The sequence below is a fragment of the Mirounga leonina genome, unplaced genomic scaffold (genome assembly GCF_011800145.1).
Source record: "Mirounga leonina isolate KUSES-001 unplaced genomic scaffold, KU_Mleo_1.0 Mir_173, whole genome shotgun sequence".
NCBI classification, from domain to species: domain Eukaryota; kingdom Metazoa; phylum Chordata; class Mammalia; order Carnivora; family Phocidae; genus Mirounga; species Mirounga leonina.
The window spans coordinates 52,416,632-52,554,918 of NW_023270447.1; the positions used below are offsets into that span (position 1 = coordinate 52,416,632).

At 41.0% G+C, this 138,287-nt stretch overlaps 2 protein-coding genes across 2 annotated transcripts; one reads left to right on the top strand and one right to left on the bottom strand.

The window, feature by feature from the left end:
* Positions 1-2,383: 2,383 nt before the first annotated feature.
* On the bottom strand, positions 2,384-70,181 carry ZYG11B (zyg-11 family member B, cell cycle regulator). The gene is made up of 14 exons (XM_035018538.1): positions 69,810-70,181; positions 49,878-50,043; positions 37,522-38,276; positions 29,718-29,858; positions 27,315-27,491; positions 25,718-25,782; positions 21,872-21,971; positions 21,567-21,617; positions 18,908-19,069; positions 18,754-18,801; positions 10,888-11,085; positions 10,704-10,756; positions 10,080-10,177; positions 2,384-3,888 (listed from the first exon to the last, which is right to left on the bottom strand). Exons 1-14 carry the CDS (start codon positions 69,810-69,812, stop codon positions 3,698-3,700), a joined length of 2,208 nt encoding a protein of 735 aa, XP_034874429.1. The 5' UTR covers positions 69,813-70,181; the 3' UTR covers positions 2,384-3,697.
* A 27,919-nt stretch (positions 70,182-98,100) lies between these two features.
* LOC118019403 (cytochrome c oxidase assembly factor 7) lies at positions 98,101-114,421 on the top strand. Its single transcript, XM_035018539.1, has 3 exons — positions 98,101-98,243; positions 101,391-101,531; positions 113,144-114,421. Exons 1-3 carry the CDS (start codon positions 98,138-98,140, stop codon positions 113,590-113,592), a joined length of 696 nt encoding a protein of 231 aa, XP_034874430.1. The 5' UTR covers positions 98,101-98,137; the 3' UTR covers positions 113,593-114,421.
* Positions 114,422-138,287: the final 23,866 nt, after the last annotated feature.

Genomic DNA, 138,287 nt, shown 5'->3' on the forward strand with positions numbered 1-138,287 from the left:
AGTCATTTGAAACTGCTACAATGGATTTGAGAGGGAAACTGTAAGTTTTACAAAACTGCTCTGTAAGCTGTCTTGGTACAGTACTCTGAAGTCCTACCCATATTAAGTTCCCAAACAAGTAACATACAGATAAAACTGCCATGTCCGCTGATATTATGATATATGATATTACTTTTAACTTAGACTTTCAGTTTAATAATACTGTTTATTCCATAATAAAAGCTGCACAATGACCAAATAGTGTAAACATACCAGTAGAGGGCAGAAGGGGGGTGGGTTTCAACAAAAACAAAACTAAGTTTGTTTTCCCGTTACTCATGACCTCTTTTCAACTTTGGGTACTGCTGCTGCATGGTGTTCTATGGGTGGTCATGCATTTTAAAATACTAAGTCAAAACCATCATTCATTAATCTATCATAAGTTAGCACATAAAATATGTTTTCATAAAAATGTGTTCCAAAGGGCTAGAAGATGGCCCAATGCGCTCTTGATACATAGCATAATTAAACATACAGCCAAATGAAAGTGATGAGGGAGAAAAAGGGCCAACTCAAAAGGTCTCAATAGTAAGAACAACTTTCTAGGCTGGATAGACTAATGTTTTAAACATGAATCTTTGATTCTTTGGAAGTTTGCAAACAAAAGAGATCATGAAATTAAATCCCCGTAGCACCCTTTTGTGGTGACTCACCTCCACTTTGGGTAATTAAGTGGACTATTGCTACCAAATGGCATTTCTATCTAGGGCTAAAGAGTAGCAATATTTAAGGTCAATTCCTGGAACTGTGGGTCTGATAATTCAAAAAATCCTCAACTAAGATCAGTAGCCACTGAGTCCTTGGCCAGAGGGTAAATTAAATTAACCCCTTATTATTACTTGATTTATGTTTCTTTTCAACTGCCAACAGGAAAAATGATTTTTTAGAATATAAAGACCACAAGCAAAACTCACTTGATGGAAAGAATGAGATTCCTTATATTTGCTTTAATTTCAGACCATTCTTGTTTTACTCAATGATACCAACATGCATAATTATACTTTAAAAAGTCTAATTCCATTTTCTTTGGTAGATCTAAACCTTGCTGCTGCTTGTGGACTGATGGAGTGACATTTTATAACATCTGAGTGCACCAGTGATTTGAGCAATGAGTGGTTCAACCCTAGTCTAAATTGTGCTTGAAATAGCACCTCTAAGCCACTGAAGAGGTAACCCTTGAAGGCACCAAGTACTATTACATTCCAGTATACACATGTAAAAGGGAGGCCTAACAGATTCTAACTGTAGACACAGGCCAGTTATGCCTCATAATTTCAATATATACATCTACTATATTTTAGCCAGATTCAAGACCTTACAGACAATTCTGTGCCTTAGTTAGATACACAATTTTAAGAACCATCCCAACCACAAAGGCACTACCATTTTTATATATGGGATGTGATCAATTATTTTGCTCTTAAGACTCAGAAATATCCCACCATTACCAATGCTCAAAGTAGTAAGTTTAGAATTAATTTTAAATATTTTTGAGCCTTCATCTATCAAGTTATTCTGAATAATGAACGGAGTTATTGTTTTCTGTACATTTTTAGCTATTTCTGAAAACAATTTGTAAAGATAAAAACCTAAGATTAGCGTGTAAGGAACATGCACTTTTGTCTTGAACAAGACATAAGAGAAACTTGAAGCCAAACTTCTCAAACAGGCTTTCCCTTAACTATGCAAGCTAAGAGACCTGAAGATAGTCAACATAGCTAGTAACTTCCAAGCTATATTTTCTACATTTTGCCTTAGACATTAAAATCTGGGAAAAAGAGGGAAAGTTAAAAGAATTTTCCACTTCCTCTGAAATAGACAATCTGTGAAAATTTATCTTGAGCCTATAAAAATTCCTTAAACCCATCAAGTCAGAAGTAACCCAGAATATAATATGGGTTTTAATGGTTCTAAATACCTCTTTTCTTTTAGTTTAAGTTTCATCCCTGCGAAGGAGTACAAAATAATTCAAGTATGACTTTTGTGATAGTGGTTTGAAATACATACGTCAAAAATGTTATCAGCATACTAATAAGCCAGCTCCTTTCTAAATAAAAATGCTTCTAAATAATCACCATAATTTAAACCATTTAAATCTCTATTGAAGGGGCACCTGGGTGGCTCAGTCGTTAAGCGTCTGCCTTAGGCTCAGGTCATGATCTTGGGGTCCTGGGATCGAGCCCCGCATCGGGCTCCCTGCTCCGTGGGAAGCCTGCTTCTCCCTTTCCCATTCCTCCTGCTTGTGTTCCCTCTCTTGCTGTGTCTCTCTCTGTCAAATAAAGAAATAAAATCTTAAAAAAAAAAAAAATCTCTATTGAAAACATTTTGGCCATCTATGAAGAAAACACAATCATCTGAAATTTGTCATTAACCTCACTCACCAACTAAAATTTAAAATGGAAATTAAGTTTCTTGGTGACTTGCTGCCTCCCAGCTTTCATTATTGATATAATGATAACTGATTCTTTACTATGCTATAATGGGTATCATAAAGGAAAGGCAACTGTCTAAAAAATAACCCATCAAAAATATTTCCTTTTATGCACCGCAACTAGAATCATTACATTTAATAATAGCCTAGTGCTTCTCATTCATTTTTGGCAGTGAGATGTGGACATCTTTCTCCAACATGAGAACATAAAATACATGTATTTTGAAACAAAAGAAAATTTAACTTCTTGTGACAAAATTTACTGTCGTTAACTGTATTTTAACTGAGCAGGTAATACCATGTGTAGTCTCTATTTCACTGAACAAAATGACTTTGAAATAGAGGGAAAAGAAGTCAGTTTTAACAAGAGACAATTTTATAAAAATTCACATTTTCACAATAGTATGATGTATAGAGATTCAGACAGTTAATCTTTAACACAGAATGCTGTAGTATTTTACATTGTGATGCCTGGGGAAATATTTCTAGAGAGTAACCAGCAGTCCGTGTAGGAAGCAGCAGCCCATGCTCCCAGGAATAAATATGAAGAACAAGCTACTGCTCACTGCCTCAGGAGAAGTACGGGTTCCAGAAGGATAGCTTGTTCCAGTTTAAGAACTATAAGAGCAGACCTTTCTCCAGTTCCTAATCTTTTTTCTCCCTTACTAGTTTTCTTTCTAATACATTTTTTCTGCCAACTACCCAGGCTCCAGTCAGTGAGTAGCTTTCAAAGAGGACTCGGATTTCCATTCTTTCACACTAAGGACATCTTATAAAAGGTACACAGACAGAGAATAAAGGCATTTTATACAGAAGCAGTATAAAACTTACAACTGAAGCAGTGCCAGAAATCAGGTTAACAGCTTATCTGAAGCTGCAAATTGATTGGAAGGGACTTTAAGATCAGAAAAGTCTGGCCTAAGGGTTCGTGCAAACTTTATCATAAAACTGTAGAATTTCAAGCACAGTAAGTTCAAACACAGAAAGATGTGGAAAATTTCCTAAAAGGCAATGACGAAGGAAGAGACCCTTCTTGCCTCAGAAGTTAAAAACCACAAGACAAATTAGAGACTGTTCACGTTGGCAGTACTGTACACCATCAATCCCAAACTGATCTTATGACTCTTGTCATAGAAACCCCTAAAACATCACAGAAGATAAGATATTCCAAATGAGCCTATCACAAAGAGGATTCCTGTGATTCAATTATCCAACTACCTATGGCTATCAATTTAGTCTAGCTTGGGGCTGCTTTTTACAGGGAGGTGGTCTGCCATGGCGCACAATGTGTTTTTCTAAGCTGTCCAGAATGGCCACAGCGATCTGTTGGACATGGGGATCAGTCTGTTCATGTTCTTTGATGTTGTATAAATGCTGCAATCCTCCTTCCTCAATCAGCATGCTGCAATACCTTGAGGCTGAAAAAGAGGAGAGCTTTTCTTACAACACTTAAAAATTATCCCACACACAAAAAAGTTCTATTTTCACTTAAATGTTAGCTATTTCATTTTGACCACTAACATATGCTACAGCTTGATAAATACCTCTGTAATGATGTCTACACTGCTAGTCCCCACAAATAATAATGATTCTCAATCATATATGTATATATATATATATATATGATTCTCATACTCATATATATGGTTCCCTTATCAAGGCTACCATAGCTGGGTGGGGGGAGGGTGTTGGTCCCTCACATCCACAAGTCTCTATTTGGAAAGAAAGGACAGCAGAAAACTGCTTAGAGAGATGTTTTAACCAATCTTCCTCCTCCCTGTCCTTGTACTATAACTGGGACGGAAGAAACAATGAGATATGTGGAAATTTTAAAAGTTATATGGAAAAGCATAGACAATTACTTTAGACATGGTAAAAGAAACATTTGTATGTTCTTAAACTCAAAGTTTGATAAAAGTACCTTTCCATGGTTGTATGTAACCTAACCAGGTTGTATGTTGACTGGTTAGGTTAGTTTTCTCCCATGTGTTTTATACAAAATGGAACTGATAAACCATTTTTTACCAAAAATAAATAAAAATCACAACCTTAAAGCACAGACAATCCAGAGAAGAAAATTTCGTTGATCCCAAATCACAGGTAAGATAGGTACTGTTACGCTTTTATGCATTTCCTATATATTTTTTAAAAAATTTAATGTATTCATATTGTACATGTAGTTTTCTTTTTAAATATTTTCTTTGCCTTGTTTTTAAGTATTTCTTCTTTTTATATACACGACTTTTGGAAGTTTTTTTAGTTTTGGGGTGCCTGGGTGGCTCAGTTAGTTAAGTGTCTGCCTTCAGCTCAGGTCATGATCCCAGGGTCCTGGGATCGAGTCCTGCATCAGGCTCCCTGCTCAGCGGGGAGGCTGCTTCTCCCTCTCCCCCTACCCCTCCCCCTGCTCGTGTTCTCTCTCTTAAATAAAATCTTAAAAACGTTTTTTTTTTATTGGGCATCTGCCTTTGGCTCAGGTCATGATCCCAGGATTCTGGGATCAAGCCCCACATTGGGCTCCCTGCGCAGTGGGGAGCCTCCTTCTCTCTCTCCTGATCCCCCTGCTTGTGTTCCCTCTCTCTCTCTGCCAAATAAATAAAATCTTAAAAAAAAAAAGTTTTTTTAGGGCGCCTGGGTGGCTCAGTTGGTTAAGCGACTGCCTTCAGCTCAGGTCATGATCCTGGAGTCCCTGGATCGAGTCCCGCATCGGGCTCCCTGCTCGGCGGGGAGTCTGCTTCTCCCTCTGACCCTCCCCCCTCTCATGTGCTTGCTCTCTCTCATTCTCCCTCTCTCAAATAAATAAATAAAATCTTTAAAATAAAAAAATAAAAAAGGTTTTTTAAATTTTAGTCATATTTATTAAAGTATAATTTATACACAATAAAATATACCCAAATTTAATCTATTATTTGATGAGTTTTGGCAAATGTATACACTTCTGTAACTACCATCACAATCAGAATATGGAATGTTAAAAAAGTTTCCTTGTGCACCTTTGTAGTCAATCTCTGCAGCCTCACCCAGGCAACCACTTTTCTAATTTCTATGATATAGACTACTTTTGCCTGGTCTAGAACTTCATGTAAATAAAATCATATAGTATGTATTCTTTTGAGTCTGTCTACTTTTGCTCAGCATGACATTTTTGAGATGCATCCATACTGTTATACACATATGCATGTAGTAGTTTTAGGTTTTTCTTTTTCTTCTTTTTTAAGATTTTATTTATTTGACAGAGAGAGACACAGCGAGAGAGGGAACACAAGCAGGGGGAGTGGGAGAGGGAGAAGCAGGCTTCCCGCGGAGCAGGGAGCCCAATGCGGGGCTCGATCCAAGGACCCTGGGATCATGACCTGAGCTGAAGGCAGATGCTTAACGACTGAGCCACCCAGGCGCCCCTGATTTTATAATTTTTCAATCCCATCAGTAATGAATGAGAAAGTTGTTTCACATCCTTGCCAACACTTGTCATCATCCATCTTTCTGTTTATAGGCAGCCTTCCTAGTAGGTGTGAAGTAGTGTCTCACTGTGGTTTTAATTTATATTTCTCTATGACTAATGATGTTGAGCTTCTTTTCATCTGCTTATTGGCCATTCATGTGTTCTCTTTGTAGAAAGTCTATTTAGATCCTTTGTCCATCTTTAAACTGGGTTATTTTTATCATTGAGTTGTAAAAGCTCTTTATATATAGTTCTGAAAACATGTCCCTCATCAGCTATATAATTTGCAAATAATTCAACCATTCTATAAGTTGTCTTTTCACTTTCTTGGTGGTATTCTTTGAAGCATAGAAGTTTTAAAAATTTTTTATTGAATCCAATTAAACTAGTTTTTCTTTTGTCACTTATGCTTTTGGTGTCCTAAGAAGCTATTGCTTAATCCAAGGTTATGGTGATTTATGTCTCTGTTTTCTCCTAAAAATTTTATATGCTTATATATATGTAGATGTGGTTCTTACATTTAGGCCTTGGCCTCATTTTGAGTTAATTTTGAGTTAAGTTTTATATACGGTATGAGGTAAGGAATCAAGTTCTTTCACATGTGCCTATTCAGTTTTCCCAGCACCGTTTGTTGAAAAAACAATTCCTTCCCCACTGAATAGTCTTGGCACCCTTGTCAAAAATCAACTGACCATAAATACATGGATTTATTTCTGGACTCTCAATTCTAATGCACTGACATATATGTTTGTCTTAATGATGTTCAACATCTTTTCATGGGCTTACTTGCCATCCATTAATCTTCTTTGGTGAAGGGTCTGTTTAACTCTTTTGTCCATTTTCTTTTTACTTGTATTATTTTCTTATTATTAAGTTTTGAGAGTTCTTTTTGTTTTTAAAGATTTTATTTATTTATTTGAGAGAGAGAGCACAAGCGGGGGGAGCAGCAGGCAGAGGGAGAGGGAGAAGCAGGCTCCGCGCTGAGCAAAGAGCCCAATGTGGGGCTTGATCCCAGGACCCTAAGATCATGACCTGAGCTGAAGTCAGGTACTTAACTGACTGAGCCACCCAGGCACCCCTAAGTTTTGAGAGTTCTTTTTCTTTCTTTCTTTTTTAAGGATATTTATTTATTTATTTATTTGACAGGGGGAGAGCACAAGCAGGGGGAGCGAGAGAGGGAGAAGCAGGCTCCCCACTGAGCAGGGAGCCTGATGTGGGGCTGGGTCCCAGGACCTGGGATCATGACTTGAGCCGAAGGTAGACACTTAACCGACTGAGCCACCCAGGCGCCCCGAGAGTTTTTTTTTTTCTTTTTTTAGGATTTTACTTATTTATTCGAGAGAGAGCAAGAGCGAGCACAAGAGGGGTGAAGGGCAGAGGGAGAAACAGATTTCCCACTGAGCAGGGAGCCCAATGCGGGGCTGGGTCCCAGGACCCTGGGATCATGACTTGAGCCGAAGGCAGACGTTTAACTGACTGAGCCACCCAGGTGCCCCAAACGTTCCTGTTCTTTTAACACACCCACATGTGGAACTTTGTTATGAGTACTAGGAAACTAATGTCATACAATAAAGATAATGTGATTATTAAAAATCATGTTGTTAAACTTTCTAAAATATGGGAACATACTCATTATAATGTGTGAAATAGGTACTATTATTATTCCCATTTAACAAAGGTGGAAACTGAAATCCCAAACTTAATAATTTGCTCAAGCTGGCATACATAGTAAGTGCTGGAATATGATTTGAATCCAGGTAGATTCCTGTGTGCCCTTAACTACTATGCCATACTATCTCTTAATTATTAAAAGCTGTAAGCAGCATTAGAACTTTTAATGCAAACTGAGAAGTTAATTCCATTTAAATATAAGCCAAATAAGCCTGGGAAGCAAGAATGCAGAAACCTGAACTACCTGAGTTGGAGATAAACTACTCTAACATTCCCCAATTACAGTGCATTTTATTTCTTGTCTTTTTTTTTTTTTTTTTTTAAGTAATCCCTATACCCATTGGGGGGCTCGAACTCATGATCCCCAGATCAAGAGTCTCATGCTCTACTGACTGAGCCAGCCAGGTGCCCCTACAGTGTATTTTATTTTTATTTTATTTTATTTTATTCTAGATTTTATTTTTAAGTAATCTCCATACCCATTGTGGGGCTCTAACTTACAACTCCAAGATCAAGAGTTGCATGCTCTACCAACTAAGACAGGCAGGCACCGCCCCCCCCCCCCCATGCATTTTAGAATAAATTTTTCAGGGTGGTCACTCCACAGAGTAAACTTAAAAGAACACCTACACCTAAAAGTAGTCATAAAAAAAAAAAAAAACCCCACTTATATGAAAATACACTATTCTTTATGTTTTCTCTTCTCTTATAAAACTGTGAAAAGCCCATTGTTTGAGTAATAAGGAAAGAAGCCTAGAGATTAGAGGCTGGGTATAACATGGGATAGGCTGTTAAGAAACTAGGGAGTTCTCAGAACCTGTAGGGACAATAAAAGGAGGAAATTTTTGGATCAGAGACAGCTTATGTTTATGAATAAACTGGGAATTTAGTAGGAAGGGTCAGAAAAGCTTCCAGGTAGAAGTTTAGTTGGGTACAAAGCAGTTTTGTCTGTCACATCCCATTCCCTAAACACTCCTCCCCTGTCTATCCCACAGAAAAGAGCTTTTACTGAGTCCCCTTTTTGCAGTATGCACTGAGTTTTCATCAAAGAATAAGAAAGTATCTAATAAAATGTTACTGCTCTTTTCTACAAGACTATTGTTAAAAACAACACTCGCATTTCCTATATAAGGCCATTTATAATATCACCATTATCGAGGTTCTATAAGCTTTTTTTTTTTTTTTAAGATTTTATTTATTTATTTGAGAGAGAGAGAATGAGAGACAGCACAAGAGGGAAGAGGGTCAGAGGGAGAAGCAGACCCCCTGCTGAGCAGGGAGCCCGATGCGGGACTCGATCCCGGGACTCCAGGATCATGACCTGAGCCGAAGGCAGTCGCTTAACCAACTGAGCCACCCAGGCGCCCCTCGAGGTTCTATAAAAGAAATTTAATTTGTAGTTAATTGCTCAGAAAAGCTTTCCCATGAGGATATGGAATAGTTTTTCCTCCTTATATGGAAAGAGAATCCTGTAGCTGATTATTTGCAGCCCCGTCACAAAAAGAACATGAATCACCATGTATGGTCTACATATTTACATTCTATTATTTTCCCTATAATCTTTAATTTCTTTTCAAATTATTTTTCCTTGATCCTGATTTCTAATTTCAAATATTTTAATTTATACTTAAAGTGTTTTTACAATTAAAGTGTTCTTGTGTAATGTTTCAAATCATTTATGGATTGAGTTTTTATTAATAAATAAACAACAAAGAGTTGTATCACAACCCTCAAAAAAGAGTAATACAGAATCTGATCTAAATTCTTGCTTCTCCAGAGACTATGGGTGCTGAAAGCAGTATCTTATTAAACAATGGGATTTTGTGTGGATGAGGATTGGGCACTGGAATGAACCATAAACACTGGATTGCCTTAAAACTTTTGCTTTGTAAATGGACTCACTGTAGGCTCCTAATCTTCATACTCCATGAGGTCAGAACAGTGCCTCATTCACCACTGTCATTCAGTATCTAGTATTACTAAGCTAATTCTGAAAGAATAAATTTAGTTTATAACGTAAGATTCTGTCTCGCTCTTTTTTTTAATGATTTTATTTATTTATTTGAGAGAGAGAGCGAGCGCACAAGCAGGGGGAGGGGCATAGGGAGAGGGAGAAGCAGACTCCCCACTAAGCAGGGAGCCCGATGTGGGGCTTGATCCCAGGACCCTGGGATTGTGTCCTGAGCTGAAGGCAGACGCTTAACGACTGAGCCACCCAGGTGCCCCAAAAGACAGATGCTTAACAGACAGGCGTCCCTCTCTCTTCTTTTTAAAGTAATCTTGCTGTCCTACATGGGGCTTGAACTCATAACCCTGAGATCAAGAGTCATATGCTCTACCAACTGAGCCAGCCAGGCACCCCTAAAGATTCTCTTATATTGTATCTTTTAAAATCTGTATCCTTAAAAAAATCACTTCAATATACCATGTAGAAATGGTTTTCCTGCCCAAGGAGAATTTCACTGAAAAAAGAAAAACATAATTCTTTTTGGTACGTACGATTCTTGCTGCAGACATGTTGCATGGCCCAAACTGCCCATAGCTGGACTCCTGGTGTTGTAAAACAGCCAAGTAATGGGAAAAATGGATTAAAGGACCTAAAATTTCAAAAGAAAAAAGTTACATCCTATATTTAGTGTCATTTTCTAAAGCAAAATTCCTGAGTTTTTCATTCTAGAAATTTCATCTACTATTTTCAAACTATAAGTGAACTATAGAACATCTTTTCTTTGTCTTAGCCATTTGAGAAAGGATCGTATTTGGCTAACAACCACAATCCTGAGATCACAACCTGAGCTGAAACCAAGAGTTGGACACCCAACCGACTGTGCCACCCAGGCACCCCAGCTGTAAGGTTCTTGTGTGTAGGCACCATGTCTTACTCATCTTTGAATTTCAAGAGCACAGAACAAGTCCTTGGCACTGTCTTCAATAAATGTGGAATAAGCGAAGAACTGATGAATGACAGGTAGTAGAAAAAAGTAACAATACTCTGATCCTTTTAAAAGTCAGTAAAAAGATAGATGCCTGAGGGAAAAATACATTATATATCTAGTAGGAATGATCTCTAAGAAAGCAAAATGACTAGGTTACTAGCTTAATATTAATTATCTTGTTAATTACCTGTATGCTACCATCTCACACTCTGGAGTTGGCCATTTCAAAATAGCTGAATGCTGCAAGACACAAGACACACAAGAAAGAACACAATATTTATTTAGCACTGCATTGCTGCATTATGAGACTCTGACAGTTTAACTACTATAAATGTTGTTTGTATGCTTCATGAAATACCAAATGACCCTACCAGATCATCCAGAAGAGAATTCCTCTGACTACGGCTCAATGTCCAAGCTTGTTCACCTCTAGATATTAAATGGGCAATAATCCCAGCTGCAAAGTAACTGACTTCCACTTCAACACTATGTAGGAGGCTACTGATGTGGTCTATGAAATCCTTCCACATTAATTCAGAATGCAATTCTTGTACTTCAGCTATATTATTCTGGAAAAAAAGAAAATATAAAAATTAAAGTATTATGAATAATAAATGGCTAAATGACCCTTTACCTTCTAAGAAGGAACCCACTGTGCTTAATAATAACAGTCTTCACATTTGTGCATATGCCAATACATGTTTATATAATTGCAGTCTCTGTTCCTTCTTAGAATGGCTTCCCTAGGCAGTACATAAGAAGACCTCTGTTCACATGGGAAACAACTGAGGGGTTTCCAATTTAGACTGTTGTTGATCTTCCAAAGGATCTAAGATCCAACTTACTATTCTGAAGATTAATCCTTATTCTTAAAACTTCATTTGATCTACTATAAAATAGCAATTTTCTTCCTAACACGTTGATTCCATTTCTTAGGAACCAGGACCCTGAGCTTTTGATTGTTAAGAGACTATTCACTCCCTAGCTTAAGTCATTCTATAATAAATCAAAGTGAAAGGCATCATGTCCAAATGTATACTTTGTAAGGACTAACAAGTTTTCTTCTTCAATATGAAAAAGAGTGAGGATAGAAGAGACAAGTTTAACTATATATACTTTAGAATGTGTATAATCTATTTTTCACCAGCATCAATGATTAATCATCACCCCTCTCTAATCTCACACATTCAAATAAGAAAAGGCATTTCAGGGGTGCATGGTGGCTCAGTTGGCTAAGTATCTGTCTTCGGGTCAGGTCATGATCCTGGGGTCCTGGGATCGGGCCCTGCGTCAGGCTCCCTGCTCAGCAGGGAGTCTGCTTCTCCCTCTCCCTCTGCCCCTCACCACTGCTCATGCTTTCTCTGTCTCAAATGAATAAATAAAATCCTTAAAAAAGAAAAGAAAAGGGCGCCTGGGTGGCTCAGTCATTGGGCATCTGCCTTCGGCTCAGGTCATGTTCCCAGGGTCCTGGGATCGAACCCCACATCAGGCTCCCTGCTCCGCGGGAACCTGCTTCTCACTCTCCCACTCCCCCTGTTTGTGTTCCCTCTCTCGCTGCATCTCTCTCTGTCAAATCAATCAATCAATCAATCAATCAATCAATCTTAAAAAAGAAAAGGTATTTCACATTTGTTTTTCATATTCTTCCCTATTTATATTTTTCACATAGCATTTTTATAGTGACAAAAACAAGAAAAGGAAGAAAAAAAGGAAAGTAAAGAAACAAACCCTTTGAGAAGAACACACTTGGAACTTAAAGCCCTAGAAAGATGACACATCACAGTGCTAAATTACAATTCGCAATGAATACAATCCACAATAAGTAAGAATCATCAAACACAACAGTAGATAGACTCCCCTCCCCAAACTTCATACTGTGAGACAGTATCCAATAAAAAAAAAAAGTAAAAACAAACAAACAAAAGAACGCCACCCCCCCCCCAACAAAGACACCACTATTAAAACAAGAAACAAAGGAAAGATTTGGAATAGAGCAAAATAGAACATCAAAAGAATTATGGCCATTATTGGGGAACCTGTCTGTCTCAGTTAGTAGAGCATGCAACTCTTGATCTTGGGGTTGTAAGTTTGAACTCCATGTTGGGGGTATAGATTAATTAAAACAAAAATAAAGTTTTTTTTTTTAAGATTTTATTTATTTATTTGACAGAGAGAGACACAGCGAGAGAGGGAACACAAGCAGGGGGAGTGGATAAGGGAGAAGCAGGCTTCCCGCGGAGCAGGGAACCCGATGCGGGGCTCAATCCCAGGACCCCAGGATCATGACCTGAGCCGAAGGCAGATGCTCAACGACTAAGCCACCCAGGCACCCCAAAAATAAAGTTCTTAAAAAAAAAAAGAATTATGGCCATTCTTTCCTGCCATAAACAAGTTATTAGAAAACCAGACAAAATATATCAGAGAACTTTTTTTTTGATAGTGGGCAACAGGTATACAAGAATGTCTATACCTGAGAGAAGGTATGCAAATGGGGCAGTTTCCAGCATTGCTGTGCAGGTATGGGGAGCCTAAAGAGAATCTGGCAGTATTTGCTGAATTGAAGATGTGGTGTGGGGGCGCCTGGGTGGCTCAGTTGGTTAAGCGACTGCCTTCGGCTCAGGTCATGATCCCGGAGTCCCGGGATCGAGTCCCGCATCAGGCTCCCTGCTCAGCAGGGAGTCTGCTTCTCCCTCTGACCCTCCCCCCTCTCATGTGCTCTCTCTCATTCTCTCTCTCTCAAAAATAAAATAAATAAAACCTTTAGAAAAAAAAAAAAAGAATATTTTATAGGAAAACAAAAAATATCCAGCACCCAACAAGGTAAAATCACAATGCCTGGCATCCAATCAAAAACTCCCAGGCATGCAAAGTGGAAGGAAAACACAACTCAAAATGAGGAGAATAATCAATCATTTGAAATTGACCTAGAAGTGACACATGTTATTTTTTTTTTTAAGGATTTTATTTATTCATTTGACAGAGAGACACAGCGAGAGAGGGAACACGAGCAGGGGGAGTGGGAGAGGGAGAAGCAGGCTTCCTGCGGAGCAGGGAGCCCGATGCGGGGCTCGATCCCAGGACTCTGGGATCATGACCTGAGCCGAAGGCAGACGCTTAACCGACTGAGCCACCAAGGTGCTCCAAAGTGACACATGTTATAATTAGCAGAGGACAGTAAAACAGTTATCACAAATATATTTCGTATGTTCAAAAGTTAAGTAGAAACATGGAAGATATAATAAAGACCAAAATTTCTAGAGAAGAAAATGATGATGTCTAAGATAAAAAATGCATTGGATGATGGGCGCCTGGGTGGCTCAGTCGTTAAGCGTCTGCCTTCGGCTCAGGTCATGATCCCAGGATCCTGGGATCGAGTCCCACATCGGGCTCCCTGCTCGGCAGGAAGCCCACTTCTCCCTCTCCCACTCCCCCTGCTTGTGTTCCTGCTCTCACTATCTCTCTGTCAAATAAATAAATAAAATCTTTAAAAAAAAAATGCATTGGATGGGATTAATAGCAGATCAGACATTGCAGAAGAAATGATTACCGAATTAGAAGGCATAGCAATGGAAACTATCAAATTGGAACATACATAGAAAAATGAACAAAGAAAATTAAAAGAGCACCAATGAGCTGTGAGACAATTTCAGGCAGTTTAATATATGAGAAACTGTAGTCTCCAAAGTCTCCAGTGGGTTGGGGGCAAGAAGAACAGTACAAAAAAAATTATTTTGAAGAAATAATGGCCAAAACCTTTTCAAACTTGATGAAAACTATAAACCTATAGATCAAAAGCTCAATGAATCCCAAATACAGGAACCATGATATAAATTACATCAAGATACATCATAATCATATCACTTAAAATCATTGCTAATCTCTTAAAAGTAGCCAGAGGAAAAATGTACATACAGAAGAATAAAGATAATGATGACATCAGATTTTTCACTTGAAAATGCAACTAAGAAAAAAGTTAACATCTTTAAAGTACTGTCAACCTAGAATTCTATATCTGGCAAAAACATCTTTCAAAAACGAAGGTTAAGTGAAGATATCTGCAAACATATAAAAGCTGCAGAATTAATCAACAGTAGATGTGCACTACAAGAAATATTAAAGGATGTCTCTCAGGCAGAAGGAAATCGATATCAGATAGAAATCTGGATCTACATAAAGGAAAGAAGAGTATCAGAAATAGTAACTATTTGGGTAAACATTTAAGTATAATTATTTGAATGTCCTTAAAAGATAATTGACATTTTAAACAAAAATAATGTCTGTATGGGTTATAACATATGTAAAAATAAAATGCATGATAATAGCATCAAGGAAAGAAGAGAAAAAATGGAAGCCTACTATTATAAAATTCTTATACATATATATGTATAAGAAATGTATGAAATATATTTGAAATTGTATAAAATCACTTAAAGGAAGACTGTGATTAAGGATGTATACTACAAACCCAATGCAATCATTAAAATAACAAAGAGTAATCACTAATAAATCAAGAGAAGGGATCAAATGGAATCATAAAAAAAAACTTAAACCAAAAGAAGGCAGAAAAAGAAGGGAAAACAAAGAACAGATGGGATGAACAGAAAATAAATACCAGGTTAATGAACTCAAATCTAACCATGTCAATAATCACATTAAATTTAAATGATCCAAACAGCCCAAATAAAAAGCAGATTTTCAGACTGGATAAAAAGGCAGGATGCAAGGGGCGCCTGGGTGGCTCAGTCAGTTGAGCATCTGTCTTCGGCTCAGGTCATGATCCTGGTGTCCTGGGATCGAGCCCCACATGGGGTCTGTGCTCAGTGGGGAGCCTGCTTCTCCCTCTCCCTCTGTCTGCCTGCCTACCTGCCTGTCTGCCTACTTGTGATCTCTCTGTGTGTCAAATAAATAAATAAAATCTTTAAAAAATTTTTAAAAAAATAAATAAAAAATAAAAAAGCAGGATGCAAAGTACATAGCTGTCTATAAGAAACACACTTCATTTTTTTTTTAAGAGAGAGAAAGAGAGTGTGTGCACAGGTGTGTGCAAGTGGGGGATGGGAGATGGGGGGGTGGCAAAGGGAGAGAGAGAATCTTAAGTAGGATCCAAGCCCAGCGCAGAGCCCAACAACATGGCTCAATCTCACAACCGTGAGATCATAACCTAAGCTGAAATCAAAAGTTGGACCCTTAAATGACTGAGCCACCCAGGTGCCCCAAGAAACACGCTTTAAATTAAAGACATATACATGTTAACAGTAAAAGGCTGTAAAAAGGTAAACCATGTTAACCTTAGTCAAAAGAAAGCTGGAATGACTATATTAAATGAGACAAAGGAGATTTCAAAGTAAAGAATATTGCCAGGGATAAAGAAGGTCATTTTATAATGATAAGGGGTCAATTAATCAAGAGGACATTTTAACAGTTTATGAACCTAACAGAGCTTCAAAATACATGAAGCAAAAATTGATATAACTGTAAGAAGAAATAGATAAATCAACAATTATAGTTGAAGATTTCAAAACTCCTTTATCAATAATAGCTAGAACAAATAGGCAGAAAATCAGTAAGGATACTTAAATAATAACAACAAATTAGACTGATAGACATTTACAGGACATTATACCAAGAACAGCAAAATATACATTCTTCTCAGTGCACATGGAATATTTACCAAGATAGATCATATTCTGGGCCATACACAGGTCTCAATAAATTCCAAAGGACTCAAATCAAAGTATGTTCTCTGCCCACAAAAAAACCTGTTAGAACCAATATTTTAAAATAAATTATTGGAAAAAAAATCAGTCACTAAGTAATGGAGAAAGATATGGAAGGAAGCACATTGGGTTGAATTAACATTAATTACCTCATGGAAATGAAAATGATTAAAGGCTCAGGACAGAATTTTTTTTTTTTTAAAGATTTTATTTATTTATTTATTTGAGAGAGCGAGAATGAGAGAGAGAGAGAGAGAGAGAGGTCAGAGGGAGAAGCAGACTCCCTGCTAAGCAGGGAGCCTGACGTGGAACTTGATCCCGGGACTCCAGGATCATGACCTGAGCCGAAGGCAATCGCTTAACCGACTGAGCCACCCAGGCACCCGCTCAGGACAGAATCTTAAGCTTTTTAAATACACTTTTGTAGGGCGCCTGGGTGGCTCAGATGGTTAAGCGTCTGCCTTCGGCTCAGGTCATGATCCCAGGGTCCTGAGATCGAGTCCCACATCGGGCTCCCGGCTTGGCGGGGAGCCTGCTTCTCCCTCTGACCCTTGCCCCTCTCATGCTGTTTCTCTCTCACTCTCTAAAAAATAAATAAAATCTTTAAAAAAAAAAAATACACTTTTGTATTGTTTGGTTAGTTATAATAAGCATGTATTCTTTTTGAAATTTAAAAAGAAAAGCGTTTTATTAAATAAATAAATAAATAAATAAATAAATTTTAAAAAGCATTTTTTTTTTTTTTTAAAGATTTTATTTATTTGACAGAGAGAGAGATAGCGAGAGCAGGAACACAAGCAGGGGGAGTGGGAGAGGGAGAAGCAGGCTTCCTGCTGAGCCGGGAGCCCGATGTGGGACTCGATCCCAGGACCCTGGGATCATGACCTGAGCCAACGGCAGACGCTTAACGACTAAGCCACCCAAGCACCCTAAAAAAGCATTTCTAAAGCTCTATGAAAGCTCTCTAAATATTTAAAATGAATTCCACTTTTCCTCTTATGGTGATGTGAACCAACTTCTGTATCTAGTAATCCTATGAACCTTGAATAAAACAATCAAATACTATGATCTGTTTAATACTTTCCTATTTCTGGGCATTTGGATCTTTTTACATTTTCTACTTTATATATAACTAAAGCTATAGTGAATAGATAGGTCTTTAAATGCCAGCCCTTAGCTTTCCCAAAAATCCATCTCTCATTGTTTAGTATCTCATACTGTTGTATCTGTAAAACAAACACTAATCTACAACCTTTTTTACTCACTCATTTATGCCTCCTATTATCTAATTTCTCAAGAGCAGAGGTCGACTCTAAAATAGCTTTCACCACATAGGCACTTTTCCTATGGCAGTGATTAAGCATAATAAACATTTGCTCCGGGGTGCCTGAGTGGCTCAGTTGGTTAAGCGTCTGCCTTCGGCTCAGGTCATGATCCCAGGGTCCTGGGATCGAGCCCCACATCGGGCTCCCTGCTCTGCGGGAAGCCTGCTTCTCCCTCTCCCACTCCCCCTGCTTGTGTTCCCTCTCTCACTGTGTCTCTCTCTATCAAAAAAAATAAATAAAATTTTAAAAAATAAATAAATAAATAAACATTTGCTCCTTCACCTTTGCCTCAAAATCCTAGAGGGCTCACTTTAATCTATATCCAATATATTTATGGAATATCTAATTTTTTAAGCAGCCTTTTAAGTACTGATTATTAATTACCAAACATAGCATGTAAGAACAGTTAGAGGTTAGTAACATTTTTTTTAAAGATTTATTAACTCATTTTATTTATTTATTTATTGAGAGGGCGTGTGAGCAGGGTAATAAGGGCCAGAGGGAGAGGGAGAGAGAGAATCCCAAGCAGACTCCTTGCCAAGTGTAGAGCCAGACACAGGACACGATCCCAAGACTGATATCATGACCTGAGCCAAAATCAAGAGTCTGACACCTAACCAACTGAGCCACTCAGGTGCCCCAGTTAGTGACATTTTTTCATGAGATTTTTTTTTTTTCTGATTATAAAAGTAAAACTGCTCACAGTGAAGCTTTGTACTATATCAAACAATATATAATAAAGTATGTAATTTATGTTTTTCCTTTTAATGTGGTGAAATCTTAATATGTATACATTGTTTATAGCCTGCTTTTCTCACTTTATTATAGTGTATATTTTTTCTAATGTCATTAGGTGTTTACAAATAGAGAAGCAACTTTTTTCCTTTTTTTTTTTTTTTTAATATTTATTTATTTGAGAGAGAGTGTGTGTTCCTTGGGGGAGGGGGATGCACAAGAGGCAAAGGGAGAGGGAGAGAGAAACCTAAGGAGACTCTGTGCTGAGCATGGAGCCCCACGTGAGGTTCAATCTCACAACTCTGAGATCACACCCTGAGCTGAAACCAAGAAACCAAGAGTCAGTCACTTAACGAACTGCACCACCTAGGCACCCTGAGAAATAACTTTCAACATATTACCTCAGAAGGAAAATAATTAATTACAGCTTGGAATTTAGCAGGAAATGTTTATATCTTACCAAAAGTCCTAGGACTTTCTGTTGAATGGATGACTCAGTTGGGAAAGACTGTAAAAAGAAAGAGAAACCTATAACTACCTAAAGAACCAAATATAATAAATGAATACTTAAAATCAATCAATGTCAAAACTATAGGCTAAATTCCCATTCTAACCTCTAGAACCCGCATGAAGAGTTCTAACCCTTGGTTTTCAATAAAATGTCTGCAAGTGGTTGGAGATTCATCCGTGAGGTTCCAAAGTGCACTCAAAGTAAACTTCAAAGTAGTGTCCACTGAATTTTGATTGGTTTTTTGCTTCACTATTTGAAGAAGTTGCTGAAAGAAGAAAAACAGAATGAAATTCTCATCATGAAACTGTTATAATTAGTGATGATAATCACAAGTCATGAAAATTGGTCTCATGGCTTAAAACATTTCCTATAAACGTTTTTATAAGTACAACAAACATCTTCTTGGATCAGATTTTTCCTTCAACAAGAAAAAAGTATAGGATCTTCAGAAATACTTTATTATTCTGATGATACCTATAATCTAATACCCTGTAAATAAAATAAAAACCAAAATGATTAAAGCTTAGGAAAACTATCTTACCCAATCAGTCACATCATATATTCATTTCAGATCCTGGGATAAAAAAAGTGGAGGGGGAGAAGGGGAAAGGAAGCTAACATTTATCAAGTATCAGCAAATTATATCCTATATTATAGTATTGTTATGTCCATTTTTCAGGAGAGGAAATTGAGTCTGAGAAATATTAAGTAATTTGATCATAGTCAACTTAGTAAGAGAAAATAAGAATTGGAAGACCTAATTCTATCTAATTCCAAGTTTTCCTTAAGAAAATAAAGAACAAACAAATTATATACAATAGTAAGAGAATTAGTCTATATTGGATTTGAATAAGATAATAGCTTTGAAATTCCATTTGTAAATTATTTCTATCATAGCCTTAACCTAAGAAATTTAAGTCTGAAAGATAAATCTTTTGAGACCTAGATAAGGCACCCCATAATTCCATTTTTAGATTATAGTTTTGGGGGTAAAAGGGAGCTCTGTTCAAACAGATACAAGAAAACATTAATGAACACTATTACGTAAAGTTACACAATTCAGGAAAAAAAATTTTTAGAAATAAAAACATCTCAGTGCAATTATGTAACTTAATAGCATAGTGGCTAAGAGTGTGGCACTAGAATCTGCATCTATGTAACCCTGTTTGCCAATTTAATCCTTTGTTTCCTCATCTGTAAATTGTAGGTGATAATTAAGAGATTAAAAAAAGCTAGTGATCATCATCACTACTGCCACTACTACTGCTACTAATTCCTGCTTAAACTAAATTTAATCTTCTCCCAAAGCATATAAGTGCATTACTTCCTTAAAATCTTTGAATATACCCCCAACCAAAATTACTGAAACACATATATAACAATGAAAAGCCGTATTTAAAACTAAAATGTCATCCCTGAAAATAGAAAAAATAAATAAAATCAGCATCCTTTTCTACTTATCTAACATATATACTGTATTTTGTGCTAAGCACTTAGCATATATTACTTCAAATAATTTTTTTTTTTTTAAAGTAAGCTCTATGCCCAATGTGGGGCTTGAACTCACGACCAAGAGATCAAGAGTCTCATGCTCTACCAACTGAGCCATCCAGGTGCCTCCCCTTCAATTAATCTTAATTTCCTTTTCATTTAATCTTCATAATAACTGTACAAAGTAGTTTATCACCCTAAGTAAATTTATGTGACTGCCCAAGCTAGTAAGTGATAGAATTGGGAATAAACCCAAATGTGTCAACTCCAGAATTCCTACTCTTTCCATTATACTACCACAGCTTTCTCCTCTCTTTACATTACTCTTTTCATTCATATTGCTATTATTATACATATTAGACTGTATTACAACCATGTCTAGATAGCTATTTTCTCCAGTACTTCTTATGGACAGAAATTTCAGATATAATTCAATGCGAATCCCTAACATCTAGTAAGGTGCTAGGTACCTGGTAAGTACTCTACACATATTTATCAAAGGAATGACTTTCTCATTACATACATAATATGTAAATCAGAAAAAGGGAGTCTTTTGGGGTACCTGGCTGGCTCAGTCGGTGGAGCGTGCAACTTTCGATCTCGGGGTTGTGGGTTCGAGCCCCATGTTGGGTGTAGAGATTACTTAAAAATAAAATCTTAAAAAGAAAAAAGAGGGAGTCTTTCATTTGACTTTTTCATTTACCATTACTGTTTCAACACCTCATGCCAGGACTGTAGCAAGAAACTCTGAACTAGACTTTTTCCTCCAGTCCTCCCTAGGACACTGTTTATATTTATTCTATGTAAAGCTTTTTTAACTTTTCACTGTTCGTTGTATTATCTCCTTAACTGAGTGTAAGCAAGCAAAATTACTTGTTAATTATTTAAATTATCTTTTTTCCCAAAGCATCTAGCACAATTTTATGCCTACAATAGTCTCTACATTTTCTTCATAAATAACAAAATAACAGAATTTTAGGTCTAGGTAGGATCTTAAGGCTTATTTCGGCTCCTATGGTTCACATAATTTGTCTTAAGTTCACAAACTGACTTTACAGTTAGATCCTAGGTCATCTGACTCCTAGTTCAGGGCTTTTTCCATCTCTGTTAAGGAATAAAGCTGCCTCTATAAAAATAAATGAATACATCCAGTTAGAAGTAATGAAAATAATGTTTTGAAATATAAAATGTCAGAAGATACACAACACTGCCTAAAAACAATGAAAATGGAAACTGTGTAGTGGTCTGCACAGAGGAGATAATAGACTTACCCTGACAATGAAGAGCTCAGCACCAAGCTGTGCAGTTTGTTCTGTAGAAAGCTGCAAGCAAGCAGAAGACAAAGTAAATGTCCAAGAACTCACTAGTGTGAGTTTAATATCATTCACCGCAACAGACTCCAAAGGTCAGACTAAAATCTCTGATCAACATGGAATTCTGCAATATTGAATGTAGCTTGAATAAACAGGCTGGCAAAGAGGCTAACTTCTCTGGCACCCAGATTTTGGGGAAAATAGTAACTGTAACAGGAAATAGCTGCCTACAGAAAATTGTTCAATAATAGGAGTTCAGATACCTTGGCAGCCAGGATGGAAATGATAGCAACTGCCATCCTTTGCATGTTTTGATCCTCATGGTTGCAGAGCCACTGCATGACAAGCTTGGCGGCTTCAAACCTGAAAACACACAAAAGGTTTCCATGAATGAATCCCGGAGGTGCACGCAGTTTCAGAGCTCTAGCTGGGAACTGATGCTACAATTTAGGTAGGTGAGAAAGAACGGGAAAATTCCTAATTGACACAGAATAATAATTACACTTGAGTGTTTTGGAAATGGTGCCTAGTTGTAAATTCTGACAACACTTTGCAAAGAAACAAGAGTTTGGGAAATATGATCACAACTATCTGGCATTTATCTTCTAGAATTATAACATACTTCTATCCCGTAGTAATTTCTATACTGTATTGAGTATTTTCTGGGTCCTTATAGTACCTAGCACAACAGAAATATTCATTTATTCACTCACAAACATTTATTGAGCCCCTGATTTGTGCCAGTTACTGTTCCTGGTGCTGGAGACAGAGTAGTGAACAAAACAGAAAAATATCTCCACTCTCATAGAGCTTACACTGTCGTGTGGAAGACAGATAATAAATCAAACAAGTAAGTAAAATATGTGGTATGTGCTATAGAGAAAAAAATTAAGCAGGTAAAGAGAGAATATGAAATGTTGAATTTTAGGTAAGGCTACTTAGGAAAGGCCTCACTGAAACTTTTGAGGAAGTAAGAGAGCTGGCTGTGTGGACATCTAAGGGAAAACCATTCTAGGCAGAGGGTGGAAGACACAACGACCCTGAATTGGGAGTATGCGTGGAGGTTTTGAGAAATAGCATGGAAACCAGTGAGAGCCAGAGCAGAGGGAACAACAAGAGTAGTACTAAGACATGAGGTTAGAAGTAACAGGGGAGCCAGATCATAGGGTCTTTGTAAAGAATTAGCTTTTACTTGGAGATGGAAAGCCATAGAAAGATTTTGAGCAGAGATATGACATGAACTGACTTATGTTTTTACTAGGATTATTCTATTAGCTGTGTTTAAAATAAACTTCAAGAAGGAAAAGAAAGAAGCAAAGAGAGCAGTTCAGAGGCTACCACAATAATTCAGGAGAGAAATCACTTTTAGTCTAGTCCAAATGGTAGAAATGGAAGTGAAGAGAAATGGTTGAATTCATGATATATTTGGAAGATAGTTGGATTTGTCAAAGGACAGAATGTGGGGTGTGAAATGAGGAGAGAAATCAGGACGACACACCAAGGAATATATCCATAATATATCTTTCATCTTTCAAGACTTGGCTCAAATATCACTTCCGCTGAGGAGCTTTCCTTGACAAGTTTATTACTGCTTTCTCACTGCTCCTTAGTATTTGTTTGTAACTCTGTCAGAGTGATTATCTGTAGCCTCACATGAATCCCCCATTGGCCCGTGAGTTCCTTGAGGTAAAGGACTATGTCCTATTCAGCCCTTTATACCAAGAACCCAATACAGAGCTTTACACATGAATAGTGTTTAATACATGTTGGCTGAATTACAGAGATATAAATTACTCCTCTGCAAATATCTCTCAAATTTACTGTTACCTCCTTTCTATTCCCAAGGCCATCTCAGATTCTTTTACAGTAGATTCCTAATGGGCCGTTCTGCCTCATTGTTTTCCCTTCAATTTGTGCCTACACATTGGTAATATATAAATCTGTCAGAGAACTTAGGTATGATGTCATTCCTGTACTCACAGTATTTTCAGACTCTAACAATGAGCCCGTACTTTCAAATCTTTTTTCCTGCCTACCCGATGCTTACTGCAAAGTGGACTGCTCATTAGTCCCCAAACATGCCCACAATTATGATTAAGATAGCCCTACCGTTAAAAGAGCACAGATTCTAAAGCTCCTTGTATTTTGGGGTTTAAATTCTAGTTCTACCTAATGTTGTTGATAATAATAAAATACGTTATTTTATCATATGAAGCAATGCAGGAAAGTCGTTAAGAACATCACACATTCTGGAGTCAGCCCAGTTTCAAATATCACTTCTACCACTTACTAACTTTGGGAACCTGGGGCAATTTCCTTAATCTCTCTGAACTTCAATTTTCTCATCTGTAAAATAATAAGATCTATTCAATAGGATTGTTGTGAGGATTAAATAATATTACACATAAAACTTAAAACTTAGTACAGAACTTAGCACATACCAAGCTTTTGATAAAGGTTTTTTTCTATTATTATTATAAACTTCCTCTGTACCTGTATTTGTGCAGATCCCACAACATAAAACAATCAATTCAACCAGCTCTCATCTTCAAAGCAATACAGCAAGGATGTAAAAAGTAGAGGTTCTGGATTTAAATCTAAATTCTGCTACTTGCTATATCTTAATCACCTTGAGAAAGTTACTAAACCTCTCTCTGCCTGTTTTTTCATCTATAAAATGAAAATTATAAGAATAACAATTTCACAGGACTTTTGTATGGACTGAATAAACATATGTGAAACACTTAGCACAGTGCTTGGCAATAGAAGTGCTTTATACAGGTTAGTCGTTATCTTTATTATCTCAAATGCCATCACTAACATGAAATCTTTAATGATCACCAATCAGATGAAATCTTTCCCTCCTCGTTTGGGGGCCCAATGCATTCTGTCATCTTCTTCTATGAAAAATTCTGTCTTCTGTCATACTCATTTTTCATTCATTCATCCATCAAACATCCACTTAAGCACTAGAGACAAAGAGATTAACCAATCACAGTCTCTGACCACAAAGAAGCTCAAATCTAGCAGTGTATTGGCTAGATCAGAGGTAAGTAAAGTTAGCTTACACATAGTGATTTTATAGCTGTGGGTCCAGCTGCCTGTTTTCTAAAGTTTTATTGGAACATAGTAAAACCATTTGTGTATATATCATCTTCAATTGCTTTGGAGGTACAATGGCTGAGTTAAGTAGTTGCAACAGAGACCCTATGGCTAATAAGCCCAAAATATTATTAGTTAGCCCTTTAAAAGAAGTTTGTCAACCCCTGGGTTAGTTGACAATTTTCTTTAGGAAAGTGACTATGTCTTTCCTACATATGACTTCATGTAATCAGTACAGATGCTCAGTATTTACAAAATAAAATTAGTAATCTACATGAGAGATATATGTAGTTATATTTTTATCCAAACTATTTATTTGAAATAGTAAATGGAACATCTCATTCCTCAGCTGTGCCAGATAACAGTGTACTGTTACCCAAATAAATCACAGTAAAATTGCTGCTTGAGAAATATACGTTTCATTAAATCATAAGTATATTTTCTTTTTCAATACCATCATTAAAAATTATATTTAAAATAGTAAGATGACAAAAAATCTTTTTTTGCTCTCAAATCACATCTTAGAAAGCAAGGGAAGAACACTTTATATTTACTTGAATCCAGCTATGTAACCTCCCTTAACCTCTACTTAAAAAGTTTCTTCTATAATTCAGTATCAAATAACAATAATAATAAGAGGTATGATACAGAGAAAAGAACACTGGACTTGAGTCTTTCCAGCCTTGCAGTTACTAGACACAAAACCATGAGCAAGACACTGAATCTATATGCCTCAGTTTCTTCAGCCTACAATACTGTGTGGATATTCTAAAAACTGTAATAATATAAATTTTTAAGCAAAGGGCTACGAAAACAGGCCCATCTGTTAACAGGAATGTCTAAACACTAAATGAGAGAAAGTAGAGTTAGCATTCTTTAAGGTAGTGTAGAATCCCATCCACTTGATTAACTATACACCAAGGATATGCCAACTGGTAAGAAATGGCCCGAGACAGAATTCTAAAATTCCATTTTGGCCCATTTTAAGTTCTGGGGCTAACACTTGCCTGTTGAATGGAACATCTTGAAGGATCCGGTCACTGCAAAGTGAAAGGAGGCAATTCTTCTGTAACTAAAGAACCAAAGGGAGAAAAAAAATTCCTGAATAAAATATTGTTTTGTTATTTTTTAACTAGGTGTAGCTTCTGTAAAAAAAGGAAGATCACTGATGAAACACCAATTATTTCTTACAACTTTTGTTCTGCCTCCCTACTTTTGAAAGACTAACTTCCACTGGATCCATGTGAATTTACTTGCGCATATTTTTGTCTTTTCTATTAGATGAGACAGGATAATAAAAAGAATTAATATCAGCTAATCTCCCTCCCTTCCGGTGACCTTTGGGTGGGTCCTGCTTTGTCCTCTATCCACCTGGCTCCCAGAGACCATAAAAACCAAAGCCTAGGGGTGCTTGGGTGGCACAGTCGGTTAAGTGACCAGCTCTTGATTTCAGCTCAGGTCAAGATCTCAGGGTCCTGGGATTGAGCCCCAAAACATGCTCCACTCTCAGCGGGGAGTCTGCTTGAGGATTCTCTCTCCCTTTCCCTATACTTCTCCCCGAACCTACACACATGCATGCTCACTCTCTAAAATAAATCTTGGGGCTCCTGGGTGGCTCAGATGGTTAAGTGTCTGCCTTCAGCTTGGGCCATGATCCCAGGATCCTGGGATCCAGCCCCGCATCGGGTTCTCTGCTCAGCGGGGAGCCTGTTTCTCCCTCTCTTCTACTGCTCCCCCTGCTTGTGCTCTCACTCTCTCTGTAAAATAAATAAATAAAATCTTAAAAAAAATAAATAAATCTAAAAAAAAACGAGGGATGCCTGGGTGGCTCAGTCAGTTAAGCGTCTGCCTTCAGCTCGGGTCATGATCCCAGGGTCCTAGGATAGAGTCTGCCTGCCACTCCCTCTGCTTGTGCTCCTTTGCTCTCTCTCTCTCTGACAAATAAATAAATAAAATTAAAACAAAAAACACACACATAAAAAACAAAGCTTAAAGCTCATCCAATTTGGCAACTGCCCTCAATGAGGGAAGCTGGCTTTAATGATCCACTCACCAATCTGGATTGCCATTTTTTTTTTTAAAAGATTTATTTGAGATTTATTTTTTGGCCTCTGAGTATTTTTTATTAACTTGCCAACTGGCTGCTAAGTTTTAAGAATTAAAAATATGATTTTTATATTTTCAATTTTCATCTGAGGCTAGGACAGGTTATGAAGCCCACCATACAGCTAGAAGTAGAAAACCCACGTCTTACTCATTTCTGTATGCCAGTACTTGACAGTGCCTGGCTCAGAACAAATGTGCTATGGCTATTTGCTGAAATTATCACAAAGTCAAGATTGAGGGGGAAGATGAGTTTTTTATGGTTTGCACTATTTCCCTCAGCATTTGGATTTAAATACTTTTAGGCAGGGAATGTACTCTTTAGTTTTCTACTTCTCTGTTTTCCTACACTCAGTCATACCATAAATTTATTACTTTACCGTCTGTCTACAAAGGCATTTTAATTTCCAGCCTTGGTCTATTAAATTGAACTGTATGTTGGTAGAAGATGGGTAGGGGACACTAAAAGGACTATTTGAATAGGAATTCCCACATGCTTACCTGCTGGTGATTGGGAAAATGTTCCATAGCTTTGAGCAGCAAATGGGTCACATCAGCCAGGAGTCGGACAGGCATTCCTGCAGCAAGATCCTGCTTAGTTAAGTTAAACACACAGGCGCTTGCAGCAAGTTGTACTGGCAAATTCATAGGGTGGTTTCTCATCCCAGTAACCACAAGCTGGAAAAAAATTAGTTCTCTTTATTCACATTATTAATACCAGCCCTCTTAACATAGAAACTTTACTTTGTTGATCTGTAACAATTTCTAAGATGTCTTATCTTTTTTATCCTCATGTGCAAAGAGCCTAGGGCATAGCAATCACTTATCAACACGTAGTTCCTGCCCACCTGGTCCAGGAAGGTATCGAGTTGTTCATATCGAGGGATTTTTCTGTAGGGCTAATGAATCTTTTCTATTCAGATAACTCATCTTTGTATTTCCCAGACCTAGTACAGTGCCTCTTATATGCTAAGCACTAAATAAATTCTTACTGATTTTAGAGTAAACCAGTAGCAAACTTTTCACTTTCAAATCCCCAACATTCAGTTTCTTGAGAACATTGCTAAAGTTATAGTACAATAAAATCCATTTGCTTCCCTCTGGCCTAGATAACTGTTTCTCATCTTTTCCCCTCTCCTCAGACCCCAACAAATCCTCCCAATTGTCACTATCAGCTAAAGAACCTTGCTTCCAATTACACTGAGAAAATTGAAACATTCAGAAAAGAACTTCAGATTCTCACTACTACATGCATCCTCCTTATCAGTACATAAACATGCATATGCTGCCTTCCTATTACCATAAATTATCTTTTTGGGTTCCCCTCTAAAGGTAATCCCTCCACTTACATGCTACATCTGTCACTTCTTGTCTACTCAAGGACATTGCTTTGGCTGTTCTTCTATCTCTTATATCAATTTTTTATTCTGTACTGGATCATTCATATCAGCATACAAAAAAGCTATTTTTCCTCTCATCTTAAAGAAAAAAACCCAAAAAACAAAAAAACAGTTCCTCAGCCAACTACCATCTTTTTCCTCTGCTCTCCTTTGCAACTAACTAAATTCCTTAAAAGAATTCTCTATATTCTTTCATTTTTCTCTGCACCATTCTCTGAATGAATGAATGAGTAAATATTTCAGATCAGGACTAGAGGTCCTTTGTTGCTCAGGTTCACAGTAACCAAAACCAAAAAAAGATAATTCATATACTAAGTGCCAGTATCCTCTGGTATATATGGAAGGGTGACTGGTGTTAGAGATAACATCCCAGTGACTGAAATTTTATTGGTTTCTGTCCAAGCACCCCATTCTCAAAATTTAAGATAACGGGGTGGTTAAGTAATTTCTGGCTCTGCCACTAACTTACTGTTACTTAACTGTCACATACCTTTAGTTACACAATCCGTAAAATAAAAGATAAAACTTATCTATTGGAATTGTTGTGCCCACTAAATGAGGCATCAAATATAATACAGTCCTACACTCACTGGTTTCAAATGTGTATTAGGATTATCTTGGGAGATTATTAAAATGCAGATTCTTGTACCTCATCCAGCCTAATTGAGTCTAAATGTCTTAGAGTGGGGTTCACAAATATGCTTTTAAAAATAAATAATATTCCAGACTTCTGGTGGACAAAGGACCACAATCTGATAAACACAACCCTAAGCAATTAACAAAAATTAAGAATCTTTCTTTCTTGGGGCACCTGGGTGGCTCAGTTGGTTAAGTGACTGCCTTCGGCTCAGGTCATGATCCTGGAGTCCCTGGATCGAGTCCCGCATCGGGCTCCCTGCTCGGCAGGGAGTCTGCTTCTCCCTCTGACCCTCCCCCTTCTCATGTTCACTCTCTCTCTCATTCTCTCTCTCAAATAAATAAATAAAATCTTTAAAAAAAAAAAAAAGAATCTTTCTTGCTCTTCAAAAGCTATCTTGGTTAAAAGATTTTAATTGGGAAATATCATGAATTAATGATGAAAGCACAGGTGGCTCAAAAGTGGCATGGGAAGGTACCTTATGGAATTCCAATATTATATGTCTTTAAAAAGTCCATATGGAAGCAATACAATACAGTGTTGTGATTCCAGTCATATACTTCCATTTTCTACTGTAGATGGTGAAAAAAGTTTCACACTGGTCACTGGTTTTAGGTAGTTAAAGGTGAAGTGGAAGGCATTTATACCGCTTACTGACACTACTATAAAACGTCAATAACACTAGGCAACTACCTTCTCTCTTTCTCATTTATGGCTAACAGCTGAAATCATACCTCATCAATCCCATTACCAAACAAACAAACAAACAAAGACAAATGCAAATTTTCACCAATTTTCTTCACAAAGCCATCATCTGTATCCAGGGAGATAATTTCAAAATTTTTGTATCCAGTTTCTTATTCTTACCTTTAAAATTTCTGGCTTTGTTTTTTCCATCACATGAGTCAGGCTAAAAAGGTGAAATAGAGCTTCCCGGACAAAGAATGCCCGCTCACTGTAGCGCTTCAATGCTTCTGCAATCTGAGTTTCATTGGCTTCTCCAGACACCTTTGAACATAGCCATAAGATTAGCTTTTAGGATTTCTTCAACCCTCTAACTTTCTCTAGCCAAACATCATTTGTATACATGGCGTCCAGGATAGCCATTTAAGTCTTGAAACAAATGCGAATGATTACTTTCCAACCCACCCAGAATAGTCATCCTATGAAGGTGCTAAAGAGATGTATGTTAGATAGACTTACCCTACTATAAGCCTATAGTTAACATTTTCTATACTGCACCTTAAGTAAATCTTAAGATATTTAACACTATTTATAAAGCCTTACCATGTGATTAGGCCCTTATCTGTCTCTTAGAGTAACTCCTTAATTCCCCTCAACTCATGTTAAAGCTACACTGGCCTTTTTTTCCTGATCTTTCAATAAGCCAAGCTCTTTCCCAGCAAAAGGCCATTATATATAACATCTTCTCTGACTGAAATCTTCCTCTTTCTTTGACTAATTTCTAGTCATCCTTCCCTATTCAAGTTAAATGACACTTCTTTAGGGAGGCTTTTCCTGACCCACCAATCTAAATCAGGTCTCCCTAAACATCTCCTTCATAACCATTATCATAATCCCCCCACTCAACTGATCCATTCACCACTGTACCCCAACAATTAGCATTATGTGTGGTTTAGAATAAGCGCTCAATAAGTATTCACCAAATAACTGTGTCAATTAATTCCCCCAGATTTATCTAGCTCCCATTCAGCATCAAGAGATTCTGTTCAGGGACACCTGGCTGGCTCAGTTGGTAAAGCATGCAACTCCTGATCTCAGTTGTGAGTTAAGCCCCACATTTGGTGTAGTGGTTACTTTAAGATTTTATTTATTTATTTATTTATTTATTTATTTGAGAGAGAGAGCGTGCACGTGCGCGCGTGAGTGGGGGGGGGTGGGGCAGAGGGAAGAGGGAGAAGCAGACTCCCCATTGAGCCGGAAGCCCTATGTGGGGCTCGATCCCAGGACCCCTGAACTTTCTCTTAGATTTTTTTTGATTTGTAAAGACAGTGAAATACTGTGTGAAATAAAAAAGACTGTAAGAGGGAAAATGTTTAACGATTATCTCAGTAAGACTTAATTTACCCATATTTGGTTGATTCAACTGCTTTATAATATCTATATGAAATACAGCCTCAAGTTATCTTTGAATGTAAAATTAAAGAACTTTCGGGGTGCCTGGGTGGCTCAGATGGTTAAGCGTCTGCCTTCGGCTCAGGTCATGATCTCAGGGTGCTGGGATCAAGCTCCGCGTCAGGCTCCCTGCTCAGTGGGAAGCCTGCTTCTTCCTCTCCCCCTACTGCTCCCTCTGCTTGTACTCTCTCACTCTCTGTTGAATAAATAAATAAAATTAAAAAATATATATTTAAAAAAAAGAACTTTGTTACTGGAATGTTAAATATTCTAAATGAATTTCATTGCATGTATGTTTTATTCAGTGATCAATACTTCTCTAGCCAGTGGGCGCCTGGGTGGCTCAGTTGGTTAAGCGACTGCCTTCGGCTCAGGTCATGATCCTGGAGTCTCGGGATCGAGTCCCGCATCAGGCTCCCTGCTCGGCGGGGAGTCTGCTTCTCCCTCTGACCCTCCTCCCTCTCATGCTCTCTGTCTCTCATTCTCTCTCTCTCAAATAAATAAATAAAATCTTAAAAAAAAAAAAAAGAAATCTTTCTAAAAAAAAAAAAATACTTCTCTAGCCAGTGATAAACCCTCAAGTCAAGTAGTCTGACTCCTCAAACTACAAGCATCTTCAATTCAACCAATTTCATATACTAGATGATAAAAAAACAAGTATCTGTATGTACCGGTTTCTGCAAACAATTTAAAATAGAGGTGGGGCACCCAGGTGGCCCAGTCAGTTAAGAGTCCAACTCATGGTTTTGGCTTAGGTCATGATCTCAGGGTCAGGAGATCGAGCCCTGTGTCAGGCTCCATGCTCAGTGCAGAGTCTGCTTAAGACTCTCTCTCCCTCTCCTTCTGCCCTTCCCCCCTGCTCTCTCTCTCTCTCAAATAAATAAATAAAATCTTTTAAAAATTAAAAAAAATAAAACAGGGGCAACTAGGTGGCTCAGTCAATTAAGCGTCTGCCTTCGGCTCAGGTCATGATCCTGGGGTCCTGGGATTGGCCCCGCATTGGGCTCCCTGCTCAGTGGGAAGCCTGCTTCTCCTTCTCCCACTCCCCCTGCTTGTATTCCCTCTCTCGCTGTGTCTCTGTCAAATAAATAAAACCTTTAAAAAATTAAAATTAAAATTAAAAAAAATAAAATAAAAAGTACTTAGTAAATGTTTTTTGAAATGGATCACCTCTTCTGCCTAAAGACTTATATGGATCTTCACTGCGTATTGATTACTGCAGTTCAATATAGGAGTCTTAGTTCAAGGGAGAAGTCTAGCATATAGATCTAAGGACCGAGAAATTTTTAAATATTTAGAGACCTGGGAAATGAGAAAGAACCAATAAAGGAAATTAAGCATGGTAGTCAGAAAAGCTTGAAAAAAAGATAAGAGTGATATCTAGGAAGCTAAGTAAAAATGAGAATATTGAGTTTTGCACATTTCCAGTGATTCTCAGGAACTGGAACCACAGCTTAGTAGATAACCCCAAAGTCTGGGAATGAGATGGCCAACGAATCCTAGTTGTGGAAAAATGGAAGGTTCAGAAAACTGATGGTGACAGAAGAGCAAATTGGGTGGGGAAACAATGACAGAGTTAGAAATTCTATGGTAAGAAAACCCTCTGTGTTGGGACTAGAAATTGAGGGGAAAGTAAAGAACTAAGATTCTCCAACAGAGACAATGTGATGTAGTGGAAAGGACACATGCTTTGGAATCAAACAGTCCAAGATACAAAGGCAGACTCCAGTATTAGCTGGCTGTCACCCTTAAAGCCATTCCCCCTGAGGACAATAATACCTCTCTCACACAGTCAAGAGATCAAACTAAGTAATACACATGAAAGTGCAAAAAACAAACCTCTTGTTCTTATAACCACCCACTCAGAGTACTATACAATGCCTTATAAAGAGTACTGGGGAGTCACAGTGTCTCTAATTCTTGCATTCCTTAGTGTGGCCTAAAAAAACAAGACATGTAATGCCAAAAAGCCAACCTCAATTTATTAATTTTTTAAAAATATTCACTTATTTGTGTGTTTGTTTGGATTTGGGGAGGGGCACAGAGGGAGAGGGAAAGAGAAACCTAAGGAGACTCTGCACTGACTGCAGAGCCTGACATGGTGGTTGGGGTGGCGGGGTTGATCTCACAACCCTGAGATGATGACCTGAGCCAAAACCAAGAATCAGATGCTTAACTGACTGTGCCACCCAGGTGCCCCCTCAACTAATTTAAAGCATCACAATCCTAAAACAATCATTTCAGACAAGTGTTTCAACAACTTTGCTAAACTGGACAATTTTTTTTTTTAATATTTTATTTATTTATTTGACAGAGAGAGAGAGAGAGAGCACAAGCAGGGGAGTGGCAGGCAGAGGCAAAGGGAGAAGCAGGCTCCCCGCAGAGCAGGGGAAGCCTGATGTGGGACTCGATCCCAGGACCCTGGGATCCCATGACCTGAGCCGAAGGCAGTCGCTTAACCAACTGAGCCACCCAGGCGCCCTAAACTGGACAATTTTTAAAAAGGAGATGTGGCAATCTCAGCTCTCCTCCCTTAACATGACTTACTATTTTTCAGTTCTCAAATCAGTAAATAATTTAAAAAGAACATCAATTTTTGTATATAGTTGAACAAAAGGGAAAGTTCAATGATCTCTTTTTAAGTTTGTGTTTTGTTTTGATTTGAGTAATCTCTACACCTAACATGGGGTTGACCTCATATCCCAAGATCAAGAGTCCCATGCTCTTCCAACTGAGCCAGTAAGGTGCCCCCCAATGACCTCTTTTTTTTTAATTTTTAAAAAAGATTTTATTTATTTATTTATTTTTATTTGACAGAGAGAAACACAGCGAGAGAGGGAACACCAGCAGGGGGAGTGGGAGAGGGAGAAGCAGGCCTCCCGCAGGGCAGGGAGCCTGATGGGGGGCTCGATCCCAGGACCCTGGGATCACGACCCGAGCGGAAGGCAGCCACCCAACGACTGAGCGACGCAGGCGCCCTCTTTTTTTTTTTAAAGATTTCATTTATTTATTTGAGAGAGAGACAGAGAGAGCACAAGCAGGAGGAGTTGCAGGCAGAGTAGGCAGAGGGAGAAGCAGGCCTCCTCACTGAGCAGGGAGCCCGATGTGGGGCTCAATCCCAGGACCCCGGGATCATGACCTGAGCTGAAGACAGACGTTTAACCAGCGCCCCCAGTGATCTCTTAAAAAAAAAAAAAAATTCTTTTAAAACAATGATTCTCAACTTTGGCTGGAATATTGCAATCACCTAAGGAGCTTTAGAAAATACTGATGCCTGAGTGCTACCTCCCTGTGGTTCTGATTTAATTGTTCAAGCTCCACAAGTGATTTCTTTTAATTAAAAATTTTTTGGGGCGCATGAGTGGCTCAGTCATTAAGCGTCTGCCTTTGGCTCAGATCATGATCCCAGGGTCCTGGGATTGAGCCCCGCATCGGGCTCCCTGCTCTGCGGGAAGCCTGCTGGTGTTCCCTCTCTCGCTGTGTCTCTCTGTCAAATAAATAAAATTTAAAAAAAAATTTTTTTTTTCCCCAGGGGTGTGTGGCTGGCTCAGTTGGTAGAGCATGTGACTTTTTTTTTTTTTTTGGTGGGGGAGGAGGGGTAGAGAGAGAATCCCAAGCAGGCTCCATGCCCAGTGGAGAGACCCACGTGAGGCTCGATCCCACAACCCGGAAATCATGACCTGAGCTGAAATCAAGAGTCAGGTGCCCCTAAAGCATGTGCCTCTTGATCTTGGGGTCGTGAGTTTGAGCCCCACGTTGGGTATAGAGATTACCTAAAAATAAAATCTTTAAGAAATAATAAATAAATAAATAAATAAATATTTCCCCCAGCTTTATCAAGATATAATTGACATATGTCATTGTGTAAGTTTAAGGTGTACAACATGATGATTTGACACATGTATATATTGGGAAATGATTACCATAAGGTTGGTTAACATATCCATCATTTCACATAATTACACTCCAGGTGATTTTAATTGTAGTCCAGGTTGAGAATCACTACTTCAATGTTTACAGAGGAAGAAACTAGATAATGATACCAAATAAAGTAGGTGTTTCATATGGTCAATATTTCAAAGTAATAACGGCTCCATTTGTGAAATCAAACTTGTTTCACAAAAAAGAATAAAATATAAAAAATAAAAAACAAAAAAAACCCCACAAACTTGTTTCACAGAGGCATTGTGAAATACAGATATCCTACTAGTCTCAATTTTATAACTTAGTCTAATTCACTGGAGGGTCTGTTGGTTGTAAGAAGAAATAAGCAAAAACTGTACTGCTCTGGAATCATACCTATTATAGGATCTTTGCCTTAAGAATATTATTTAGCTTAACATACCAGGGACACATTCCTTTCATCCTTTAGGATGAAGGTCAAGCTCACCTCATCTCGGAAATTCTCCCTTAACTCCCAGCACACAGGGATTTCTTCCCCTTTTAATTTTTAGAATTCTTTACTATTAGACCAATTTGTTAGGCAGTTAAGTAACATTACAATAGTAATTTACGTTTTTATATTTCCTTCATCAACAAGCCCTGTGCTAAAAATCTGTTTTGTTCTATAACAAGTTGTTAAGTAAGGTCCTCACACTTCTTGTTGCCCTGCACCTGGCTTATGCGACCTTTCCAAGTCTGGCCCTGGTGCCTACTTTTCCAGCCTCATCTCATTGCTCTGTGACTTTCTACTGTTGAGCTCTAGCCACAGTGGCCTTTCTTTCAGTTCCTTGGATGTACTGTGCTCCTTCCTACCACACATATTTTGCATATATTATTCTCTCTGCCTGGAATGTTCTCTACCAAGCTACTCACCCTTAAGATCTCCACTCATTCATCAATTCTTCAGAGAAGCCTTAAATTAAGTCAAGTCTCTCTGTTAAACACTCTCATATATAATACTGCATTATCTTCTAGATTTTAGCACAATATAGTTTAAAGCCTATATACAGGCATGTATATATGATATACATATATATGTATGTGATATATATATTTAAGTATATGTATTTATGTATATTTAAAGCACACGCACACACATTTGGCACATGGTATTTGATTGCTTGACTCCCTCACTAAATTACAAGCTCCATGAGGGCAAAATCATGTCTGTTTGGCCCCACCATCAAATCCCCATGCCCAGCACAGTGCCCAGCACTTGATAAAATATTGAATGAATAAAAAAGAGTAACTCAAAATCATTTTCTACATTCTATTTTTTAAGGTCTAAATTTACAAATAACCTAAGAACTAAGATGTTTATAAGATATTTACAACTAACCTTTCCTTCTCCTTTTTTGAATCTGTCATGATTACTCAAAAAAGATACCTTGCCTTTTGGGTCACAATATCCACTTCTAGGCCATCCCTGACTCTGCTCCAGGTAGGATCAAAGGATGCTTCTGCTTAATTAAGTGTAGGCAGTAGGGGGAAAAAATGGGGCTCTGGAATTACATGTAAATCCAAATGTTGGTTCTAACTGTAAATCATGTAATTTTTTTTTAAAGATTTTATTTATTTATTTGAGAGAGAGAATGAGATAGAGAGAGCATGAGAGGGGAGATGGTCAGAGGGAGAAGCAGACTCCCTGCTGAGCACAGAGCCCGATGCGGGACTCGATCCCGGGACTCCAGGACCATGAGCCGAGCCAAAGGCAGTCGCCCAACCAACTGAGCCACCCAGGCGCCCTAAATCATATAACTTCTGAGTCTATGTTTCTCATCTGTAAAATGAGGCAAATACCTATCAATATAAGGCTTCTAGAGGATTCACAGTGTGTATTAGAAAAATATTAGTTTTCCTTAAACTTGTCACAATTGTATCCTTCAAGGTCTGACTCAGATACCATCTTTTCCATCAAGCCCCAAATTCTCCAGCTGGAAGAAATTTCTTCTACTCATTACACTGATCTTTGGGTTTATAGTTATTTATGATTGTATCATCACCAAGACTAAGCTCCTTGAAGGCAGATCCTGTATCTTTTTCATCTTTGAATCCCAAGTACCAAGCAGACAAATTTAAATCATTAGGCATGAAACACCTTAAGAAAAGCAAAATTGCACCACTTCTACAGTAAAGATCTCCTTGGAGAACTTGACTTCCCAATGGATATCAATTCAACAAGGAGTATCCTTAGTTTTTTAAAGTGACCAATTAGAAACGGTATGTTACAGTGGTTCAAAATATCTAAATATTACCATCATGAAAACTATCATTTATCCAAGGCCTACTACGTGACTTGCACTTTACATATACAATTATTAATCTTTAGAAGAATTCTGTTAGATAGAATATCTGTTTTATAAATAAAGAAATGGAAACCCAAAAAGTTACATCCTTATCTTGGTCTGGGTCACAAAGCAAGCAAGCTAGGATTTTAATTGGGATTCTCTGACTCTAAAGCAAGCCCTTTCCACTATACAACGCCGTTTTTCGCAGACATGTTCCATATATTGTTAGACATTCATCTTAATGGAGCCTTATGCAGCTAAGACATCGGTCAGCCTGACAAAATAATACATTTTAAAAGTCTAACCTTCAAATGTCCTTCACCGGTGAGGAATTCAGAGTAACCTGCATCAGTGGCCAGCAAACCTACAAACTGCATGCTGGGCCGTTGTTGTATGAAGGCTTCAACAGCTTTATCTGTCACGTGCTTTCTCCCAGAAACATCTAGGGAGACAAGGTTGGGTAGGATATCCTTTTGTTCTAGTAAGCGAAGAGCTATGTCTGATGTAAACTGTTTGTCATCTGAAATATCAAGATGATTCAGATGTTTTAGTTCCCGAACAACATCCAGTATCTGGGTAGTTGTCATTTTTAAACATTTCAAGTGGTGCATGGTTAGAGACTTGAGTCGGTCTTTGCAGGCCAGCAAAGCTGTGATGTCTGTGATTGAGGTGTTAGAAATATCCAGGCTCTCTAATCTTGGCAATGAGGCAACTTCAGCGAGGTCTTCATTGTAAAAGAGAACATTGGTAATGCTTAATGCTCGAAGGCCAGAAAGCCGGCTGAAGCACCGCTCATAAGGATCTTCGAGGGAAAGAGTTAATGAGTTCAGCACGAGGCACTGGAGATTTTGCTGGATCCATTTGTTACTGCCAAGCCCACTGATGATGTCTGTAATCGTGATGTCTGCATTCACACCTGTAGCATCAAGTTCCACTAACTTGTGATGGCAGAAAGCTTTCCGGAAAGCAACAGCAGAGATCTTGGCTTTCCGAATGCAAGCACGCTTTAAGCGCATCTGGTTGCCCCTGAAAATACCTACAGTTCCATCATTCAGTAGACCTGGAAAAAAATAAGCAGCACTTTAATTTCAAAAGATAATTAAAGAACAGCTAAAATTTCCAGCACACTTTACATCTCCAAAGCACACCCATGTAAAAATATTTCATTTAATATACATAACAATTCCATGACGTAAGAATATTATTATTACAAGTTATAGATGAGTAAACTAGGGCTGAGAAAAGTGGCTTTCCAAGATCATGGGGCTAGTGAGTGACTATGGTAGATATTGCAGATATTCACTAACATCTGGTTCTACTTGTCTTCCTGGACACGCAGACAGCTACATTTCCCAGCCCACCCTTGGAATTAGATGGGGCCATGTGCCTAGTTCTGACCAATGGCCTATAGGCTGAAGCACCTGAGAGCCAGTGCATGATTTCCTACGCTACCTTTTCCTGCTATGACAAATAAGGAGTCTTCAAGTTCTAGACAGTATAGATTTCTGAGAGTAGAGCCTCCATCAGCTTGGATCCAAGAGTGACCATGGAGCAGAGCCCTCCATGGACTTGCAGCATTTGAGTGAGGTATAAACAAACTTTATGTTAAGCTATTGAATTTGGGGAATTAATTTGTTACCAATACATTACTAGTCTATCCTTCAATTTCACTATAATACATTATTACACACACAAACATATATATACACACATATATTTAGCACATACATATCTACATTGAGATCACTGGCTAGATCTAAAATCTTATTAAAAGGATCTAGAGGTTATAGTCACTTTCTGTCAGATAAATTCAAATAAAGTGGATACAGGAACCTCTTAAAGTCCCTTAGAGATCTACCCGACTAGCAATTAATAGTGCAAGAAAGTATATGATGCTTTGGAACCACATCAATCTCAACCATATCACCATATCAATGAAATATTTCCTGTGAAAGTAACAGCCATGCCAATAAAAGACAGCCTAAGAACAGTCTAGGGTGAGTGAACAGTTAGGACCAGGTAAATAAATAGCCTGGAGTCAAGGGAAGAACTCTAAGCGGCACCTCTGGAGACTCATACTAAAGATACGGCTTGGGCTGCTAGCTTAGTCACCCTTATATTAGAACTAAAGTATTTTTTTAAAGGGAACACTGCTTTCTAGTGGATTCTGCAGACTTATTCGTGGTTAAAGAGTTAAAATCGGGGCGCCTGGGTGGCTCAGTTGTTAAGTGTCTGCCTTCGGCTCAGGTCATGATCCCAGGGTCCTGGGATCGAGTCCCACATCAGGCTCCCTCCTCGGCGGGAAGCCTGCTCTCCCTCTCCCACTCCTGCTGCTTGTGTTCCTGCTCTTGCTCTCTCTGTCAAGTAAATAAATAAAATCTTAAAAAAAAAAGTTAAAATCAAGAAAAACCTTTACCTGTCACAGTGGACAAAAAGGATTATATATTAGGAACTCCATTATTCTAGAGCTATACTGTCCAAACCAGTAGTTACTAGCCACACACAACTACTGAGCACTCGAAATGCAGATAGTCCAAACTGAGGTATGCTGTAAGTGTAAAATATACAACAGATTTTGAAGATTTAGTACAAAAAATGTAAAATATCTCATTAATAACTTTCATATTGACTACATGTTAAATGGTATTTTGGATACATTGGGTTGAATAAAATTATGAATTAGTTTCACCAGTTTCTACTTTTAAAATGTGGCCACTAGTAAATTTAAAATTATATATGTGGGGGTCCCTGGGGTGGCTCAGTCAGCTAAGCGTCTGCCTTCAGCACAGGTCATGATCTCAGGGTCTTGGGATCGAGCCCTGTGTTGGGCTCCCTGCTCAGTGGGGGGCCTGCTTCTCCCTCTTCTCCTCCCCCTGCTTATGCTCTCTCTCTCCCTCTGACAAATAAATAAAATCTTAAAAAAATAATAAAATAAAATTATATACGTGCCTCACATTTGTGGCTCATGTTATATTTCTATTGGGCAGTGCGGTTCTAGAGATAGTCTTAAAATTCTATTTCAGGGGAGTACATTTCATAGTAAGGTTCCAGCCATTGAACAGTTATTAAACAATTATTATATGTCAAACACTATCAAATGTGTATACAAAGAAAATTAAGACATGCCCCCTATACTCAAAGAATTCAAAATTCCACGGAGTGAAAATCTCAAACAGTGTAACAAAATGAGATCTATGTTGTATCAGAGTCAAGTACAAAGTACCATGGAAACAAAGAAAAAGAAGCAACCCATCATTCCTGAAGATCTAGAAAGATTCAACAGCAGAGGTAATCTTTGAGTAAGTCCTTCGAAGATGAAGGAAAAATTCAAGGATGGAGAAAGAAGGGTTGTATTAAAGGAAGAATAAATAGCATAAACAAAGCCTTAGCATACATATATCAAATCATGTTGTACACCTGAAACTAATATGTTATATGTCAATTTTATCTCCATTTTAAAATGCCCCCCCAAAAGGCCTCAGAGATGTAAAAGCACAACACATAGTTAGAAAATGGCAAGTAGTTCTACATTGCTTGAACGTGAGAAACAGGCAGAGCTATAAGATGTTTCCCTGATAAAGAGGGGAAGAACATTAGTAAAGACCTAGATATGACTGAGAACATGATGCAATCCCGGAGATTTAAGCACGCAAGTGCGGAGAGGCAAGAAATGAGGTGGGAAGGTAAGTTAGGGCTAGATAACGCTGAAAGATAAAGGGAAGAAAAGCAGATCAGCCAGGGACCTTGGGACCCCAAAAATGATATGGTGAGGTTCCTGAGTTTTTTTCTTGCTCCATATATCCCAGACTTAAAGTTGAAGAAGTTGGTAACCCAGAAATGCTGAGAAGCGGAGACAAAAAAAAAACAAAAACAGGGCGCCTGGGTGGCTCAGTCGTTAAGCGTCTGCCTTCGGCTCAGGTCATGATCCCAGGGTCCTGGGATCGAGCCCCGCATCGGGCTCCCTGCTCCGCGGGAAGCCTGCTTCTCCCTCTCCCACTCCCCCTGCTTGTGTTCCCTCTCTCGCTGTGTCTCTCTCTGTCAAATAAATAAATAAAATCTTTAAAAAACAAAAAACAAACAAAAAAAACAGCTCCAAAAAAAATCATCTCATTGTAGCTAAAGAACCAGGAAAAAAGTTTAGCAAGACAGAAAACTTTTAGACAAGAACTACTTTACTTCAGCCAAATACCACAGAAAAGACTGTGGTCCCACCCTCCCCCACACCAGCAAATGCCATGAGGGGAGCCTAGACTTTTACCCTTGCTAGCTTTAACTAGTTGCTCCAATCTCCCCACAGGGAGGTGTTAGAGAAGTCTGAGTAGGGAGCCAGGATTTTCATCCATGTTGGGCGGTAAGAACCACTCTTTCCCCTATGATGGCAATGGATACCATGTGGGGAGCCTGGACTTTCACATTCATTTGGCAGTAATGAGGTGCTCCTCCCTTTTCCTACTGGGTTGGTCTCAAACAAAGCCTGATGAAGAATCAAGACTTTCACTACTGCCCAACAGTAATGAGGCCACCTCACCCCAACATGGTATCAGTGGAGGCCAACTGGGGAGAGAAATGAGGTATTCACACCCCTCTCAGCTAGGGAGATATCAACAGAATCCTAGTGGGGAACCAGAATGCCATTCCCTGCATAACAATGATGAGAAGTCCCATATCTTGGGTGTCAACAGAAGTCAAGTGGGAACCAGAACATTTACCCCAATCTGGCAATAACAAGGCAGTGCCTCTACCTTCCCCTGCTGGAGTGGTGTCAGAGACACAAACCAAAACAGAAAAGTCTCCTAATATCCTAAATGTCCAGATTTCAATAAAAAATCACTCGTCATACCAAGGATGAAAAAAAGAAAATCTATAGATGTCAACACTGAGATAACAGAAAATGTTAAAATTATTTGACAGATTTTATTTTTTTGAAGATTTTATTTATTTATTTGTCAGAGAGAGAGAGAACAAGCAGGGGGAGCAGTAGAGGGAGAGGAAGAAGCGGGCTCCCTGCTCAGTGGGGAGCCTGATGTGGGGCTTGATCCCAGCACCCTGGGATCATGACCTGAGCCAAAGGTAGACACTTAACCAACTGAGCCACCCAGGCGTCCCTATTTGACAGATTTTAAAGAAGCCATCATAAAAATGCACGTGAGCAATTATAAACATGCTCAAAAGCAATAAAAAATAGAAAGCCTCAGCAAAGAAATAGAAAATATAAAGAACCAAATGGGGCACCTGGGTGGCTCAGTCAGTTAAGTGTCTGCCTTTGGCTCAGGTCATGATCTTTGGGTCCTGGGATTGAGCCCTGTGCTGGGCTCCCTGCTCATCGAGTCTGCTTGTCCCTTTCCCTCTGCCCTTCCCCACCCCCACTCGTGCTCTCTCTCTCAGGTAAATAAATAAAATCTTAAAAAAAAAAAAAAAGAAGAAGAACCAACTAGAAATCTTAGAACTGAAAAAAAAATAATGGTTGGGCTCAATAACAGAATGGAAGGAACAATAGAATCAGTGAACTAAAAGATAAAACAATAGAAAATACCCAAATTTAAATAACAGGAAAGAAAAATAGACTGAAGAAAAAAAAAAAAAAACTGAACAGAGCTATTTGTGTCATTGAAGTCCCAGAAGAAGAGAAAGAGGGCAAGGCTGAAAAAATACTTGAAGAAATAATGGCTACCTATCAGAATGACTCAAACAGTATTAATAGCAAATGCTGGCAAGTTTGTGGTGAAACTGGATCAGTCATATATTACTGGTAGAAATATAAAATGGGACTGTGACTCTGGAAAACAGTTTGGCAATTTCTTAAAACCTAAACACGCAACTACCATACAATCCTGCAATAGCATTCCTGGGAATTTATCCCAGAGAAATGAAGACATATGTTAAAACAAAACCTTCAAATGAATGATTACAGCATTATAAGATTCATAATATATTATATTATATTCATAACAGCTAAAAACTGGAAATTCAGATGTCCTTCAGAGGATGAATGTTTATACAAACTGATATACTCTGAAACATGGGCTACTCAGCAATAAAAAAGAATGGACTGATAAACACAACAATCTGGATGAATCTCCTCAGAATTATACGGAGTTAAAAAAGCCAACTCCAAAAGGTTACATACTGAATGGTTCCATTTACATAATATTCTTGAAATGTCAAAATTACAAAAATGGTTGCCGGGGATTATGGAGAGGGAAGGGGCAGGAGAGAAGTGAAGGTGGCTATAAAAAGACAACATGAAGGATCTTTGTGGAGACAGAAATCTTGACCATACATCAACATCCTGGTTGTACTACGGTTTTACAAGACACTATCACTGGAGAAAGAGGATCTCATCTAAATTATTTATTACAACTCCACGTGAATCAACAATTATCTAAAAATACAAAGTTTAGCGGGATACCTGCCTGACTCAGTTGGTAGAGTGTGTGACTCCTGATCATGGGGTCATGAGTTTGAGCCCCATGTTAGGCATAGAGAATACTTGAAACAAACAAACAAACAAACAAATCTTTGGAGGCACCTGGCGACTCTTGATCTCAGGGTTTTAAGTTCGAGCTCCACATTGGGTGTAGAGATTAGTTAAAACTAATATCTTGGGGTACCTGGCTGGCTCAGACAGTGGAGCATGCAGGTCTTAATCTCTGGGTCATGAGTTTAGGCCCCATGTTGGGTTTGGAGATTGCTTAAATAAATAAACTAAAAAAAAAAAAATCTTGGGGTACCTGGGTGGCTCAGTCAGTTAAGTGTCTGCCTTCTGCTCAGGTCATGATCCCAGCATCCTGGGACGCAGCCCTGTGTCGGGCTCCCTGCTCACTGGGGAGCCTGCTTCTCCCGCTCCTCCCCACTCTTGCTCTATCTCTGTCGTTATTTCTGTCTCCCTTTCTCAAATGGATGGATAAAATCTTAAAAAAAAAATCTTTAGAGGTGCATGGGTGGCTCATTGGTTAAGTGTCCGACTCTGATCTCAGCTCAGGTCTTGATCTCAGGGTCGTGATTTCAAGCCCCGCGTTGGGCTTCATGCTGGGCATGGAGCCTACTTTTAAAAAAAATCTTTAAAAACAAACCAACAAATACATAAAACCAGGTTTAATTAAAAAAAAAAAAAGATCACTCTGAGGAAAATTGAAGGCGTGCTGACATGGAGTTAATTCCATCTGATGACTTCAATTTTCTTGCTTAGAGTAAATGGGAGAAAGTCTGAGAAGAGCAAAGAATATCTGAAACAATTATTAGGAGCACTAAGTAGCTGATCAGGGAAATGCTCAAAAACTCCTGGGTAGTGCTGAGAGGCCCCATCTTTATATTACTGACTTGACTCTTCACCATTCAGGTCTCAGCCTAGTTACTGCCTCCCCAGAGAAGCTATCTCTGACCATGCAATCTAAAGTAGATGCCTTCTCTTTTTATGCTCTATGACAGAATTGTGTTTTTTCCCTCAGAGAACTGATCACAAGTTGTAATTCCATATATGTTTGTTTGCTCCTTAACTACAGTTAAGAAAGAAATAAGTTCCATTGAATTATATGATCCATGAGAGCAAGATTCCTGTGTACACTCAATACCTAACGTAATGCCTGGCACACAACAGGTGTTTGATAATTTTCTTCTTCTCTGGTTCTTCCTTCCCATACATTTTACTTCTATTGGGCCTCTTCGGAACCCACTAGTAACTCCTTTCACACATACATTAAGGATCTTCTGCTAAGGACCCTTGTACAAACGAAAAATGGAAACAGATCCTGAGTTAGGACTAATGTTTTCCTATTCACACCACAAAATATATTTACACATTTTAAAAAAGATTTTATTTATTTGACAGGGAGAGAGAAAGAGAGAGAGACAGCACACAAGCAAGGGAAGTGGCAGGCAGAAGGAGAGGGAGAAGCAGACTCCCTGCTGAGCAGGGAGCCCAAAGCAGGGCTGGATCCCAGAACCCTGGGATCACGATCTGAGCCAAAGGCAGACACTTAACTGACTAAATCACCCCAGTGCCCCTATTTACACATATTTTTTAATGTTAGTTTTGTCTTTTACAGATGAAACTTTAGACTCTTCAGTTAATTAAGACTCATTTTAATCTTATAGTGACTATCACAGTGCATTACAAAATTTGCTCTCAAATTTTGATATCATACACATACATGTAGTAAAACAGGTTACTCCTGGCCTCTCTGGGTCATTCTACATTAAGTAAATGTTTCTAGTAACTAAGTTTAAGTCTCTACATTTAAGAGTAATAAAATTAAAAGAGCAAAGAATTTTAAAAAGAGCATGAGATCTAGATATCAATCCTATGTTAAAATCCTGGTTTCAACATTTATTTGCTATTTGACACTAGACAAATTATTCCACAAGTCTAAGATTCCTTATCTGTGAAAGGAAGACTCCTTATCTGTAAAAGGTAAGATTCTTTATCTGGGGTGCCTAGATGGCTCAGATGGTTAAGCGTCTGCCTTCGGCTCAGGGCATGATCCCAGGGTCCTGGGATGAGTTCTGCATCGGGCTCCCTGCTCAGTGCAGAGCCTGCTTCTCCCTCTCTCTCTGCCATTTCCTCTGCTTGTGCTCTCTGGCTCTATCTCTCTGTCAAATAAATAAATAAAATCTTAAAAAAAAAAAAAAAAGATTCTTTATCTTTTGTGTGCCAGGCACTATGTTAGGTATTGAATAATTATATTTCCCTCACAGGGACTGCTGTGAAGATTAAATAATATATATAAAAATAATTTTGTAAACTGAAAGCACTACACAAATGTCATTACTATATCTGAAGGAAATCTTTCTAGATTATCTTCCCCTTCTTTCAAAAATAAACATACTGAAGAATCACCTTTTTTCTTTCTTTTTTTTTTTTTTTAAAGATTTTATTTATTTATTTGAGACAGAAAGAATGAGAGAGAGAGAGAGCACATGAGAGGGGGGAGGGTCAGAGGGAGAAGCAGGCTCCCTGCTGAGCAGCGAGCCCGATGCGGGACTCGATCCAGGGACTCCAGGATCATGACCTGAGCCGAAAGCAGTCGCTTAACGAACTAAGCCACCCAGGCGCCCTCACCTATCTTTTTTCTATGACCAATAATTGTACTTGCTACAATGTATTTAAGCTAAATCTTCCTTTACTGTCATACTATCCACCTGGGTTGTTAGTCTGCAGCCTGTGCCCTTCAGATTATTAATTCTTAATTTGTTATGGTTAAAGAACCAAGGTAATTAGAACCATGTACATTTAAGAATATGCTGCAGGTTATCTACACTGATGTGGGTGCTATCCAGATATATCTGTGGGAGGAGGTAAGCTTAGTATCCTCCTACGCTATCATCTTTCTCAGTACTCCCATTTAAGAATATGCTCTAAATGAGGGTTCCTCAAGGGCTTTTTTTTTTTAATTTACTAGAGAGAGAGAAAGAGAGCAAGGCAGAGAGAGAGCATGAGCAGGGAGCAGAGGAAGAGGGAGAAGCAGACTCCCTGCTGAGCAGGGAGCCAGATGCGGGGCTCAATCCCAAGACCCCAAGATCATGACCTGAGCAGAAGGCAGACATTTAACCAACTGAGCTACCCAGGCATCCCAAAGGCTTCTTTCAAGGACTAAAGTACAGAAGCCTAAATGCAAGGATTTTGCCCCAAAGCATTTTTTATTTCTTTCTGGTTTAGGCTATAGACAGCTGAGGTGACCTGCAATGTGACCTCCAGAGAAGTGGGGTACGGCTCGGGGAATATAAGTCCTTAGTCACCTAGAAAGTCTAGTTGACTGTTCAAGGATGCAATCCATTATGTTTCAAAAGGTATTACTCTTTTTTTTTTCCCCCAAAAGGCATTACTCTTTTCAATTTAATCCCAAAACAGAAGGCTAAATATGTCAAGGTGCATCAATTTAGATTAGGTACACAATATAACACAGAGGCATTACATTAGATGGCAAATATCTTATTCTGATTCCTAGCTCTTAAACACACACTTCTTGGAAAACTTTTAGCACCATGACACAGAATAAGCAATGACTATGACAAGAGAATCAAAGATCCCAGTAAGTAAAACTCTTTAGCACCGGGCTTATTTTAATAAAAACTACTACCAATACCATTACTCCTTTGAATTGGGAAAATAAGAAAAAAATTTGAATGTAAGTAAGTTAAGATTTTCTAAAATCATTATGTTATTAGAAAAAATATTATCAATTCTAAGTGTTCATAGAACTTTTTTCCATTTTATTATGAAAATGTTCAAATACACAGAAAAATTGATGAACAACTTTTTAAAATTGTGACAAGAACTGGCAGTATGTTCTTTTGCATATTGTCAGTAGTATCTACTCTTTTTTGTTTTTCAATTTTTTATATTTTCATTATTATCTATCTTAATCTACATCTGACAAATTCATAAGTTGAATTTCAAACTTGTCATGTAACATACAACACAGCCTAGAAATACTATAAGGCTTTTTTTCACAGATTGCTTTTTTAATTTTTATTTTTACTACTGAAGTATAGTTGACATACACTGTTATATTAGCTTCAGGTAAGTACTATCTACTCTTGTCTCTTTTGCAAAGAGATTAATTCAGAACAGTTTTTGGGGAATGAGGCAGGAAATAACATTGGGGTAATACAAATGGGGACAGCAAGTTATTTCTCTGACCCTCAGTTTCCTCATCTTGAAAAGAAGAGGTAGAAAACACATTCTGATGACACTACTCCGGAGGGTAATTTTTAGTTACACTTACTTAAAAACTACTTCCATTATTTTACCCATATAAAGCATTTGCCACAGAGCTAGTATATAATAACAAGTATCTAATAAATGTTAGCTGCTATTATTAGCTATCAGTAGTTACAGTTCAAAAAGAATCTATATAATAACAAGTATCTAATAAATGTTAGCTGCGATTATTAGCTATCAGTAGTTACAGTTCAAAAAGAATCTGGCAAATTAAGACGTTATTTATTTATTTTTTAAAGATTTTACTTATTTATTTGACAGAGAGAGACACAGCGAGAGAAGGAACACAAGCAAGGGGAGTGGGAGAGGGAGAAGCAGGCTTCCTGCAGAGCAGAGAGCCCGATGCAGGGCTCGATCTCAGGACCCCGGGACCACGACCCAAGCTGAAGGCAGATGCCCAACGACTGAGCCACCCAGGCGCCCCAAATTAAGACTTTAGTTAACATTTACTTTTTTTTTTTTAACATTTACTTTTTTGATTTACAAGATTAGTTATATGTATATATATTTAAATTGAATATGTTGGGCATAGTCATTAAATTGAGACCAGAAAGAAATGAAAGCACTGACATAATCTCTTAAATTATTGTGCAGCTTTGTAAGGGACCTTTAACTTTACCATATGTAGTACCTATTGATATTAACCCAGTTCCTTTGGCAGGCTGAATTCAAAGACTACAGACTTGAGCAACTTAGTGAAAACCAAGGAATTCAAACATCTTCCAAAATTATTCCAAAATGCCTCAATTATACCCTTATTTCTCCCACCCTTCCTTGGAATGCATTATGTGGATTCATACTTTATATATATATAAAGCCACAGCAAAAGTGTACAGCTTATCTGGCATCTAGGAACAGGAATATCTCTAATGTGGATGTAGGAAGATTGTGTGGCAGTGAAAACAGCACAGATTTGGAATCAGACAGACTTTCATTTGAACTAGGACTCTACCATTTACTAGCATTATGACCTTTAACAAGTTACTTCTCTGAATCAGTTTCCTTATCTGTATATGAATGGGATAATAATGGTTATTTTATAGGGTTTTTGAGAAAATTCAAGGAAAGCATAAAATGCCTGGCACGTAACAATCAGTAAATGATATTATTATTGTCACATATTCATTCTATTTTATAGTTGTGGACAAATTATATTTCCTACTTGAAAGAGTTTATAAACCAGAAATTAAAAAGGCATTATGTATTTCAACTTAATCAGAAACAACAAAAATCCTCTACATAAACAGAATTCCACAGATAAGACTTTCCCAATTTATTTTCAAAATTTGTTTTTGAAAACTGAAGTATTAAATTAGCTATGCTTTCCCAATTCAAAGATCAAAAGCAGAAACTTGTTTTTCCATAATTGTATTTATTTTTCCCACTGCCAAATGAAGATGTAAGGTATTTTATACCAGCAAACTTCTAATATTTGATTTTTTTTTTAAAGATTTTATTTATTTATTTGACAGAGACATAGAGAGCACAAGTAGGCAGAGTGGCAGGCAGAGGGAGAGGGAGAAGCAGGCTCTCCGCCGAGCAGGGAGCCAGACATGGGGCTTGATCCCAGGACCCTAGGATCATGACCCGAGCCGAAGGCAGCCGCTTAACCGACTGAGCCACCCAGGCGCCCCTATACCAGCAAACGTCTAAACGGATATTTTGAAAGATAAGTTATTTTTGCCAAGGGAAAGGCAAAAAAAAAAAAAAAAAGAAGAAGAAGAAAGAAAAAAAGCAATTTTCCTAAATTAGAAAAGAAAAATGCTTATTCCAAATTACATAGTAAGTATCAGAACAGGCAAAAATAAATGAATTCCTTTTCCTGGAATCAGACTCATCTGGCCTTTTCTAAGAAAATAATTAAATGGCCACAGCAGCACTTCAAAATCCAATGCCAATTAACAGCACATAATTCTTATTTCCTCTGCTTATTTTTTTTACCATGAAAAGCCATGGTCTGAAGCAGTCGATCAGCCACTTCCTGTGGGAATACTCCAGGTTCCTGTAGACACAACGTTCCATCTTGTCTTGCTGAACAGAACTTCTCAAGGTGAGTAGTCAGGAAATTCAAGCAGATATCAAGTAAGGAATAGGGAGATGCTTCCTCCTTGGAGCCCAGGAAAAAACATAAAGGGAACACAAAAGCCAACAAGTTAGTTTCCAGAAAAGTAGAAAACAAAACATTCATTTACACATTCAACAAGTATTTTTACTCAGTGTCTATCATATGTTAGATACTGTGTTAGGCAGTGGGAATATAATAGGTAACCCATGTTCTCAAGAAGAAGAGAAACATTTAAACAAGTATTTACATAAAGTACATTACATACAATATTAGAGGTCATACTGAGTAGTATGTAAGTACAAGCAGGGTGCCCTAATCAGTCAAGGATGGTCAGGGAAGACCTCAGAGGTATAGCAGATTAATCTTCCTAAATTACTACCCATGACCCTCCCCTGTTCAAACCTTCCACAGACTTCCATGGGCCTGAAGACAAAAAATAAAATTCTTAGATTGTTAGACTGATGCCTGAGTCCTTTCAAAATCTAGACCAAATTTACTCTCAAACTTGTCTCTCACAAAATCCCCATCCCAATCTGATAATTCAAATATGATGAATTTGTTTGGGCAAAAGAATTTGCTATAGGTGTTAACATCCTCAAAATAGAAAAAGGTTAACCCTGCTATTCCAGTCTGAGGAATAAAGAACTAATCAAATAAGCACAAAGATTTAAGTGTAAGGGTTTTAACTATAGAAACAAATACTGTAAATGTCCCCAATAATAATATAATTAAAATATAATTATAGTAGCTATCATCCATTAGGTGCTTTCTTTATGACTGTGCTGAGTATCTTACATGAATTATCCACTAGTTCGGTGATGCCTTTGTTAATTTCCCAAGGCAGAATTTTACTCTCAGCACCTGACAAATTAAATTGCACATAACAACAGCTATTAGGTACTGAATGACAGCTATGTGGTACTAGGCACTAATCTAGCTTCTTTATATATACTTGCAATCTTCAAAAGTTTGTTTTGAACAAGGCAGATAAACAGGCTCAGAGGGGTGCCTGGGTGGCTCAGTCCATTAAGCCTCTGCCTTCAGCTTGGGTCATGATCTCTGGGTCCTGGGATGGAGCCCCACTTCGGGATCCCTGCTTAGCAGGGAGCCTGCTTCTGCTTCTCCCTCTCCCTCTGCTGCTCCCACTGCTTGTGCTCTCTCACTCTGTGAAATAAATAAATAAAATCTTAAAAACAAAACAAAACTGCGGCTCAGAAAAAATAATTTACATGTCAAAGATAAACAGCCAGCAGATGGCAGAGCAAGAATAAAAATTAAAACAGCTATTTTTCGGGGTGCCTGGGTGGCTCAGTCGGCTAAGCGTCTGCCTTCGGCTCAGGTCGTGATCTCAGGGTCCTGGGATCGAGCCCCACATCGGGCTCCCTGCTCTGTGGGAAGCCTGCTTCTCCCTCCCCCACTCCCCCTGCTTGTGTTCCCTCTCTCGCTGTGTCTCTGTCAAATAAATAAATAAAATCTTTAAAAAAAAAAAAAAAAAACAGCTATTTTTCATGAAACACTAAGCCTCAGGTCCCGGTTCAGAGTTCTTTAGATACATGAGTTCTTTCAATTTTTACATCCTATGAATCAAGCACCATTATAATATGCATTTTAAAAATGAAACTGAGGTTTAGGTTAAATATCTTCCTTATATTTACATGGCCAATATGTTGCTAAACTGGGACTCCCAAAACAAGAATGAGGCCACAGCCTGTATTTTTAAGTTTTTAACCACTATGCTATCATAATATTATAATCATAATTATTGAGCTCATACTACTTAACATACGCTATATGCTATAAACTATGTTAAACACCTTACATATATAATTTCATTTACTTCTCATAAAAATTCTATAAGTTAAATTCTTTCAGTATCCCCATTCTACAAAGATGAGGATACTGAAGTTTTGAGGGGTTAAGTAATTTACCTATGATGATACAGCTAAGAAGTAGCAGAGCCAGAATTAGACCCCAGGCAATCTGACTGTAGAGTTCAGTTTGTGCTTTAATAAATCACTACAGTGGCTGCCATTTATATCTGACTCCAAATCTAGGTTTCTTTTACAATCCCATGTTAATCACAGTTTTTTATGACTGTATGTCTCCCCAACTAGACCATGATGTTCTTCAAGTTCAAGGAACCTATTAACGCTTTCTTTATATCCCTAGCACCCAGCATAGTCTCTGACATTTGCCGGTTCAAAAAAAAGGAGTTCAAATTAGAAGACTACTAAAGGGACTTGCCCCGTGTCACAATATTTCTAAGAAGTGGGGCCAAGGAATGCCTGGGTGGCTCAGTCAGTTAAGGGTCTGCCTTCAGCTCATGGCATGATCTTGGGGTCCTGGGATCGAGCCCCGTGGCAGGCTTCCTGCCCGGCAGGGAGTCTGCTTCTCCCCCATCCCCTTCATGTTCTCTCAAATAAATAAATAAAATCTTAAAAAAAAAAAAAAGTGGGGCGAAGACACAACCCAGATCTTTGATAATGAAGTCCATACCTTTTCCACTATACCATACCATCTCTCAGAACAATTATTAGTTTGGCACTAATATAAATTCCAAAAAACAATTTGGGGACCAGTTGGTTGTTATGATGGCTCAGACATGAGGTGTTGATGCTGTGGATTAGGGTAGAGGCAATGAACTTGGAAAAAAAATCAAAAGTGAAAAATAATTTGAGGGAATAATTAACAACATGTAGTAAGCATTTCTGAATCCCCAGTACCAAGCACAATGCCTGGCACTCTACTAAACAGGCGAATGTTATTTGAAGGACAGGCCAACATTCATACAGCATACTTTTGCCATATATTATCTCATCTAGCCCTCACAACAGTCTTGTGGAGCTGGTATAGTAGACACCATTTTGTATAGGAGAGTACCAGAGCTCAAAAAGAATAAAAGACTCAAATTCATCCAGTTAGAATGTGAAAGAATTGAGCCAAGGTATCAAGGTATTTAATCCCAAACATTACACCCTTTTTCTCATTTCATATAGCACCCTCTGGTGAGAGAGGAAGGGAGGTGGAGGAAGGGAAGCTGAGATATTAAAAAAAATAATAACTCCAAGATTTAAAGTAGGAGTTAACCAGGGTAACCTGGGAGAAAAAGTGTGTGTGTATGTGTGTAGCAAGAGAGGAGCACAATAAAGCACATGGGATAAAATGCTAAACGTTTGGACAATTTTCATGACTGCTATGTGAGAATTCTTTGTATTATTTTTGCAACTTATTTTATAAGTCTGAAATTGTCAAAATAAAAAGTTAGAAAATAAAAATAAAAAATAGTGGATATGGAATACTTCCATAATCTCACTGACAAAACTGATAAGAAGACTAGGCAAAGGATTATTTCTTCAGAGGAATTTGCTGTAGTCAATGAGAGTCTGTCTGTTCAGGCAAGGACAGAAAAGGAACTAAGGCTCTGGTGAAAGAACTGAGCTGAATATGCAGATTTAAATAGCATCCCCTAGTGGTGACAGCTGAATAGTAAGAATAGATAAATTCTCAGAGGGAGTGATCAGGAGAGGTAACTAAGCCCTGTAATTAACTATCACAAGTACAGGGGGCAGAATGACATGGTCCCGGAACAATGGCTGAAAAAAATACCCTACGGCAAATAGGAAAAACAACAATTCCAGTATGAAACAACAGTGCAGATCTTTTTAATTTTTTTTTTAGTTAATGTGTTTTCTGGAACAGGACATAATCCTGACAGTGAATTATTCAAATAAAGTTTTTCCAGACTGGTCCTCTCAAATACTGCTGGTCAGAGTGTAAACTGGCACAATTTTTCTGGATATGAAAGATTTAATAATCATAAAAACATCCACACTCTTGATCCAGTACTTCTTCATTAGGTAGAATTTACCTAAAAATGGTAAATAATCATAGATATTTACAAAGGTATTTACATAAAGGGATTGATTACAGTTTTTCTGATCAAAAAAAAAAAATCCACACATACAAATGTCTAAAATAAGAGAAAATGATAAGCAAATCATGGTATATCAATTCTATATAATATTACACAGCAATATGTATGTTTCTGAATAGCTTTTAATGACATAGCAAAATGTTAAGAGTAAAATATTACTAAGCTAAATAAAAACTGTATGTAGCAGGATTTCAATTAAACATCTACACAGTCATAGGAAATTATAGTGCCTGAAGAATGTTTCAGAAGCTTAGAAAGCTACCTCTAAACTAAATATGTTGTGGTGTATCTATAGAGAAGAACAAGGGAAAGAAATGAAATAAAAAAGGATAGAGGATACCTCGAGGTTAGGGGGATGTGGCACAGAGGAACACATGGGGAAAAAAATTGCAGTGGTCATGTTCTATTTCTCAAGTTGGGATGCCAGGTTTTTAGATATTGGTTTTTTTTTTAAAGATTTTATTTATTTAGATATTGGTTTATTATGTTCCATGACTTATATAAATGTTCATATGGCTTTTTGAATATATCAAATTATTAAAAATGGAAAAAGACAAAAAATAAAAATTAGTGGAAATGAAAAAAAAGCTGTTTCTGTTTTTTTAAGATTTTATTTATTTATTTGACGGGTCAGGGGGGAGAGCAAGCACAAACGGGGGAGCAGCAGGCAGAGGGAGAAGCAGGCTTCCCGCTGAGCAAGGAGCCTGATGTGGGGCTCGATCCCAGGACCCTGGGATCACAACCAGAGCCGAAGGCAGTTGTTTAATGGACTGAGCCAACCATGTGTCCCTGTTTCTGCTTTTCAAATATTATAAGATAACCAAGAAACTATCATTTTATCAAAGATATTTTTCAGTATGTGTATTCAAACTAAAATAGACATTTTTATTAGACTCAGTAACATTTTAATTTTGTTTTCTTTTTCTTCTTTTAAAGATTTTATTTATTTGACAGAGAGAGAACACAAGCAGGGGGAGTGGGAGAGGGAGAAGCAGGCTTCCTGTAGAGCAAGGAGCCCGATGCGGGGCTGGATCCCATGACCCTGGGACCATGACCTGAGCCGAAGGCAGACGCTTAACGACTGAGCCACCCAGGCGCCCCAACATTTTAATTTTGAATGAAAACATTTATGTATATACACACACATACATATGCATACTTATTATTCCTAAATTGGCCATAATGTAACTTCTCACCACTGCTCTTATACCTTTTCCCTACACAGTCTTACATTCCCTAGGGGTTTTAACATCGGATAATGATGGACTGGGTTGCAAAGGAGTCTTGGGAAGATTTTCAGAGGCAAGGTAGAGAGGCAGCTATGATGTATAAGGGAAGGAGACAAGAAATAAAAAGAGATTTTGGAGAAGCATATCTGTGAACTCTGTTCTACTTTACAATGTTCCAAAATTTGCAAATAAAGACTTAAGAGTTATTTTGAAATGACTTTTTGGCTGCGGGGGATTATGTTCCATGGATTATGACACTGCTGAGACTAGATACATAGGTTACAACTTAAATAGTTAAACATAAGCAATTAAAGAATTTATTCTACTATTAAAGGTAGGTGTATACACATATCTTCTCTTCTGCTCCTGCTTTATGTATCACAGAGCAGGGCCTAGAATGAAAGGAGGTTAGAAGAAGTCTTGACATGACATTACCTAGGGGAGACACAGAAGGCTCCCAGATGTTGAAAAAAAAAAAAAAAGAAAGAAAATAGTAGGAATTTTCATCAATATACATCTCTCTGGCACTTCAATTTATAAAGCCTTTTCAAAACAATCATGATGACTCTGTGAGTTATGGAGAATAGAAATTATTTCTGTTAGGAACCTGAGGTTCAGAGGAATGTTTACCAGTGGTAGCCACGCTCCCTTTCTTTATACATGCTGTTCCCTCTTCCTAGAATGCCCTTCTGCACCTGTCCATCTATCAAATTCCTATTCATACTACAAGAGGCAGCACCTATGTCCACTCCTCTAAGGTGTCCCTCATGTACCAAAACACAGGCAGATATGATCCCACTACACTCTGTATGTAGTTCTATTATAGTTATCTACTTTTGCTTACATGGCTATCTCCCCCTCTAGACTATGATTCAAATTTTTTTTTTCCTGTGGCCCACTTAGGTGGGGCAAAAAACTTCATAGCCTACCCATCCTTCTTGGTTCCCAAGTTCCAGTTGGAAAGAGTGTTAACAATGAAGTACCATTACAAGGACAAAAAAAATTTTTTAAGATTTTTTAAATTTATTTATTTGGCAGAGAGAGACACAGCAAGAGAGGGAAGACAAGCAAGGGGAGTGGGAGAGGGAGAAGCAGGCTTCCCACGGAGCAGGGAGCCCGATGCGGGGCTCGATCCCAGAACCCTGAGATCATGACCCTGAGCTGAAGGCAGATGCTTAAGGACTGAGGCACCCAGGTGCCCCTACAAGGAAATTTTATAAATATCTGGTTTAACAACAGGAAAATGAATGTTTCCTATTTAACAACACATTGTCAAAGTCTAAATTTGGAAATTTTTATGTCAAAAATATTATTGGGGCACCTGGGTGGCTCAGTCGTTAAGCGTCTGCCTTCAGCTCAGGTCATGATCCCAGAGTCCTGGGATCGAGCCCCCGCATCGGGCTCCCTGCTTTGGCGGGAAGCCTGCTTCTCCCTCTCTCACTCCCCCTGCTTGTGCTCTCTCTCTCGCTGTGTCTCTCTCTGTCAAATAAATAAAATCTTTAAAAATAATAATAATAATATATTATTAATGCAAATATACATCACCATACATGAGATTAACCAAATAAAACACAACAAATGATATCAATAATGAAGTTAAATTAATGACAATTCATAATTAAGATAAAAAACTAGCAACCATAAAAAAACTACCAACTCAAACATTGCTGATGCATTGATTACAAAGCTCTCTTCCAAGAAATTACAGGAATTCCATAAAGCTACATTTGTACATATGTAGTAGGAGCTTTGCAACACTTGCAAGTGTCAGACTTCTTCATAAAAGAGTCTTCAATAAACTCGTAATCCGCTAACTTTAGCTTTATGATTACTAAAGTGTAGTAATTCTTAGTGACTAAGTGGTTCTCTACTATGGAGGCTTTAGTACATAAAAATTAACATCTGAGGAACTGCATCATTTACCAGCCCCTAGGAGTTAGGAAAGGATTTTTAGAACAGTTCATCATCTATCAGAAGGAGCTCAATGTCCCACATACTGAAAACGACCGGGGTTAAGACCCAAGCCTTATCCATTTTTATGTCCTCTACTCTGGTACAGAGCAAATGACTGGTGTCTACTGAGTGTGTGAATAAATGAACTATCTATAAGCAGATTCCCTGCTTTTGAAACACTGCTTCTTATAAGAACATGGTACAGCTAGGGGTATGGGATAATGAAGACAGGGCAAAAAAAGAATAGCTCCTCAAAACAGCTTTTTCCACTTGACTACTTTCTAATAGCAAGAAAATGTCTTACTGAGATATCAACTCTCTTTCTCTCCCTCTCTTCAGAAAAGACATCCATGCACTTATAGCAGTATATCTTTTTGGATGGCTTTCCATTTCTTTAGAACTCAGCTCCATACCTTCCAGACAACAAAAAGGATCCCTCCTTATCTATCACCTATTAAAATCCTAGGTCCAGTATTCCTTCTACTAACTACAATGCCTCTGTAAAAGTCATTTCATTTTTGTGCCTAAGCTTCCTTATCCATAAAATGACATTTGTAATATTTTTCCTTTCACTTCATAAGGTTATTGTATCAAATGAAATAAAGGATATGAATATGCTTTGTTAACTCTAAGACATTGTTACCAGGGACATCCATAAAGTGTATTTTTCCTTGTAATTAATCAAAAGAGAAACCTCATTACTGAGAGGTTCTGGAGGCCACAGGGTCTGTCTTTGAGGAATCTCATACTGACACTCATTAGCTCTTCCTAAACGTTCTCATGGCTTTCTTTTAATCATCCTTAATTTTTCTTTTTTCTTTTTTTTGCTTTCTCATATTCTCTTTCCTTGAAGTATTTAGTCATCTACACAACACTCAGCTAGAGGTATTCTCAGTCCCCATGACTTAGTTATCTATCTTGTAGGTTGGTTTGTTTTAGAATTTTAAAAACTTCAGGCGCCTGGGTGGCTCAGTCGTTGGGCGTCTGCCTTCAGCTCAGGTCATGATCCCAGGGTCCTGGGATCGAGCCCTGCATCAGGCTCCCTGCTCGGCAGGAAGCCTGCTTCTCCCTCTCCCATTCCCCCTGCTTGTTTCTCTCTCTCACTGTGTCTCTCTCTGTCAAATAAATAAAATCTTTAAAAAAAAAAAAAAAGCTTCATCAGTTACTATATTACCAGGGTCAATATTTCAATATTCTAAGCAGTGGCCCATCCATTTCTACCAACTGGGGAGGTGGGGGACACTGGGAATTGTCTATATATCACAACTGTAGTCTACTGTTGGAGGGGACTGGGGCTTCCACTGCTACTAGTATGACAAAAAACTGAAAGAGATCAGGGATCTTTTACACTTGGAACTGAAGCCCCATAAAACGCACCCAATAAATTATTTCTTGAATGAATTAGTAAATTACTACATTGTAATTTGTCTGGAAATTCATTTTATTTCTCCTATTGACACTACTTCAGGAAATATCTGGTATACAAGTATTAAAATTGCCTTAATTCCTCAAGATAGACTTTGTGGTTTCAGGATCACTGAATATTGAGGTCTCTCTTTTGGTTAATTATAAGGAAAAATACACTTTGTGGATGATGCTGGTAACAACATCTTACAGTAAACAAAGCAAGCTCACATCCCTTATTTCATTTGATACAATAATCTGATGAAATGAAAGGAAAAATATCACAAATTTCATTTTACAGATAAGGAAGCTGAGTTACAAAAATAAAGTGCCTTTTCCAGAGGCACTGTGGTTAGTAGAAAGAATACTGGACCTAGATTTGAATTCTAGGTGGTGTTACACTACAAATTATCTCACTTTTCTGACCCTCAATTCTGTCCTTGGTAGAATGGGGATAATATTGGTACTTATCTCATGATGCTATCTATTGTCAGGATGAAGTGAGAAAGTGTGTTTAAAACCTGTAGCACAATGCCTGATAGAGTAATTATGCAGTAAATATTCCCTTCCTACTAGAAATGATCTCACACAAGTAATATAAATTTAAGTTTCAGACACATAGGACAGCAGGTTCATGGTTGTAAATTCTCAAGAGAGACCTTTCCCATCCAGAGTCCATATTAAGACAAATAAGCTTCTTTGTCTCCCTACACCATCAGGTAGACATTTTTTAAGTCTACCTTTTCACAAAGGGTGTAGACATTTTAGGATCCTGGCTTTTTGTAGTTATCTCAGCTCTAACTCATGTGAATCAGGCTCAAAATCTCATTTCCTACCTGAAATGTTCCTAAACCTGACAAATCCTCCAAGAGAAGACAAATGGCTCTGGTAGTGCTCCTTTTTTTTTTTTGGTACACCTGGATGATTTTTTTTTCTTAAGATTGGACCAGAAACCAGTGACTACAAAGATTACAAACTTGATAATTTTATGATTAAAAATAGTTTATTGACATCTCTCTGGAGGATTGTGTAATACTGTTCTGAAAAGTGGTGGTTTGGGAGTCAGCCTGCCTAGTTTAAAGTGCCAGTTCTACCACTTAGAAAATGATATAATTTTAGGCAAAGTACCTAATCTCCCTGCACCTCAGTTTTATGATCTGTAAAATACAGATAATAACAGTATTTACATCATAGGATTATTGTCAGAATTAAATAAATTTTAAGTGCAAGACACACAGAACAGTGACTGATATATTAACTGCTCAGTAAATACTACCTATTACTATAGAATAAAAACTCTATAGAACAAAAACTGTGTTTTGTTCACTGCTGTATTCCCAGAGCCTAAAATAATGCCTACTACATGGTACGCACTAAATGTTTATTGAAAAAACAAATGAACAGTCAGGCACAAATTTATTGCTAGGTTTATTTAAAATACTTTTGCCCCTACTCCTGGGTGGCTCAGTCGTTAAGCAGCTGCCTTGGACTCAGGTCATGATCCCAGGGTCCTGGGATTGAGCCCCGCATCGGGCTCCCTGCTCGGCAGGAAGCCTGCTTCTCCCTCTCCCACTCCCCCTGCTGGTGTTTCCTCTCTCTTGCTGTCTCTCTCTCTGTCGAATAAATAAAATCTTTTTAAAAAATTAAAAAAAAAAAAAAAAATACTTTTGCCCCTAGATAAAAAGACTATCTGACAATAGAGAAATATCCTAAGTCTAGCCCTGAAATTAAAGTGTGGGAATGAAAGGCAGACAAGTGTCATGAGTTCATGGGTATAAGAAACTTCAGATATTGGACAATCTTTGATTCCTCATTTTAGTAGTACTCCTTGGGAAATCTCTTCTTAGTTTATTAGTTTTGGCTTTTTGGTTTTTTTTTGTTTTTTGTTATTTTCTACTGCTAATTCAACCAAGTCAGACTTCTAGCAATAAACATCTAAGATAACCTTAGATATGATCTAAATCCTTCATCTTCTTCCCCAAACACAATCATTTTACAAATGAGGAAGAAGGTCAAGAAGGTAACGCCAAGGGCACAGATATATTGTGTTCAAGCATACAGATATATCAAACTATTTGGAATGGACTATGAGCACTTATTTTTCTTTTTTAAAAACCATCAACTACTCCTTAAAGATCCCTAAATGCCAGATAAAAACGCAGGTAAGGCAAGCTTCTTGCATGTATCACTTCAAGGCCTGGCCAGTGTGACCAACAGCTATATGCTAAAGGGCAAGGAGCTAGAGTTCTATCTAAAAAAAGATCAAGGCCTGGAAAGGTAAATAAATCCCCTTACTTTCCACCTTAACTCATATAATAAAACAATCTAAGAAACAAAACAAAAATTCAGGTCAGTAATCACTGAGCATATGAACAGATCATAGGATTCGTGAACTCAAAGAGATACTTCAGCATTATTTTTCTCTTAACTACTAGCATGAGTTTTGAAATATAATAGAGTAAACAGAGAAGCCAGGTTAATAATGTAAAGAACACTGGGCTTGCAGTCAGTGCTGGCTCTGCTACTTACTAGCTGTGTGATCTTAGGAAAATAAATTCTCAGTTTTCTTATTTGTAAAATTGATGCTAAACTTTTTTTTTTTTTTAAGATTTTATTTATTTATTTGACAGAGACAGACAGCAAGAGAGGGAACACAAGCAGGGGGAGCGGGAGAGGGAGAAGCAGGCTTCCTGCTGAGCAGGGAGCCCCACGGGGCTCAATCCCAGGACCCTGGGATCATGACCTGAGCCAAAGGCAGACGCTTAATGACTGAGCCACCCAGGCGCCCCTGATGCTAAACTTCTATCTTGACTACTTCACAAAATGGTGATGAAGAATAAATGGATGTATATATGAAAAATGACTTTAAAATACTAAAATACTACACAAATATTAACATAACCAAAATTTTTTGGTGTGAAAAGTTGGGTAATATATTCATGGAGGTAAGAGCTCAAGTGCCCTGATCCCACAGGACTATAGCTAATAGAATGTATCTACTATAATAACTTAACCTTTAACTTTCTAGAATCTTAAGAGGTGGAAGAGATCATAGAGAAGATTTAATACAACTTTTTCATTTTAGAGATTTTTAAATAGAGGCACAGAGAGGTGAAATGATTTGCCAAAGGTTACAAGTTCTATGAAAAGAAAAAAACTGGTATTATATAACCAAGAACATTCAAACTTTGAAAATGTCCTTAGAAAAGGAGAATATGACATTGCACAGGCATTAAGATGCTGGAGAGCTAAGAAAAATGTTTGTACAAGGGAGAACTAGATAGGAAAAAAGAAAAAACAAACAAACAGAAGATCTTTATACAGAGCTAACAAAATGTTTAAATAATTAACCACCCCTCTAGATTTACAAGTAACTCATTCTTTACTATCTGTGTTTAAATATTCTATTCTCTAGAAGGACATCTCCACAAATTATAGACAAATAATTTGAAAGTGTTTGTACAAAAAGACATTGCTTAGCAATTCATCGTGAAATCATTTGGCTTCCTCCCCAACTCTTCCTGCTGAACTGTTTTGTTTTTTTTTTAAGATTTTATTTATTTATTTGACAGAGAGATATAGAGAGAGCACAAGTAGGCAGAGCGGCAGTGGCAGGCAGAGGGAGAGGGAGAAGCAGGCTCTCTGCAGAGCAGGGAGCCCGATGTGGGGCTTGAACCCAGGACCCTGGAATCATGACCTGAGCCGAAGGCAGACGCTTAATGGACTGAGCCACCCAGGCGCCCCCGTGCTGAACTCTTCTAGACAGAAACATCCATATATCCCAGGTCAAAAGTAACACTTGGGCTAGTAAGAGAAAAACTATCTGATCCAACATTTCTTGCCCACCAAACCTCTTTTTCCCCTCAGGGGAAAAAGTATTCCCCTGAGGGGAAATACTGCACAGAGTATTCATCCTTTTTTTCTGCCTTTCGTAACTCACATCTCAGTTAACATTACCTTATCATATTCTCTACAAAGTGCACACACTAAACAAATATTTACCTACTTACTATGTCTCAGGCATTATGCTAAGTGCTTAAAACATGAAGTTGAAAAAACACAGTCCTGTCCTTGTCCTCAGAGAGCTCACAATCTGGAGAGACAGCCATCTTCCTTAACTAACAATGCCAAGCACAGGAGAGGCATATAGAAAGGAGTAACCCAAGGCTGCCTGGGGGTAACTGAAGGCTTCGCAAAGGAGATAGGCCTTAAGGGGATATTGAAGGTTTAATAGTCAAAAAGTCAGGTAGGGAGAAAGCATTCTAGACAAAAGGAACAGTGTAAGCAAAACTTAGAGGCACAAAAAACTCTTAAGGTGTGCTCAGTATTACTAAGCATAAATGCAAAGACTTTTCTCATAAAATGATTAGATCATTAGATTAAAAGACCAGGTAAGGGTCCTAGTATACTATGCAAAACACATTCATTTAGCAACCATTTGCTGAGCCCCAACTATGTGCTAGACACTGTCAAGTACATAGGATACAGATCTTTGTAGACCCATTGCTGTCCACATATATGGTTGCCACCTGAGTTGTGCAGTACAACCTGTGTGGCCCTAGCAACCCTATAAGGCTGCTATAAACTAGCGGGACCCAAACTGCAGGCTCCTTAAGTATGGTAGAGTCCACAAATTCACACACATAGCAAGTATGCTCTGTATACAATAAAATTTTGAAATATACACTATTTTCAATGCTGTTAAATTAAGAGTGCAGTATTGGGGCACCTAGATGGCTGTCATTAAGCGTCTGCCTTCAGCTCAGGTCATGATCCCAGGGTCCTGGGATTGAGCCCCACACTGGGCTCCTGGCTCAGCGGGAAGCCTGCTTCTCCCTCTCCCACTCCCCCTGCTTGTGTTCCCTCTCTTGCTGTGTCTCTTTCTGTCAAATAAATAAATAAATTCTTTTTTTAAAAAAGTGCAGTATCATTCTAAAAGTTAAAAATAGAACTATCCTGGGGCGCCTGGGTGGCTCAGTTGTTAAGCATCTGCCTTCGGCTCAGGTCATGATCCCAGGGTCCTGGGATCGAGCCCTAGATCGGGCTCCCTGCTCTGCGGGAAGCCTGCTTCTCCCTCTCCCACTCCCCCTGCTGGTGTTCCCTCTCTTGCTGTCTCTCTCTGTCAAATAAATAAAATCTTTAAAAAAAAAAAAATAGAACTATCCTGTGATCCAGCTATCACACTACTGGGTATTTACCCAAAGAACACAAAAACACTAATTCAAAGGGATACATGCACCCCTACATTTACAGCATTATTTACAATAGCCAAGACATGGAAGCAACCCAAGTGTCCATCAACTGATGAATGGATAAAGAAGATGTGATATATATGCATGCATGCACACATACACACACACACTCACACACACACAAAATGGAATACTATTTAGCCATAAAAAAGAATGAAATCTTGCCATTTACAACGACATGATGGAGCTAGAGAGTATAATGCTAACTGAAATAAGTCGGACAGAGAAAGACGAATACCAAATGATTTCACTCATGTGAAATTTAAGGAACAAAAAAGCAAAGGAAAAAAACGAGAGAGAGAGTCAAAGCAAGAAACAGACTTTTAATTATAGAGAACAATCTGATGGTTACCAGAGGGGAGGGGATGGGGGTATGGGTTAAATAGGTGATGGAAATTAACGAGTACACTTGGGGGCACCTGGGTGGCTCAGTCGTTAAGTGTCTGCCTTCGGCTCAGGTCATGATCCCATGATCCCACGATTGAGCCCCGCATCAGGCATCCTGCTCAGCAGGAAGCCTGCTTCTCCCTCTCCCACTCCTCCTGCTTATGTTCCCTCTCCCACTCCCACTGTGTGTGTTCCCTCTCTCACTGTCTCTCTCTGTCAAATAAATAAATAAAATCTTAAAAAAAAGGAGTGTACTTGGTGTGATGAGCACGAGGTGATACATGGGAACTGCTGAATTACTATACTGTACACCTAAAACTAACCTAACACTATATGTTAACTAACTGGAATTAAAATAAAAACTTAAAAAGAAAACAAAAAAACAACAAATGCGGTGATAGTTATATCCAATTTGACTTTTCATTTATTGGAAGTGAACTATCTGTACATCCAATATTTTATTTGTGGAGACAGGCTTGCAAAGAGCAGCATGAAACCATTCCTTTTGTCATTTAGAAATAACACAGAACAATTATAAAAACGTTTTGATTTTTTTTTAAGTACAAAAATGCAACAATTCCAAATTTAAGGTTAAAAAGTCAGTTTTTATCTACTTTGATGCCATAAACATAGTAAGTTTCAATCTACATTGTAATATATACTCATTGGAAAATATGACAAATAATGCTTTATCTTATGTTAATGTGTCATTTGTTAAACAGGAAAAGGCTGAAATTTGTTTTAATATATTTTGTTTATTATTAAGTGAACTACATAAGTAATTTAAAAATAGAGTATATTGGGCGCCTGGGTGGCTCAGTTGGTTAAGCGACTGCCTTCGGCTCAGGTCATGATCCTGGAGTCCCGGGATCGAGTTCCACATCTGGCTCTCTGCTCGGCAGGGAGTCTGCTTCTCCCTCTGACCTTACCCCCTCTCGTGTTCTCATTCTCTCTCTCGCTCGCTCTCAAATAAATAAAATCTTAAAAATAAATAAATAAAAAATAAATATAGAGTATATTTTACTTAAAATTATTCCTTATACCACACAAAATCTATTTTAAAAAAACAAATGAGAATGGGAAGTGCTGATTCTTTTTACATGACCTAATATATGACCTTTGGGAGACCTACTATTTGTAAATAAAGGACTTTGGTATAGTAAATTTACTTTAATATTCTCATAAATCCCTAACAGCAACATATGTGAGAACTGAGGCTCAGTGAGCAAAACTGCAAAGCTATTAGTGATTCTGTGCTTCTTCTACAACTCCATAGTAATGCCTCTAAGGAAAATTCACTTCGCCAAAAAGTGGTGTACTCTGGCACCACTCTAACTTTGTATTTTATTTCCTTATATTCTCCTTCTTCTAGTTTAAATCACCACCACCAAAACAAGCCTAGGGTGAAAGTTCACACACTTATTTTCAGCTAGACTAGTGCAATAGCTCTTCCCACACCAAAACATGTTTCCTATTGATTTAGAGTGATAACCTCCAAAATCTCTTAATTATGATATTCCTTCACACACAAAAACAAGGTACTCTGGGTCTTTACAGTGAGGCCAAAACTCCTAAGCCTATGACTCAAGGTTCTCCATGATCTGACCCTAGGCTCACCCAGTCTCATCTTCTCCTGAACCCTCAATACTAGAGCCACCCATTTCCCAGAATACATCATGCCTGCTTCGGTCCCAGTTTTTATGCTCAAGCTGGTCCCTTTGCCAAGAATGGCCTTCCTTCCCAAACTCTTATCCAATAAACCCCCACTTGTTAAAACCCCCAATTCAAATGTCCCTTTTTCAACAATGCCTCCCTGACTTTCTGATCATCCCCAGTCATTTATTCATTTAACAAATATTTATTGAGCACTTACAATGCACCAGATACTATGTAAGCGTTAAAGATACAATGGTGAGCCAAACAAACATGGTCTCTACATTCACAGAGCTAGTATTTTTTTCATTGGGTTGCTATGAGGATTAAATGAGATAAAATATATAAAGCACTTAAAACAGCATTTAAAATACACAACCATGCTCAATAAATATTAGCCTAACCATACTATCTAAAATAGTTGCCATACACTCATATACCTTTGACCCTTAAACAGCACAGGTCTAAATTGTGTGGGTCCACTAATACACAGATTTTTTTACAGTATGGTACTGTAAATGTATTTTCTCTTCCTTATGATTTTCTTAGTAACACTTTTTCTCTATAAGAATACAGTTTATAATACATACAACATACAAAGTATGCATTAATTGACTATGTCACTGGTAAGGCTTCCAGTCAACAGTAGGCTATTAGTAGTTAAGTTTCTGGAGAGGTAAAAGTTATACTGGGATTTTTGACTGCACAGGGGTTGATGCCCCTAACCCTGGCAATGTTCAAGGGTTAACTATACAATGTCACTTTATATTTTACCCTGATTTATTTCTTTTTAGCACGTATGACTGCTTCTCATTATAATTACAATTGATATGTATTCTATGAAAGAGGGCTACATAATAGAGGGGGTGTGACTTAGGGGTCTTTCTGAGGGGGTAAGCAAGGCAGATGAGGTTTCCCTGAGTTTTCTGAGAACTCCAGGATATGCAGAGTTAAGCAGGCAAAAGAGGTACCACCACAGGTCATTCACTGTGCCATTTTTCTTATCGGTTTTCCACAATACAACTCCTATAATTTAATCTTTTCAGTTTTCTTCCTAAAAGCAAAATCCTGAGAAGCCAGCTGTGACTATCCCATACCATGATCCTACAACTTTTCCTTTCTTTGCACGCTTTGCATTTAAAATTAGTCTTTTTGCTTGATGTCTAGACTGTCCACACATACAATATACAAAAAGGCAGGGATCATATCTGTATTATTTGTAATATCCCCAGTGCCAACACAGTCAATGGCACTCAAAAAAAAAAAAAAGAATAAAAAGTAAGAACTACATCTTAAACCCGTGGTTCTCAAAGTGTTGGTCACAGAACAGAGAACATCAGCATAACATGAGTACTTGTTAGAAATGCAAACTGGGGCGCCTGGGTGGATCAGTCGGCTAAGCATCTGCCTTCAGCTCAGGTAATGGTCCCAGGGTCCTGGGATCAAGCCCCGCATCAGGTTCCCTGCTCAGTGCGGAGTCTGCTTCTCCCTCTCCCATTCCCCCTGCTTGTGTTCCCTCTCTCTCGCTGTGTCTCTCTGTTAAATAAATAAATAAAATCTTTAAAAAAAAAAGGAAAGAAAGAAATGCAACTATCAGGTCCTACTCCAACCTAATAAATCAAACTCAGGAAGTGGTGGCACAAACCCTCCAGCTGATTCTGATTTATGGTAAAGTCTGAGAACCCTTGTTTTAGACATCTTAACTATTCAAAACACAATAATGAAAATTTTGAAAAATATAAAATGCAAAGCTTTATAATAATGTTTAACTCTATTTACTGAGTGCCTACTACATATATTGCATAAGGAAATAAAAAAGAGCAGCCTCACAGGTAATTCTCAGCTCATAATAAGCTAATATTTTGCCTTCTCTTCACTTCTCCCAGACATACCCTCTTAACTACATGTATGTGGGGGTTTTTTTATTTTTGTTTTTAAAGGTTTTATTTATTTGTCTTAACAAGTAAAGAAAATCAAGTTAGTTGCGGGCAAAGTCGAAATTATAGTCATGCCTAATAAATCTTCCTAGTCACATTTCCTCATCTCTCCATGCTAAATAAAGGTAATCTGCTACCTACAATAGATCCTAATTACTTTCTACTCTCATTCACAACAAAGCATTCTTTGCCTTCCCAAAATGATCTATATAAACCATATTCATCTTTCTGGCCCAGCACAAATGACACCTTTGGATCCTAAATGCCCAGAAAGAGTTTAAATCTTCTCCCTCTGTACTCATACATTCATTCTCAGTGGGAGAACCAATGCTTCCAAAAACCTATAAATTTGGTGTCTTAGGCAGGACAGCTTACTTTATTCTAAAGAGATCATCGCATCTTACTACATTTATTTTTTGCACCAAAAATAAAATTCTCCAACTCACTCTTTCTATGTAGTCCTCTAGTTGTCTCAAATTTCAGTTTAAGATCATACTTGTCAGATAAGAAAATGAGAGCACAAAGTGAATCATTCAAGCATGGGTATGGCCTGGGCACTAGGAATAACAAGAATAAGTAGGCACAACTGCTGCCTAGAAAAACCCCACATTTCAGGGGGAGATACAGGTTACCACACAAAGGTAGTGTGATGGATTGTGTATGTGAAGGGTTGTTGTGGAGGCAGACACAGAAGAACCACCTAAAAATGCAGTCAGTCAAGAGAAAGTTCACAGATTAAATGATTTTATAATATACCACTTTCCTAAAAAATGAATAGGGTAAAAACAAAAACTGACTAACCTCCTAGAACATGATTACCAGGACTTAGTTTTGACTATAATATCATTCCTCCCACAGACCAAAATTTAGATTGCTGATATGATCAGCAATGTTTTTATTAAATGTACTGCAAACCATGTGTAACCCAACTCAATGAAAAACCAACTGAAGCCTCAACTTATTTTGAAACAGGAAGGAGAAAATTTGCAAATATAAGGGTCTCTCAACTAAAGGCAGAGAGAGCAAAACAAACGATGGTATCAGAAGGTATTAAAGAGACTGGCACAATCTGACTGCCAACCTGATTTTCAGTCTTCAGATGCTCTGGTCTCTGCCTCCAAACAAAAAACAAACCGTCTGTTCTGAGTAATAGTTAAGCTTGCAAATAAATATTTTAAAATTTCCCAAGCTGTACGTGCCTCCACATTAAAAGACGCTCAAAATTAAAAATTAAAAAAAAAAAAACGTTTCAAAACATGTTTAATTATTTGTCAAAGGCTAGATATCTCAAAAGGTCATAGGACGGATGCTGGCCGTCACCCCATGCTTCACTCCAAAACACATTATCACCCAGGTTTTGCAATAACACTAGGCAATAAGGCGTCAGGCTCTCGCCAATACTTCCCATCTCCCCCTTCCCCTTTACAAAAAAGAAAAAGAAGAAAGCTTACAAATCCCTATCTGCCCGCCCCACTGTTCCTGGGAAGCAACTGCCCTCAAATTGTTCCTGCACAGACCCCTGAAGCCTTAGAAGGAAATGGGGACAGCTGTGAGTGCGGGGGAGAAACGGCACTGGATTAAGGGGGAGAGGAAATGTGGCTGGTAGAGGACGAAGGGGAGAAAGGATACGGAGAGGAGGGGGCAGTGGAGATAAAATAATGAAAGGGTGTAAGAAGCGAGAGCAAAGAGCAGGAGCGAAAAACAGGGAGGAAGAAGAGAGGAACAGAGATCCCAAAGAGATAAAAAAGCAAAATGGTAGAGGAGAAAAGGAAGGTCGGGTTAAAGGACGAGGAGGGGGCGGCAACGGGGAACGCGAAAGAAGCTGTCACTGGGGGTGATAAAAAGGGTGTCACCGGGAAGGAGAGCGCTGGGGGGGGGATGTCACCCCAGCAGGTGGACGGGGAACAGGGGGAAGGAGAAGCGGGGGCGCCGAGGGGGACAGTAGCAAGGGGGTGAGGTAAAGGCAGGGGGCAGAAGGGGGCACCAGAGCTAGGGAGGGGCAGGCCGCGGGGGCTAGTGTGGCGTGCGGCTGAGGCTCAGGCAGGCCTCGCTCTCTCACCATGGCTGCGCCGGCCTGGTCCTCGGGCGTGCAGCCTCTGTCCTGGGTTCGGCGGCGGGCCGGGCCTGAGCCCGCCCCCAGGCTGAGCCGGCGCGGTGGCTCCAGGAGGCTCCGGGAAGCGGCGGCTCCGGGCTTGGCCCAGGCCTCGGCCTCCTTCCCTAAGAAGCTGGAAGTGCAGCAGCCGCAGCCGCAGCCGCAGCCCGAGCCGGAGCGCAAGACTCCGCCCCCGCGAGGCCCCGCCCCCACTGGCGAGCTGAGTTTGGTCCCGCCTCCGCCCTCACTGCGCAGACTCAGTCGAGGAGTCGCTACCGCGCGCCTGACCTCTGGGTTCTGCCCCCTTGCCAGGCCCTTAAAGGAGCCACACCCCCTCAAATCGTAGCTTCCCTCTAAAAATAAGAGCTTTAGATATTACGTCATAACAGGAGATTGGAGCACTCACTCGTTTCAGTAATCTATAAGCCCTTGCGTTTCCGGTTCATTGTCATTCGTTACCATTGTCGTAATTCTTAGTGATTTCCGTTCTCTTAGGTAATTCTTTCAATGCCCTCACATCTCAGGTTCTCCTCTCCGCTAGGGATCACTCTTGCCTTAGCCTCTCATTTCCATGCTCTTACCTTAGATCTCATTACCAATGATTGTAACCCCTGTATAATCTCAATTTTATTCATCCAACTCTCCCATCACACCCCCCTTCATTTCTAGCTCTCTTCCTCTAATACCCAAATCCAAAACTTCAACTCCTCCAAGACTCAAAATCCACTGATCCTACCACCTTTTCACTATTCCTTACATGGCCCTTTTATCCTCACTTCCGTCCTTGAACGTCCTTGAGTTTAGATTCTGTCGTCCATCATGAAAATCATTGCTAGGTATTAGCCTTCATTTCTCCAGTCCTGCTCTCCTTTCCTTGTGCTCTCCTGATTAAACTCTAATCCTAAACCTGCAGCAAAACGGAGGAGAGTGGAGAAAAATTCAGAATCATACTGATTCTGATTCGGCTCTCTTTAAATCTGATAATCTATTATCCTCAAATAGGCCTCTAACGCTTAGCTACATTTCTCCAGTTCCACACACTGTCCCACCGTACTAGATGACTGTCAAACCTTCCTCCCTCATCCTCACTTAACTGATGATTTTGCTACTAATTCACTGAGAAAATGAAGCAAAAAAAAAAAAGAGAGAGAGAGATTGAGAGAGAACATCCACAGCCACCATGACTTCCAGCCTACCTCTAACTGCTCTGCCTATAATTCTGCTCCTATATTCTGCCTTCCTTTCCTTTAGTAGGCATGAGCCATTTGACTTTTAACTGAGGTCAAACTCTCCTTAGTTCTTCTCAAACTACCTGTGCTAAAAGACTTTTTTTTCTCTGATCTCAAACCTAATTTTTGTAAAATGCAATAAAAATTAATTACTAAAACAAATTAAATTTTAAAACAGACATACCAAATGCAAGCCCAGATCATTTTTTTTTACTATCTTCACCACTTTTAAATGTACAGTTCAATGGCATTAAGTACATTCACTTTATTGTGCTACCACCAACCACCATCTAGCTCCTGAACTATTTTCATCTTGCAAAACTGAAACTCTGTACCCATTAAACAATCACCCCTTATTCTCTCCTCCTCCAGCCCCTAACAACCACCACTCTATTTTCTGTATCTATGAATTTGACAACTCTAAGCCAGACTTTTTGTTATTAAATTCCACAGACAAAATTTTTCTGTTAAATTGCTATAAAAGCTTCTAGGGGCACCTGGGTGGCTCATTTGGTTAAGCATCTGACTCTTGGTTTTGGCTCAGGTCGTGATCTCAGGGTCATGAGATCCAGCCCCACATCAGGCTCCTGGTCAGCAGGGAGTTTGCTTGAGATTCTCTCCCTCTCCTCCTGCACCTCCCCCCACTCACACTCTCTCTCTCTCTCTAAAACAAATAAAATCTTAAAAAAGAGCTTCTAAATATTTACTCTCAATTTCTACCATAAATTGGTAACAAGCTGTTCACAGACCATCTCTAGTCCACAAATCACACTTTTGGTAGCACAATGCTAAGTCCCACATTGTTTCATTTCCTCGAAGACATCTATCCAGCAATTCTTCCTATCTTCTACATCGTCATTTTGTTTTTCTCTCCCATTGACATACCAACATGGACTTATTTCTTCCATCTCAAAAAAACAAAACCAGAAATACCTCTCTTGACCCAGCTTGACTCTGCAGCTCTTAGCCTGGCTCTCCAGCCTGCCCCATTTTTCTGCCCTTCTTTATAGCAAAACATCTCATAAGGGTGGCCCGTTACTGTGCTCCTTGATGTCTTGACTTCCTTTTTCCCACTCTGTGGACCCATCCTCTACTACTCCACTGAAATGCTCTCATCAAGGCCACCAGTGACATAATTTATTAATAACAATTTTCACTCTTACTTGACCTACCATGAGCACTAGACACAGCTGATCATTTCTTCCTCCTTGGCTACCATGGCACTCCACTACCCTGGATCTTCTTCTATTTCACTGGCTGCTCCTGGCTTCTTCACATTTCTCTGACCTCTAAACACTGTCTCAGTCAAGTATTGACTTTGATCTTTTATCTTTGCCATTTATACTCCTTCCTTGATGATCTTATCCCATCATATTAATTTAAATATGATCTATGGAGGGTTAATCCCCAAAATTACACCTCCACTCCAGACCTCTGTTCTGAATTTCAGATTTATATATCCAACTACCAACCACACACCTCCTCTTGTAAGTCTAGTAGATTTCTATTATTCATTAGTAGCCACCCAATAGACTTCCCCTCAAGTCCTATAGGCTATGAATAAACCAACAAACAGCAAAGGGAATAAGACTACCAATATTAGTTTTGACCAATCGTGATTTCGTCTCTATGTCTGATCTGGGAGTCACCATACCTGAGGACCTGGTGGTAGTGGAGGAAAATCACTATTAAAAAAATTAGGGTTTTGGGCGCCTGGGTGGCTCAGATGGTTAAGCATCTGCCTTCGGCTCAGGTCATGATCCCAGGGTCCTGGGATCGAGTCCCACATCGGGCTCCCGGCTCAGCGGGGAGCCTGCTTCTCTCCTGACCCTCGCCCCTCTCATGCTGTTTCTCTCTCACTCGCTCTCTAAAAAATAAATAAAATCTTAAAAAAAAAAAAATTAGGGTTTTGCCATCAAGAAAGAATGAAGCCATAGTTGATCTATAATCAATGACACAGAATAGAAAGTCCAAAAATATATCCAAATATGCAGAGCAATTTAGTATGAGAAAGGTAAAATTTTAGGTCAGTTAAAAAAAATAGTAGTATTTTTGGTATTAGAATAACGGCATAGCCATCTAGAAAAAATTAACTTGGATCTACACCTCACATTATTTACCAGGATAAATTTCAAATACACCGAAGATTTAAATGTAAAAAAAATGAAACTAAAAAATACTTGATGGAACCATGGGGGAAATTTTTATAATCTCGAAGTGAGGAAGGTCTTTTAAAATATATATTTTTAAAAATGTAATTGCTATAAAAGATTGACAAATTTAACTAAGTAGAAATAAAAAATGTTTGTAGGGCAAAAAACACCTTAATAAGAGTAAGATGACAAATAACTATAAGCATGTTTGCATTTCATATCATAGGAAATCAATAATTTTCATATTTATATACAGAGTGGAAATCACGAAGAACTAAAATACAAGGGGAGATGGGTGGGAGATGGGCTAAATGGGTGACAGGTATTAAAGAGGACACTTGGGGCACCTGAGTGGCTGAGTTGGTTAGGCGTCCACCTTTGGCTTGGGTCATGGTCCCACGGTCCTGAGATGGAGCCCCACTTTGGGCTCCCCACTTACCGAGGAGTCTGCTTCTCCCTCTCCCTCTCCCTGCCACTCTGCCTGCTTGTGCTCTCTCTCTTTCCCTGTCAAATAAATAAAATTTTAAAAAAATTAAAAAGTTAAAAAAAAAAAAAAGACAGCACTTGTGATGAGCACTGGGTGTTGTATGTAAGTGATAAGTGATGAACCACTGAATTCTACTCCAGAAACCAATATTGCACTAAATGTTAACTAACAAAATTAAAAAAAAAAAATGCAAGGGGAAAAATATGCAAAAGACATAAACTGATATTTCATAGAAAAAGAAATAGAAATGGCTCTTAAATGCTTACTCTTACTTGTAATAAGAGAAATGCAAATTATAATTTGTTTGAAATGTTATTTTTCATCTATCAGATTGGCCAATATCCACAAGACTGATAAGATGCTGTGGTGGCAGGGGCAGTTTGACATGTATTCTTCTATTTTGTTTGTGGGACTGTAAATTGGAACGACTATGGAAGACAATTTGAGGGTGGTATTTATCAAATTTTTATTTTTTTTAAAGATTTATTTATTTGAGAGAGAAAGAGCGAGAGCACACACGCTGGGGTGGGGGAAGGAGCAGACGGAGAGAATCTTCAAGCAGACTCCCTACTGAGCCCTACAAAGTGTTCCATCCCAGGACCCTGAGATGGTGATCTGAGCTGAAACCAAGAGTCAGATGCTCAACCGACTGAGCCACCCAGATGCCGCTATCAAATTTTTTTTTAAAGATTTTATTTATTTATTTGAAAGAGAGAGAATGAGAGACAGAGAGCATGAGAAGGAGGAAGGTCAGAGGGAGAAGCAGACTCCCCGCCGAGCAGGGAGCCCGATGCGGGACTCGATCCAGGGACTCCAGGATCATGACCTGAGCCGAAGGCAGTCGCTTAACCAACTGAGCCACCCAGGCGCCCGCCCCTATCAAATTTTTAAGTGCACATTCCCTTTGACTCAGAAATTCCACTTCTAACAAGCTTTGTTTATAATAACAAAAGATTGGGAAAAAGTAATTTTTTATTAATAAACTGGTTAAATAACAGTGTATTCCTACAATACATACTCTCCTGCCACAAAGAAGAACAAGCAAGTTCTTTATGTAGTCATATCGAATGATTTTCAAGATCTATTAAGTGAAAAAGCAAGGTCTTTTTTTTCTTTTTAAAGATTTTATTTATTTATTTGACAGAGAGAGACACAGCGAGAGAGGGAACACAAGCAGAGGGAGTGGGAGAGGGAGAAGCAGGCTTCCCCCTGAGCAGGGAGCCGGATGTGGGGCTCAATCCCAGACCATGACCTGAGCCCAAGGCAGATGCTTAACTGAGCCACCCAGGTGCCCCCAAAAGCAAGGTCTTAATGTATATCACATACTGTCATTCCTGTAAGAAGTGATGGTGGTAATATATATACATCATTGCTTATATATGCAGAAAATATCCCTGGAAGAATTTAAAAGAAACTGATACTATCAACTGTCCTATTGCTGCTGGAAAGGACAACTAGATGGCAGGAGACAAGTAGGAGGGAGACTTTCCATAATATAACCTTTTGTATCTTTTGATTTTTTTTTTGGCTTTTTTTTTAAGTTTTATTTATTTGTTTAAGTAATCTCTACACCCAGCATGGAGCTCAAACACACAACCCTGAGATCAAGAGTAGCACACTCTGCCAACTGAGCCAGCCAGGCGCCACCTGTATCTTTTGATTTTTTTAATCATGAGGCTATATTATCTATTCTAAAAGTAAATAAGATTTGGAAGATAATCATTTCGAGGCACCTATTTATTTTACAAGTAAAATAATTTTTTACAATGAGGAATAACTTTATTGCCGTTCCCAATTTTAAAAGATTCCGACAGTATTTTATTCTTATTGAGTTAATGAGAACTAGATCAGTAGTTACTCATCATAAGTTTGGTGAATCAACCTCCTTTGACAAACAGTTTATAACTTTAAATGAACAAATATCATTTCTACAACAAACGTTCTAACAAATGTAGTTTCCTATACCAATTCATAATCTCAAGGTCACAAATCGAGACTCTTTGAAACTATTAAAATAAACCTTTTGATATTATTGTGAAGCTCTGCTCCTTTTGATAAACAAAGAAACTCAACTTTTGAGGAAAGATTAAGTATAGCTTTAAATTAAATTTGAAGACAAATGGTATATAGTTGTATACTATTCTCTCCTCTTATCTGTGTAAACAGAAGTTAATGGTTAATTCAGTATTTTGCCCTCTCAAAAACATGTGTACCCTTTCATTCACCCCAATGTTTATAGCAGCAATGTCCACAATAGCCAAACTATGGAAAGAACCTAGATGTCCATCAACAGATGAATGGATAAAGAAGTTGTGGTATATATATACAATGGAATATTACACAGCCATCAGAAAATGAAATCTTGCCATTTGCAATGACGTGGATGGAACTAGAGGGTATTATGCTAAGCGAAATAAGTCAATCAGAGAAAGACAAGTATCATATGATCTCACTAATATGAGGAATTTGAGAAACAAGACAGAGGATCATAGGGGAAGGGAGGGAAAAATGAAACAAGATGAAACCAGAGAGGGAGACAAAGCATAAGAAACTCTTAATCTCAGGAAACAAACTGAGGGTTGCTGGAGTGGTGGGGGGTTGGAAGGGATGGGGTGGCTGGGTGATGGACACTGGGGAAGATAGGTACTATGGTGAGTGCTTGTGTAAGACTGATGAATCACAGACCTGCACCCCTGAAACAAATAATACATTATATGTTAATAATAGTAATAAAAAAAACACATGTACCCTTTCAAAATTTCTGCTTTGAGCTTGTGTCCTTTTTTTTTTTTTTAAGATTTTTATCTTTATTTGAGGCAGAGAGAGAGAGAGAGAGAGAGAGAGAGAGAGAGACAGAGCACAAGCAGAGGGAGAAGCAGGCTCCTTGCTGAGCAAGGAGCCTGATTTGGGACTCAATCCCAGGACCCTGGGGATCATGACCTGAGCCAAGGGCAGATGCTTAACTGACTGAGCTACCCAGGTGTCCCGACTTTCTTAATCTAAGTTTAATCAAGGCTGAATCTAAGGCCTTGTGATTATTTATTTATCCAGATAGTCAACTGTTTACAGAATAGGGAAGTTTCCTTCATATTCTTGAATGATAGCTGTTGTTATTATTATTATTATTATTATAAAGAGAATATCAATTTGTTCCATTTTGCTTCAGAAGGTAGAGCTAGAGGCAAAGGGGATGGGAAGCTATAGGAAGGTAGAGTTCAGTTCAACAATGGGAAGAACATTCTAAGAGCAAGAACTGTCCCACATAGAATGGGTTACTTGTGAGGTAGTAAACTTCTAGTCACCAAAGATGTGGAAAAAGGGGTCGATTGACAGAATGTTAGGGATGGATAGACAAGAGTTCCATGATTAGTTTAAAAATGGACTTGATGATTGCTCAGATTCCTTCTAATTCTAAAAGTGATTCAAGAAAGTTAAATGGGAAAAGGCAAAAGCAAAGGATTCGGAATTTCAACATACCTCACTGATTTCAGAGGCAGGACATCCTGTTATTTTTTTTTTTAATTTTTTTTTTTTCATTTATTTGAGAGAGAGAGAATGAGAGACAGAGAGTATGAGAGGGAGAAGGGTCAGAGGGAGAAGCAGACTCCCCACCAAGCAGGGAGCCCGATGCGGGACTCGATCCCTGGACTCCAGGATCATGACCTGAACCGAAGGCAGTCGCTTAACCAACTGAGCCACCCAGGCGCCCTATTTTTTTTTTTTTAAGATTTTATTTATTTATTTGAGAGAGAGAGAATGAGAGAGAGAACACCTGAGAGGGGATAGGGTCAGAGGACGAAGCAGACTCCCTGTCGAGCAGAAAGCCCGATGCGGGACTCGATCCAGGGACTCCAGGATCATGACCTGAGCCGAAGGCAGTCGCTTAACCAACTGAGCCACCCAGGCGCCCATCCTGTTATTTTTAATATTCAGTGCCCTCAGTCTTTAAGGGAGGGAACCATTCTGAAGGTCTTCTGTCTTTTGTGTTACTCTGTTGGATAATGAAAAACACTCCCAGTTAAAAATAAACAAGTTTCTCCTTAACAATTTAATAATTGTTTTGATGAAATTTCAACTGGCTACTCCTGAGTATGAGGTGCTGAACTGCATTCCAACCACTCAGAACCCAAGATTCAGGGCAGAAGTTCCCAATAAGCATCATCCGTTAGGAAAAGTCCACCCTGGTTGGTGGCTGGCTACTCTGTGTGTAGAGTTAAGCAATATCAAAGGATGTTTTCAGGGCTGAATGTCACAATCCAGATACTAACTCTAGCAATCCCTCACAAAGTCATAGCAGACAGTTTTGAAAAAGTTTATCAGCCAGCCTCACATTTAATCCTCATAACAATCCCCTGGAGCTGATAGAAGGGGTTATTATCTCATTTGCTAGATGGGAAAACACAGGCTCAGAGATAGGAAACTCCACAAGTCAGCCATGAAAGAGCTAAATCTGAGCCAGGAGCCCATTTTATCAGCTCACAGCCTTGGAGAGAGGATTGGAATTTCTCTCTAGGATAGAAAGGACCATGGGAACAGGAGGTCTTTCTAATGAAGAATTAATTTGTTACTATAATGTTTCTTAAACTTCAGTGTCTATTCTAATCATCTAGAGCACTTGTTAAAGCAGTTTACTAGGTCCCTCCCCGGAGTTCTTGATCCATAATGTCTGGGTTGCGGCTCAAGATTTTGCATAACTAGCACATTCCCAGGAGACGCTGATGATGAGCCACTCTTACTCTATCCTTGCTTTCTACTGTCTTCTGTCAGACGCCAGAAGGTAAATGAGGATGATTTGAGCAGAAAAACAGAAGAGGGGGTGCCTGGGTGGCTCAGTCGGTTAAGCGTCTGCCTTTGGCTCAGGTCATGATCCCGAGATCCTGGAATGGAGCCCCATGTCAGGCTCTCTGCTCAGTGGGGAGTCTGCTTCTCCCTCTCCCTCTGCCTCCTACCCCCTGCTCATGCTCTGTCTCTCTCTTAAATAAAGAAATAAAATCTAAAAAAAAAGAAAGAAAGAAAGAAAGGAAAACAGAAGCGTTTTACACCTCTCTTGGCTGCTGCTGAGCGACAAAGGTGCTGTCTCAGGATGAGACTGAGGAGCCCTGTGCCAGGAGTCTGGAGGGTTGAATGCTAGGCCCCGACTGTGACATTGGAGAGGTGGGATTTAATACCTTTAAGACCACTTGGATGGGGCGCCTGGGTGGCTCAGTCAGTTAAGCGTCTGACTCTTAGTTTCAGCTTAGGTCACGATCTCAGGGTTGTGGGATGAGGCTCTGCATCTGGTTCTGTACTCAGTGTAGAGTCTGCTTCGGATTCTCTCTTTCTCTCCCTCACTCTCTCCTTCTCTCTCAAAAAACAAAACAAAACAAAAAACAAAAAACACTTGGAACCCTGAGATGCTGAGGCCTTGGGCAAATCTTTCTTCTCTCTCGGGAGTCCATTGATCACCTGTAAAATGCCCTAAGGGGATGAATGGTCAGGAAGGGTAGCCCCCAAGGTCTCTGCCAGTTCTAACATTCTGGTCTAGCTAGAATCTTGATTTCTCTAGGTGCCTGTGCCTCCAGGGTAGACAGAGAGTAGCTGATACTTAACATAGGCCACAGGAACTCTGAGAAATCAGAGTGTGCATGGGAAATCCTCTTCATATGATGGCTCTGAGACCTCACAGGGAGCTGGTGAGAACTCTGGACTACGAAATCAGAAATTATGTCTCCAGAGAAGAGAAATGTGGGTTAAAAGTCAATTAAATATCTTCTTGTTCTGTCTTAATTAAAGAGGAACACTGAACAGAGGGCTTTGTACAGAAAGGAAACAAACTCATCAGACTTATAAGTATAGTGATGTAAAGCGAGCCTTCCTAACTAATCAGGCTGAGGCAGAGGTCTCCAACAAGATTCCATTTTACCATGCTGTCTTTTAATGTAAGTTACAAGTCTTTCCTATATTTTCCTGACTTTTTTTTTTTTTCTGGTGCCAAAACCCAGGAGCGAAGACTTTTTTTTTTTGTTTTAAGATTTCTTTCATTTATTTGACAGAGAGAGAGAGCGCACAAGCTGGAGGGGCAGAGGGAGAGGGAGAAGGAGGCTCCCCACTGAGCAAGGAGCCCGATGTGGGACTCGATCCCAGGCCCCTGGGATCATGACCTGAGCTGAAATCAAGAGTCAGATGCTCAACCAACTGAGCCACGCAGGCACCCCTTCCTTTTTTTTTTTTTTTTAAAAAGCTTTACTTATTTATTTGAGAGAGAGAGCGGGGGGGGTGGGCAGAGAAGGAGAGGGAGAGAGATTCTTTTTTTTTTTAAGATTTTATTTATTTATTTGAGAGAGAGAGATCACAAGCAGGGGGAAAGGACAGAGGGAGAAGCAGACTCCCCACTGAGCCGGGAGCCTGATGCAGGGCTTGATCCCAGGACCCCAGGATCACGACTAGAGCCAAAGGCACATGCCCAGACGACTGAGCCACCCAGGCACCCAGGGGAGAGATTCTTAAGCAGACTCCACACTGAGCACGGAGCCCAACGTGAAGCTTGATCTCACAATCTCATGACCCTGAGATCAGGACCTGGGCGGAAACCAAGAGTCTGGCGCTTAACGAACTGCGCCACCCAGGCGCTCCTGTATTTTCCTGACTTTTAATGTAAATAGATAAGGTTAACTCCTAAACGTTGTAAAATATGTTTCAGAGTTGCAAAAAGGCACAAAAAGCGTTTATTGTGAGAAAGAGCATTAGTTTGAGAAATATGCTTATTATTCACTTAATGTATAAATGACCTTTCTAGAGTTTTCTTTTCCTTTCTTCATTCCCCAACACATAGTGAAACCTCTAGGAATAGAAAGCAGTTTGGCAGTTCAGTTGTCTTTTACTCCCCTGAAGTTGCTGGTTTTTAGAATAAAGGTGACTTTAGCTATTTCTAATTCAAACATCAGGGTGAAATGTATTCCATAGAACAAGGAATCAAAGCCCTAGGATGCAGGAAGATGAAAGCTGCCAAAACTTCTGCTACAGGGGTAGGGGGAAGTATGTGCCCAAGATAGACAAAGAAGTGACCGTCAGAAGAAGCGTCCAAGTGCCAAGGCCACACTCCAAATCAACTGTACAGAGTTGGTATCTCTCCTCCATTGTTCTCATCAGCTAAACACATTCATAGAAGAGCTTGGCATCTGACCCAGTCTTCACTTTATTGTAGTAATTGTCAAAGTGTAGTCACCATACCACTAATATCAGCATCACCCAGGAACTTGGTAGAAATGCAAATTCTCGGGCCACCAAGACCAACTAAATCAGAAACTCTTGAGTGTGGGGCCCAGAAATATGCATTTTAACAAGTCTTCCAATGGATTCTGATCCACGCTAAAGTTTGAGAGCCCCTGGGCTATTGCAATCCTATAATAACTTGGGTGACTTCGATATTCAGCTCAATGACCATCCAGCTATCTGGCCTTGTGCTCCTTGACCTCCTCAATTCTAATGACTCTCTTCCACTTCAGCCATCCACTCCCATGGCTGCAACCTGGACCTTGTCAGACTCAAAATTCCTTCATGTCTGAAGTCTGAAAACATCCTACACACACATCACAATCCCATTATCTTTGTGTAGATTGTGCTTTCCTTGAATGGTAACAAATTCCCCAATGGCTTCATGTAGACAGGGAGAGATCAGCCCTATATTCTTCTTCTCCTGGATCTTTATCCCAGGCTTCAGACCTCCACACCCAATGCCAAATGTGGACTTCACCTGGATGTCCCACTGGTGTCTCATAGCAACAGGTCAAAAAATTAACTCTCGGGGCGCCTGGGTGGCTCAGTCAGTTAAGCGACTGCCTTCGGCTCAGGTCATGATCCTGGAGTCCCGGGATCGAGTCCCGCATCAGGCTCGCTGCTCAGCGGGGAGTCTGCTTCTCCCTCTGACCCTCCTCCCTCTCATGCTCTCTGTCTCTCATTGTCTCTCTCTCAAATAAATAAATAAAATCTTTAAAAAAAAAAATTAACTCTCCATCTCTCCCCCAAACTTGTTCCATTTCTTGTGCTCCCTATCTCAGGAGCAGATGCCCACAGATGAGTTTTTAAGGGTGATCCAGGAGTCATCCTTGACACCTTCCTCTCCTTCACCCCTAACAGCCAAGAAGTCACCCAAATCCCACCAATTTTACCTCTTGGGGGTCATAAGTTATTCATTTATTCTTCAACAAATACTGAGGCTTGCAAAGCCCTTTCCAGACCAGAAATCCTATGGGTGATTTCCTCAAATCTGTTCTTTCCTCCTCCTTCATAGCCCTAGCTCCAGTGCCTATGTTTTAGCTGCAATATTCCTTCTCTAGGCCAGTGGTTCTCGATCCTGATTTCATATTAGGATCACCTGATAAGCTTTCAAAACTATAAGACCTTGGCCCAGTATCCAAATTATCTAATTTAATGGGACTGGGATGTGCTCCAGAAACAGAATTTGTTTATTTGCTTGCTTGCCTTAAGAGAAGTTCTAGATTTACAGTAAAACTGAGTGGGAAGTACAGAGATTTCTAAAATACTCCCTTTTCTTTTTGGTGCTGAATAATATTCCATTGTCTGGATTTGTCACAAAACCTAGAGGGTTTTTTGTTTGTTTGTTTCTTTTTTATTTATTTTAGAGAGCCAGAGAGAGAGAGTATGGGGGAAGGGGCAGAGGGAGAAGAGAATCTCAAGCCGACTCCGCGCTGAGCACAGAACCCAATGCAGGGCTGAATCCCAGGACCCTGAGATCACGACCTGAGCCAAAACCAAGAGTCTGATGCTTAACTGACTGTGCCACCCAGGTGCCCCCAAAAGCTGGAGTTTTTAATTTTAAGCACCCTGGGTGATTCTAAGGTAAAGCCAATTGTCAACTCTATCCTCTGGTACTCTCTAGAAGAATTGTTTTTTAAGATTGATTTATTTATTTTAGAGAGACAGACAGAGGATGGGAGGGAGGGGCAGAGGGAGAAGAGAATTTCAAGCAGACTCCACCTGAGTGTGGAGCCTGACGCAAGGCTTGATCCAGGGCCCCTGAGATCACAACCTGAGCCAAAACCAAGAGCCAAATGCTTAACTGACTGAGCCACCCAGGCACCCCCCCTCTAGAAGAACTGTGAGAAACTATGGTTCTCTTCATACATTTTAAATTTGACATCTATATTATTATTATCAGTTTAACAATTGCTTACTGAACACTCTCGATTTGCGCTTCTGGGACTCTCCCTCAGAAGCCCTGAATATTCAAATCAATGAGTTTTTAAGGGTGACCTAGGAGTCATCCTTGACACCTTCCTCTCCTTCACCCCTTACAGCCAAGAAATCATCCAAATCCCACCAATTTTACCTCTTAGGGGATCATAAGTTGGTGCTCTAGACATTTTTGTCCCCAGGGCAATACTCTTACAATAATATTCAGGATAGGTGAGAAGTATATCTTTCCTTTAAAGGTGAGAGAAACATTATTATAAAAGAGAAGAAATTTAAAAAGCACACTATCAGGCAGATTAATTTTAGGGACGAATGCACATATAAAAGTTGAGGATGTAGAAATTGCTCATGCTTTGTACCCCCTGGAAAGTCTTCATGAAACTCCAGGGGTGTGGGTTCCCCCATTTGAAGGTTGTTGCTTAAAATATTTCAGTAGCCTTGGTGGTCACTCTTCTACCCGCCTTTTTCCTTCTTTGGATATATAATTCACATGCTATAACTGTTTAAAGTGTATAATTCCGGGGCACCTGGCTGGATCTGTTGGAAAAGTATGCAACTCTTGATATCAGGGTCATGGCTTTGAGCCCCACGTTGGGTGTAGAGATTACTAAAAACAATAAATAAATTTAAATAAATAAGTAAAGTGTACAATTCAGTGGTTTTTTAGTAAATTCACAAAATTGTGCAACCATCACCACTGATTTTAGAGTGTACCCAATGGCAGTCATTCCCCCATTCCTTACTTCCCCAGGCCCTGAAAACCGCTAGTTTCTGTTCTATCTCTATGGATTTGGCTGTTCTGGGCATTTCATATAAATGGTATCATATAATATATGGCCTTCTATATCTGACTTCTTCCACTTAACATTATATTTTCAAGGCTCATATATGTTGTAGCATGTATCAAGACCTCATTTCTTTTCACGGCCAAATAATATTCCATGGTATGGATGAAGCATAATTTGCTTATCTATTCATTAGCTGATGGACACTTGAGTTATTTTCATTTTTTTGGCTATTATGACTAGTGATGTTATGAACATGCATGTAAAAGGTTTTATGTGAACCCATTTCTCTTGGGTATATACGTAGGAGTAGAATTTCTGGCTCGTATGGTACCTCCATATATATCTTTGATGAACTGCAAACTGTTTTCCAAAGCAGCAGTACCATTTTACATTCCCCCTAGCAGTGTTTGAGCATTCCAATTTCTCCACATTCTCTCCAACACTTGTTAATGGCCAGCTTTTTTATTATAGGCATCCTTGTAGGGGTGAAATAGTATCTCATTGTGATATGAATTTGCATTTCCCTAATGACTAATGAGGCTGAGCATCTTTTCATCAGCTTAAAAGCTGCCTTCAGTCTTAAATCTCTAATTCGACCCCCTTTTGCTACCAAATTATTTTTCTAAACCATATTACACTCCTGTTTGGAGCTTTTTAATGGCTCTACATCTCCTACAGGGTGAGGGCCAAACCTCTTAATTTGACAACTGAGGCACTTTCCTACCTGGCCTCTGTCCATGCCTTGGGCAACAACACTTCCATTCAGTGTCTCCTAGCTCTGTTCTAGCCATATTAAACCACTCATAGTTCGTGGAATATATACAGTGTTATTTTTTCAAGCCCCTGTGCATTTACTCATAGCATTCCCTCTGCCAAGAAACCCTTTCCTGGTTTCTTCAAATATGTCTTCCACTTGCTCTTTGATACTAGACTTATGTGTCTCTTCCTCTGGAAGGCCTTTCCTGATCAATTCCTCCATAATTAAGTTAGCTATCCCTTATGAGTTTCCCTCTATAGCAGTACTATATCAGAGTTGTCTCTTTTGCTGGTATCCTCAACTGGGCTGTGAGCTCCTTTAGAGTGTTGACTGGATTCAATTTACCTCTGTTTTCAGGGCCCAGAACATGGCATGATTGAAAGTATTAATTTCATGGGATCCACATGTCCCTCAAATGCCCCCTGGCTGAAGTGCTAAGAACTTGTTCCAGTTCCTCAGGAGAAGGCAAAGCCAGCTTACCTTTAGGGCATCTTAAAATAGCCCAGACTACTCAGACACAAAACCTTCTTCCAGTTGCAGGAGTATGTACTAGTTGAAAGATGAGTGATATATATTTTTTAAGATTTTATTTATTTATTTGACACAGAGAGAGAGCACAAGCAGGGGGAACAGCAGGCAGAGGGAGTGGGAGAAGCAGACTCCCCGCTGAGCAGAAAGCCCAGACGTGGGGCTCTATCCTAGGACCCTGGGATTATGACCTGAGCCGCAGCCAGATGCTTAACCAACCAAGCCTCCCATGTCCCCCTAAAATGAGTAATATTAATCTATTTGGGGCTATCTCATCAACTACAGATACTAGATTACTTTTTTTATTGTCAATATTTGTCATGCACTACTAGGAGCCAGACACCTTCACTCTCACACAATTATCTTATTAAAGAGACAACATAGAATATAGAACTTGTTAAGAGCATAGACGCTGGAGCAAGCCAATCTGCCTGGGTTTTACTCTTAGCTCCATAATTACTAGCTGGATGATCCTGGAAAAGTTATGTGACATTTCTTTGTCTCTGTTTCTTTATCTATAAATGTGATTGTACTTACCTGATAGAATTCTAGTGAGGACTAACTGAATTACTCTCTCTCTCTCTTTCTCTCTAGTCCTGTCTTAGAACAGGAGTTGGCAGGATATAAATGTCATGTATGTAGTAACTATTGTTATAAAATCCTCCTGACAATCCTGCAAGCTAGATATTATTATCCCTATTTTACATATGAGGAAACTGAAGTTTAGAGAGAGGTTATAGAATTAACTTGATTCCCAGGCCTGGGAACTGATCAAGATATCATATTTTGTGTGTACATTTTCTTGTCTTTAACCCTTCTGCCACTCCCTCTCGGGGTGGTGGAGAAAGGAAGAAGTGGCAGCTAGTTTGGAACCATCACCCCAATCAGACTATTGGGGCCTTGTCTCCAGGGCACCTTTCTGTAAAGGGTCATCTGCCCATGTTCTCCAAATCATGCATATGCCATGGGCTGGGCAGAGGGTGGTGTGTGTGTGTGTGTGTGTGTGTGTGTGTGCGCGTGTGTATGAAACTCCACTTCCCTAGCCATCCTTGCCTGCCATCTACTATTTAGTGTCCTAGCTCTTTCCGACAAGGTCACTTTATTTATTTTTTAAATGATTTATTCTTCAATAAATATTAAATGAGGCTTTGCAAAGTCCTTAAACCTGGAATTCTAAGGATGGCAAATTCCCTGACTAATGATAACTCTTCTACTATACATTATTTCCACTGGCTCATGTGCCCAATAAATAACCTCTCCTTTGTGTCATGCTATATGCTGGACACTGAGGACACAAAAATGAATAAGACTCAGTCCCTGCCATCAAGGTGCTCAGGTCTTGTGGGAGAAAAGATAGACAATAGCAAAATATGATTATCACTCATAAAAGAAGCATGGTTGGGGCACCTGGGTAGCTCAGATGGTTAAGCGTCTGCCTTCGGCTCAGGTCATGATCCCAGGGTTCTGGGATCGAGTCCCTCAACAGGCTCCCTGCTAGGCGGGGAGCCTGCTTCTCCCTCTGCCTCTGCCTCTCTCTCTCTCTCTCTCTGTCTCTCTGACTCTCATGAATAAATAAATAAATAAAACATTAAAAAAAAAAAAAAGAAGCATGGTGTCTACCAGAGCACAGAGAGGCATCCAGCCCAGTTGACCTGGGCTTTGAAAGGCAAAAAGAGTTACCTAAATTAAGAAGGGAAGAAAGGGAACCACGTGTGTGAAGGCACTGGAGGATGAAACCACAATGACGTGCTTAGGCTCTACAAATAGTTTTGGATGAGACACAAAGAGTGTATATATGGCAAGGGAAGAGACAAAGCTGGACAGGCAGGCTGGGGCAGATTACAGCTGGATTTGTGTGCAAAGGTAAGGAGCTTGTAATTCAACTTTAACATTATGTGACATTTGGTTACAGCCCTTTTCTTGCACAACTGCTTTTTTTTCTGGAAGTCAGCATTCATTTACATTTAGAAGTCCAGATTAATTTACCAATTCATTCATTTATTCAACTTACAACATGTACTGAGGACCTGTCAATTTTTATATAGGGACAGGAGGCCTCAGGAATAGACTTTGGGATCACAGCTTGAAATCTTGTGAGCTTTTATAGAAGGCACTAAATCTCAGCCCAGGCTTGAAATGATTTACCCTGAAACCCCATCCCTTCCCTACTCTTGGTGTTGGGTCGTTTGGACTTCCCTGAACATGCTGCGGTGAACCAGGTCCAGGACCCATTATGGGAAAGGCTACAGTCATAACAGCTGAACCAGTCAGGCTGGGTGGTGAATAAGTGCCCACTGTGCTCAGGCACATGGAGCCTCGTGAGTGAGATGGAGAAAGAAGAGAATATCAAGTCCTCATGCTCTGGGAATTCACAGCCTCAATATGCAAAAAGTTAGACCTGGAAGACACATTACAAATCATTAGTCACAGGGGATAAACTGAGCTCTTACAAAGTGCTTGACTCTGGGTTGGGACCTGAGACCCAGTTCCTATCCTTAAGAAGCTCACAGTCTGATAAAACAGGATATGTAAAAACAGGTTCTCACCATAGTACTTCAGGAGGTGGAGGAGATAACCAGCTGACCACAGCCCGCTGTCAACCAATAAAGGTTAGGAAGGTGTCCTAAACAAGGACTGGGGGTGGGGGGGGTCTCATGTCTGAGCTGGTGGTATAGTCTGAGCTGGGGCTGGAGAGAAGTGGGAAGAGCAGCCCACACAGAGAAAACAGGACAGAGAAGAGTAGTAGGTGAGAGTGATTGGTTTGCCTAGAATGGGTGGGGAAGTATCAAATAGAGGATAATAAGGGGCCAGATGACAGGCCTTGAATGTTGAGCTAGGCATGTGGTGGAGTCATTGGTTTCAAACGTGGGGGTGACATGGCTAGATCTACCTTTTAGAAAGACAAGTCCCTTTCATTGCTGGGCTCCAGGGTACTCATCTGTAAAATGAGGGAGTTAAAGTTGATCTTCAAAAGCTTTTCAGGGCACATGTCCTATGAGTCTGATTTAAAGCAGTGCTTTTCCGACTTTATTGTGCATCTGAATGACTTGGAAATCTTGCTAAAATGCAGATTCTGGTTTAATAGGTCTGAGTGGGGCCCAAGAGTCTGCATTTCTACCAAGATCTCAAATGCTGCCAATGCTGCAGATTACACTTCCAGTAGGAAGGATTAGAATCATTTCCAACCTATAAATTCTATAAAGTGTAGATTATATGATTAGACATAGTATGTTACTTAATTTTTACATTGTTTTAAGGTTTGCAAAGATATATACTTATATTATCTCCTTTTACTGCTTTCAGCAATTCTTCCTGAAAGGTAAGCTAAGGAGACAACACATTTGTGGTTGTGTGAGCATCCTTAAAACTTCAGTATTTCACCATCAGAAAAAAATGAAATCTTGCCATTTGCAATAACGTAGATGGAACTAGAGGGTATTATGCTAAGTGAAATAAGTCAATCAGAGAAAGACAGTTATATGATCTCACTCACGGAATTTAAGGAGGGTACATGATGTAATGAGCACTGGGTGTTATATAAGACTGATGAATCACTGAACTAAAACTAGTAATACACTATATGTTAATCAATTAAATTTAGATTTAAAAAAAAGAATTGGTGAGGTTTAAAAAAAAGAAAACTTCAGTATTACAGTTGGTCTGTCTCCTACCAGTATCATGCTGGAGTTGGATTGTGAGTCTCATTTTACAGATGAGGAGACTGAGGATCTGAAAAGAAAATGGACTTAGCCAAGGCCAAATACTGTAGAAGTGGCAGAACAGGAATTAGAATGGAAGTCTCCTGATCCCCATTTCAGTGCATCCATTCATTCACTTAGCAGAGATTTATTATACACCAACTATATTTCAGACCCATTACAACATGTGAATGTGACTGGAAAGAGTGAAATATATAAATGTAGGGGGAGAAGGCTTATTGGACAGTGTGCTTTATTACTGAGCTGTCAGCTCTAAAGATGACTACATAGGAAAACCATTCATTCAGGCAAGAGAGATATCAATATTAATCTCTGACTTTTGTATGTACATTTATCACATATTGACTAAGCCCTAATCTGCACTAGGTCCTATGTTAGATTCTGATGACAGAGGCATGAGTCAGACAAGTTTCAGAGAACTCACAGTTTCATCTAATATTGCATATCGCTCTTTACAAATCCTTTCCCCATCATTACTGTTAGCTGCCATTTGCTGAGTGCTTAATAGGCGCAGTGTTGTACTAAGCTTTATACACCATTATCATAATTATCTTAATCCTCAGAAGTTTCATTCGAATGTATACCCCATGAGGGCAGGGATTTTTGTGTTTTGTGTATATATCCCTAGAATCTAGAAGAGTCATTGTCACATAATGCCGCTCAAAAAAATTGTGTTAAGTAAATGAATAAACAACTATGTTATGTAAAATACAGCTAACTATTAGGCCCATTTCACAGATGAGGAATCTAAGGAGCAGCTGGGTAAAATGCTTTGCTTAAGGCCTCTCAAATAGTAGAAGGCAAAACTAAGACACTTTTAGAAGAACTCAGAATTGTCTGACCCAAACCCAGTGGTTTTACCCACTATATACCAGTGGTTGTCAAACTGTGGCATGCATCAGAATCACCTGTAGAGTTTGTTAAAACACAGATCGCCGGGCCTCCAAGTTTCTGACTCAGTAGATCTGGGGTGAGGCCAAGAAGAATGGTTTCTTCTTGATTTTTTTTTTTTTAAGATTTTATTTATTTATTTGAGAGAGAGAGAGAGAGAGAGAGAGAGAGAGAGAGAAAGCATGAGCTGGTGGGGAGAGGGAGAAGCAGGCTTCCTGCTGAGCAGGGAACCCCTGGGCCTCGATCGCAGGACCCCAGGATCATGACTTGAGCCAAAGGCAGAGGCTTTACTGACTGAGCCACCCAGGCCGCCCCAGAGAATATTCATTTTTAACAAATTCTCAGGTGATGCTGATGCTGCTGGTCCCAATTTCTAAACTGCCTCCCAATTTCTTATTTATTCCTATTGTGTAAATAGAGTAGAGGTCCATATCCAATGACAGATGAGGAAAATAAGGCAAGGAAAATAAGGACAAGTAACACTACTTGTCCAAGTTCCCACAGCAAGTGTGGGATTCCAAGGTAGTGTGATTCCAAACTCCTTATCATTCTTGATAAACCTTGCTGCCTCAGATGATGATACATAAGCAAGAAACACAGAGGAACCCTGAGGCAGGGAGGAGAGAGGGTATTTGTCAGGATGAGGTGAAGATAAAGTTGGAAAGGTTACCATCCAATTTGCTTCCTTGAAGAAACAGTCCATGTCTCTGTTATTAACTTGCTCTGTGCCTTGGGCCAAGCCCCTTCCTCTCTCTGGACTCTAGTCCTCTTCTGTATAAAGCAGGAGTCTTTCCAACGTGAAGCCCAGCTACCGCCTCAAAGACAGGCAGGGAAGTAAAGCTTGCATTAAATCCTATTTCTTTTCTTTTCTTTTCTTTTTTTTTAAGATTTATTTATTTATTTGAGAGAGAGAGTGTGTGTGAGTACAAGCAGGGGGAGCGGCAGGCAGAAGGAGAGGCAGAGGGAGAAGCAGGCTGCCCACTGAGCAGAGAGCCCAATGCGGGACTCGATTCCAGGACCCTGGAATCATGACCTCAGCTGAAGGCAGACACTTAACTGACTGACGTCCAGGCGCGCCTTGAATCCTATTTCTGATCTCATTGCGCTAGCTCGAGGCCAGGCAGGTCAGACAAGGACAGGTGATACGCAATCACCGTGGCTGGAACGGGAGTCTGAGCAGGGCTGGCACCTGTCACGGCTTCTTCTTGATGTCGGCGGGAGGAATCCCCGCAGGGAGTGCTGTTGGTCTGCAGGGGCTGGGCGTGGGGGATTGACCGGCCACAGCAGGAAGGGCAAAACGCCTGCACGACTAACCCACCAAGGCTAAGGGTCCACAGGGGACCAGCAGAGTACAGAGAACTGGTGCCCCAGGGTAACCCGGGGAAAGTCTAATCGTCCCCAGCCTCCTGCCTCCCGCAGCCACACCGGGCCGCGGAGGACAACTGGCTCAGCATGGACTAATGAGGACCTATCCCCAGGCCTTCAAAGTGACCTCAAAGCAAATGTGATCGGCCGGGTCTTTCTGCCCAGGGTGGGGGGTGGGGATTCTGTCAGCTCAAGGATGCCTAATCTTTGGGGAAGTCTTGGTGGGCTGTGTGACCTTGAAGAAATTGCTCTACTTCTCTGAACCTCGTTTATAAAATGGATATATTAGTGTACTTATCCCGAAATGACCCATAGGACTGTGAATATGTCTAGAAGACACATCAAGTCTTTAAAAAATGCTTTTATTATTTTGTTTGCTTACAAAAGTAGTATATCATTATAAAAATAAAGATTGAATACAAACACTGGAAGTTCCCTGTGTAGACAATAGTGTACAAACACTATTCCCTTCCTCCTTTCCAGCTCATAGTTAACTATTAAAGTTCAGGGTATTTTCCCTCGGGTTTTTTTTTTTTCCCCTATGAACATACAAAAGGTTATTTTTAAAACAAAAACTTGTTATACTATAGGGTATTTTGTTTTTCACTTAATACATTTGAACATCTTTCAATGTTGGAATAGGCCTATTTAATTCTTTTTAATGTCTACATTGCATTTAAATCCCCTATTCTTGGATATTTGTTATTTCTATTGTAACAACAGCAGCAACAACAAGAAAACCTGCAGCAAATATTTATTTATTTGTGTAAGAATTTCTGTAGGATACATTCTTGGAAGTTGAACTTCTAGGTCAAAAATATAAGCCCATTTTATTTTATTATTATTTTTTAAAGATTTTATTTATTTATTTGAGAGAGAGAGAATGAGAGACAGAGAGCACGAGAGGGAAGAGGGCAGAGGGAGAAGCAGACCCCCTGCTGAGCAGGGAGCCCAATGCAGGACTCGATCCCAGGACTCCAGGATCATGACCTGAGCCGAAGTCAGTCGCTTAACCAACTGAGCCACCCAGGCGCCCAATATAAGCCCATTTTAATGACACCAAAAGCACAGGCAACAAAAACAAAAATAAACGTGGGATTACATCAAACTAAAAATTGTCTGCACTGGGGCGCTTGGCTGGCTCAGTTTCTTGATCTCAGGGTTGTGAGTTCGAGCCCTACATTGGGCATAGAAATTACTTAAAATAAATTAAAAAATAAAAAGTATCTGCACTACAAAGAAAATAATCAACAGAATGAAAAGGTGACCTATGGAATGGGAGGGAATGTTTGCAAACCAGATACTTGATAAGGGATTAAACACCAGGATATATGGGAAACTCCTACAACTCAATAGCAAGAAACTAATAGCCCGATTAAAAAATGAGTTAGGGAGGGGGTGCCTGGGTGGCTCAGTCAGTTAAGCGTCTGCCTTCAGCTCAGGTCATGATCTCAGGGTCTTGGGATCGAGCCCAGAATCCAGCCCCGCATCCAGCCCCGCATCCAGCCCTGCATTGGGCCCACCGCTCAGCAGCGAATCTGCTTCTCCCTCTGCCTCCGCCTCTGCCTTTGTGATCTCTCTTGCTTTCGCTCTCCCTCAAATAAATAAATCAAATCTTTTAAAAAAATGAGTTAGGGATTCAAGTGGACATTTCTCCAAAGATGTACAAATGGCTGACAGGTATATGAAAAGATGCTCAAAATACTAAACATCAGGAAAATGCAAATCAGAACCACAATGAGATATTGCCTTACACCTGTCAGGAGGGCTATTATCAAAAAAACAAGGCAAGAAGTATTGTTGAGGATATGGAGAAATTGGGACCCTTAAAAAAAGAGAGAGAGAGGGGCAAACCAAGAAAGAGACTCTTAACTACAGAGAACAAACTGATGGTTACCAGGGGAGAGATGGGAGAGGGGATGGGTTAAATAGGGGATGGAGATTAAGGAGTGCACTTGTGATGAGCACCCGATAATATAAGGAAGGGTTGAATCACTAAATTGTACACCTGAAACTAATATTACAATGTGTGTTAACCAACTGGAATTTAAATTAAAACTAAAAAAAAAGAAATTGGAACTCTCGTACACTGTTGACAGGAATGCAAAATGGTGCAGCCACTATGGAAAACAATTTGGATGTTCCTCCAAAAATTAAAAATAGAATTACCATATGATCCAGCAATCCCACTTCTGGCTATTTATCCAAAAGAATTGAAATCAACATCTTGAAGAGATATTAGCATCCTCATGCTTGTTGCAGCACTATTCACAGTAACCAAGATGTGGAAACAACCTAAATGCCTTTGACAGGTGAACAGATAAACAAAATGTAGAAGATATACACAACTGGAATACTATCCAGACTTTAAAAGAAGGAAATTCTGCAATATGATACAACATGGATAAAACTTGAGGACAGGGGCACCTGGGCGCCTCAGTTGGTTAAGCGTCCCTCTTGATCTCATCTCAGGTCTTGATCTCAGCGTCCTGAATTCAAGCCCTGGGTTGGGCCCAGCGTGGAGCCTACTTAAAAAAATGAAAACAAAAACAAACCAACAACAACAACTTGAGGACATTATCCTAAGTGAAATGAGACAGTCACAGAAAGACAAGTACTACATAATGGACAAGTACTTCTATGAGTTATCTAAAACAGTCAAATTCTTAGACTCAAATTGTGGAATGCTGGTTGCCAGGAGCTAGGGATAAGGGGAAATGCGGAATTACTAATCAAAGGCATATAGTTTCAGTTAAGCAAGATTAATAAACTCTAGAATCTGTTGTACAACACTATACATTGTACCTACAGTTGACAATAATATATTGTACACTTAAAAATTTGTTAAGAAGGTGGCTCTCATGTTAAGCGTGCTTACCACAATAAAATAAAAAGCAAGCAAGCAAACAAATAAAAATATGAAGTGGCTATAGCATTTTGAATTCCAATCAGAAATGTATAGAAGGGTTCCAGTTTTTTATTTTATTTATTTATTTATTTATTTATTTATTTATTTATTTTTAAAAGATTTTATTTATTTATTTAACAGAGAGAGAGACAGCGAGAGCAGGAACACAAGCAGGGGGAGCGGGAGAGGGAGAAGCAGGCTTCCCGCTGAGCAGGGAGCCCGATGCGGGGCTCGATCCCAGAACCCTGGGATCATGACCTGAGCTGAAGGCAGACGCTTAACGACTGAGCCACCCAGGCGCCCGGGTTCCAGTTTTTTAATATTCTCATCAACACACAGTATTGTTTGTCTTGTTGATTATAGCCATTCTAGTAGTTGTGTAGTAATATCTCAGTGTGGATTTTTATTTGCATTTCCACATGCTGGGTGTCTTTTTGTGTGCTTGTTGCCCATCCATATGTCTTTGGTGAAATGTCTACTCAAATATTTTGCCCATTTTTAAAACATTGTCTTCTTATTGTTGAGTTGTAGGAATTCTCTATATGTTCAGGATACAAGTCCATTTTGGGATAGGTTTACAAATTTTTCTCCCACCCCCCAAAAAACATAAAAGCACATTTAAATGTTAATAAATATTACCAAATTGCTCTCCAAAGAGGAGGCATCAATTTACATTCCCACCAGTAATATATTGGAAAGCCAATTTCTCAGCATTCTTTCAAACACAGGATGCCAGTCTTTGTTGGTCTAAGAGATGAAAAATGATATCACACTGTTTTTAGTTTGTCTTCCTTTGATCGTTAGGAGGAGTATCTCATCATATGTTTATTGACGAGTGCTTTTCCTCTTCCAAGAGTTGCATGTTCTTGTTGAAATCTTGCATTTTTCAATTTGGCATCCCTTAAGCCCTAGCCATTTTTAAGCATCCAGGGAATGTTTGTTGAATGAATGAAGAATAAATGAGATAATGAACCTAAAGTACTAAACTCATAATTAGTGGTCAATTAATAATAGTTGACTCTAAGTCTGAAGTCAGGAGTTGAGTGTCATAATGTTCTTCAATTCTTCCCTCCAGGATCTGGGATGGTTATTATGAACTCTAGGATTCTAAGGGGGCCGGTTTCCCCTCCTGGTCCTCTCACTATGTGTTGTTGTTGTTTTTAGAGAATTTTGTTTATTTATTTGACAGAGAGACAGCGAGAGAGGGAACACAAGCAGGGGGAGTGTGAGAGGGAGAAGCAGGCTTCCCGTTGAGCAGGGAGCCCGATGTGGAGCTCTGATCCCAGGACCCTGGGATCATGACCTGAGCTGAGGCAGTCGCTTAACCAACTGAGCCACCCAGGTGCCTCCTCTCACTATGCATTTTAGAGTAAATCATTTAACTTCTCTGACCTTTGATTTCTCTGCAACAGTCTAAACAGTGTCTACAAGCCATATCATGCTTAACGAAAAGGAGTATTAGGTGAAAAACATGAGATTAATTCACAATAAGCATGTATTCATGTATTACTTGAATAATTAAATAAGTTTAAAAAGTAAATGTGAACATTTATAAGAATAAGGGGGGGGCGCCTGGGTGGCTCAGTTGGTTAAGCGACTGCCTTCGGCTCAGGTCATGATCCTGGAGTCCCTGGATCGAGTTCCGCATCGGGCTCGCTGCTCAGCAGGGAGCCTGCTTCTCCCTCTGACCCTCCCCCCTCTCATGTGCTCTCTCTCATTCTCTCTGTCCCAAATAAATAAATAAAATCTTTAAAAAAAAAAAAAAAGAATAAGGGGGAATAAATCTACAGAGATAAGGACAGGACTAAAAAAAGAAGCTGGCTGCTTTTTTGATGACATTAAATTTCCTTTTAAGTATGTGATTTCATACTTGGCTCAGCCTATCTTCCATCTTTTCCCTAACTCTCTATCACCCCCTACTGCTCAGGTGGGCTCATTTTAATGTAGTTCAACTCAGCAAAAATGATTATGGGAAAAGTATAATTTGTGGCCTGTCCCTGACCTTAGCTATCTACATCACCTTCACCAAGCTTTGCTCTATTCTTGACCCTGTGACTGGCAAAAGGAACATAGAGCTCACAGTGTCATGGGGGACACAGACTTTCATGCCATTATGGGCATGACAAGAACCATTTCTGGAACAGGAATGACTCTGAGCCAGACTCCACTAAGCACACTGCATACATGAACTTTTAGTCCTACTGACAGCCACAAGGGATTTTCATTTACAGAAGAGGAATCAAGCTCATAAATGTGATTGGTTCAAGGTCACAATTTAGTAAACATGGGAGAGACATGGATTCTGATTAAGATCTGTCTGTATTCCAAAGCCAGTCCTTTCCTACTATATTATACCAGAATAAACCAAATAGTGTGGAACACTGAAGTGGAAGCATTTAAAGATTTATTTATTCATTTCAGGGAGGGAGGGGGGAGGGGCGGAGGGAGAGAGAGAATCTCAAGCAGACTCCGGCTGAGCATGGAACCCCACCTGCTGCTCCATCTCATGACCCTGAGAGATCATGACCTGAGCCTAAATCAAGAGTCGGATGCTTAACTGACTGAGCCACCCAGGGACCCCTGAAGTGGGAACATTTAAATCTACTTTGGAGGTGTGTGGTTGTTGCACCTGGGAAGACTCTACAGAGGAGAGAATCTCTGATTTGGGCAGAGAAGGGGGGTTCAGGCCTTAAGAGCAGCAGTAAACAGGGACACAAACCCGTGACCTATTCAGAGATCAGAAGGTTGGGTGGGGTATGGGGGAAGAGAGGCATGATATGAAGTTAGAATCAGATTGTACAGGGCCTTGAAGGCCAGGCTAAGGCAGGTGGGCTCAAAATCAAAGGTCAGGGCTTCCTTCCAGGGGTATGTGTATGGAGGGGTCTTCCAAGGTGATCAGGGGTATGAGAAACCACACGAAAATGTGGCATATCTCTTGAAATGTCAATTTTACCAAAAGGCTTGGGGAGAAAGCAGTCTTGTGTTTTCCTATGAAAGATATATTACTATGGAACTAAATGTGAAATCACATGAATTTTTAAAGTAAAATTGGGATTTCAAAGTTGCAGTAAGCTGCCCCCTATAAGGAAGGGTTGGAAGTGGTCGACTCTCCGATGCCTTTAAGGATAGGTTAATAGTGGAGTCATTGGGGAAGCATTGCTATAGGTGAAGGTAAACCATGGACTGAGTACCACTGAGGACTCTAGATTAGGGTTGGCTAGAACTAAAAAATGAGCAGGATCTGATCTGTCTTTGGAGAGCTTTTGGTCTAGGCTTTATGGAACTGATGATTCTGTGCAAGAGAACAAAGCAAAAACCAAGCAAAGCTTCCCTCCATCTTCTTTACATGTTCCTCTTGTACCACATGCATTCTTTTATTTTAAAAAAGATATTTATCACACAATTACTCTTTCACTTCCTGTGTGACCTTGACAAGTTACTTAACTTCTCTGTAGCCCAGTTTCCTCATCTGCAGAATGGATATAATAAGAATACCTACCCCATAGTGTCATAGTGTCATAGTGAGGGTCATAGTGAGAATTAAATAAGACTTTGTATAAATCTCTTAGAATGGAATCTGGAACAAAGTTTTCAACACTGTTTAAGCATTCACTATTACAACAGAATTATTACTACAACGTCTGTAGCTCCTGTGTTCCCGTCGTCATCTCCCACAGCCATTCATTTCTTAGGTCATTCAGGTTGGGGGCGGGGGGATGGGGAAATAGGTCTGGGAGGAACATACAGATGAACCAGACTTCTCATTGCACTAGAACAGACTTATGAATATTGGTTTGTGCAGCTATACCTGACATAGTAGATGCTCAGAATGCTTGCTGAATGAATAAACAAATGTCTTCCTACTAAACTGCAAGCTCTTTAAAGGCAGGGACCGTATTTCCCAATTGTATTACTGGAACCAAGCACTTGGTGAGGCACACAGTAGGCACTTAGAGATCACTGAACAAACGAATGAATGAAGAACTAAATAACTGCAGGCAGAAAATCATGAAGGGCACAAAGCTGGCACAGAAAAAGTGCTGCAGAAAGACTGTCACCGGTTTTAGGAAACGAATGAGCGTAGCAAGGTTTTTAACCGCTTGAAGCTTCGACAGCTCCAGGATTTAGGTTCGCGGCGCTCGCGCTTCCGGAACACCGGGGGAGCGCGCCTCCCTCGGCGGCACGCCCCTCCGGGGCCCCGCCCCTCCGCTGGCTCACGTGACCGCAGGGCGGGTGCGCTGAGCCGCGAGGCTAGCCTCGGCTGGGCGAGCAGGGGCCATGGCGGGTGTGGTGGATTTCCAGGACGAGGAGCAAGTGAAGTCCTTTCTGGAGAACATGGAGGTGGAGTGCAACTACCAGTGCTACCGCGAGAAGGACCCGGACGGTGAGCGCTGCCAGCGCAGCCTGGGGACACGTGGGGACGCATGGGGGAAGGGTGGGGGCCGCACGGGTCACGAGCGACCGCTGAAGGAGGTCTGGACGGGGTCTCCGGCCGGGGACTCGTGGGGACGCGGTGGGACACTGACGACCTTGTGTGTTTTGGGGGGGAACGGGTTGGGTTCCTCCAGGACTTGCGGGCCTCGCAGCGGGGGGATCCTAGGCGGGACCGAGCCTGGAGGCCGGGGCGGGTACGAGGAGATGTGCTTGGGTGTTGGGAGAGAGGGGTGGGGATACATCAGTGAACAGATACCATTCCCTGTTCTTCTGGAGCTTACATTCTAGTGGAGGGAGTTGGACAATAAACGTAAGGAAATAAATGAAATCGTATGTTAGAAAGTCAGTGCAATGGGAAAAAGGACTGACAGGTATGGGGAGTTGAGGGCAGTTTTAAATTAAGTGGTCAGAGGGAGTCATTGAGAAAGTGGCATTTGAACAAAGCCTTGAGGAAGGTAAGGGAGATCTATGCTAGGCAGAGGTAACAGCTAGAGAAAAGGCTCTGAGGCATGAATGTGCCCCTTGTGTTCTGGGAATGTTGAGTTGACTTGAGTGTGTCAGTGGTCACCCAGAGCAGCCAGTACCTTTGGGTGGTTTTCTTCTTCCTACTTTATTTTTATAAAGGGAAAAAAAAATGACACTGGCCCAGTCTTCTTATAGCTTGCAGTCTGGTTTCCAGAATATGATAAAGCTATTTCTTGAAGCTAACCAACTAGCCAGAGTTGCTCTGCTGTATAATGGCTTAACAAGAACCTAGGGTGGTTCTCTGAGGGCTCGCCGGTGTCCTAAGAAGAGTTGGAGTCACTGAGGAGCAGGATAGTTGGGGAAGACTTCTGGGGGAGGTCAGGAGGAGCAGGCAAGTGTTGATTAAATGGAGGACAGTGTGGGGGAAGAGAATGCTGTCTTGTGGAAGATTGAAGTGAGGCTACAGTTAGAAATACGATTGAAGAGGAGTCTGGGCCACGGTGTGTCAGGCCTTGAATGCCAGGGTAAGGCATTTAGACTTTATTCTGTAGGCAGTGGAGAGCCATACATGTTTTTGAGGAGAGAGTTCATGGTAGTGTACGCGGGAGAGTAGTATACGGAGCAGTGGAGTGGGGGAGGGTGGGCGTAAAAGGACTGGCTGCAGCACTTCAGAAGGAGAGTATCGTTACTATAGCTACTGTCCTTTGAAGTCATCATGATCTTTCACCAGGATTACTGAAATAGCCGCCTAACCTGACTCTGCATGCTCACTCCCTTAAAATCTGTTCTCTACCCTCAAACTGGTAATTAAATTTTCATTTTGTTCTATTAAATGCTATCCTATTAGATTTTTAAATAACAAAACAACACGTTTGTTGTTACCAATGCTAGAGTGTACCCCTTCATGTATTTTGTTCTTCCGTATCCATCCAGGCATGTACAAACATATACACTGGAGTAACCTTTTAAAAATGCAAATTGGGGGCGCCTGCGTTGCTCAGTTGGTTAAGTGTCTGCCTTCCGAAGAGCTCATGATCCCAGGGTCCCGGGTTGGAGCCCTGCGCTGCATCCGCCACCCTGCTCCGCGGGGAGGCTGCTTCTCCCTCTCCCTCTGCCACTCCCCCTGCTTCTGCTCTCTCGAGCACGCGCGCTCTCTCTCTCTGTCAAATAAATAAATAAATAAATAAAATCTTTTAAAAATAAATAAACAATAAATAAATAAAAATGCAAATTGAATCATATCACTGCCCTTCTTAAAACCCTCCAGTGGTTTGCCATTGACGTGGAATAAAATCCGAAGTCCTTCCTGTGTTCCACAGTGCCCTGTGATCTGGCCCCTGCCTTTCTCTCCTCATTTCCTACCCCTTTTCTCCTCGATCCAGCTACGTTATACCTTATTTGTACCAAGCTTATTCCCTCTTTTGGGTATTTTTGTCTATTGTTTCTTGTACCTGGGACTTTCTACCCCATTCCATTTCATTGTCTTTAAATAGCTAGTTCAGGGATGCCTGGGTGGCTCAGTCGTGAAGCGTCTGCCTTCGGCTCACGTCATGATCCCAGGGTCCTGGGATCGAGCCCTGCATCGGGCCCCTGCTCGGCGGGAAGCCTGCTTCTCCCTCTCCCTCTCCCCCTGCTTGTGCTCCCTCTCTCGCTGTGTCTCTCTCTGTCAAATAAATAAATAAAATCTTAAAAAAAAAATAGCTAGTTCATTCTTGTTATTCACATTTCAGCTTGGACATCACAGTCCTTGCTAGGCCCTCCCTGCCCGGTTTATGGTAACTATCCCCCCAACGTGCATAACAAACTATCCTATCCTGTTTTATTTCAAGCATATAACAATTTATTACTGTTTAAATTCATCTTAAAAAAATAAATGCATCTTGCTCACCTATTTACTTATTTTTTCCCCCTCCTCTAGAATGTAATTTTTAGGAGGGCAAGTGACTATATTCCCAGCATCTAGAACAGTGTTTGGAACATGGTTACACATAAATGTGCAAATATTTGTTGAATGAAAATGAATGAGATGAGTGTCATTTGGGATGAAGAAGAAGGGACAAAGACAGAGGGGAGAGATGTTAAGAAGAGGCTCACTGGGACTAGAGACTGCCAAAGAGAGAGTCTTATTTCCAACTCCTTTAGTAGCTACTATTTCTACTCTGTCATTGGGCTTCTCATTCCCAGCCTGGCTGCGGTGTATAGTCGTGGAGGCACCCCTTTCTTGCTACTACAAAGACTAGCCATAGACTCTTTTGGTTTCCAGTGTTTTATGGCTGAACTTCCTGGGAAGTTCCAAAGGTAGCAAAGTCTCAATCGTGGAAGTCAGTGAGTCTTTGGCCCTGGGTGACAGGGAGCAGAAGGGCTCCAGCAGGATGGCTGGTGAGTGTGGAGCCAGTACAGCGGCCTTGGTCTCTCCAGCCTGTATATTGCTCAGTCCCTGGATAAGGGCAGACGATGCCATCTGTAGGAATGGCTGAACACCACCTGCATTCTTTGTGGTGAGGTCACCTTGCCACCCCTCAGGAGGACAGAAGCTGGTCCTAAATAAGACATTTTGGCCCGCTCCACCTCAGCCTTCCCCACTGCTGTGCAGCAGCCCCAAACATGAACAGCTCTTGCCTTTTCCTCACAGGATGCTATCGGCTGGTGGATTATTTGGAAGGGATCCAGAAGAATTTTGAGGAGGCTGCCAAGGTGTTGAAGTTCAACTGTGAAGAGAACAAACACAGCGATAGCTGCTACAAACTGGGGGCCTATTATGTGACTGGGAAAGGTAAGGAGGCCTCTGCTTTCTTTGGTCATTCTTATTGATAGTCATGCTGGCCTCACATCCTGAGCCTCATGCTGTGCCCTCTTCACAGAAGGGTCCTCACAGACCTTGGGGAAGCACATGGTAGGAAGATTTGGAGAGAGTTCAGCAGGGTGGGTGGGGGAAGAACATAGCCTTTCAAGTCTGGCAGACCTTGGGGAATGCTTTTAGCAAGTAGTGGGATCTTGAGCCAGTCACTTTAACTCTGCCTTAGTAATATCACCTGTAAATGGAGAAAAATAGTACTTGCTTCATAGGGTTAGTGTGAGGATTAAATAAGATAATGCAGGTAAAGGCATCAGCATGTGCCTGGCACAGAGCAAGGGACCAATAATTAATTCTCTACCATCTTATCTTTTCGCCTCATGCCCTGATTGCAATTATCACTGGAGTAGTGAGTCGTGTTTATCTATTGCTAAATAAATTATTCCAACAAACTTATTATTTCACATAGTTGCTATAGGTCAGGAATTTGGGATTGGCTTAGCTGTATGCCTCAGAGTCTCTAATGAGGTTGCAGTTAAGACATTAACCAGGGAGCTAGGGCTGTAGTCATTTGAAGGCTTGACTGGAGCTGGAGGTTCCAATTCTAAGATTGTTGGCTTGTTAGGAAAGGCCTTTCCAGCTGTTATCAGGAGACCTCAGTTCCTGGTGACAGGGATCTCTCCATGGGCTGCTTGTGTGTCATTATGGCATGGCATCTGGTTTCCTCCATAGTGAGTTATCCAAAAGAGAGAGCATGATGGAATCCACAGTGTCCTTTATGACCTACCCCTGGAAGTCACAAGTTTTTCATTTCCATCACATTCTGTTCATTAGAAGTGAGTCAGTCATGGGCGCCTGGGTGGCTCAGTTGGTTAAGCGACTGCCTTCGGCTCAGGTCATGATCCCGGAGTCCCGGGATCGAGTCCCGCATCGGGCTCCCTGCTCAGCAGGGAGTCAGCTTCTCCCTCTGACCCTCCCCCCTCTCATGCTCTCTCTATCTCATTCTCTCTCTCAAATAAATAAATAAAATCTTTAAAAAAAAAAGAAGTGAGTCAGTCAGTCCAGCCCACACTAATAGAGAACTAACATCCTACTTCTTGAAGGAAGGACTATCAAAGAATTTATGGGCATATTTTATTATTTTATTTTATTATTATTATTTTTTATGGGCATATTTTAAAAACACCACAAAGGGGCGCCTGGGTGGATCAGTTGGGTAAGTGTCTACCTTATGGCTCAGGTTATGATCCCAGGGTCCTGGGGTCGCCCTCTGTTGGGCTCCCTGCTCAGCAGGGAGTCTGCTCCTCCCTCTCCCTCTGCCCGCTCCTGTGTGCTCTCTCTCTCTCAAATAAATAAATAAAATCTTAAAAAAAAAAAAAAAAAACTTAATGTGAAAAGATACCCCGGTATTATTTATCTAGCAAAATTTTATTTTCATTAACTTACAATTTACAAGTAATATATAACTGCATTATATTAATGATTTAAAAAAACCCCAAAACCTGTGTGCCAACAGTAGCAGCTAAGTTAAATAATGTTACGTCCATTGTATGGAATGTTATTTAGCCCATGAAAAAAATAACGTTCCTAGAGCATCTTGTTGATGTGATGAAAAACTTATGAAATATATATATTTCTTCAGTGAAGAAAGCCAAATACAGATTTGTATATATAGGTGAACTCACCTATATGATACAGCATGCAAAACCAAAAATGTTCCTAGCTATTTAGTCTCTGGATTTGTGTCTTGGTAAAGTTTTGGGTTCTTTTTGTTTTTATACCTTTTTTTTTTTTTAAAGTAATCTCCACACCAGTTTGGGGCTCAAACTCACAACCCTGAGATCAAGTCGCATGCTCTATTGACTGAACCAGCCAGGCCCCCACCCCATCTGTTTTAAAGTAATGTTTATACCATATTTTACTATAGTTTTCACAAGAACTTTGAGTTCCTTATTGAAATAGGGAAAACAAAAGTGGCTCTGAAATTATTTTCTCTTATTTGACAAATCTATGTGATTAACGATTGTACATTGAGACTTTTTTTCCCCCTCTTAAATGTTCCTTTATTGAGCACACTTCTGCTGTCTTCAGTGAAACAATGAATTAGATATGGACCAAAGCAGAGAAGGACACTAATACCTGTTACACCTGGGCCAGCTTGATAAGCATCTTCAGAGAGACGTGTAAAGTACTGTGGGGGTTCAGTGCTGATGCAGAGGATGCTGCACAGAGGAGGCAGCATTGAAACTGGGACTTGAAGGACAGAGTGGAGTTTGTTTGGTGGAGGTGGAATAGAGTTGTCTCAGGCAGAGAGAAGGTATTTGAGGGTGAAAGAACACAGAGTGTTTAGAAATCAATACAGGAGTGTGCACACCTGTTAAACTGACATTCTTAAATAAATTTCTCTGGGTGTTCAAACCAAAGTCGTCAAAGAAGATCCTGTTAGCTGATCTTTGCTACTCAAGCCCTTTTGTATTGCTGCTTAGCAGACCTTGGGCCCTGCCATGTCTAAAAGCCAAAACTGTTGGGGCACCTGGGTGGCTCAGTCGGTTAAGCCTCTGACTCTTGATTTTGGCCAAGTCATGATCTCAGGGTCATGAGATCGAGCCCCACATCAGGCTCCATGCTCAGTGGTGAGTCTGCTTGAGATTCTCTCTCCTTCTTCCTCTACCCCTCACCCCCACTCACATGCATTCTCTCACTCAAATAAATAAATACATCTTTAAAAAAATAAGGGGCACCTGTGTGGTGCATTTGGTTAAGGTTCTGACTCTTGGTTTCAGGTCATGATCTCCTGGGTAGCAGGATCAAGCCCCATGTCAGGCGTCATGCTCATCGTGGAGTCTGCTTAGGTTTCTCTTTACCACCTGGTGGCTCAGTCGGTTAGGTGTCCAACTCTTGGTTTTGGCTTAGGTGATGATCTCGGGGTTGTGGGATTTAAAAATCTTTTATAAGTAAATGAGTAAGTAAATAAATGCCAAAACTGTTGACTTCCCCTTGTCTAGTTCTGAGCCAAAGAATTTTCCAGTCTTTTTGCCCTTTTTTCCTAAAAAAAAAAAAAAATACCCAGTGTCCTTTCTTGACACAGACTGGTTAATAACTCTCCTTTACCAAGGATCGCTTGGGGCAAGGGAAAGCAGAGGAGGCCAAAGAACCCACTTTTAGACGGTGCAGCATCAAGCCAGACGTTTTCCTTCCCTGAGCCACAAATTCTGTGTTGACAAAATTAGAGTAATACGGCCCGCTCATACTTTCTTCATAGGATTTTTCTGAACATGAAACGAGAACAGATGTGACTGCTTTCTTTTTTTTTTTTTTTTTTAAGATTTTATTTATTTATTTGAGAGAGAGAATGAGAGACGGAGAGCATGAGAGGGAGGAGCGTCAGAGGGAGAAGCAGACTCCCTGCCGAGCAGAGAACCTGATGCGGGACTCGATCCCAGGACTCCAGGATCATGACCTGAGCCGAAGGCAGTCGCTTAACCAACTGAGCCACCCAGGCGCCCCCTGCTTTCTTTTTTTTAAAGATTTTATTTTATTTATTTGAGAGAGAGAGTGAGAGAGAGAGCACAAGAGGGGATAGGATCAGAGGGAGAAGCAGACTCCCCGCTGAGCAGGGAGCCCAATGTGGGACTCAATCCCGGGACTCCGGGATCATGACCTGAGCCCAAGGCCATCGCTTAACCAACTGAGCCACCCAGGCTCCCCAGATGTGACTGCTTTCTTAAATTGTAAAATGTTCTGGGCCACCTGGGTGGCTCAGTCAGTTAAGCATCTGACTTTGGCTAAAGTCATGCTCAGGGTCGGGCTCTGTGCTCAGCGAGGAGTTTGCTTCTTCCTCTCCCTTTGCTCCTCCCCCATGGTTGTGTTCTCTCCCTCTCTCTCAAAAAAAATAAATAAATAAAATATTTTTAAAAATTGTAAAACATTCTATCAATGTGAACAGGTCTGACCGTACTGGTTGCTGCAGAACCTACTTTGGATTATATACTTAGAGTGTGCATACCCAAGGAATGCTTTGGCCACATGTTTTCATATGTAAATTTAGCTCTGAACTATTTTGTGAAGCAATCTAAATGTCGTATGAAAAGAAGTAGAAGTTAACTTTTTTTTTTTTTAAGATTTTATTTATTTATTTGACAGACAGAGAGAGAGCGCACAAGTGGGCAGAGGGAGAGGGAGAAGCAGGCTCCCTGCCGAGCAGGGAGCCCAACGCGGGGCTCGATCCCAGGACCCTGAGATCATGACCGGAGCCAAAGGCAGCAGCTTAATCGACTGAGCCACCCAGGTGCCCCTAGAAATTAACTCTTAACACATCTCTTTGAGGAAATATTATGGAGCCAGTAAAACAGATATTAAGAAGGGTTTCTAATGGGGAGTGAAGGAGGCTCGTGACATGTGAAAACAAGACCAAATTGGGGCACCTGGCTAGCTCAGTCAGTAGAGCATGGGATGCTTGATCTTGGGGTCGTGAGTTTGAGCCCCATGTTGTGTGTAGAGATTACTTAAAACAAAAAAGCAAGACCAAACTACATAGTGCTAAGAGGAAATACACCAAAAATGAAGTAGTGATGGTCTCTAGGTGGTGGTAACAATGGATGATTTTTGTTTCCCTTCTGTTTAAGAGTCCTCAATTTGGGGGCGTCTGGTGGCTCAGTTGATTGTGTATCTGACTCTTGGTTTCGGCTCAGATCATGATCTCGGGGTTGTGGGATCAAGCCTCGTGTCGGGCTCCGTGCTGGGCATGGGGCCTGCTTGGAATTCTCTCTCTCCCTCTGTACCTCTCCCTGCTGCGCACGCGCACGCGCACTCTCTCTCTCTCTCTCTCAAAGAAAAAAAAAAGAGTCCTCAATTTGCTCTTCTAAAAAGTGGAATTTAGAGGCAGAGATGAAGGCTCAGATAAGTTAATGATAATGCAGATAATCTTTAATCTAGACCATTCTTGTATACTTCAGACCGCATGTAGCTGATTGTTTATTAGACATTCCTACTTGGAGTTCTCATAGGCATCTCAAATTTAACAAACCAAATATGGAATTCTTTTTTTTTAAATGAGTGGATTGCTCTTTTTTTTTTTTTAAGATTTTATTTATTTATTTGAGAGAGAGAATGAGAGAGAGAGAGAGCAGGAGAGGGGGGAGGGTCAGAGGGAGAAGCAGGCTCCCTGCTAAGCAGGGAGCCTGATGCGGGACTCGATCCTGGGACTCCAGGATCATGACCTGAGCCGAAGGCAGTTGCTTAGCCAACTGAGCCACCCAGGCGCCCCCAAATATGGAATTCTTAATTGTTTTCTTCTCCCCCCAGTTTATTATGCCCCTGTTACCTTCCAAGAGATACCCTTAGCAAGTGGTACCTCTCTCTACTAGTAACTCATGGCCATTTTATCTCCAAAATGTCTCAAATCTGTCCTGTCTCTCCCTTTCCTCCTACCATTCTTACCCAAGCCACCCTCCTCTCCTACTTGGATTACAGTTAGGAGATTAATGCAAGTCCCTAAATCTCTTTCCATAAGGCAACTAAATGAACTTTTAAGAATATAAACCAAAGGGGCACCTGGGTGGCTCAGTTGGTTGAGTGTCTGCCTTCGGCTCAGGTCATGATCTCAGCGTCCTGGGATTGAGCCCTGCATCGGGCTCCCTGCTCAGCGGCGAGCCTGCTTCTCCCTCTCCCTCTGCCTGCCTCTCTGCCTACTTGTGATCTCTCTCTCTCTGTCTGTCAAATAAATAAATAAAATCTTTAAAGATTTTTTAAAAAAGAATATAAACCATGGACACTGTCTTGGGGATGTGTTTGAGGGCGGCCGACCCACAGCCTATACTTTCTGTGGAAGCTTAAGCTGGCCTTTCTCCCTTTGTGTTGTAACCAAGTCTGCCAACGACAGTGCAATTCACCCACTGCTCATCTTAACAGATTCAAGAACAAGGGGAAAGATGGTATAAAAATGAGGTGGTGCCAAGTAGAAGTTAATGTGAAACCTGAGGAAAGCTAAGGAGGAAGACTAGATGCTGAAAGGAGAAATGTAAGCTCATTTCTTGATAATGCTACTTCTCCACTGCAGGAAAACCACAACAACCAGGGCAGTGTAAGTTGGTCTGTTGATAACATTGTCAAAGGCATAAATAGCAACAATTTGGAAAGCCACCTCCAGGCTACTCAAGCTGCTAAGAAACTGCTTTCTGTGGAAAAGCAGCCCACATAGACAACATAATATGGGCTGGTTTGATTCCAAAATTTGTGTCCTTTTTGGACAGAAATGTTCATAGTCCCATTCAATTGAATCTGCTTGAGCCCTCACTAACATAGCTTCTGGGATATCAGAACAGACCAAGGCTGTGGTAGATAGAGGTGCTATCCCGCATTCATTTCTCCATTGACAACTTCCCATGCTCACATCAGTGAATAAGCTATATGAGCTCTAGGAAACATTACACGAAATAGTTCAGTTTTCTGAGACTTGGTTATCAAATATGGTGCATTTGATCCACTGTTGGTCCTTCTTGCAGTTCCTGGTATGTCATCTTTAGCATGTGGTTACTTAGATAAACTTATCTGGACACCTTCAGATTTTTGTTCCAACAAGGATCCTACGCTCCTGTAGATGCTGTTGAGCAAATTCTTCCCACTTTAGTTCATCTCCTTTATTGCAGTGATCCAGAAGTATTAGCAGATACCTGCTGGACCATTTCTTACCATACTGATTGTCCAAATGAACAGATTGAAATGGTTGTGAAAAGAGGAGTTGTGCCCCAACTGGTGAAGCTTCGAAGAGCTCCTGAATTGCTCATTGTGACTTCTGTGCTAAGAGCCATAGGAAGTATTGTCACTGGGACAGATGAACAGACTCATGTTGTAATAGATGTGGGAGCACTTGCCATCTTTCCCAGCCTGCAATGAGCCCCAAAACTAATACTCAGAAGGAAGCAACGTGGAAAATATAAAACATGACATCTGACTGCCAGGATCAGACGTGGTAAGTTGTGAATCAAGGATTAGTCCCATTCCTCATTGGCATTCTAAGGAGGACTTTAAGACACAAAAGGAAGGGGCACCCAGGTGGCTCAGTCGGTTAAGCATCTGACTCTTTTTTTTTTTTTTTAAGATTTTATTTATTTGACAGAGAGAGACACAGCGAAAGAGGGAACACAAGCAGGGGGAGTGGGAGAGAGAGAAGCAGACTTCCCGCGGAGCAGGGAGCCTGATGCGGGACTCGGTCCCAGGACTCTGGGATCATGACCTGAGCCGAAGGCAGACGCTTAACAACTGAGGCACCCAGGCGCCCAAGCATCTGACTCTTGATTTTGGCTCAGGTCGTGAGATCAGGGTCATGAGATTGAGCCCCACGTGGGGCTCCACGCTTAGCCTGGAGTCTGCTTGGGATTCTCTTCCTCTCCCCCTCCACTTACTCGCGCTCTCTCTCTAAAATAAAATAAATAAATAAAATCTTAAAAAAAAAAAAGACACAAAAGGAAGCTGTATGGGCTGTGACCAACTATACAACTGGTGGACCGGTTGAATAGATTATAAACCCTGTTCATTGTGGTATAATATAACCACTGATAAACCTCTTAACTGTGGAAGATACTGTGGTTATTCTGAACATCTTTTCAGATATCCTTCAGGCTACTGAGAAACTAGGTGAAACTGAGAAACTTAGGGATGGCTCAGTTGGTTAAGCACCTTCTCTGTGTAGCTCTTTCCTTTCTTCCTCCCTTCCTTCCTTCCAGATTTTATTTGAGAGAGAGAGAGAGCAAACATGAGCTGGGTGGGGGGCAAGGCAGATGGAGAGGGAGGTGCTCCAGAAATCCGTATAGGGATGCTCTTGTCTTTGGCCTAAAGTTAAGCTGCACATGCATAGAGGGAGACTGAGAGACCTTGTAGTGGAAAGCTACTGGGGAGCTGTGAACTGAGAAGAGATTCCATATGTGTCACAGTGATTGGAGTGGTTTGAATTCCAATCAGCCAGAGTGGAGAGACATCGAATTTCACAGACATTCAACTAAGACTCCAAAAAGGCCATGCCTTAGTAGTAAGATTATTCTAGATTTGCTCTAATAAAACTTAAAAACAAGTCCCAAGGGCGCCTGGGTGGTTCAGTTGGTTAAGTGTCTGCCTTTGGCTCAGGTCATGATCTCAGAGTCCTGGGATTGAGCCCCACATGGGGCTCACTGCTGAGCAGGGAGCCTGCTTCTCCCTCTCCTCTCCCTCTCTTGCTATCTCTCTCTTTAAAAAAAAAAAAAAAGTCCCAAAGACATTTTGGCTTGATTCACCAGTGAGTTAGCTACCTGCCAGAACAAAATTCAACAATTTTCAAAGGAATACAACAAAATTCAGACTGAACAAAGTATCATTTACAGTGTTTCGCATAAAGTAAGAAATTGCTAAACAACAACAACAAAAGCAGTCCTAGATATGACAGAGATGTTGGAATTAACAGTTAAATATTTTAAAACAGGTATAATAAGGGGCATCTGGGTGGCTCAGTTGGTTGAGCCAACTTTTGGTTTTGGCTCAGGTCGTGATCTCAGGGTCATGGGATTGAGCCTTGCGTCGGGCTCCACACTCAGTGTGAATTCTGTTTATCCCTCTCTTTCCGCTCCTCACCCTATGTGTATGCACAGGCATGTGCCCACTCTCTCTCTCTCTCTCTCAAATAAATAAATAAATAAATAAATAAATATTTTTTAAAAAACCTGTTAAAACAGGTATAATAAATATTTTCTTTTTTTTTTCTTTTTTTAAAGATTTTTTTATTTATTTATCTTGAGAGAGAGAATGGGAGACAGAGAGCATGAGAGGGGGAGGATCAGAGGGAGAAGCAGACTCCCTGCCGAGCAGGGAGCCTGACGTGGGACTCGATCCCGGGACTCCAGGATCATGACCTGAGCCGAAGGCAGTTGCTTAACCAACTGAGCCACCCAGGTGCCCCAGGTATAATAAATATTTTTAAGGGTTTAAATAAAAGATGGGAATAAGTGAACAGATGGGAAATCACATTAGTGAAATTGACACTTAAAAAGAACCAAATGAAATCCTATAAATGAGGGGCGCCTGGGTGGCTCACTCAGTTAAGTGTCTGCCTTTGGCTCAGGTCATGATCCCAGGGTGTTGGGATCGAGCCCCATGTCAGGCTCCCTGCTCAGTGGGGAGTCTGCTTCTCCCTCTCCCTCTGTCATTCCCCCTGCTTATGCGTGTGAGTGCGCACTCTCTGTCAAATACAATTTATGGGCGCCTGGGTGGCTCAGTTGGTTAAGCGACTGCCTTTGGCTCAGGTCATGATCCTGGAGTCCCGGGATCGAGTCCCACATCGGGCTCCCTGCTCAGCAGGGAGTCTGCTTCTCCCTCTGATCCTCCTCCCTCTCATGCTCTCTGTCTCTCATTCTCTGTCTCGCAAATAAATAAAATCTTCAAAACAAAACAAATACAATTTTTTAAAAAATCCTGTAATTGAGAAACATAATATTTGAAATTGAAATTTACTGGGCAGGCTTAACAGCAAAATAGATATTTCAGAAAGTAAATTTGAAAGATTGGTGAACTTGAAAATAGGATTATAGATATTATCTAAAATAAAGTGCTAAGGAAAAAAAAGAACAGAGCCTCAACCTGTGGGGTTCAGTATTCATCATTCTAACATGTGTATTGGAGTCCCAGAAAGAGAAGAGACTGGGGGGGGAAATATTTGAAGACATAACAGCAGAAAAATTTCTAAATATGATGAAAAGTATCAATCTACAGATCCATGAAGCTCAGTGACCTCAAGCAGAATAATCAATGAAAATTACACCTAGAGACATCATTACCAATTTGGTGAAAACTAAAGGTAAAGAGAAAATCTTAAAAGCAGTCTGAGAAAGACACTGAAAGGAACAGTGGTGAGAACAACCCATGACTTCTCGTCGGAAGCAACATAAGCCAGAAGAAAAAGAACATCTTTTAAGGGCTGAAAGAAAAAACTGTCAGCCCTTGAACTGCTTGAATTTGACTTTAGCAAAAATATCTTTAAAAATGAGGATGAAATAAATTCATTTTCAATAGAATGACTATTGGGCTAATTAGGGATACCAAATAGAATGTAAATAATGTAAACTTTTAGGGCATTAAAAAAACCCATAATATTTCCTGAGCACTTATTATGTGCCAGGTTCTTTGTAAAAACACATTTAAGCTTCTGACATACGAAGTGTAGATACTGTTATCCTTATTTTACAGATGAGGAAAACAGCGTGTACAAGTTAAGTAACTTGCCTAAGGTCACACAGCCAACAAGAAATGGAGCCAGGACTGGAGCCTAGGTTTTCTGGCTACAGGGCCCAGGCTTCTGTTAACCACTGTGCTGTGCTGTCTTCCTAAGTTGAAGTAATTGAATTGTTAGCAATCCTTTATCTCTACCCCACCCCCCAAGATACATGTTAGCAATCCTTTATTTCTACCCCACTCCCCAAGATGCATGTTAGAGATCATCCTCCAAGCATATGGCCCATTGATATACATCTGAAGGGTCTCATGAAGGGTCTCATGACTAAGGTTTTACTAGATAGTAAATGACACTTTCTAACAACAGCTAGTCCCTCAAGGTCTTGGAAACCTTGCTTCCAAATTCCTTAGAGACTTACACCATCCCTAACCCCTTCCCAACTTGAGAGTATATAATCAGTCACTCCTCACAACCCCAGTGCAGGTCTTTCTGCCCACGGGTCCTGTCCCTGTGCTTTAATAAAACCACCCTTTTTGCACTGAAGATGCCTCAAAAATTCTTTCTTGACCGTTTGCTCCTGAGCCCCAACATTTCACATCAATCATACATGGGGATTAAGCACTGTCACCACCTTTGTTTACAATCACCTCTTAGCAGCTTCCCATTGCTCCTAGGATAAGTACAGGATCCTGCATGATCTGACCCCTGCCTGTCTCTACAGCCTGTTTTCCCTAGTGATTTCTGGGTTCTAGCCGTATGAGCTCCTTTTCTCTTTGCCTAAACAACCCTCACCCCGTATTTTTTTCCTTCTTTTTTTCCATTATATTATAGCTCAAATGTCACTTCTTCAGGGAGGCTTTTCTTGACCTTATCCCCAGGTCTAGGTCAGAGTCCTGATACATTCTCATAACATCCTGTACTTTTCTTCCACGTGTTTGTCACACTTAAAATCATACATTTAGTTGTGTGGTTGTTAAATATGTTTCATTAGACTTAAGATCCACAAGGTTAGGGACAGTGTCTCTTTATTGTCCAGAACCTAGCACAGTGGTTGGCAAATAATATGTATTCATTATACATTTAAATTAATGAACATTGAACGAAGTGCTGATAAGATCACAAGTTCTTGTAACCCCATGAGGTAGCTATTATTATAATCCCCACTTTTCAGCTCCTTTAGGGGTGGCCTATCTCACAAGATATCACTTGAACAAAAGATTCCAAGGCTAAAAAAGCTGGAAGGTTTGTGCATCATACCAGGCCACCTTCCTTTTGTGCTGCCTTAGATCAAAATATATGAACTTTATTCAGGAATTATTCTCTTAACATTGGCCTGAGACATTCAGGTTCTGCCCTGGCTTGGGTTTATTTTTTTTTTCCCTTTCCCTCCTCCCAGGTGGACTGACCCAGGACCTGAAGGCTGCCTCCAGCTGCTTTCTGATGGCGTGTGAGAGGCCCGGAAAGAAGTCTGTGGAGGCGTGTCACAACGTTGGTCTCCTGGCACATGATGGACAGGTCAATGAGGACGGCCAGCCTGACCTGGAGAAGGCTAGAGACTACTACACAAGGGCCTGCGAAGGCAGCTATGCCTCCAGCTGCTTCAATCTCAGTGCCATGTTCCTGCAGGGTGCCCCTGGCTTTCCCAAGGACATGGGCCTGGCATGTAAATATTCAATAAAAGCCTGTGATTTGGGCCACATCTGGGCCTGTGCCAATGCCAGCCGCATGTACAGGCTGGGGGATGGCGTAGATAAAGACGAGGCGAAGGCCGAGGTACTAAAAAATCGGGCCCGGCAGCTGCACAAAGAACAGCAGAAAAATGTCCAGCCTTTGACATTTGGGTAGTGTGGTCCATATTCCTAAGCAACAGACAGCTTGAGGCTGGCACCTCCTATGTCTTATGTAGCCCTTAAAGGTCAACCTGCTGGGGCAGGAAGACTTGGGACTTAATGTCAGTAGCTCTGGTTACATAGACCCATTGACCCAGAGTGTCACCTACTGGGTTGTAGCCTAAAATGTTTATTTCAGTCAGTGTTCTTTTTATCTGTTGTGTTCTGTGAAGGCACGCACATACGGGATTTTTGTTCTCAAAGTCTTATAGCTCAGTGAAAAACAGCAAACTAGGGAGCCATAGAGATTGGGGGGGGGTACGGAGGGGAGACAGAGCAGGAAGTTGGAAAAATCAGCAGCCATAGTGCCTGAAAGAATCAGATGTTGTTATTATTATTATTTTAGTTGGGAGGGCTTGAAAATCAGAAAGTATCTTGATTTACATAATAGAGGGCTTAAGGAGCTAAGAACAAGTCAAATAGTCACAACTGCCACCCTCTGACTTATGTAATCATTGGTGTGGGTTTCCTTTTTGCCTTTAGAGTCAGATCTTCAATAAATTCACAGAGATTAGGAGGGACGTACAACATAAAATTAAAGGTCGTTATATGTAAGGGTTGCTAAAGATGATGAAATGTAAGCCTGCCTTTAGTGGAGGCATTCGCAGTTGACAGTTAGCATCCCCAGTCCACTCCCCTGGCATTGCTCACCATGCTTAAGGAGCAGATTATTCCCAAGGCAACTTCAGCTAGGGATTTGTAAGCAAGGATATTGTGACACATTTTTGTCCCTTGGAACTGAACCTTTTTAACTGTCCCTGTGAATAAACTATTTTGATCGATTAGTAGTTTGTGTTATTAGTTTCTCTCCAGATTCTGGGTAAGGTAGACATTATGTTCTACATGGTGGTTATGCTTTTTTAAAATAAACATTTGCTCTTTTTATTATCTTTCTAACTTGTCACTAGGGGGCGAGCTTGTCGTTTTCCTGCAATAACAGGTCTGATCTGTCACCACCTACTGTTTCTGGGCTTCCAGTTTTGCAGCTGTCCTAGAAGGAAGGCTTGCTGTGTGGATGAAGGTTTGTAAGCACAGCCTGCCAGCTTCTCAAGTTGATAGAGGAGAGGGACTTTCCAAGAAGCGGACAAGAAGTTTTAAAAAGTGAGTTTATTTTTTAAATGTGAAGTAGCTTTTGTTTTGTTTAATATAAACTCTGTAGGCCAACAAGCATATGAAAAGATGCTCAGGGGACGCCTGGGTGGCTCAGTCGTTAAGCGTCTGCCTTCGGCTCAGGTCATGATCCCAGGGTCCTGGGATCGAGCCCCACATCGGGCTCCCTGCTCCACGGAGAGCCTGCTTCTCCCTCTCCCACTCCCCCTGCTTGTGTTCCCTCTCTCGCTGTGTCTCTCTCTGTCAAATAAATAAAATATTTTTTAAAAATTTAAAAAAAAAAGAAAAGAAAAGATGCTCACCATCACTAATAATTAGGGAAATGCAAATCAAAAACATGAGATAATTATCTCACACCTGTCAGGGTGGCTGTTTTATCCAAGCATTGGCTGCCAGTCCAAGCATTGGCAAGGATGTGGAGAAATTAGAATTACCCTATACATTGTTGGCGGGAATGTAAAATGGTTTAGCCACTACAGAAAACAATATAGCAGTTCCTCAAAAAATTAAATGTAGAATGACCGTAGGATCTAGCAGTTCCATTTCTGAGTATACCTATGTTCATAGCAGCATTCACAATTGCCAAAAGGAAGAAGCAACCCAAATGTCTAGGTGAGTGGATAAACAAAATGTGTATACATACAATGGAATATCACTCAGCCTTAAAAGGAAGGAAAATCTGACACATGCTACAACATGGATGAACCTAAAAGACACGCTAAGTGAAACAGACATCACAAAAAGACATACTGTGTGATTTCAATTATGTGAGGTGTCTAAACTCAAAGCAGAATGGTGGTTGCCACAGGCTAGGGAAAGGGAAAAAGGGGGTTTATGTTTAATGGGTACAGAGTTTGAATTTTGCAAGATGAAGAAGTTCTGGAAATTACTTGCACAAAAATGTGAAAGTTCTTTATTGAACTGTGCCTTTAAAAATGATTAAGATGGGGGCGCCTGGGTGGCTCAGTTGGCTAAGCGTCTGCCTTTGGCTCAGGTCATGATCTCGGGGTCCTGGGATCGAGCCCCACGTTGGGCTATCTGCTTAGCAGGGAGTCTGCTGCTCCCTTTCCCTCTCAAATAAATAAAATCTTAAAAAAAAAAAGGTTAAGATGGTAAATTTTATGTGTATTTTACCACAGTTTTTAAAAAATGTAAACATTGAATTTTTTTTAATGCAAGGTTTTAAGTTTTTGTTTATAAAAGCAATATGTTTACATGAAATGCAGTTTGGAACATGGCAGAGGAAACAATTACCCCTCACTGTCCTTTACAGCCTACTAGCATTCTTTGGCCCAATAGTGTTGTTGCTTAATTACTTTTTAAAGAATCGCATCTTTCCAATTAAATCATTGGTTTTGTAATTTTGAAGAGTTAATTTGATTTCTGGTGGCAGATGTGCTGGGTTATTTTTTTAATGGACCAGTTCCTGCCTGGGACCCAAGGTGCCTGCCTACTTTGGATCATATATTGAGATGGGGTTGGAAACATGGAGTAAGCATTAACAGTTTCAAAATGTAACATTTCACAAAAGGTATTAAAATGTAAAGAGCAATAATTTACCGTCTGGAAAGGTCCAGAAAGGTCCAAGGCCATTTCATGCCCAGGTTGCTCTGGGAAGGAATGGGTTGATGAGAGCCAGCATGGTTGAGTTTCTCACTTTTGTGCAACCTTTGAGGCAAGGCTTGAAAGCGGGTTTTCAGATTCTGGTCACAGCAAGCTACTCATTACTGTGTCTTCTGACTAGCAGGCGTTTGAATCATCATTAGCAACTATTTCTAATGTTTTTTCTCTGTGCCAGGCTTGGGCTGGATGGTCTAATGAAGACGAAGTTTCGTAATTGACTAGTGGTTTGTGTTCTCATTAGTGTTCTCACTAAAATTTCACAGTGCAGTGCTCAGTGTTGTAAGAAAGGGAAGCAAGAGTTTCAGAGAGGGAGGGAGGGGAAGGCTGGAGGGTCTTGGATTTTATCCTGTTGGTCATGCAGAGTCACTGAAGGGTTTTGAGCAGGAAATTAGATCACCCTAGTGTAGAAAATGGATGGGAGAATAATGTGGGGGTGGGAGGATGGTGGAAACAGCTTGGGATTTAAAAAGAACCCAAATTTCCAGCCTGGGCACTTGGGTGGACAGGGGGTGCCATTCATATTGATTTGGAGCCTGTGAATGGGGATGGGGACAAAAAACTTTTTTGAACTGTTTGGTACATTTTTTTAAAAAATTAGAAATAAATTGCATTTTAATTTGTTGAAGTTTTTTTTAATTTTTTATCTATTTATTTTTTTAAAGATTTTATTTATTTATTTGAGAGAGAGAATGAGAGACAGCACGAGAGGGAAGTGGGTCAGAGGGAGAAGCAGACCCCCCGCTGAGCAGGGAGCCCGATGTGGGACTCGATCCCGGGACTCCAGGATCATGACCTGAGCCGAAGGCAGTCGCTTAACCAACTGAGCCACCCAGGCGCCCCAATTTGTTGAAGTTTTATGAAATTGCTTGAAAACATTTTGAGAGGTAGGGGCTCCTGGGTGGCTCAGTTGGTTAAGTGTCTGACTCGATTTTGGCTCAGGTCATGATCTCAGGGTCATGAGATTGAGCCTCACTTCGGTCTCTGTGCTCAGTGGGGAGTCTGCTTGAGATTCTCTCTCTCCCTCTTCCTCTCCCTGTGCTCTCTCGTTCTAAAATAAGTAAGTCTTTTTTAAAAAAATTTTTATTTTTTTTTTTAAAGATTTTATTTATTTATTTGAGCGAGAGAGACTGAGAGAGAGAGAGCATGGTGGGGGGGGGTCGGGAGGGTCAGAGGGAGAAGCAGGCTCTCTGCCGAGCAGGGAGCCCGATGCGGAACTCGATCCAGGGACTCCAGGATCATGACCTGAGCCGAAGGCAGTCGCTTAACCAGCTGAGCCACCCAGGCGCCCTTAAAAAAAATTTATAAAGATTTTATGTATTTATTTGAAAGAGAGTGCAGGAGCATAAGGGGGTGGGGAGCAGAGGGAGAGGGAGAAGTAGACTCCCTGCTGAGCATGGTGCCCAGTGAGGACATGGAGCTCAATCCCAGGACTCCAGAATCATGACCTGAGCCAAAGACAGATATTTAACCAACTGAGACACCCAGGTGCTCTTAAAATAATAAATCTTAAAAAAAAAAAAAAAAAAAGATTCTCTCCCTCTGCCCCTCCCCACCTTTCTCTCTCCCTCTCAAAAAAAAAAGAAAAAAAAATTGAGAGGCAACATGGCAGAGGGAAGATGCCTAGATTTCAGATCCTACAGATGTGGGCAACTCTGGATTAATCAAAGGCGTACTAAGCATGAGTGATTAGGGCACCTAACAAAGAATGAGAAAATATAAATTAATAAAATTATTTTGTATTTTTAAAAAGCATCAAGTAATCACGTTGGGGGGAAAAGTGAAAACATTTTTGGCTTCCTGACATTGATGTTACAGTTTAGATTTCTCATTTTAAATTCTATATTAGGGTTGGTGGATGGGGGGGTACCAGGCTTTTTCCAGTTCTTAGATCTAAAGGTCTTAATCTGGATTCTGATCCGGGTTTTGCCTTTTATTGGCTGAGTGACCTTGCACAAGTTTATCTGACCTCTGGGTCTTGGTTTTGTCACCTATCACATGGGGATGACGATGCCTTCTAGGGTTGTTAGGAGAATTAAATAGGAGCTCTTATCAGAGAATGATTAATGTTTCTTTTAAAAGATTTTTATGGGACCATATTTTATGATTAGATAATTGTTTTCTTTCCACATGGTGGTGTTAACTTGTGAGGGAGTCTAGCTTTTAAGACAGTCTGCCTTTGCTGCCATTCTTTTAATATCCAGGGAGCTGATGGTGAGGCTCTCTAGAGGTATTCAGGGCATAAAACAGCTGCTGGAGACAGGCCCAGAGAAGGGGTGGGGCCCGCCTCCTCCCTCCCCCCACCGCTGCCCCAGTGGGGAGAGAGTCACTGAGAAGACTTGCACCTGCCTGGGCCTGGAGTGGAAACTATTCCCAGCTGGTGCCCCTTCCCAGGCTTAAGGAATGGTGATTGTATTACAGTTTATAAATCAGGCCTCCCCACTGTCTAAAGGGGAAAGGCCAAAATTCTTTGCCTAACGTATAAGTCTCTCCACCCCCATGATATGTTCCCAGCCTCCATATTTAGCTCCATCTTCTTCCTAACTTGGGAGCTGCCTGTAGTCTCTGCACCACTGCCAAAAAAAGAGAGAGAAAGAAAGAAAAGAAAGAAAAAGAAAGAAAAAAAGAAAAGAAAACACCCAGGCTGTTTCTTACTGCCAACCATTTATGATGCTGGTTGCTCTCTCTGGAATGCCCTTTTACCTTTCATTTTTTATTTTTTTATTTTTTATTTTTTTTAAAGATTTTATTTATTTATTTAGTTGACAGAGAGACAGCGAGAGAGGGAACACAAGCAGGGGGCAGTGGGAGAGGGAGAAGCAGGATTCCTGCTGAGCAAGGAGCCCGATGTAGGGCTCGATCCCAGGACCCTGGAATCATGACCTGAGCTGAAGGCAGTCTCCTAACCAACTGAGCCACCCAGGCGCCCCTCATTTTTTATTTTTATTTATCACCCCTCCCAAGTCCCGATCCCCATCCCTGACTCTCTCCCCAACACTGGGGCCAGAGAGCGAGGGCCCCTGCCCCTTCTACGTTTTAAGTAGAATACTCTTCATCTTTTAACACTCTGGAAGCATTCCCTTTATCACCTAGGCTGGTTAGAGACTTTCTCTACCCTGAATTTCATCCATCACAGCGCTGATCACACTATTATCATCTGTGTATTGAGGCCTCCACTTTCCACAAGACTGTGAGTTCCTGGAGAATAGGGACTTGATTGGCTTCATCTCTATCCTCAGTGCCCAGAATGAGGCTGGGCACATGCTAGACCATCAGTGGCTGCTTGCTGAGATGAACAGCACAGTGTGGCACCTTAGCAGCCTCCAACCACCCCAAGACAAATCGGGTCCAAGCTCATCTTCATATCTAGGAACTATAAGCCACAGGGGTGTACTGTTTTTGAAGCTGCTCATCAAGAAAAGGTCCTGTCTAAGCTGGAGCTGACACATGATGGATCAGTACTTTTTCGGGCTGTGTTCAGGACAGTGTCTTTATTTTATTTTATTTTTAAGGATTTAGTTATTAATTTATTAGAGAGAAAGCAAGCACACAGAGGGAAAGGAAGAGAGAGAGGGAGAAGCAGACTCCCCACTGAGCAAGGGGCCAAATGTGGGGCTCCCTGCTCAGCGGTAAGCCTGCTTCTCCCTCTCCCACTCCCCCTGCTTGTGTTCCCTCTCTCGCTGTGTCTCTCTCTGTCAAATAAATAAAATCTTTTTAAAAAATTATTTAAATATTTTAGAGAGAGCACAAGCGGGAGAGGCAGAGGGAGGGAGAATCCCAAGCAGACTCCTTGCTGAGTGCGGAGCCCAAAACGGGGCTCCATCCCACAACCCCAAGATCACGACCTAAGCGGAAATCAAGAGTCAGACACTCAATCGACTGAGCCACCCAGGCGCCCCAAAAATCTGGATTTTAAATAAGCAAACCCCAGGAGATTCTTACACATACTAAAGCAGATGATCCACTCACGTGGTTTGTAGTCGTAGCTCCTTGGTTTGGCACCACGACCCTCTGCAGACTGGGCTCCACAGCTTCAGCTTTTTATACAGCAGTTCCACCAAAGCATCTGCTTTCTTACCCTCCTTGACACAAGCCTAGCCAGTTCCTAATAGTCCTTCAATACTCAGCCCAAATGTCACCTTCTCCGGGAAACCCTCCTTGATCCCCAGGGTCTGTGGTGCTCTGACCATGCTTGTACTTCTTGGCTTTTTTCAGTAGGTTTGGGACAGGCTGTAAGTGCCTCAAGGGTATGGGTTATTTCTGACTCATCTCTCTTCCCAGTGCCTAGTTCAAGATCTGGTACAGGTAAGGTACATAAAAAATCTTTACTAAAGGAAAGGGAAGGGACTTTGGGGCACAAAATCTGTCTTCCAGTGGATCAATTGAACATTGAAAAGGTAGCAGTTTGGAGAAGGATCTGTATTTAAATCATTTCTCTGCCACATACAAATGTGTTCTGCTACCTCTGAGCCTCATTTTCCTTATCACTGAAGTAGGGATAATGTTTACTTTTCAGGACTAATGTGAAGGTTGAAGGGTTAAATGAGATAAAGTAAGGGAGATGCCTAGTTTAATGCCTGGCACATTGTAATTGTGGAATAAATCACTGGAGGACTGTCTTCTGGAAGCGGAGCCAGGCTTGTTCTGTATAGCTCCAGAGAGCAAACCTAGGCCCGATGGATGGAAGAAGCTGCAAGGAGACAGACCTCAGAACTAGAAACGATGGATGGAAGCCTTAGGAAGAGGTGAGTTTCCTATCACAAGGATATGCAAGCCAATAGGAGATGCCCACCTGTCAGGGCTGATGCAGGGGAAACTGATTCTACATGAGGATTGTGGTCAGGGATGAGTCTGGTGAAAGATGGGAACCCAATAAGGCATTTCCATTCAGTGCCCTCCATAATTCATTACCCATTCAACGAACACTGAGAATGAGTTGAATGTAACAAGTTCTCTGTCATTTAGGAGCTCACGTCTACTATGTGCCAGATGTTCTAATCCTCGCAGCAGCCCTCTGAGGAGCTCTCAGGCAAAGAAACTGAGGCTCAGATAGACAAAGTGACATGTAAAAAGACACAGACCCAGAGAGGAGTACAGCTGGGATTAAACGAGTCCTGCGTGTCTCCTGACCCCTTTTCCCACTTCCTGAGGCTGCCTGTCTTCCAGAGGTTGAAAACTTTCTACAATCTCTGGGAGATCCCAAAACAGCATCCAGGGTTCTTCTGGGCACCAAAGAGATGCTGATGAACAAGAGTTAAAAGGCCGATGTCAGCTTTAGGAGGACGTGGTCTCCCTGCAGCGTGCTCTGTGCCCCAAGGTTCTCTCCAGTCTGGGCCATGTAGAGAGCCCAGGAGAACATGCTGAGGTCAGATCTCAGTGCTCACATAACCAGCCAAGCCTGGGCCAGGGCTTTCTGAGGGAACTTGAAACCAGCTGAATTCCATCAGCTCCAAGAATAGCAGCTGGCCCTACTCTCCCTGAGCCCGTGGCCTCCAATCAGTTCCTAGGTGGCCCCAGCAGTCATCAGTGGCAGCAGACTTTGACCGTGAAGCTGCTCTGGGCTAGAGTAATTACAGCTACATTCACTAAGGGCCTACTGTGTGCAGAGCACCTTCTGGAGGAGGAGACATCCAGAGATGTCTAGGAAGTATGGAACCCATTTTACAGATGAGGAAATTGGGGGCTCAGAGATATGGAGAAATTGCCCAAGATCACAACAATATGTAGCAGAGCAGGATTCGAACCTGAGCTGCCTATGCCAGTGACCCTGCTTTTGTGAAAAGAGAAGAATATTATTCTTGAGGCCTGAGAAGAATCTTCAGCAGAGGTGACAAACTGCATTAGCTTTCAAAGTGATATTACTCCAGCAGAGTGGGGCCCAGGCGCTTAGAACCACAAGATCAGAGAGGCAGTAGAGATGATGGAGAGGAGCTCCATTTGCTTGAGCCTGTTTCCTCATCTATAAAATGAGAATCACACCCATATGGCGGGTGGAAAAGCGTAAGCATAGACTTTGGAGCCAGGTAGGTGTGGATTAGAATCCTGGCTGTGGATTTTCTAACTAACACCCTGGACAAATCACATCACTGCCTCTCTGGACTGTTTCCTCATTCATTTGTTCCACAAATGGCTTTTGAACACCTACTAAGTGCCAGGCATTATTCTAGCAGTTGGGGATACATCATGAAAAAAAAAAAAAGACAAACATCACTACTCCTGTCAAGTTTAAATTCTAGAGTTCTGAAAAATATCTCATTAGATTGTCATGAGGATCAAACCAAGGAATGTACAATGGTATAATGTGTCTGGTAATGTAATGGTGTCTGGTGAATAATAAGTGCTCAATTTAATGATAGGATCATTATGATGTGAACATGCCTGGGCAGTGCTCAGTGAAAGAATATTTAATTTGATATTGAATTCAACCATTTCACTTTAATAGACAGGAAAACTGAGATCGGAGAGGACATGAAATTCCTCCAGTTGCCCAGCAAGGCAATGATAGGTCCCCAGATCCTAATCTGGTATTTGTATTACCATCCACTAAACCCATAGGGCTGCCTCCAACAAAGGGAGCCAGGGGGGAAGTGGGCAGACTAACTCTTACAGCCAGGGAGGTTCAAGGTAGACTTAGGCTAATTGATGGACTCCAGAGCCCAAGTGGGCTTTTTTTTTTTTTTTTTTTAAGATTGTATTTATTTGACAGAGCACAAGCAGAGGGAGAGAGAGGGAGAAGCAGGCTCCCTGCTGAACAGGGAGCCCGATGTGGGACTTGATCCCAGGACCCTGGGATCATGACCCGTGCTGAAGGCAGCCGCTTAAGAGACTGAGCCATCCAGGTGTCCCTTTTTTTTTTTTTTTAAAGATTTTCCAAGTGGGCTTTAACTCTTCTGGTGCCAAATGCTTCCTGTGTTCCTCAGGTATGCCAGGAGCTTTCCAGGCTCAGCCTCTCAGGAGCGTGGCTGGATGGACTGAAGGTGGGGTGGGTGGTGAAGAGCCAGAGAGACAGGATGCTACTCAGGCTGGTTTCATTCATTTTTATAGAGCTCCACGATTGGTTTAATGCTCCGCTGTTACAGCCTTAAAATTCTTAATAATTTCTTAACAAGGAACCTTGCATTTTCATTTTCATTTCACTGGGCCTACAGGTTATGTGGTTTCTTGATGTAGGTTCTATGCTCTGAGGTAGGAGGCCGCAGTCCCTGACCTACAGTGATCCTGGGACGTGTCAGAGGCTTGTCAATCCCTATGGACCAAGGCTGAGTCACCGACAGACAGGAAAGAGGCCAGATTGCAGGTCTGGCCTGTGACTGAAAATCTGTAACAGACTGGAATGGGGCAAGGGAGAAGACGGGCTTTCAGGAGATTCTGGGGGTAGAACTGGAACCCACAGAGGAGGGGGATGATCTGAGGCATATTTCAGCTCAGTGTGAGAAAGTGTTTCCTAATAGTCAAAACATAATCATAATGTGTAAAATATACCTCAGTAAAGCTGTTAAAAATATAGTCATAATAATGGCAGTTAATATCAGCTGGGTGCTTACTGTGTGCAAGGAATTATGCTAAGCACTTCATTGAAAACATGAAGGATAGTGGCTCTTGGCTGGCTCAGTCAGTAGAGCATGTGACTCTTGATCTTGGAGTCATGAGTTCAAGCCCCACACTGGGCATAGAGCTTATTGAAAAAAAGAAAAAAAAATGAAGGCTGGTAGAGTGGTCAAGAACACAGGCTCTGGAACCATACTGCCTGGGTTCAGTCCTGGCTCCACCACTGATTAACTATATGATCCAGAGCAAATTACTTGACCTCTGTGTGCTTCCTTTTCATCAACTGGAAAAGGTGAGAATGGTACCTACCTCTTGGGGTTATTTTTATTGAATGAGTTTACATACGAAAAACACTTAGTGTCAGACATGCTAAGCACTGTATGTGTTTGTTAGTTATTGTTTTGTTTAATCATCAGGACAATCCTATGATGTGGGTATTAGCATTATTTTCATTTAATAGATATTTAAACTGAGGCTTAGAAGAAGTAAGTGACTTGCTGATCACAGAGTTGGTAAGTGATGGAGTTGGAATGTGGCCAACAGTCAAGGAAGTTTCAAGGAGATCCCACCTTAGGAGTTAGGTCAGACATCATGTCCATTATGCACAGTGCATAGACCAGAGTAGGCATCTGGTGAATTTTTGGTAAACTAATCAAGTAATTATTATTTCTTTCCTCTCTGAGATTCTCAGGGAAATGTGCGCTCTGCCTGGAGAAGGATTCAGGAACCCAGCTGCTTGGGATTTCTTGCCTTTTGTTGACCTTGGCATAATTAAGTATTAAGTGTGTCTCACTCCAGGCCTTCTGAAATAATTACCTGTTTGCTCCCTCCTTTCATCCTGTGGTCACTGCCCAAGCTCCAGTCTCAGCATCTCTCTGGACTCTGAACTCAGCACCACTGTATACTAATCCTGGTCTCTTACCTGAACAGCACTTCACAGTGTACAAACTGTTTTCCCATTTGGTAGTTCATTGGTCTGTGTGGCAGACAGCTCAGTCCTCATGCCAGGCCTCTGAACAGACCCCAGCTAGCCTGGGCTCCCCGCCAAGACCAGCACAGACCGCATGGGAGGGGTGTGTGATCTGGACTCTGAGGGAGCTTGGTGAGCTATTATCCTCTCGCTGGTGTTTGGGGATCTTCCAAGTCAAGGAGTGGACTAAGAGGGGCAAAACCCTCACCAGGATGTCTTCTGGCCACTCACACCTAAGACCTCTCCCCAGTACCTGGGGAGAACTGTCTGAAGGCAGGCAGTCCCTAACAACTCTAGAGGTTTAGGAAGTGTTATACCCTCCATGAAGTTGGAACTACCAAGGGCTGGGGTCCTAATTCTCATCCCTGCCAAGAGTATCTTTCCCAAATTGCCATCAACTTAATACTCAGGATTGCTGTAGGACATACAGTGGAGTGCCAGCATATCCATATTTTTTTTTTAAGATTTATTTATTTATTTGACAGAGACACAGCGTGAGAGGGAACACAAGCAGGGGGAGAAGGAGAGGGAGAAGCAGGCTTCCCGCCGAGCAGGGAGCCCGATGCAGGGCTCCATCCCAGGACCCTGGGATCATGACCTGAGCCGAAGGCAGACGCTTAATGACTGAGCCACCCAGGTGCCCCGCCAGCATATCCATATTTAACAACAATGAGAGCAAACACTCTGTACCAGGTATTCTTTCAAGTACTTTATAAATATTATTAACTCTTAATTCTCACAACAACCCTATGAGATAGGTCCTGGTTTTTTTTTTTTAACTTACAGAAATTCAATTTTACTTGCTGTGAATAAAAAGAGACAGATGGGAGGAGAAAGACCAATAATATATTAAGTATTATTTCACTCATTTAGCATATTCCCCAGAATGGTGTGTTATGGGAAAGGTAAATCTGCTGTTCCTTCCATTGGTATCAGTTCCTCCATGCCTCATAAAATCCTTAGTTTGTGCACATTTTGCCACACTGAGTATGATTCTAGTATTTAAGGCAAGCCAGTCTCTTCAGATATACCATCAAAGAAACAGCAGTCTGTTGTATTACTAGAGGAAAAATTGGCTGTGCTATTGAGTGATGGTTCTGTACTTTACTTGTTGAATGATTGAAAGGATTTCCAAGGATATTTTCATTATACATGATACCTTAGAATCTTACCCTAGGTAAGCTTTGACTGAACTATAACAAATAAGGTGGTCAACCATCTCAGTTTGTCTGGGACCAAAGGGACTCATGGGACACAAGACTTTCAGTATTAAAACTGAGAAAATGTTGGGGGGCCTGGGTGGCTCAGTTGGTTGAGCATCAACTCTTGATTTCGGCTCAGGTCGTGCTCTCGGGGTCCTGGGATTGAACCCCATTTTGGGCTCCACGCTCAGCAGGGAGTCTGCTTGAGATTCTCTCTCTCCCTCTCCCTCTGCCCTTCCCCCTGCTCTCTTACACACACACACACTCACTCTCTCTTTCTAAAGTAAATCTTGGGGCACCTGGGTGGCTCAGTTGGTGAAGCGTCTGCCTTCAGCTCAGGTCATGATCCTGGTTCTAGGATTGAGCCCCACATTGGGTTCCCTGCTCAGCGGGGAGCCTGCTTCTCCCTCTCCCTCTGTCTGCCTCTCTCTCTCTCTGTGTCAAATAAATAAATAAAATCTTTAAAAAAAATAAAGTAAATAAACCTTTTGGTTTTGGGGTTTAAAAAAATTTTTTTAAGATTACTTATTTGAGAGAGCACAAGAAAGCACAAGCAGGGAGAGGGGCAGAGGAAGAGGTAGAAGCAGGCTCCTGGCTGATCAGGGAGCCCGATGCAGGGCTCAATCCTAGGACCCCGGGGTCATGACCTGAGCTAAAGGCAGACGCTTAACCGACTGAGCCATCCAGGTGCCCTAAAATAAATAAATCTTAAAAAAAAAAAACCCAACTGAGAAAATGTCAGGCCAATTGACACGAATTGGTCACTGTACTACAGAACACATCTCTGAGTCTATTGTGATGGAGCCCTGTTGAGGCCGTGGTCCATTACATCATTCTTTATGAGGATCTCAGGAGAAATTCTTGTCTGGTCTTTATACCAAGAATAGTTGTATGTCCCCTAAAGAGTAAGTGGTTTGTTTTTATCTTACGAACACTGTGAACTGTGCAAGTGAACAGGTTTCCCTTTTTACCTTGGCTGCTGGAAGTCTTAGAGCTAAATATGTGGGATACAAATTTAGTGTGTAGGTCACTATGTTCTGCACTTTTTGCATCATTCCAGGCTCCACTTTGTCCCTACCATGTTTTTTTTTTTTTTTCTATCTTATCCCATCTTAAACTTAGATCTTGTTTTATTTTAAATGTCTTTCTGGATTAAGGCAGGGTAAAATTAAAGTTCTTACCTTAGAGTTCATGGACCCTGCTGAGGGTCACTGGAAATCTGAAATGATATGCAAAATTTATGTATATATATATATTTTTTTCCTGGGCAAGAAGGAGACAGAGATTTTAATAATTTCTTAAAAGAGTTTGTGTTCTCCCAAATATTAAGAGCCATTGGTATAAGTGAACCAAGAAACAAGTAAGTGCTTTTAGTAGAAGGAAGTTGGAAGGTTGGAAGTTCCTATTGTGCTGGTATTTGAGAATGTTGGAGTGGTGGTATGGAGGAATGTTGGTGGGGCAGAACATTGGAATGGCAGAGAGGAATGTTGCAGGGGTGGAATGTCACCCATAATGAAATGGCGAGGTGACAGAATGCAGTGTGCTGGAACATGAGTGTGTTAGAATATTAGTACGTTCAGGAATGTTGATGGAACCGGTTCCCTAAAACACCTCCTTCTACACGTTCTGGCATCTTCCTTGCTTAGTTTTACCTCGATGTTGGGCCTCTGATTCAGACTCTAACTCCCATATACCCTAGCTTAGTGCCCTATAAGGGCCCAGTAAAGACCGAGTTGGTTGCTAGAGCTTCTCATTTATGGGCACCTGGCTGGCTCATGGGTTCTTGTCAACTTCACACTGAGATGCCTTTTCCTTTCTGCATTTGTCCACTTTCCTTTGAGATATGTCTCAAATACCTTGCATATTCAAGACCCCAGTAGACTACCTTGTTCAATTCTGTGTCCTCAATGCCTGTGTCGGGGCCTGCCCAGAGGGCATGCCAGTCTGTGGCTCCTGTATGTCCTTTCTTCTAGGGTAGCTTGGCAAAGCTGCTGACCAGAAAGCTACCTACAGATGGGGCTCTCAGGATTAGAGTTCACTTTCTGGGGACATTAGACTGAAGGCAACTCAGGGTCCTCGTAGCTGGTCAGGAGCAGGGGAAGCCAGGTCAGAGTTAGTTGGGAGAGAGTTGAGGCTTCCTTATCAAAGAAACTGGATCCAGAAACTAAATCCAGGAATTAGGATGGGACAGAGACTGATGTCTCTTAGCTTGGAGTTTAGAGTGGGAATAGAGGAGGAATTGAGGTAAGGACTGTGTTCCTGGGTGTTCTCTTCCCTTTTTCTCCATCCACTCCCTCAATTAGCTAACATTTGCTGAGGCCTCTCTGCAGCAGACTTCCATACCCTGGAGTTAACAGTCTGTAATGGAGGAGACAGGCGCATAGACAGTGACAAACCAGTATGGTCACGGATGTGACATACATAGGAAAGCTGTAGGGGCTGTGGGAGACCAGGGTAGGTCCCAACCCAGCATAAGAATCAAAAAATTTTCCTAGAGGAATGCAATCTGAGCTGACTCTGGAAGGAGTCAGGAGGGGAGGAGGGGCCCCCTGTGTGGTAGGAACGCTGCCTCAAGGGCCAAGGCAGATGGAAATTCCCAGTGTCTGGGTGTGGGCCTCAGATGAAGGTACTAATGATCACAGACTGTCCAGTTCTTTGGGCCACATGAGTTTGATCTGTCCAGGTCTAATCTAATTGCCTTCAGATCCCTCCTCCCAACTATTCTAATAACCTACAAATTTAAGTCTGTATCAGTCCGTTCCAACCAGGATGAGATAATTGGCTCTTAACGTTTGGAGATATTTCCTGATTATGAGAGAACAGGATTTTCTGGAGGTTCAAAGCCTCCTACTTCTCAGCCATCCTGCTGCTATGTCCTTCCTTCTGGGCCCACACCTAAGCCAGGCCCTCATCCCAACAGCTGGGTGGGCCATGTACTCCCCCTTTTGTCCATCTTAGTTATATCAAGTTTCAAACGAGCTTCCTTAGCCGTGTGGGCAATTCTCACTAAACTGAGAGGCAAGAGAGCTGTATTCAAACCCTGGCTCTTGTACAGAGGCTTCACAGATGGTGCTGTGTGAAGTTGGGCAGGGCACTTCTTCTCTCTAGGCCTCAGCTTTCCCATCAGTAAAAAGGGAGAAAGAATGCAAAGACTCTGAGGCCTCTTCCTGCCATGGCATTCTGTGTCTATATTGAATCCTGAATGTCCTGCTTTCAGCCTGCTTCTTTGAAACAGAGGCCATGTAATAGAGCAGACCCTGGAAACAGGAGACCTGGATATGATTTGGGCTCTGACTTGCTTTGTGAGCTTGAAACAGTCACTTAACCTCTCTGAGCCCCTGTGTTCTCATATGGTAAACTCAAGTAATACCTAACTCGGGTTTTGTGAGGCTCCAGTGAGCCAAAGGCAATATGATGATGATGGTGATGATGATTTGTCTGCATAGGAATCAATCCCTTGGTATAAACTACAATTGTGGGTATTGTCAGGAAGTTAGGGGCCAGCTCCAGAGTCAGAGGGAATGTGAACAAGTCTTTGAAAGCCTTCCCCATGGCTGAGCAAACATTCCCAGCAAGAGCTATTACTCAGGGGGAAAAGGGAATTAATATTTGCTAACTACCTACATCCATTTGTTCCTTCCATTCCTGTGAGGTGAGTGTTAGTGTACCCACTTACCTGCTGGGTGACCAGTAAGCAAACCCTTCAGAGACAGTCTCTTCTGTAAAATGCAACATTCCCTGACTCAAGATTGCTGAAGCCTTTGGTGGATATTGACCACGTATGGCTGTCCAGCATCCAGATACTTTGCCTATTTGGAGGAATTCCAAGCTATATGGAAGCTGAGGGGGGCAGCAACTCTTCCCCTGACCCACGTGGGTCTGGCCTGGGCCGAGTCTATTCCCCCCCCACCCCCCAGGGCTTTGAGTCCAGTGGGAGTTAGGCAGAGAGGTGAGGACAGAGATTATGTCAAGAGGCTGCAGTGGGGACAAGAGACCAGCAGGGCAGTGGTGAGTAGCACGTGGCCGCGTAGCATGAAGTGGAGTCTGTCCTAAACAGACAGATCCTGCGGAGGACTTTGGCTGTGCCCAGCTACTCCTGATTTCTGTCTGGCTCTCTAGTCTCCTCATCATTTCAGTGAGCCATCCAGCAGCCTTCCAGTAAAGTTCCTTTTTGCTTAGTTTTGCCAGAGATGGTTTCGGTTGTTTGCAGCTGAGAATCCTGACTGGTATAGAGTAAACCATGTAACATGCCAGACACAGTGCCCAGCATATACTAAGCACTCAAAAAACCACACACACGCATGCATGCATGCAGAAACAGGTTCAGAAAAGTAAAATGACCTGCCTGAGGTCACATAGCTAGGTGGTGGTGCTGGTATGGGGCTGACCATGAACGTTTGGCCATGAACGTTGTAGTGGTATATTGTATTTAGATATCACTTTCATCACAACATATCATTTTTTAACAATTTACCAATTTACTGTTGACACATTGGTTCAGAAGCTTCAGAACACCCTGTGAGGCTCACAGGGCCAGAATATTCTCTTTAGACAGAGAAAAAGGTATTAGCTCAATGTAACCCTGTTAACAGTCATGGCTTGGGAGCCAGGTCTGAAGCCTACAGCCCAGGGCTAGTGTCCTGGTGTTGTCCACACGTATAAGCTCACACGTACCCACACTGCTGCAGCTAGTGAAGCGGCCCCATCTAAATACGTGGGTACCTGCTGCATTAGCGACCTGGGGTGAGTCAGCAGCTGCCCGTGAGGCCACTGGGGAGGAACACCATGTACCAGAACCTGCAGAAAGGAATGCTCCTGTAGCTGCTATGCTAATGGGTGTGGGGGGATTGGGGGATGGTGCTTGGAGTATGGGATAAGGGGGGTGACAGGTGGAGTCATCCTAAATGGGGGCCTCCTCTGTTGGGCCTAATAATTAAGGGAGGTTTTGATTCCTGCAGTGTTGGCAAAGTGATTTAATTGGGCCTAATGTGAGACTATGTGTGATGAATATGGATAATACAGGTGATGAGGCCCCAAGGAAAGCTGGCTGGAGGAAGGGTAGGAGCTGAAGACAGGTCTGATGGGAATTAGGCTATGGTTCCATGGGTGAGCCCAGACAGGCAGCAGGGACAGCTGCTCCTCCCCGGGGGCCTAGAATGCTGACCTGGGTCTTCACCCTCCCTGGCCTTCAGACCTTGCCTTCACACTTGCATGGAATCAGAGAATGTCAGACTCACAGGGTTCTGGGATTAGAATCAGGTTTACGATTCTAGAATCTAGACCTTTAGCATCACACATGTTAATCATAGAAAACTTCGGAATCTAACAATCTGACAATAGGAGGCCCTTGGGAAAAAATTTAGGAGATCTTTCTCCAGCCTTCATTTAATAACAATAAATAACATGTGTTGAGCTTATCACAACTTCCAAAGTACTTTCACATCTGCACAGCCATCACACAGAAGGGGGTGGTATTCCACTTTCAGGTTGAGTAATGTGCAGAAGATGATCCAAATGAGCAGGTTGGGACTGGAATCCAGCTTTGCAGGATAAATTCTATTTTCCATATGCCAAGGTTTTGATACCCTTGTCCTTTAGAGTTATAGAAACACTTTTAACTGCTTGGCATACATAATGTGTCCAAATTCTCAGACGTTTGTTGTGTAAACTCTGCATGGTCCTATACTGTTTTTCTTAGTGCATTCTGGAAAATTGCAATGCTCTAAGATGTGATTATCTTTGTTGCATCAGCATAATCAGGGCGGGCACATTCTGCAATAGCTTTTTGGCAGGTTTTACAATCCAGCACTATTTCAGTTCACAAAGGACTTAACTTATGCAAGAATAGATTTGAAGTCACTAATGTAAAGACAGAACTTCAAGTCACTCCGCATTTAGTCAGAACCTGTTCTGAATTCCTTAGAACAAAAAGCTAAACTACCAAAAATGCGGAAAGAAGAAAAAAAGGAACAATAAGCCTCCTCGGGTAGGAGCGCGCCGCCACACAGGAGGGTGGTTGTGGTGAGGGCGACGGGCGCCTTGTGCAGCCTGGGGCAGGCCCCTCCCCTTCTCTGGGTCTCCGTTTTCCCCGATTTCATACCGGGATAATTCCTGTCCTCGGGAAGTTCGGGAGCTTATCAGCCCTGGGGAATCTGCAGCTGCGGGAGAAAGAGCTGGGAGAGATGGAGGAGGGGGAAGGGTTCCGAACAGCAGGGAGCCGCGAGGGGCTTACGGTCTCCATGGTAACACACGGCAGCCGGGAGAGAAGGCGGGGTTTGGGAACCCTGGGCTGGAGGTTTTGAAAACGAAGGTTTCACAAAGGAAGCTCCCTCCTCCTGGGAGAAAGGCCTCGTCCGAGATCCCTCTCTCCGCGCTAGCAGTGACTGCCGGGCGGTGATTCCTGCCCCCTGTTGCCCACGGGGAGAACGCGGCCCAGCCGGAGGACCCACGTTGGCAGCAAGTCACTGGCAGGGCCAGCATCTGAGCCCCGCTGTCCTGACCCCTAATCAGTGCCCCTCTCTGTACCAGAATGCTGTTTCTCTGAACCCTGGTTTCCCCCGTTGTATAATGAGACAGTTGAAAGGAATAGGTCTCTGAGGGCTCTTTGAGTTCTGACAGTGTTCGATGAAACTGTTAGCAAACACACTGGAGATGGCGAATGCTAAGATGAGGATCATGTGAGGGGTGGGCATTGTCTGATTTGTCTCTGGATCCCCCACCCCAACAAATGGGGAGGCAGAGTGGACATAGGTATTTGGGGAACGAATATTTATGTGGAAGGACACATTCATTCTTTGGTTCCACAAGGTTTAAAGAGCACCTACTATGTGGCAGGCATTGTGATAGCTCAGAGAAAGGCTCAGTCACCGAGGACTGGAGTGTTCCGGAAGCTTTGTTGGAGAAGGAAGTGTGGGGCAAGGAAAACGGGTGCTCAAGAGGGCAGAGATGAGGGAGAAGACTTCAGTGCCTTGAGCTGCCCAACTAAACGCACTGCTTTCATGTCCTGGGGCTTTCCAGACAAATACGACTTTTCCTCATCCTGTCTCCGGAAGGATGATTTCATTCTCAAGGTTCCTGCTGGGCAATGAGGTAGGCAGCCGAGCTAAGACCTTTTCTTGGAAAAATCCAAAAAGTTCTGTTGAAGAAGAGGGTGGGGCAGGTGGCCCCTGCTGGCTCCTCCTAGGAGGTCCCACTTTATTTATTTTTCTTTCCCCGTTGGCTTATTGGAGAGGTGTGTCAGGACCATGCCTCTCCCCACCTCTCACCTGGTGTGGCAAAAATGAACGCTGAACCAAGAATCAGAAACCTGGATTCAAATTCTGACTATTTCCAGCTCAGTGTGTGGCCTTCCACAGGCTGTTTTCTTTTCCTGGTCCTAGTTTGCTAAGAGAGATAGATGGATAGATAGGGATCTTCATAGTGATGTAGTAAGAATGAAATGGGAAAATGGCTGTGAAATCCTTCCTACCTCCTCACCAAAGTCATATTTATCATTTACTGTGAACCAGACATTTTACAAACATGATCTATAATCTGAGCAACAATCCTGGAGCGTTGGTATTTGTTATCCAAATTCAACACATAAGGAAACTGAGACTCTTCTGGAGAAGTGAAGAAATTTACCTAAGGCCATATAGCTAGGAAACTACAGGGTCAGGATCCAAACCCCAGTCTTTCTGATCAAAGTGTAACTTGAACAGCAGATTCCTTGGAATCTTCATTCCTCCACCAAATGGCATTATTGAGCATATACTGTGAGCTAGGTGGCAGCTGAGGATAGAATAAGGAATAAGAAATTATCATTCAGGATGTCAGAAGGAAATAGGTGGCATTCTCAAACTGGGTCATTTGTTAGTAATCATGTTAGAGCACTAGTTACTACCCTTAGGCATAATGGAGCAGGGGAGGGAGCAATTACTAGAATCTGGACAAAGAGAGCTGTTGTAAGGGCTATGTGACAGGAATCCTATCCCTTGGTCCAGAGATGCACCCGTGGTGAACTTTCAGGGAGGAAGCTAGGGGGATATGTCTGCCGGGACTCCAGTTGGCCAAACCCTACCAGATTGCAGAGGGCAAGGTAGCCTCTTTGTGTAACCCTCTCAAGGTACAGAGCGAGGTGGAGAAGGGAAGAGAGTGGATCTGGAGTGGCAAAAAGAAGATATTTAGCACAGTTTCTTTCCTCTAAGGAAGAGCTCACAGACAAATGGAGAAGACATGTACACACATTCACAGTTTTAACAAAATATGTGAAAAGAACTGCCTCGCTAATCTCTTGCTATGTAACAAACTACCCCAAACATATGGCTTAAAATAATAGCCATTTATTTGCTCATGATTCTGTGGATTGGCACTTTGGGCTTAGCTGGTGGTTCTTCTGTTGATCTCACCGGGAGTCACTCATGTAGTTTCACTCTTCTGGTCACTCAACTGGGAGCTGGTTGGTCTAGAGGGCCTCAGTGGAGAGCTCATGTAGCTTCTGCGTGGTCTCGTCTTCCAGTGGGCTAGCCCAGGCTCCTTGCATAGTGACACTGCATTCCAAGAACTTGAGAGAGGAAGCTGCAAAGTCTCTTTAAAGCCTAGATTCAAAAGTGGCACAGTGTCACTTCTGCCACTTGCTATTTTTTTTTTTTTAAGATTTTCTTTCTTTCTTTGAGACAGAGAGAATGAGAGAGAGAGAGCACATGAGAGGGGGGAGGGTCAGAGGCAGAAGCAGGCTCCCTGCTGAGCAGGGAGTCCGATGCGGGACTCGATCCCGGAACTCCAGGATCATGACCTGAGCCGAAGGCAGTCGCTTAACCAACTGAGCCACCCAGGCGCCCCACTTGCTATTTTTTAAAGCAAATCACAAAGTCAGCATAGAAAGAAAGGATGGGAAAATACATTGCATCCCTTGACTGAGGGGTGGCAAAGTTACATCGCACTAATGTGACACCATGTACAAAGTTAGCATAACCATCTTTCAATCAGTGAATGAACAAAGCACTTTCTGCACTGTATTGTAACTGTCTCTTTAAGTTATCAGGCTTCCCCAGTAGCCTGAGAACTCCCCAAGGACAGGAACTTTGACTGACTCATTACTTCGTTCCTTGTGCTCAGAGCAAGGTCTGGCACACAAAAGATATTAAGTGTGTGTTTGTTGAATGACTATGGCTGGGGTAGGGCTGGTGAATGAATGATCTACTTGTCCAAAGCCCTAGAGCCATAAGTAGTAATCTCTTTAAATATAAAGTTGACATTATAGAACACTTTCTCTACCTCATTGAGACCCTTCAAATATTGCCATCATCCATCAAGATCAAATTCAACCCCCACTTCCTCCATAAAGGCTTCCAAGGCTATTTCTTTTCTTCTGTTATAAACTCTCTGCAACTCTAATGGCTCTTAACCCACAGCTTGACATTTGCTTTTGAATTCTCTGACTGCTCCCTAGGGGTTCATCCCTAGTGGTAAGTCCCCAAGACTTAGAGAGCTATATCTTCTCTCCTAAAGGGCTTGTCACAGTGCTGGGACCACAGGATGTCAACACTCCCTGAGTGGACCATCCACTCTGGGTGGTCTTAATCCTGTGAGGTGTGGAGAAGGTATGCAAGGAGCCATTCGTACCCTTGTCAGTGCCATGCACATGAGAGCCTCCTGGGTCTCTGGGACAGAGTGAGGCACAGCACTCTTCTGGGCTCTGGTCTATGGCCTGGGCCTTTGTTGTACCAGGCTCTGGCCCCTGAGCTAACTGGGCATAGACCATTAATGACAGTGGAATGGTCTCCTCCCCCTAATAAGAGTCCAGGGCCTGAATCATTTCTTGTGGACACGTGAGCCATCACTGCCCTTCAGACTTCTGAGGTCTCAGGAACCAAAGGAGCAGGTGTTCAATAGGCCCCCAAAGCAGAGCTCCTGGGTAACACATTTTACTTCAGTGTCATGAAGAACATGAAAGCAAGCTATCACATAAGGTTCTGAGTTCCTTCCCATGCTAAACCCTTTCCAGTCACTTCTGTTGCCCTCAGGATAAAGCCTAAGACCCTTACTATGGCAAAGTCTTCAGGACTTGGCCCACATACCCCTCCAGCTTCATCTCTCACCATCCCACCTTGACTCCAGTGTCCACCCAAACTGAACTATTTATTGTCCCTTGAATCACCATCTGCTCTCTCCTAGCTCAGGCCTTTGTGTATACTATTCCCTGTGCCTTAAATGCTGTTCCCCATCTTGCATCACAAACCCCTTTTCACCTGTCAGTGGGTTCTTCAAGACTTAATTCAGACATCACTTCCTCCAAGAAGCTTCCCTGAAGCCCTTAGCTATGTTAGGGATCTCCTGTAGATGCCATAGCCATGAGCTTCTTCAGGATAGGGACTGGGACTTCATTTAGCCCAGATTCTGGCAGAGAATCCCTGGCAGTCAATGTTGAAGGAATAAACAAATGAGAGTGTTTGAGAGGCTGGAAAACCAACTAGCAGGAGTGTTATAAGGGTGAGTGCAAGGTTCTAGTATTTCTGAGGTCTAAGATTCAACAGTTCCCTAATTCTTGGCTGAAGATTCAGACTTGGGCTTCCCTCCATCTGGAGCCCACTCCCCAGCTAGCTACCTCCACCCTGTGCCTTCTGAGTGTTTGTTCTCAGGCAGGCAGGCACACACACACGTTCTGAACAGAACCGGGAAAGCAATTTACAAGAGATAATTGCTGGTCGATGTGTGCTTGGGAGCGGCGGTGAGCGCAGACTATTTCTGTCTGTGCGTCAGCCCACCCAGCTTCCTTCCTCCTCCACGGCCCTGAGGAAGGGGGCTCCCACTTCACAGGGAGGGCAGTTGGCTTCTGACCCCAGACGCAGACAAGCCAACCCCAGTGAGAGCCAGCTCTGAGGACTGATTGAATTCAAATGGGAGAACCTGAAACATGGGGGATGGGAAGAGCTTTATGGGGTCTGGGATGTATAGGTCAGCAAAGGTAACACACAGTCTGTTTTCTTTTCTTTTCTTTTGAAGATTTTTTTATTTATTCATTTGAGACACCGAGATACAGAGAGAGAGAGAGCATGAACAGGGGGAGAGGCAGAGGGAGAGGGAGAAGCAGGCTCCCTGCTGAGCCAGGAGCCCAATATGGGGCTCGATCCCAGGACCCTGGGATCATGACCTGAGCCGAAGGCAGACGCTTAACCATCTGAGGCACCCAGGTGCCCCACACGGTCTGTTTTCTACCTATTCCCACCCCATCTACACAGGCTCCTGCTGGGAAGTGCTACTGGACCTTTAGGGAACCTGCTCAGTGTGAGGTTTCCTCTTAATCTCTCTAGCTGCGTCCTCTTTGTTCTTCCTGGCCAGTCATGCTCAAAACACTGGCCCAGACCAGCAGCAGCATCCTCACCTGGAACTAGTTAAAATTGTGAGGACTTACTCCAGACCTACAGATTCAGACACTGCAAGGTGGGAGAGAGGTGGGCCCAGCAATCCGTGTTTTAACAAGTCCTCCATCTGATTCTGATGCAGTCTGAAGTGTGAGAACCACTGCTTTAGGCCTCTGATGACCAACTGAGTTTTTACAATTTATAGATTACGTCCCCCCATCAGACCATGAGCAGCCTAAAGTATTGGGGATTACTGGGCAGTATTGGATTCTTCTTTGAATCTTCCTGGAAGGCTCAGCACAGGAAGTTTGGAGGAAAACTGAAATTTACTGATGGGGATACTAAGAAGAGAGACAGGATCTGTCCTGTGAAAGGTCATGAAGAACATTAGTGACTAAACCTCCCATCTGTCACCCACTCGTGCCACGCACATACACACACACACAAGTACCCTAAGCTCTCTGTCCAAAAGATAACTTGCCATTCCTGAGCTGGGTTAGGCTCGCTCTGATTTGGAACAAGTTGTATTCTGAACATAATGTCTTCTGACCTTGTCTCACCTGGAAATTTTGACTCATCTCTGATGAGTCAGCTCAGACATCACTTATTCCTTGCTCAGACTGCATAAGGGGCCACCATTGGGCCCACTTCCCTTTTGTGTGCTCTCCTTGCCCTCCATGGGATCCCCTTGAGGGCAGCAGCTCTGGCTGATTCACTGCTGTTTCTGGTAATCCATGCAAGTCCTAGCATAGAATAGACACTGCTGGATGTACGATAAGTGGACGAAGGTGCTGGGTTCAGAGCACTGAAAATAAAACACACACACACGCACATAAAAGAGACATATATGCACACATAC

Coding starts and splice junctions, on each gene's coding strand:
- ZYG11B (XM_035018538.1), bottom strand. Junction 25,783..27,314: donor ATTTTCCCAATCACCAGCAG/GTAAGCATGTGG, acceptor TTGGTTCTTTAG/TTACAGAAGAATTGCCTCCT. Junction 19,070..21,566: donor CTGAGCTCTTCATTGTCAGG/GTAAGTCTATTA, acceptor TTCTTCTTTCAG/CAACTTCTTCAAATAGTGAA.
- LOC118019403 (XM_035018539.1), top strand. CDS start 98,138: ATGGCGGGTGTGGTGGATTTCCAGGACGAGGAGCAAGTGAAGTCCTTT. Junction 98,244..101,390: donor CCGCGAGAAGGACCCGGACG/GTGAGCGCTGCC, acceptor TTTTCCTCACAG/GATGCTATCGGCTGGTGGAT. Junction 101,532..113,143: donor CTATTATGTGACTGGGAAAG/GTAAGGAGGCCT, acceptor CCCTCCTCCCAG/GTGGACTGACCCAGGACCTG.